This window comes from Salmo trutta, chromosome 18 (assembly GCF_901001165.1).
Source record: "Salmo trutta chromosome 18, fSalTru1.1, whole genome shotgun sequence".
Taxonomy (NCBI): Eukaryota; Metazoa; Chordata; class Actinopteri; order Salmoniformes; family Salmonidae; genus Salmo; species Salmo trutta.
The window spans coordinates 20843502-20987680 of record NC_042974.1 but is presented as its reverse complement, the minus strand read 5'-3'; the positions used below and the strand labels follow the sequence as shown (position 1 = coordinate 20987680).

At 42.7% G+C, this 144179-nt stretch overlaps 3 protein-coding genes across 17 annotated transcripts; 1 reads left to right on the top strand and 2 right to left on the bottom strand.

Annotated features, from left to right (window-relative positions):
* The first annotated feature begins 23875 nt into the window (after positions 1-23875).
* Positions 23876-30377, top strand: hps6 (HPS6 biogenesis of lysosomal organelles complex 2 subunit 3). The gene has a single exon (XM_029697961.1). It carries the CDS (start codon positions 24197-24199, stop codon positions 27053-27055), a length of 2859 nt encoding a protein of 952 aa, XP_029553821.1. The 5' UTR covers positions 23876-24196; the 3' UTR covers positions 27056-30377.
* A 1729-nt stretch (positions 30378-32106) lies between these two features.
* Positions 32107-69878, bottom strand: LOC115152984 (prominin-1-A). 6 transcript variants are annotated; one of them, XM_029697958.1, is made up of 26 exons: positions 69677-69878; positions 68661-69549; positions 68183-68242; positions 56351-56614; positions 50429-50493; positions 48703-48908; positions 46710-46830; positions 45635-45698; positions 43376-43465; positions 42949-43145; positions 42034-42108; positions 41754-41817; positions 41385-41541; positions 41148-41300; positions 40928-41051; positions 40761-40849; positions 38786-38870; positions 38404-38547; positions 38149-38217; positions 37840-37992; positions 37645-37698; positions 37433-37513; positions 37015-37083; positions 36703-36792; positions 36493-36605; positions 32107-32586 (listed from the first exon to the last, which is right to left on the bottom strand). In XM_029697958.1, the coding sequence occupies exons 4-26, from the start codon at positions 56592-56594 to the stop codon at positions 32535-32537; spliced, it is 2559 nt and encodes an 852-aa protein (XP_029553818.1). In that variant the 5' UTR covers positions 56595-56614; positions 68183-68242; positions 68661-69549; positions 69677-69878; the 3' UTR covers positions 32107-32534. The 6 variants fall into 6 exon arrangements, with proteins under 6 accessions (XP_029553818.1, XP_029553817.1, XP_029553815.1 ...); XM_029697957.1 differs by having other exon boundaries at positions 56351-56677; positions 68179-68242; positions 69677-69877; XM_029697955.1 differs by having other exon boundaries at positions 56351-56677; positions 69677-69877.
* Positions 69879-73902: 4024 nt separating this feature from the next.
* ldb1a (LIM domain binding 1a) lies at positions 73903-110546 on the bottom strand. Of its 10 annotated transcripts, XM_029697945.1 has the most exons (12): positions 110367-110546; positions 101228-101310; positions 83439-83544; positions 83279-83323; positions 83094-83169; positions 82871-82973; positions 78933-79105; positions 78516-78638; positions 78251-78334; positions 77974-78097; positions 77556-77701; positions 74295-76368 (listed from the first exon to the last, which is right to left on the bottom strand). In XM_029697945.1, the coding sequence occupies exons 2-12, from the start codon at positions 101253-101255 to the stop codon at positions 76129-76131; spliced, it is 1248 nt and encodes a 415-aa protein (XP_029553805.1). In that variant the 5' UTR covers positions 101256-101310; positions 110367-110546; the 3' UTR covers positions 74295-76128. The 10 variants fall into 10 exon arrangements, with proteins under 10 accessions (XP_029553812.1, XP_029553814.1, XP_029553805.1 ...); XM_029697952.1 differs by lacking the exons at positions 74295-76368; positions 110367-110546 and adding an exon at positions 73903-74201 and having other exon boundaries at positions 101228-101428; XM_029697954.1 differs by lacking the exons at positions 74295-76368; positions 110367-110546 and adding an exon at positions 73903-74201 and having other exon boundaries at positions 77562-77701; positions 101228-101427.
* Between the last annotated feature and the right edge of the window lie 33633 nt (positions 110547-144179).

The window sequence follows — 144179 nt, the reverse complement described above, 5'->3', positions numbered from 1 at the left end:
AGATCTAACAGAAGATTTCTTTGTTTCTTGGGACCCAGAACATCTCTGTTTTGTGTGAGTTTAAAAGTAAAAAAAGATTGCTGCCATCCACTTTCTTATGTCTGAAACACAGGCTTCCAGGGAGGGCAATTTTGTGGCTTCACCGTGTTTCATTGAAATGTACAGCTGTGTATTGTCCGCATAGCAGTGAAAGTTAACATTATGTTTCAGAATGACATCACCAAGAGGTCAAATATATAGTGAAAACAACAGTGGTCCTAAAACGGAACCTTGAGGAACACCAAAACTTACAGTTGATTTGTCAGAGCACAAACCATCCACAGAGACAAACTGATATCTTTCCGAAAGATAAGATCTAAACCAGGCCAGAACTTGTCCATATAGACCAATTTGGGTTTCCAATCTCTCCAAAAGAATGTGGTGATCGATGGTGTCAAAACCAGAACTAAGGTCTAGGAGCATGCGGACAGATGCAGGGCCTTGGTCTGACGCCATTAAAAGGTCATTTACCACCTTCACGAGTGCAGTCTCAGTGCTATGATGTGGTCTAAAACCAGACTGAAGCATTTCGTATACATTGTTTGTCTTCCGAAAGGCAGTGAGTTGCTGCGCAACAGATTTTTGAACATTTTTTGAGAAGAATGGGAGATTCGATATAGGTTGATCTTTTTTTTTAATTCTGGGTCAAGGTTTGGCTTTTTCAAGAGAGGCTTTATTACTGCCACTTTTAGTGAATTTGGTACACATCCAGTGGATAGGGAGCCGTTTATTATGTTCAACATAGGAGGGCCAAGCACAGGCAGCATCTCTTTCAGTAGTTTAGTTGGAATAGGGTCCAGTATGCAGCTTGAAGGTTTAGAGGCCATGACTATTTTCATGAATGTGTCAAGCGATATAGGAGTAAAAAATGTGAGTGTCTCCCCTGATCCTAGGTTCTGGCAGTCTTTTGCAGACTCAGGACAACTGAGCTTTAGAGAAATTCGCAGATTTAAAGAGGAGTCTGTAATTTGCTTTCTAATGATGATGAACTTTTCATCCAAGAAGTTCATGAATTTGTCACTGCTGAACTGAAAGCCATCCTCTCTTGGGGAATGCTCGTTTTTACTTAGCTTTGCGACAGTATCAAAAATAAATGTAGGATTGTTCTTATTCTCCTCAATTAAGTTGGAAAAATAGGATGATCGAGCAGCATTGAGGGCTCTTCGATATTGCACGGTATTGTCTTTCCAAGCTAGTCAGAAGACTTCCAGTTTGGTGGAGCACCATTTCCGTTCCAATTTTCTGGAAGCTTGCTTCAGGACTCAGGTATTTTCTGTATACCAGGGAGCAAGTTTCTTATGACAAATGTTTTAGGTTTTTAGGGGCGCGACTGCGTATACTGTATTACGCAAGGTTACATTTAGTATCTCAGTTAGGTGGTTAACCAATTTTTGTACTCTGACGTCCTTGGGTAGGTGGAGGGAGTCTGGAAGGGCATCTAGGAATCTTTGGGTTGTCTGAGAATTTATAGCACAGCTTCTGATGATTGTCACGTATACTCCCTCTCAAGCGCTCTAGGTCACCAGGCTGCTCATGATGGCGTACACCTGTCACCATCATTCCACGCACCAGCGCATCATCAGACTCACCTGGACTCCATCACCTCCCTGATTACCTTCCATATATATGTCCCTCCCTTCCCCAGGTGTTATTGTTTTTGTTTTAGTTTCATGTCTGTGTGTTGTTAGTGTTTCTTGTTTTGTATTACGTTCTGTTTATTTATTAAATATTCACTACCTGTACTTTCATCCCGACTCTCAGCGCACATCATTACAGAATAACGCCTCACCTAAGGGAAGCATCAGGGAATGTTTTTTTTTTTTGTGGTGGAAGGTATGTCGGGTCCGGGTGTCAGTACCGGAGCTACCGGGGAGTCCTCAGCTGGCTCGTCAGGCTCTCACTCTTCAGCCAGCTCGTCGGGCTCTCACGCCTCAGCCGGCTCGTCGAACACTCACGCCTCAGCTGGTTCGTCGGACTTTCACGCCTTAGCCGGCTCGTCGGCTCCTACGCCTCGGCCGGTTCATCAAGCTCTCATGCCTCAGCAGGTTCGTCAGGTTGCCGCGCCTCAGTGGAGGCGACCGGTCCTCCCCTATTCCCTGGGATTGTCCCCTTGGTCGGCATCCAGTGGCTGGAGCCGTGCGTCAGGGAGGGGTTACTGTCACGTATACTCCCTCTCCGGCGCTCTAGGCCGCCAGGCTCCCGCACCTCAGCAGAGGTGACCGGTCCACTCCTGATCGCCGGGATCATCCCTTTGGTCGGCGTCCTGTGGCTGGAGCCGCGCATCAGGGAGGGGTTACTGTCACGTATACTCCCTCTCCGGTGCTCTAGGTTACCAGGCTGCTCATGATGGCGCACACCTGTCACCATCATTACGCGCACCGGCGCGTCATCAGACTCACCTGGACTCCATCATCTCCCTGATTACCTTCCCTATATATGTCACTTCCTTTGGTTCCTTCCCCAGGCATTATTGTTTCTGTTTCAGTTTCATGTCTGTGTGCTGTTAGTGTTTCTTGTTTTGTATTATGTTCTGTTTATGGTGCCAGGACAACAACATCTCCCTTAACGTGATCAAGACAAAGGAGATGATTGTGGACTACAGCCCCTTTCTCATCGATGGGGCTGTAGTGGAGCAGGTTGAGAGCTTCAAGTTCCTTGGTGTCCACATCACCAACAAACTATCATGGTCCAAACACACCAAGAGATTCGTGAAGAGGGCACGACAACACTTATTCCCCCTCGGGAGACTCAAAAGATTTGGCATGGGTCCTCAGATCCTCAAAAGGTTCTACAGCTGCACTATCGAGAGCATCCTGACTGGTTGTATCACCGCCTGGTATGGCAACTGTTCAGCCTCCATTCGCAAGGCGCTACAGAGGGTAGTGCATATGGCCCAGTACATCACTGGGGCCAAACTTGCTGCCATCCAGGACCTCTATACCAGGCGGTGTCAGAGGAAGGCCCTAAGAATTGCCAGACTCGGGCCACCTTAGTCATAGACTGTTCTCTCTGCTACCGTACAGAAAGCGGTACCGGAGCACCAAGTCTAGGTCCAAAAGGCTTCTTAACAGCTTCTTCCCCCAAAGCCATAAGACTGCTAAACAGCTGATCTAATGGCTGCCCGGACTATTTGCATTGACCCCCCCCCCCCCCACCCCTTTTTTTGAACGCTGCAGCTACTCGCTGTTAATTATCTACCTGCATGTACATATTAACTCATTTACCTTAACTAACCGGTACCCCTGCGCATTGACTCGGTTCAGGTACCCCCTGTATATAGCCTCGTTATTTTTATTTTATTGTTGCTCTGTTATTTTTTACTTTAGTTTAATTAGTAAATATTTTTCTTAAAACTGCATTGTTGGTTGAGGGCTAATAAGTAAGAATTTCACAGTAAGGTCTACTACCTGTTGTATTCGGCGCATGTGACAAATAAAATTTGATTTGAGTTGATTTTGATTTGATTTGATAATCTACTGGCAAATCCTTTTCAATCCTTGTCATATGAAGAGAAATTATAGATTAAACGTATCGGTGCTCATTGGCCATTGGACATAAACATTACACAACAAGTTGGAAATTGCTAATTCAACAATGAGTGGTTTGGAAGGAATCAATGGCTAACTGCAAGCGTTGCAAAGCAATCACAATTTTGCTTCCCTGCTATTCTGTGGAGAGGGTGTGTGGTCAAGGTCTGGGTTTTAGGGTCTCTTTCCCAAACTTAAAATAATAAACATTCACGTGTAACACCATGGGCCAGAAAAGGTTGAATACATTGGCCATGCTGTCAATCCAGCGTGACTTCTGCAGCGTTCAAAACGACTGGAAACTCAGAACTGGGAAAGGTCAGACTTCAGTGAGTTCAAGACAACTGGGAACTCTGGGGGAAAAAAAGAGCTCCAACTGGGAAAATACGTTTTGAATGGTCATCCAATTCTTTCTTGAGCTCCGACCTGAAGATCACTGACGTCATGATTCAACCTTGTTTTTTAACTGAGTTCCCAGTTGCCTTGAAAGCACCATAAATCCAGAGAATGGCAGACTTTGATGACAAAGGTTCATGACAAAATTTGCCCACAAGAAGGACCGCTGCACCACCTTCCTTTTCAAGTGAGCACAGCACAATGGTGAGACTAAAAATGTCTTCTGCTGCAGAAATGATGTGACATGTCAGGGAGATATGTATACTGTAACTAAGAAAGTGTATGTTGTGTAGTAAGCTGTAGTAAGCTGCCTCACCCTAATAATTTTGTCCCTTTCCCCCTCATAACCAATGGTGGTCAGTGCTGTTTAAGATGAGGAGGACGATTTGTTTCTCATGAGCATTGCCTTATTTCTATTACAACATATTGGATGACTGTTATTTAAATTCCATTCACCCTGTTCAATGTAATAGCGATAGGTTTAGGTTACTACATGATGCTCAAATTTTCCCTATAACCATCATAAGGTTGCTACAGCCTAGCCTATGAATGAAAGTTTACAACGTAGGTGCACACAGGTCGAGAGAATAATTTGAGGTGACAGACAGTGACACATGAATAGAAAGTGACACACTCTTGCCTGCATCTAGCTGATATAGGGTGTAATCATTAGTCCAACAGTTGCAAACAAACGTTTCTATTGGACAAATTGAGGTATGTTTATACCCGGTTTGTTCCGTTTAAGAAACGTTTTTTAACAGAATCGGCAGAATGAATATACCCTGATCATGCGTAAGCACAGTTCACTTTCATAACAGCCACGTTGTATTCCTTCTAGCATCTGTGCTCTCTAATACTCTCACCTTTTCCCTTCGTCGCTTGTGGAAGTCAATGTACAACACATCAACTGTATGTGGCCAAGCAAAAAAAACTTTCCAAGCCAAACCATATCATAACTGCTACACACAGCCTACATCATCACCATATTAGCTAAAATAACGTCATAGTCAACATAGCTAATAGAACTAACACATTAGTAAACATGCTACAATCATGCAGCAACGTTACAGTGTACAGTCAGTAAGCAGTTTAGCACTTACACCGGTGGGCCCTGGTGGCAATAAATTAGTAAAACCAAAAGCTTACCTTGACTTGGAAGAATTCCAGTGTTGTGTTGGATAGTCATAGCCAGCTAGTTTGAGCAGGGCGTTTGAGTAGGCTAAACTAGCTAGCTGCATTTGCTAGCTAAGTAAGTCAAACTGAAAGTGAAAAAAAATCTATTTTGCTTCTCCTTCATTTTGGAAGAAATGTACTTGTTCAAAAATGTTCAACAATTGTCTTTCTCTCTGTTTGAGTGAACTACTCACCACATGTTATGCACTGCAGTGTTAGCTTGCTGTATCTTATGCTTTCAGTACTAGATTCATTCTCTGACCCTTTGATTGGGAGGACAATGTCAGTTCATGCTGCAAGAGCTCTGATAGGTTGGAGGACTTAATTACTGTGTAAGTTTATGGAAGGGGGTGAGAACCATAAGCCTCCTAGGTTTTGTATTGAAGTGAATGTACCCAGAGGAGGTGTCACGTCCTGACCAATATAAGTTGTAATTTTCTATGGTAGAGTGGTCAGGGTGTGACAGGGGGTGTTTTTGTGTTTGTTCTATGTTTTCTCTTTCTATGTTGTAGTTCTAGTTTGTCTATTTCTAGGTTGGGGTTTATTGGGTTGACCTTCAATTGGAGGCAGCTGGTCCTCGTTGCCTCTAATTGGAGGTCATATTTAGTAGGCGTGTTTCTGCATGTTGTTTGTGGGTGATTGTATTTTGTGAGTGTGTATGTTCCTCCTGCGTCACGGTTTGTTGTTTTTCCCTTCAGTGTTTTGTTAGTGCATTTCAGTTTCACATTTAAATAAATATGTGGAACATCGACAACGCTGCATTTTGGTCCAATCCTTATAACAGCCGTGACAGGAGGACGGAAGCTAGCTGTTTTCCGGCTATACCATGGTGCTACCCTACAGAGCGCTGTTGAGGCTACTGTAGACATTCATTTAAAAATAGTATTTTTTTATCAATTATTTGGTGACGTGATTATATTTTGTATAGTTTTATCTAAAAAAGGATAACGTTTTACATGTTTTAGAATTACAAAAATCTGAAAATCACTGAGAAGGATGGTCCTCCCCTTTCTTCTCTGAGGAGCCTCCACTGCTCATAGCCTACTGTTCTGACTTGGTGGTGCACATGTAGCCATCATCGAATAGTGTAAGAGCTTTCATTGCCTGCTTATTTCCCCCCTTTATTTATGCTATTGTTCTGATTTGGTGTGCTGGGAGAATACTGTAAGAACAGCCCATGATCTGTCGCTAAAAATTTCAGAAGTGCTGAGCAAATAGCTATATTGACTACGTCCGTCTAAGCTCTCACATTAAAGTCTTAATCGAATTTACGGATTGCCTCTTATCCTCTCATCGTTCCCTCATGCCATAGTTTGTACATCTCAATTGTCATCGGTGTCCCTCCACCGGGACGGTAGACCTAACGTGCGCTAATGTAATTAGCATGACGTTGTAAGTAACAAGAAAATTTCCCAGGACATAGACATGTCTTATATGGACAGAAAGCTTCAGTTCTTGTTAATCTAAATGCACTGTCCAATTTACAGTAGCTATTAGAGTGAACAAAAATGCCGTGCTATTTTTTGAGGAGAGTGCACAACAACAAAAAACTTTTATCACGGCAACTGGTTTGATACATTCACGTCTGAACGTAAATAATGTACTTATATTCAGTAATCTTGCTTTGATTTGTCATCCTGCGGGTCCCAGAGATAAAAATGTAGCATAGTTTTGTTTGATAAAATCAATTTTTATTTTCAAATATAGGGTTGCAAAGGATCGGAAACTTTCTGAGAAATTTTCTGAAATTTTCCATGGGAAGTTAATTAAGCCCGGGATTTGGGGGAATTTTGCTTAAATTCATTTAAAAAAAGTTTGCTTATAACAGTGAACCTTTTTTGTGGGATACACATAAGGCAATTCTAGGTATTGTGGCATATTTTGGTTAAACTATCCCCAATTCAATGAAATTACAACCCTCTGCATGCACAGTGCATTCTTCCATCACATGTGCAGTACACTCTTCCATCACATGTACAGCTGATTCTCAAGATCTTGCACACTAATGAGACACAATTGAGCCCACACTACTACACTGTCTGAGCCAAGGACTACATGCTTTCTGTTAAGTTTTGATTATAATACTGGGTGGGGTGAATATATTTTATATGACATACATGATTATTTGTTAACTAGTAAATAGTAGCCTACAGCAAAGTGTGTTTAAATCATTTCTAACTCGTTAACAATTTCTGCTTGTTAGTTTTTGCTACCATGTGGGTTTTAGCTTGCTTGAGCCTGCTAACTGAGGAGTGCTAATTCACCTGTTTCCATACATGTTTCATTTTAAAACAGGTATCTGACAAAGGAGTTGTTTAATCTAACTGCTTAACTATTGATCTGTACATGGAATTGTATTTTATTTTTTTTACCAAAAAGAATTCTCATCTTTACAGGAAAATTCCAAGGGCACTATCTGATGTGTGGAGACATTTCCCTACAGCTGATGTAGAAGGAAAAGCTGTGTACATTTGCAAATACTGTGCCAAATCATATGTGAAGAATGCAACAAAGATGCAGAATCATCTGGCCAAGTGCATAAAGTTCCCTCAGTGCTCATAATAAGCAACCTCTGACAAAAGTCCTACTTCTGTTTGAGGTGAAAATGATGAATCAGACACCTTATTGATAGCAACAGCTCATGGTCCTCCTGGAATCAGAAGTTTTTTGACTCAATGGAGGAACGTAGTCAGAGAAATGCTGATGAATGTCTTGCTAGAGCTGTGTATGCAACTGGTTCACATCTGATAATCTCAGGCAATGCGTATTGGGAGAGATTTCTGAATGCCCTTTGCCCAGCATACACCCCTCCAACCAGACATGCTTTATCTACTAATTTGCTGGATACAGAGTTCAACAGAGTTCAAGTGAAGGTCAAGCAAATCATAGAGAAAGCAGACTGTATTGCAATCTTCTCTGATGGGTGGTTGAATGTTCGTGGGCAAGGAATAATTAACTACATCATCTCCATCCCTCAACCAGTATTCTACAAGAGCACAGATACAAAGGACAACAGACACCAGTCTCTACATTGCAGATGAGCTGAAGGCAGTCATAAATTACCTTGGACCCCAGAAGGTATTTGCACTGGTGATAGACAATGCTGCGAACATGAAGGCTGCTTGGTCTAAAGTGGAGGAGTCCTACCCTATTGGCTGTGCATTCAATCTGCTCCTCAAGGACATCAGGGGACTGAAAACAATGGTTACACTCTACAAGAGAGCCAAGGAAATGGTTAGGTATGTGAAGGGTCATCAAGTTATAGCAGCAATCTATCTCACCAAGCAAAGTGAGAAGAATAAGAGCACCACATTGAAGCTGCCCAGCAACACCCGTTCGGGTGGTGTTGTCATCATGTTTGACAGTCTTCTGTAGGGAAGGAGTCTCTCCACGAAATGGCCATATAACAGTCTGCCAATATGGACAGACCTATCAAGAGGATCCACCCTGTCACGCCCGTTGTTAGAAATGGACCAAGGCGCAGCGTGCGTAGAGTTCCACATGTTTTAATAAATGAAACTCACCAAAAACAATACAGAACAAACGAAATGTGAAGTAAATGCAGAGTTCACAGGCACTACACTAAATATGATCCCCAATCAGAGACAACGATAGACAGCTGCCTCTGTTTGGGAACCATACCCGGCCAACATAGAAATGAAAAAACTAGACTACCCACCCTAGTCACACCCTGACCTAACCAAAATAGAGAATAAAAAGGATCTCCAAGGTCAGGGCGTGACACCACCTGAATGATGTATTTTGGGAGAAAGTGGTAATCAGCCGGAAACTCCTGAAACCTGGAGCAGTAGCCATTTCACAGATTGAGGGAGACAATGCCATCCTGTCTGATGTTCAGACTCTGCTTGCAGATGTAAGAGAGTAAACCCATACGGCCATGCCCACTTCCCTGTTGCTCCAAGCAGAGGAAACTGCAATTCTGAAATAGATCAAAAAGCATGAAGACTTCTGCCTGAAGCCCATACAAACCGCAGCGTACATGTTGGACCCTAAGTATGCTAGAAAGAGCATCCTGTCTGGTGCAGAGATCAACAAGGCCTATGGTGTCATCACTAACGTGTCTCGCCACCTTGGTCTGGATGAGGGCAAGGTTCTTGGCAGTCTTGCGAAGTAGACTTCCAAGCAAGGCCTTTTGAATGGAGATGCAAGCCACCTGGTGGAAGGAACTTTGTGGATCTGAGGCTCTTTCCCCTGTTGCCTCCATCATCCTCCAAATCCTACCCATATCAGCCGCCTCAGAGCACAACTGGTCCTTGTTTGGGAACACACACACCAAAGCACGCAACAGACTGACCAATACAAGGGTTGAAAAATTGGTGGCCATTCAGGCAAATTTGAGGCTTTTTGAGCCTGACAACGAGCCATCCTCAACAAGGTCGGAACGTAACAGTAAAGATGAGGCCTCAGAGACTGATGTACAAGAGGTGGACATTGAGGAGGTCCAGGGAGAAGACATGGAAGCCTGAGAGGAAGACAACCAAAGCTTTAGTTTCTAGACAATCATTTTACGTTGAAAACGTATGTTGAAAACGTTTTTGGGATATGCAATGGATCATTGGGGATCATTCAATATTCCCTTTCTTTTGTTGTTCAGTGAAATCATCCCATGTGAAGAGTCAACTGATTTAATTAAAGTTAATTTGTTAACTAAATTGTTTTTTTTATTTCTATTGGAAGGATTTAATCATTTGCAATTGTCTACTTATGATAAGGTAAAATGTTTATTTTTCTGTCTCCATATGATATTGTAAATATATCCAATGCAAAAAAACATCTACATTTAAATAGTATTAATATTAATTTGCATATATTTCCGTTAATTCCCATATATTCCCGTTAATTCCCACGGAAAGTTTCCACCTCTGAATATTCCCAAAAATGTGCAACCCTATTCAAATGTAGGAACTGGGTTCTACATTGAACCCCTGCAGTCTGGCTCCACACCCACCCCACCCGGCCATCTAGATGTGTGAAAGTTAGTGTATAAGCTTCTTGGGAGTGTGTAATCTAAAAATGTGTAATACCATATAATTTTTGTATGTTCTCCATAGTTATGTACTTGAAAATGTATCAATTGACCAATTCAGCCCATTTCGGGCTGACTTGATACAAAATATTGTCTAGTATTGCAAAGCTTCAGTGGATCAATCTGAAACGTTGCACACACTGCTGCCATCTAGTGGCCAAAATCTAAATTGCGCCTAATCTGCAATATTACATTATGGCCTTTCTCTTGCATTTCAAAGATGATGGAACAAAGAAATAAAACAAAGGCATGTTTTTTGGTTTGTTTCTCTTTTACCAGATCTAATGTGTTATATTCATATTTCCACAACCTTCAAAGTGTTTGCTTTCAAATGGTATCAAGAATATGCATATCCTTTCTTCAGGTCCTGAGCTACAGGCAGTTAGATTTGGGTATGTCATTTTAGGTGAAAATTGCAATTAAGCAAGTCAGCCGTGTCAGCTATGTTTTTAAAAAGGCAGTAAATGAGGCTGAATGAACTGTTTCGCTGCCAGACAAGGCTCCGCTGATAGCCAGGTGTAGCGGTGGTAATTTTGACCCACCAAGATTTACATGCTAAAATCGCCACTGCCTATGCCTGGTGGTACTCCTTGTTTCAGTTACCCAAATGCAAATGCAAAGCAAACAAACAATTAATATGTTGTTACTGCTGAATTATACAATGTAATGTTTTAGTAAGCTTCCTGGTCATTTCTGTAGGCATGCTATGTAATATAAACAATTTAGTTTACATCTTATTGATATAGCTGACTACAAAAATAACATCTTGAACATTTAAAAAAATAACAATAATAATGTATCTAACCATGTGTGTAACAACTTGATTGGAAAGAACTGTATCAGGCAGCAACAGTAGAATCAGCAATCCTCCCCAAAAATGTTTTACTAACCAAGCAAACTGTATTGAATGATGCTGCATTCATAACCTAGTGGGAAGGTGATATTTACCACATACGACTGGGAAAAATCCACTTAAACGCCCCTCCAACTGGTGGGTTAAATTGGTCCGGGTACCTGCCGGGTCCGTGACCTGGCACCTATGATCCAAATGAGAGCCAGGCCGAGCTGAGACCTGGTCCCTTTCGTGAGCCTATTCGAATTATCTAATGAAAAATTATTGTCCACATGTAATTTTCCACAGCCAACAACACGAGTAAGCAACAGCTACATCAGACAACCCCATAGTAGAATAGTTTACCTGTTCAATTGTTCAGCCTGTCACATTCTATGCAAGAAAATAATATTCCTCTGGAGGAGCGTTCAAATTGCTCGTGCCGCAAAGGAAGATTAATATCAAATCAAATCAAATCAAATGTATTTATATAGCCCTTCGTATATCAGCTGAAATCTCAAAGTGCTGTACAGAAACCCAGCCTAAAACCCCAAACAGCAAGCAATGCATGTGAAAGAGGCACGCTGGCTAGAAAAAACTCCCTAGGAAAAACTCCCTAGAAAGGCCAAAAACCTAGGAAGAAACCTAGAGAGGAACCAGGCTATGAGGGGTGGCCAGTCCTCTTCTGGCTGTGCCGGGTGGATATTATAACAGAACATGGTCAAGATGTTAAAAATGTTCATAAATGACCAGCATGGTCAAATAATAATAATCATTGTAGTTGTCGGGGGTGCAACAAGCACGTCCGGTGAACAGGTCAGGGTTCCGTAGCCGCAGGCAGAACAGTTGAAACTGGAGCAGCAGCATGGCCAGGTGGACTGGGGACAGCAAGGAGTCATCATGCTAGGTAGTCCCGAGGCATGGTCCTAGGGCTCAGGTCCTCCGAGAGAAAGAAAGAAAGAGAGAAAGAGAGAATTAGAGAGAGCATATTTAAATTCACACAGGACACCGGATAAGACAAGAGAATACTCCAGATGAAACAGACTGACCCTAGCCCCCCGGCACATAAACTACTGCAGCATAAATACTGGAGGCTGAGACAGGAGGGATCAGAAGACACTGTGGCCCCATCCGATGATACCCCCGGACAGGACCAAACACGCAGGATATAACCCCACCCACTTTGCCAAAGCACAGCCCCCACACCACTAGAGGGATGTCTACAACCACCAACTTACCGTCCGAAGACAAGGCCGAGTATAGCCCACAAAAATCTCCGCCATGGCACAACCCAAGGGGGGGGGGGGTGCCAGCCCAGACAGGAAGACCACGTCAGTGACTCAACCCACTCAAGTGACACACCCCTCCCATGGACGGCATGGAAGAACACCAGTAAGTCAGTGACTCAGCCCCTGTAATAGGGTTAGAGGCAGAGAATCCCAGTGGAAAGAGGGGAACCGGCAAGGCAGAGACAGCAAGGGCGGTTCGTTGCTCCAGCCTTTCCGTTCACCTTCACACTCCTGGGCCAGACTACACTTAATCATAGGACCTACTGAAGAGATAAGTCTTCAGTAAAGACTTAAAGGTTGAGACTGAGTCTGCGTCTCTCACATGGGTAGGCAGACCATTCCATAAAAATGGAGCTCTATAGGAGAAAGCCCTACCTCCAGCCGTTTGCTTAGAAATTCTAGGGACAATTAGGAGGCCTGCGTCTTGTGACCGTAGCGTACGTTTAGGTATGTACGGCAGGACCAAATCGAAAAGATAGGTAGGAGCAAGCCCATGTAATGCTTTGTAGGTTAGCAGTAAAACCTTGAAATCAGCCCTTGCCTTAACAGGAAGCCAGTGTAGGGAGGCTAGCACTGGAGAAATATGATCACATTTTTTGGTTCTAGTCAGGATTCTAGCAGCCGTATTTAGCACTAACTGAAGTTTGTTTAGTGCTTTATCCGGGTAGCTGGAAAGTAGAGCATTGCAGTAGTCCAGCCTAGAAGTAACAAAAGCATGGATTAATTTTTCTGCGTCATTTTTGGACAGAAAGTTTCTGATTTTTGCAATGTTACGTAGATGGAAAAAAGCTGTCCTTGAAACAGTCTTGATATGTTCTTCAAAAGAGAGATCAGGGTCCAGAGTAACACCGAGGTCCTTCACAGTTTTATTTGAGACGACTGTACAACCATCCAGATTAATTGTCAGATTGAACAGAAGATCTCTTTGTTTCTTGGGACCTAGAACAAGCATCTCTGTTTTGTCCGAGTTTAAAAGTAGAAAGTTTGCAGCCATCCACTTCCTTATGTCTGAAACACAGGCTTCTAGCGAGGGCAATTTGGTCTTAAGATCTAGGAGCACGAGGACAGATGCAGAGCCTCGGTCTGACGTCATTAAAAGGTCATTTACCACCTTCACAAGTGCAGTCTCAGTGCTATGATGGGGTCTAAAACCAGACTGAAGTGTTTCGTATACATTGTTTGTCTTCAGGAAGGCAGTGAGTTGCTGCGCAACAACTTTTTCAAAAATTTTTGAGAGGAATGGAAGATTCGATATAGGCCGATAGTTTTTTATAATTTCTGGGTCAAGATTCGGCTTTTTCAAGAGAGGCTTTATTACTGCCACTTTTAGTGAGCTTGGTACACATCCGGTGGATAGAGAGCCGTTTATTATGTTCAACATAGGAGGGCCAAGCACAGGAAGCAGCTCTTTCAGTAGTTTAGTTGGAATAGGGTCCAGTATGCAGCTTGAGGGTTTGGAGGCCATGATTATTTTCATCATTGTGTCAAGAGATATAGTACTAAAACACTTTAGTATCTCCCTTGAGCCAAGGTCCTGGCAGAGTTGTGCAGACTCAGGACAATGGAGCTTTGGAGGAATACCCAGATTTAAAGAGGAGTCCGTAATTTGCTTTCTAATGATCATGATCTTTTTCTCAAAGAAGTTCATAAATGTATTACTGCTGAAGTGAAAGCCATCCTCCATTTGCGAATGCTGCTTTTTAGTTAGCTTTGCGACAGTATCAAAAAGAAATTTCAGATTGTTCTTATTTTCCTCAATTAAGTTGGAAAAATAGGATGATCGAGCAGCAGTGAGGGCTCTTCGATACTGCACGGTACTGTCTTTCCAAGCTAGTCGGAAGACTTCCAGTTTGGTGTGGCGCCATTTCCGTTCCAATTTTCTGGAAGCTTGCTTCAGAGCTAGTGTATTTTCTGTATACCAGGGAGCTAGTTTCTTATGACAGATGTTTTTAATTTTTAGGGGTGCAACTGCATCTAGGTATTGCGCAAGGTTAAATTGAGTTCCTCGGTTAGGTGGTTAACTGATTTTTGTCCTCTGACGTCCTTGGGTAGGCAGAGGGAGTCTGGAAGGGCATCAATGAATCTTTGGGTTGTCTGAGAAGTTATAGCACGACTTTTAATGCTCCTTTGTTGGGGTCTGAGCAGATTATTTGTTGTAATTGTAAACGCAATAAAATGGTGGTCCGATAATCCAGGATTATGAGGAAAAACATTAAGATCCACAACATTTATTCCATGGGACAAAACTAGGTCCAGAGTATGACTGTGGCAGTGAGTAGGTCCAGAGACATGTTGGACAAAACCCACTGAGTCGATGATGGCTCCGAAAGCCTTTTGGAGTGGGTCTGTGGACTTTTCCATGTGAATGTTAAAGTCACCAAAAATTAGAATATTATCTGCTATGACTACAAGATCCGATAGGAATTCAGGGAACTCAGTGAGGAACACTGCATATGGCCCAGGAGGCCTGTAAACAGTAGCTATAAAAAGTGAGTGAGTAGGCTGCATAGATTTCATGACTAGAAGCTCAAAAGACAAAAACGTCATTGTTTTTTTTTTGTAAATTGAAATTTGCTATCGTAGATGTTAGCAACACCTCCGCCTTTGCCGGATGCACGGGGGGTATGGTCACTAGTGTAACCAGGGGGTGAGGCCTCATTTAACACAGTAAATTCATCAGGCTTAAGCCATGTTTCAGTCAGGCCAATCACATCAAGATTATGATCAGTGATTAGTTCATTGACTATAGCTGCCTTGGAAGTGAGGGATCTAACATTAAGTAACCCAATTTTGAGATGTGAAGTATAACAATCTCTTTCAATAATGGCAGGAATGGAGGAGGTCTTTATACTAGTGAGATAACTAAAGCGAACACCGCCATTTTTAATTTTGCCCAACCTAGATCAAGACACAGACACGGTCTCAATGGGGAAAGCTGAGCTGACTACGCTGACTGTGCTAATGGCAGACTCCACTAAGCTGGCAGGCTGGCTAACAGCCTGCTGCCTGGCCTGCACCCTATTTCATTCTGGAGCTAGAGGAGTTAGAGCCCTGTCTATGTTCGTAGATAAGATGAGAGCACCCCTCCAGCTAGGATGGATGCCCTGCATGCCCAGTCATTGTAGACTGCAAAATACTTATTGCAGTTGCAGGAAAACATACCTTTGAAAGTAGTTTTGATGGCCATTGTTAAAAGAGGAGGATCATTTAGCTTTCTAGTATTTCTAGGTTACACTTAGCCTATTTCTCAAACCTTAGGAATTAGTCAAATGCAACATTTTTGAACCAGTGTTTTTAGCAGCAGCATGGTTTATGCGTGTCAGGGAGAGCCAATGGCATTGAATGCATTGGGAAGACCAGGGCTAAATGTAAAAAGGGTCAGGTGTAACAGGTAGGCCTACATTATATGACTTGCCTAGTTAAATAAAGGTTAAATATAATAATATTCACAGTACATGATCCTTGGTTTGCCAGTGGAACTTTTTTGGGGGGACATGCAAGATATTCAAATCAAATTTGATTTGTCATATGCTCCGAATACAAAAGGTGTAGACCTTACAGTGAAATGCTTACTTACAAGCCCTTAACCAACAATGCAGTTTAAAGCGATAATACATAAAAATATAAGAAATAAAAGTAACAAATAATTAAAGAACAGCTGTAAAATAACAATAGCGAGGCTATATACAGGGGGTACCGGTACAGAGTCAATGTGCGGGGGCACCGGTTGGTTGAGGTAATTGAGGTAGTATATACATGTGGGTAGAGTTTTTAAAGTGACTTATGCATAGATAATAACAGAGTAGCAGTAGCGTAAAAGAGGGGTGGAGGGCGGGTGCAAGTAGTCTGGGTTGCCATTTGTTAGATGTTCAGGAGCCTTATGGCTTGGGGGTAGAAGCTGTTAAGAAGCCTCTTGGACCTAGACTTGGCACTCCGGTACCGCTTGCCATGCGGTAGCAGAGAGAACAGTCTATGACTAGGGTGGCTGGAGTCTTTGACAATTTTTAGTGTCTTACTATGACACCGCCTGGTAAAGAGGTCCTGGATGGCAGGAAGCTTGGGCCGTACGCACCACCCTCTGTGGTGCCTTGCGGTCAGAGGCAGAGCAGTTGCCATACCAGGCAGTGATGCAACTCGTCAGAATGCAGCTGTAGAACCTTTTGAAGATCTGAGGACCCGCGCCAAATCTTTTGAGTCTCCTGAGGGGGAATAGGTTTTGTTGTGCCCTCTTCACGACTGTCTTGGTGTGCTTGGACCATGTTAGTTTGTTGGACACCAAGGAACTTGAAGCTCTCAACCTGATCCACAACAGCCCCGTCGATGAGAATGGGGGCGTGCTCGGTCCTCCTTTTCCTGTAGTCCACAATCATCTCCTCAGTCTTGATCACATTGAGGGAGAGGTTGTTGTACTGGAACCGTACAACAGGCCTACCACTGGGGATCAGGCCTACCACTGTCATTGGCAAACTTAATGATGGTGTTGGAGTCGTGCCTAGCCGTGCAGTCATGAGTGAACAGGGAGTACTGGAGGGGCCCCTGTGTTGAGGATCAGCATGGCGGACGTGTTGTTACCTGCCCTTACCACCTGAGGGCGGCCCGTCAGGAAGTCCAGGATCCAGTTGCAGAGGGAGGTGTTTAGTCCCACGGTCCTTAGCTTAGTGATGAGCTTTGAGGGCACTATGGTGTTGAACACTGAGCTGTTGTCAATGAATGGCATTCTAACATAGGTGTTCCTTTTGTCCAGGTGTGAAAGGGCAGTGTGGAGTGCAATACAGATTGCATCATCTGTGGATCTGTTGGTGCGGTATGCAAATTGGGTTTCTGGGATAACGGCTTAGATGTGAGCCATGGCCAGCCTTTTCAGTGTTCTTGGGCACAGGGACTATGCTGGTCTGCTTGAAACATGTTGGTATTACAGACTCAGACAGGGAGAGGTTGAAAATGTCAGTGAAGACACTTGCCAGTTGGTCAGCGCATGCTCGGAGCACACATCCTGGTAATCCGTCTGGCCCTGCGGCCTTGGGAATGTTGACCTGTTTAAAAGTCTTACATCGGCTGCGGAGAGCGTGATCACACAATCATTTGGGATCAGCTGGTGCTCTCATGCATGTTTTAGTGTTACTTGCCTCGAAGCGAGAATATAAGTAATTTAGCTCATCCGGTAGGCTTGTGTCACTGGGCAGCTCTCGGCTGTGCTTCCCTTTGTGATCTGTAATAGTTTGCAAGCCCTGCCACATCAGATGAGCGTCGGAGCCGGTGTAGTACGATTCGATCTTAGTCCTGTATTGAAGCTTTTCCTGTTTGATGTTTCGTCGGAGGGCATAGCGGGATTTCTTATAAGCTTCCGGGTTAGAGTCCCGCTCCTTGAAAGCGTCAGCTCTACCCTTTAGCTCAGTGCGGATGTTGCCTGTAATCCATGGCTTCTGGTTGGGGTATGTACGTACAGTCCCTGTGGAGATAACGTCATTGATGCACTTATTGATGACTGATGTGGTGTACTCCTCAATGCCATCTGAAGAATCCCGGAACATATTCCAGTCTGTGCTAGCAAAACAGTCCTGTAGCTTAGCATCTGCTTCATCTGACCACTTTTTTATTGACCGAGTTACTGGTCCTTCTTGCTTTAATTTTGATTGTAAGAAGGAATCAGGAGGATAGAATTATGGTCAGATTTGCCAAATGGAGGGCAAGAGAGAGCTTTGTACGTGTCTCTGTTTGTGGAGTAAATGTGGTCTAGAGTTATTCTCCCTCTGGTTAGACATTTAACATGCTGATAGAAATTAGGTAAACCGGATTTAAGTTTCCCTGCATTAAAGTCCCCGGCCACTAGGAGCTCCGCCTCTGGATGAGTGTTTTCCTGTTTGCTTATGGCGGTATACAGCTCATTGAGTGCAGTCTTAGTGCCAGCATCGGTCTGTGGTGGGATGTAGACGTTTACGAAAAATACAGATGAAAAATCTCTTGGTAGATAGTGTGGTCTACAGCTTATCATGACATACTCTACATCAGGCGAGCAAAAACTTGAGACTTCCTTAGATATCGTGCACCAGCTGTTGTTTACAAATATACATAGACCGCCACCCTTTGTCTTACCAGAGGCTGCTGTTCTATCCTGCCGATACAGTGTATAATCCACCAGCTGTATGTTATTCATGTCGTCGTTCAGCCACGACTTGGTGAAACATAAGATATTACAGTTTTTAATGTCCCGTTGTTAAGATATACGTGCTTTTAGTTCGTCCAATTTATTATCCAGCAATTGTACGTTGGCCAGTAGTATGGCAAAGGCAGATTAGCCACTCTTCGGCGGATCCTCACAAGGCACCCCAAACTCTTTCCGTGATACCTCTTCCGTCTTTTTCTCCTGCGAATGACGGGAATGAGGGCCTGTTCGGGTGTCTGGAGTAAATCCCTCTCGTCTGACTCATTAAAGAGAAATTCTTCATCCAGTTCAAGGTGAGTAATCGCTGTTCTGATGTCCAGAAGCTCTTTCTGGTCATAAGAGACGGTAGCAGCAACATTATGTACAAAATAAGTTACAAAAAATGTGAAAAAACAAAAAAATAGCACAGTTGGTTAAGAGCCCACGAAACGGCAGCCATCCTCTCCGGACCCATTTTATTAAGCTATATGTTGCTGTAACTAGCAACAAGATAGCCTGGTGTTTAGAATTTAGAGTTTGTGATCTCGCTAATGATTAGCCCAATGGGATAATTTCAGATGGGCAACCTTCAGCCTATTTATTTATAGCCACTATGCTGCATCAGGTGGACTACATGAGGTGATAATGCTTATAGCTAAATACCACAACTGCCTGATAATATGGACAAATATGTTATGAACACAGCATGAGATTGGAATATTGTTCACTGTCATTACAAAATAACCACAATCTCACTGACCCACAGCTCTTTTTGGTTGTGTTTCCCTGCTCAGACTTTGCATGCATCAAGCAATGGTTGCATGCAACGTCATCGACTGTCTCTTCAACTGATAGATTGCTATAGCATAATATTTGGTTAGCTGATACTTAAAATACCTATCCAGGTGTTGTGAAAAGTCAAATTGCACTATAGTAAACAGCAACACAGAGACACATCTGAAGCAATTATTTCAATGAAAAGAGAGAGAAGAGTGGATGGGGGACCAACTAACTAAAGGGAGGGAAGGGAACCTGTGCTACACCCCCCCCCCTCCCCAACCCACCTATACTGGAAGTGGCTCAGGTGCGGGATGTGGACCCCGCTCCACCCTTGGCTTAGCCCACTTAGGTGGCTCCCCTGGCTGCGCCCGGCTGGCGGGCGACCCTGGCGGCTCCAGACTAGCGGGCGGCCCTGGCGGCTCCAGACTGGCGGGCGGCCCTGGACTGGTGGGCGGCTCTGGCGGCTCCGGACAGGCGGGCGGCTCTGGACTGGCGGGCGGCTTTGGTGGCTCCGGACTGGCGGGCGGCTCTGGCGGCTCCGGACTGGCGGGCGGCTCCGGACTGGCGGGCGGCTCTGGCGGCTCCGGACTGGCGGGCAGACTCACCCGGTTCCGGACTGGCGGGCAGACTCACCCGGGTCACGGGCCGTCTCCCCTGGTTCCGGACAGTGGGCCGTCTCCCCTGGTTCCGGACAGTGGGCCGTCTCCCCTGGTTCCGGACGAGGCACTGTTGCCGGACACTCTGGACGAGGCACTGTTGCCGGACACTCTGGACGATGCACTGTTGCCGGACACTCTGGACGAGGCACTTTTGCCGGACACTCTGGACGAGGCACTGTTGCCGGATACTCTGGACGAGGCACTGTTGCCGGATACTCGGGCCTGGTCTGACGCACTGGAAGCCTGATGCGTGGGGCTGGTAGTGGAGGTACCAGCCTGGGGACACGCACCTCAGGGCTAGTGCGAGGAGCGGGAACCGGCCGAGTTAGAGTGGGCTGACGCACTGGAAGCCTGATGCGTGGTGCTGGTACTGGACGTGCCAGCCTGGAGACACGCACCTCAGGGCTAGTGCGAGGAGCGGGAACAGGCTGAGTTGGACTGGGCTGACTCACTGGAAGCTTGATGCTTGGTGCTGGTACTGGACGTGCCAGCCTGGAGACACACACCTCAAGGCTAGTGCATGTAGCGGGAAACACTGGACCGTAGAGGCGCACTGGCGGTCTCGAGCGCAGGACTGGCATCACCCCTACTGGCTGGATGCCCACTTTCCCCTGGCACATGCGGGGCGCTGGTACTGCGCATACCGGCCTGAAAATACCCAGCCTCGTCACAGCACCCATCACCCCAAAGCACGGGACCTGTCCAGTCAATGGTCGTTTGGAAAAAACACAGGGATTTGGCTTGGGACTTAATCCTCGCCCGCCAAACTACCCGTGTGCCCCCCCAAAAAAAATTATTGGGGCTGCCTCTCGTGCTCTACCTGCCTCCCAGGCAGGTTATCACAGTGGTCCAATAATTGTTTCCATGTCCAGTCAATTCTTGACTCCAACACCTCCAGCGACCAGGATGCCATCTCCTCCCGAGCGCGCTGCTTCCTCCACTCCAGGTGCTGCTCCCTATAATCCACCCATAATTCCCTTTGCTCCTTTCTCCGCTGCTTGGTCCATTTTTGGTGGGTAGTTCTGTAACGGCTGTCTTCGTGAAGAAAGGACCAAGGCGCAGCGTGTTGCATGTTCATCATTATTATTTATTAAATAAATGTGAACACGGAAAAACAATAAACAAAGAGAACGACTGATGACATTTCACAGACTACGACAACTAGCAGTGCGAAATACAACTACCCACAATTAACAAACAAAACACATCCCTATATATAGGACTCTCAATCAAAGGCAACTACAAACACCTGCCTCCAATTGAGAGTCCAACACCCAATTACCTAACATAGAAAATACTAAACTAGAAAGAACATAGAAATACAAAAACATAAAACCTTAACCCAAAACCCGGAAATAATAAATCAAACACCCTTCTAAACAAACCACCACCCCGAACCACATAAAACAAATACCCTCTGCCACGTCCTGACCAAACTACAATAACAAATAACCCCTATACTGGTCAGGACGTGACAGGTAGCCTAAGAAGGAACGAAAATGAATTATTTAGGCAATATTATTAGCCTATTATTTTTATTATTTCAAAGCAACAGCCTACAAAGCAATACATTGTGAAGGATTTGCAAGTCTGTCAGGACAAGTAAGTGCTCAGCATTACATCTTAAGGATCGGACCCTTTTTTTCCATTTTTGCCTAAAATGACATACCCAAAACTAACTGCCTGTAGCTCAGGACCTGAAGCAAGGGTAAGTATATTATTGATACCATTTGAAAGGAAACACTTTGAAGTTTGTGGAAACATGAAATTAATGTAGGAGAATATAACACATTAGATCTGGTAAAAGATAATACAAAGAAAACATTTTTTTATTCCATCATCTTTGAAATGCAAGAGAAAGGCCATTATCTGACTTAGGACTCTAGGCACAATTTAGATTTTGGCCACTAGATGGCAGCAGTGTATGTGCAAAGTTTTAGACTGATCCAATGAACCATTGCATTTCTGTTAAAAATGTTGTATCAGGTCTCCCCAAATGTGCCTAATTGGTCAATGTATACATTTTCAAGTACAAGTGCACTATCCTCAAACAATAGCATTGTATGTTTTCACTAATCACTACTGTAGATTGGAGAGTGCAGTTAGATTAACAAGAATTTAAGCTTTCTGTCCATATAAGACGTCTATGTCTTGGGAAATGTTCTTGTTACTTACAACGTCATGCTAATCACATTAGCACATGTTAGCTCAACCGTGCCGAGGGTGGGACACTGATCCTGTAGAGATCCTTACAACATGTTGTTGTATTAAATCATTATAGCCTATACATTGCGCATATAGGCTGTGACTTACTTAGAATTAAATGCCTTATTAGGCTCAGTCTACAGTGTCTTTGAATTCACTTTTAGAAACACGAGTTTGGCCAGAGACTGTGGCTTCAGGCTTATGCGATGGTGCCTGGAGAGAATGCCAGCAACGGAGAATAGACCCTCTCCGTGCTTGCAGAGCAACTGAGGATGCTATACACCCTTCGGGACACTCCTGCCAGGCTGGACGGGATGCCGAGTTGTTTTAAAACATTTCTGAAGGTAGGCCTAAAGGTTTTTAGGCAAAATAACCCTATCAAACCGGAAAGCTCCTTGAAAGAGGTAATATGTCAGGCCTATTGGGCCAAAAAAAATGATAGCCTATTGCATAGATAATAGAATGAAAATTAATGAAATTTTTAAGAGAATAGATTTTTGGTTTAAAAATACTTTTCTACAATGACATACTTAGCTAGCAACCCACCTCCTTACATTCTGTTTGTGCACTTACAGTATAGTACAACATCATGATTTTGGGATATGTGTATTTTCAGATTCCACAATGATTCTTTAATTGTGGACACTATATCACCGCACTCCCTATTTTGCGCTTGGTCCTCCTCATCTTTGTAAGTCACCTTGATTTTGCACCTGTGTGTTTTATCAGATTCTTTATAAAAATAATTTGGGATCTCCATGACAGTAGCTACAGCAAGGGGCTACAGCAGCACACAAGTTGTATACAAATGCATACTGGGCAGGGCATGCCCTGAGCGAATGAAGTGAAGTGAGCGCTACTGGAGAGAAACTGGAGTGGAAACTCACTCCACACTCCAGATAAATTGGGCAGCTCCTCTTCGCTCTGCTCCAGCTCCGTTCCGCTCACATACTCTGAATGCAAGTGATCAATCGAAGCTCACCTTAACTTCCAACCCATACTGGATTGGCTGACAATGGCTGTTAATGCATAGCACTACCTAGCTTGCTTGCTACCTTGTTAGCACCCAAATGAAGGCGAGGCTAGCGCGGTTATGCGAGTGCCGCTTGTATAGTGTAAATGGACGGTGATGCCCAATTTCCACATTACACGATAATGTGGATAGCCGCAGTAGCTTCATCCTCATGTGGGTGCTAGCAAGCAGGCTAGGTATCAACAGCCATTACAGTAGGGGGTGGAAGCTATAGTGACCTTCGATTGGTCAACAGTGCCACAATGTCTTGGAGTATTACAAAAACATTCAGCTGTCCCCAACTTTGGTCCTACCCTGTTCACGCTCCCTCACACATGCTCACATCGCCCAACTGTCCCTCCGCCCACTTCACTGACTTCCCTCAATTGAAAATGAATGGCCTCCGTTGTTTAATCACCCCAACATGTTATGTGGAAATGCACTGTAACATCTGGCATGCGAACGCGCCCTTTGAAAGATAGCTTGCGGTTGTGCCTTGATTGACAGTTCAACGCTTCACAAAATACTTTTTAAGAACAAAAGATAGTCAACTTCAACGATTTCGTCATTCAGTCACTTAATAATCCCAATTTTGATGAACGTTTTTCGAATACACATTTTAGAGTCATTTTAGAAGTGTTGTATGCCACCCATTTGCGTTTATTTAGTTGTACTGCTGTTGAACAATTTCACATACGAAGTCAAGCTGAAGATGGAAAAACCTGCACAGTTCAACGTTCTGTGATGCAGTCTTTGATGTTACGTCTTTCCCCTCTCCACTCCTCCCCTTTCAGGAAAAAAAATCTTTGTATCCGGAAATTAATAAACTCGTGATGTCAGGAGGTAGCTAAGCATCCAGATGACTAGCTTGCTAGCTAGCTAACTACTTTTACGCATACGATTTAAACTGTTTTGAAATGTCGACAGTTAGCTACATAGTTAGAGAGGTTTTCATCGACGGAAGTGGGATTACCAAAGCTCACGACAACCGGTTGATTTAACCGCTAACGGGTTCCAGCTAGCAACATCGGCAGTCTGAGTTGAGATTTGTGCTAGCGTTAGCGCCGCATCGAATACCTTCTCTGCTCTGTAGACATGATGCAACGAATGTTGGAACAAGTGACAGCTTTCGTGGACTTTACTAGAGGTACAGATTTAAACGAGTATCTAAAACAGACGTATTCGAATAACAGAAGTTGCAAAAACAATCTATCAGATGTGCGTGTGAGCCCAGATGGACGCCACATTCACGTCATTCTCCGCAAACCCAAGGTTGGTCTCATGACTTTTGACAAATATCAGAGACCGCAGCAGATCCAGAGCCAAAAGCACCTAGATCTAGGGCTGACTCGGGCTGTGCCCATTGTGGATATTGTATATTTTGACGACAAAAACAGAGATGGCGGTGTTGCGCTGTTAGCTGTCATATTCGAGAATGGAAAAGCAGAGTTTTGGAAATTTCTGGAACTCAAAGGGGGATGGCATCCCCTGCACACAGCGGACCTTTGCAACAGCCTCCGGGCTAAAGTCATCTCTGTCTCGGCCAGTCAGAACTACATCTTCTGGTGTGAGGAGAGGCCACCGTCGGAGAGCTCATCACCTATCAATGAGACCCACAACTTCAGGTACTGCATCTGCAAACGAACCTATGAGGTGGAGGAAATGGCTGTCAGTTTAGGGGGCATGAAAATTGCTCTGCACAACAACCCCCGCTACAACGTCATCAGCTCAGGTGAGAATGTTTACCTACTACCTGATTTGAAAGACAAATCCACCATGTCCCTCTCCAAATTTTTTCTCATGTGGTCCCCCCAGTATGACACATTCAGAGTGAGCAGCACCTGTAAAGGTAATCTCCTCCGAAAAGACTCACCTTCTACTAAAGAATCTGACTTTAGAAGGTTGATAACAGACTGCACGGGATACCTATCAGCCCTTAGCCCCCCTGATATCTATGGCTACTCCCCTACTGGCAGTGGAGGCCTGTTACTGCTGCTCAGCACAGGTTGGGTCAGTCTACTACAGAAGGATGGGGTGTTACGACAGATCTACAAACTAGCTGACAACTGCCTGGCCAGCAGCAGTGCCCATAACAGCCTGAACGTGTACCAGGACACCCTGGCTCTGACCATCGGACGGACCCTCTACCTGATTGACACTACGTGTGGTGTGGAGCTGGAGAAAATAGCCCTGAAGAGAGAGGGGCTACTCTACGTCAACAGGACTGAGAGGCAGGCACCACACCTGCTGTTAGAGACCGGCCTATTTGTAGTGATGCTCCGGGAGGGCGACCCCCGGGGCCACGACTCCGACCCAAAGCAGAAGACCCTGTCCCTGGGTGCAGGGGAGAGCATCAGCCCTGCGACTCTAATGGTAGAGGCTGTGTTCGAGGAGGCCTGTAAGTATTACCAACAGAGAAGTCTCAGCAGCACTCGGCTCACTGTGGAGAAGTTAAAGAGAGGAGGGATGTTCCAGGCTCCTATCACTCTGGCAAACATCGTTGGAGACTACCTCCAGAGCGGGGGGGAGAGGGGAGTGGAGTTACCCCAGGGAGAAGGCAGGAGAGGACAGGAGAAGCTGCTCGGATCCCTGGAGGCTGAACTGAAGGGGCTGGTCTCCCTAGAGGAGGTGAAGGGGGGATTGGTGAAGGAGAGGGAGGTGGAGGATGTGTGTGAGAGTCTAGTGCAGCAGGAGGTGGGGAGACTCCTCTTGTCGTCAGAGCTCGACCGAGACTCTCTACTCTACCTCAATTCCATCTTCAGCCTGTTCCCCAGTCAGGCTTGGAGGGCCACACAGAGCGCTCTGCAGCTACGCTGCAACGGAGAGGGCTTTCTCTCCTCTAAAGTGCCCCCGGAGGTCTGGAAGACTGTCCTCAGCCCTGTACAGGCCCCCACTGTCACTGTAAACCTGCCCTACACCAATGGCAACAGCCAGTCTAAACACAAGTCACCTAAACCTTGCCCCAGCACTGGCTCTAGTTTTAAACTTAGCCCCAGCCTTAGCTCCAACTCCAGCCCCCTTGCCGCTAACTCGGCCCTGCCTGTCTTCGAGCTCCTGTGCCACTCCGTCTTCTGCTTCCAGCCCAGCTGGCTGCCCAGGTTCCTGGAGCTAGCCCAGCAGCAGCAGACCTCTGCAGGCTTGGGGATGGGTCTAGGCCTTGGTGGCTCCACCTGGAGCTACTCTGGAGGTAGGGGATTTGCAGAGAACGGAGAGAGCCTACCCCTGTATAAACGCGCCCTTTCAGCCCTGCCTCTACCTGGCCCCGGATCAGACCTGAAACAATACCCAGATTATGAACAAAACCAGGACTTGGAGGTGGATCTCCTTTTGGTGAGTGGTAGGCCAAACGCGGTCCTCCAGGCTCTGAGGATCTTGATGGGGAGACGGCAGTGGGAGAGGGTAACCCAAGTGGCCCAGAGGTTCTGCAGGCAGAGTCCCTTACTGAACAAAGAGATCTTTACTACCTTACTGTGTGAGGTGGCCCAGCATCGAGACCTGGATCCATACCTAGACCTCCTCTGGGCTCTGTGTCCTGAAGATCTCACGGTCACGGCCATACTTAACATTGTGCTGAAAAATATACCCTCATCATCTTCCTTATCTACATCCTTCTCCCCCTCCTCAAATATCCCTCCCTCCTCTCCCTTTGCTGACCCCCAGTCCAGCCAGTTGACCTTTGGGTTGTTGAAGCCGTTGCTCAGTAAGGTTCTACAGAGAGAGACCAGGCCCAACCAGCGATATGCTGACATCCTCCAGTCGCCCTCGTTCCCCCCTCCCACGCCCCCTCGTCGGGCTAAAGGACTGCCTAGGTCCACCACCGAGCCTAGCATAGGCTTAGATCAGCAGCATAATGATGTCATCGGGAACATGGCGGCCATCTTGGATCAACACGACCCATCTAAACACAGGACTGTCCCCGGGGGCAGGGTGACCTCCACTCCGAACCCCGACTGAGACACGCACACACACACTGGACTCACCCCATAACCCTCGTCTGACACTCCCACAACCTGTCAATCCTGCCATACTCAAAACACACAAACAGTCTATTTCTGCTCTGTAGGAAAAAGTGCTCTTTGGCTGCGGCGATATCTTCATGTTACTCTACTTGATGTGCAGTGTTGGCTACGAAAACATTTTAACAGAATAAAAATAACAAAACTATTGATACCATTATTGAGATTTCAGTTGATTGGTATAGGTAGTAGTGGGTTGTTAGATTGAGATTGGTCTAATCTGCTATTGAACAGCATATCTTAAGTGCTTCCTCTACACTGGAGCAGGACTGTGCCTGAACAACAAAATCAGTCAACAAAACAAAATGTCCTCCTTTTGGCAGGCTTCATTTGAGGCTCTTTTCTGTTGTCAGTCATAAGCAGATGAGTAATCATAGCTGACTGTTTACTTTCCGAACAAAATATTGCCTTAAAGTTATTCCAGGTTATTAAATGACTACTAAATCTTACCATTGTACATACCTCTCTTTGATTTTCATTTTGTATTTTAAAATGTGTATATATGTGGTGTTATTTAAGTGTTATTGTGTGATCAGGAATGCACACAGAGTAGAATGCTAGCTAAGAGTTGCCTTGCATTCGATAAACTCAGCCTTAATGGAAAGAACATTAATAGACTAATATACAGTATGTATTGATATTATGAACAGATTAAGTGTGCATGTCGCAGAGCTACCATTCTTGTATGTAATATGGTAGAAATCCATTAACTGTCATCTTTTTTTATCATCAACTTGCTCAATATTCATTCATTGTTGTGGGTCTTGTTCAGCAGGCACAAAACAGAAAATGTTTTCCAACAGAAAATGTTTAAAAAGCTACAATGAACATTCTCATTGGTGATGTTCAGGTAGTGCCTCTTGTGCTTCAAAATGTTATTTTCTAATTCGTGCCTACTGTACACAACCTGGATCTTTTTTGCTTTCGCCAACTGTGTGTCATAATATCCCAGGTGGTTTACTGTACTTTAAACCTAATCGAAAGCCCTTTGTCAGCCCATAGTGATACAGTTATCGGACCCTGACCCATAAACCTCTGTGTTGAATGTTTATTTGTTTAGAATATTTGGAACCCTTGGCTCTAGGGGGTAAAGGTTTCGTCTCTGGGACGTGACTTCTGGGTTTAGTGTATGTTCCTCATAAAGTCAGTCAACCATCATGCTCAAACATGAACTATTTTACTGAATGTGTCTGTTTTGAAAATAACATTGATGTAATGACACCTTTTCCAGCAGCAGTGGAAATGTTCTATAGTGAAACACGTTATTTAAAGCTGCTTTTGGAGGAAAATGTTCAATAAAAAAGTGTACATTTTCTTTTCAGGGGTAGATGAACATTTATATCTTTCTACTTCTTTAAACCCTTGTTGCATTCTCTTTTTCTCTTTTCATTCTCTCCTCAACCCTCTCTTCAGTCTCTCCCCTGTCCACTCCAGTCTCTCTTTCTCCAGTTCCACCCAGTACATTCCTACCAAACTGCCCTGTAGAGGAGAGGTGACTCACCGTCTTCCAGTTCCTGTAATTTAATTTGGGGTAACTCTATTATGTCCTTAGTAGGGGTGGGGTAGGCCCAAACCAAAGCACATCGCACGCACACACACACACACACACACACACACACTAGGCACTCTGCACCAGGTCACGTCTCCCTGCATGGGCCAAGTGACTGTAATGTCGTTATGGATGTTAGACCCTCTGTTTCTCCTAACATTTTCTCTCTCTCTGTCTATCCACTGTTGGGATTCTCGCTTTCTCCTGTTAACGTTCCCCATCTCCATTTCACCTCTGCTCTCTTTCTCCTCTCTGTTTTCTGCTCCATGATTTACACATACAGAGGAGTTCATTCTCTACATTCTGTATGTGTAGCTTCCTCATTGTCAGTATTACAGAACCTCCTATTGTTTACTTGTCATGTCTGAGTAAAATTTTAATGTCTGGAGATCAAACCTTGTAACTTAAGCGCTTATGGATCAAGATTATTGTTTTAAAGTGCCTACATTTGAATTTTATAGAAAGTGTTCTTTAGCATTTAGATTTTGAATCAAACTGATTCTTTAAATGTTTTGTGCAGTAGCCTGAGTCCCAGATATGTTTGGGCTGTCTTGCCAGTGACATACGAGTTGGAATGACAGTACAGACAAATCTTGGACTCAGGCTAACATAGCTGTGGAACCACCTCTAAAGAATATGAAATTATTCATTTCTGTAGTCCTATCCAGATATATTCTGTGAAGTTGGTGCAGCCTAACCTGGTTAAAACCGACTGAACACTGCGCTCACAAAATATGGCCTGCTAAGGCACACAGTCAGTGACACTCCAGAATGCTACTGGAATGACTGAGCTCCTTCAGGGAGCTGCTGCTCCTCATTCACAACCTAGTGTCACATATCTGCTCTAATGCAGCCACCACCACCTTTATAGATACAGCCGTCAGAAGCATGGGATATTGTGTGTGTGTGTGTGTGTGTGTGTGTGAGAGAGAGTGAGTGACATGGGGTAATTTGTTTTGCCTGATCATGTGACTCGGCCAGTTAAAACTGGTCGCCTGCTCTCAGAGAGCCAAAGATGACTTACTCTGCCGAAATTCTCCACCCATTTCCTTGAAGGGAATCAAGGAAATCCCCCACATATATTAAACAGAGCATGGGATCGGTGTAATAACCCATAGTAACACCAGCCCTATGCTTTTAAATCTGCGGAGGAGGGCACTCCAGTGAAAAGGGTTGCTAATTGGGATGCCGGATATGGCTCATGAGATGCTGTGACTTGTGATGACATTCTGTTAGTTTGTTTCACTGTATACTTATACTATCCTAGTATGTCAGGTGCAGTTTAATTACTTTTAATCACAGACTGTATACTCTTCTCTGTCCAATCAGTGATCAATACGTGCAACTAAAACCAGTAGGATTGCAGCCATCGACTTGAGTTTGATACCCCTGCAGTATGTGGGAATGGATGGATGTATAAAGCCTTAGCAGAACAAGAAAATCACATTAAACACCATTGCCTAGCATACTGCTATTCAATCCAGACAGGTGAATGTGCTCAGAAAAGGAAGTCTTTGTTTATTTGCCTTTGCTCCACTTTGACAGGTGGAGCTCCCTTTTTTATTGCCTGTTATCAAATTGTGTCTTTTCCGGTCAGCTGTGATGACTATTCCACGTGCCGTACTTTAGCCTTCTGCAGTTTCACTTTCAGCCACACAGATAAATGTTTGGATGCAAAATGCGTGTTATTAAACCCAAGTTAAAACTTCCACATGGTCTCTGGTGGTGTTTGTTTGCTATTTTGGAATATTGTGTTGTATTTTCCCAGTCTATTTCTAATTTAGCTAACAGGTCGTTGTCCTGCCAAGGCAACAGTGTAGTATTGCTAACATCAGAAACAGTCAGGTACCCAGACTAACTTGAGTGTAAATGGGTGTGTTCCAGATAGCCATATTATGTGCAAGACTGTACAGTTTACAAGATCATTACATCATAGTGATGTGGTAAAGAGATGATATTCTATGCGGGCCTGAGCAGAATGTGCCCAATATGTATGTCACTGAGAAATGCCCTTGTTTTTTTACCTTTGTTTCTGTTCTGTGAATAGTTTCTCATCCTCACCATAAGGCATGGCTCCCACACATTGTTCTGGTTTGTTAGGCCCTTGACATTGCCAACTTACTCTTAGATACAGAAACATTGGGATTGTTACCTTTTGTTTAAACTAGCCTGGTCCCATATGTAGGTCATAGGAGTTAGCCAGGTCTGTTTGTGCCATCTTGCTATGTTTAAACCCATTATAGTCAAAGAAACAGAGGAAACACTACATTTACTAGTTGCATTCAGGACACATGATAACCCACTGCTCAATATGGCCATAGCCCAGCCATGACCAAGGGCTCAATTCAATCAGATCTGCTTTAGCCAACTTAGTGGATAGTGTCTGAGGTGGAGCTGTCAAATCCACAAGTGCTTCCCAGCATTATACCTAAAAAACGGACATTGCCACAGCATTAAGATAAATCCCATGCAGCCTTGTTTAAAATTTTGAACACTGGAATGGGTTCACACAGGCAAAACATCCGCTATGCGCATGTCTGCATTCGCCGGGTTAACGCTTGATCTGATTGGATCTAGGCCTAAATCTCTATTAGAGCTGTACACAGCTTAGTGTGTGGACCAGTCGAAGGATGAATGTGCGTGTATGGGAATACTGTGTGTTTGTGAAAATGTCCTTCCTTACCCTGTCTACTAAACAATGCCACTCCTTATTGTCATGGCTATGGAACTCTGTGTGTGTGTGTGTGTGTGTGTGTGTGTGTGTGTGTGTGTGTGTGTGTGTGTGTGTGTGTGTGTGTGTGTGTGTGTGTGTGTGTGTGTGTTGTGTGTGTGTGTGTGTGTGTGTGTGTGTGTGTGTGTGTGTGTGTGTGTGTGTGTGTGCGTCTCTTTTGTTTCACAGCAGACAGGCAGGTTCCTCGGGTGTGCGAGAAGGATATCATCATGGAGTGGGGGGGAAGAAGAGGTGGAAAAGGGTGGTGGAGGGCCCCGCTTATTGTCTTACGCTAGATTTTCATCTGCACTGTTGATCGAGTGACACCACCTGGCTGAAGACAATGGGGACTCACTATCTCTGTCTCAGATAATCCTGCTGCAGAGGGAGAGAGTGGGAATGAGGCTGATCCCAGAGGCTAGAAAACTTCATATCGGTCATTGAGGTCAAATTCAACCTGATACCCACACTTCCTTTTGCTCCCCTACTTCCCCCATCGTGATGCTGAGAGGTTGTGTTCACTGAATCAGGTGGATCTGTGCTGTAAACCTAAACGCATCAATTGATTTGTACCATTTTTAGACTGCATCCTGTAAACAGCAATCAATCACATGCAGAACACGTTTCTATTGGCCACTGCTGCTAGTGCTATCCTATCAGAAACATATTATACTACAAGGTACTGTATCAGTAATATATTTGAGAAAGAATTAGCTAACACAAACAGTAGTCCATCTGTAGAAAATCTTTAATCACAGTAGTTTGCACAATGCATGTCAGAAATGTTTTTCCTATATAAACAGACCTACTAAAGTGCTTCCTAACATATCCTACTCATTGTCTGGTACAAAATTGTATCATTGCAGAATCAAATATTTCAAATCAATATCATTCATTAGAAGAAAAAGTATATATCAAAAATTTCAAAAACAATGACATTGTAGACAAACAACACAATGACATGATTATAGACGTTATGTTGAAGCCGGCAACTTGTACCTACCCTATTTGATATATCAAATATATCATATCATTATTCAGGTGGTACATGTAGGGTTAGACCCATTCATGTCATGCATGTCAGGGTGGAGTGGCAGAGCCCTGGTTCTATTCCCTGAGAGCAGTAACATCCCTTGCCAGTCCTCTCTTTCCCCCAGCTCAGTAGGGTTTGACTTGGGCTTGGGGGAGGATGTTCATGGCTATGTGGTTTCTATGGGGAGAGAGATGAGACAAGACAAAAAGAGAGATTGTATATTGTTCCCATACCAGCTTTATTACAACAACGTTTCAGTCAGAGTCATAGTGTCCTGGGCCCGTGTTCACAAAAAGTCAGAGTAGGAGTGCTGACATGTGATCTAAAAGGCAAAACGGATCCTAACGAATAATAAGATAATAAGATGATTATGGGCGGGCGGGCGGGGGACCTGATGCTAGATCAGCACTCGAACTCAGATGCTTTTGTGTATATACAGTACCAGTCAAAAGTTTGGACACACCTACTCATTCAAGGGTTTTACTTTATTTTTCATATTTTTTTACATTGTAGAATAATAGTGAAGACATCAAAACTATGAAATAACACATATGGAATCATGCAGTAAGCAAAAAAGTGTTAAACAAATCAAAATATATTTTACATTTGAGATTCTTCAAAGTAGCCACCTTTTGCCTTTACGGCAGCTTTGCACACTCTTGGCATTCTCTCAACCAGCTTCATGAAGGTAGTCACCTGGAATGCATTTCAATTAACAGGAGTGCCTTGTTAAAAGTTATTTTGTGGAATTTCTTTCCTTAATGCGTTTGAGCCAATCAGTTGTGTTGTGACACGGTAGGGGTGGTATACAGAAGATAGCCCTATTTGGTAAAAGACCAAGTCCATATTATGGCAAGAACAGCTAAAATAAGCAAAAGACAAATGACAGTCCATCATACTTTAAGACATGAAAGTCAGTCAGTCCGGAATATTTCAAGAACTTTTAAAGTTTCTTCAGTGTAGTCGCAAAAACCATCATGTACTATGATGAAACTGGCTCACATGAGGACCGCCACAGGTCATGAGGACCGCCTCTGCTGCAGAGGATAAGTTCATTAGAGTTACCAGCCTGAGAAATTGCAGTTGAAATAAATGCTTCAGAGTTCAAGTAACAGACACATCTCAACATCAACTGTTCAGAGAAGACTGCGTGAATCAGGCCATCATGGACAAATTACTGCAAAGAAACCACTACTAAAGGTCACCAATAAGAAGAAGAGCCTTGTTTGGGCCAGGAAACACGAGCAAAGGACATTAGACCAGTGGAAATCTGTCCTTTGGTGTGATGAGTCCAAATTTTAGATTTTTAGTTCCAACTGCCGTGTCTTTGTGAGAGACAGAGTAGCTAAACGGATGATCTCCACATGTGTAGTTCCCACCATGAAGCATGGAGGAGGTGGTGCTTTGCTGGTGAAACTGTTAGTGATTTATTTAGAATTCAAAGCACACTTAACCAGCAGGGCTACCACAGCATTCTGCAGCGATACGCCATCCCATCTGGTTTGCGCTTAGTGGAACTATCATTTGTTTTTCAACAGGACAATGACTCAACACAACTCTAGGCTGTGTAAGGGCTATTTGACCAAGAAAGAGAGTGAATGAGTGCTGCATCAGATGACCTGGCCTCCACAATCACCCGACCTCAACCCAGTTGAGATGGTTTGGGAAAAGTTTGACTACAGAATGAAGGAAAAGCAGCCAACAAGTGCACAACATATGTGGGAAGCATTCCAGGTGAAGCTGGTTGAGAGAATGCCAAGAGTGTGCAAAGTTGTTATCAAGGCAAAGGTAGGCTACTTTGAAGAATCTCAAATATAAAATATATTTTGATTTGTTTAACACTTTTTTAGTTACTACATGATTCCATGTGTGTTATTTCATAGTTTTGATGTCTTCACTATTATTCTACAATGTAGAAAATAGTCAATATAAAGAAAAATCCTAGAGTAGGTGTGTCCAATCCTTGAGTAGGTGTGTCCAAACTTTTGACTGGTACTGTACAGTGGGGGAAAAAAGTATTTGATCCCCTGCTGATTTTGTACGTTTTCCCACTTACAAAGAAATTATCAGTCTATAATTTTAATAGGTTTATTTGAACAGTGAGAGACAGAATAACAACAAAAATATCCAGAAAAACGCATGTCAAAAATGTTATAAATTGATTTGCATTTTAATGAGGGAAATAAGTATTTGACCCCCCTCAATCAGAAAGATTTCTGGCTCCCAGGTGTCTTTTATACAGGTAACGAGCTGAGATTAGGAGCACACTTAAAGGGAGTGCTCCTAACCGCAGCTTGTTACCTGTAAAAAAGACCCCTGTCCACAGAAGCAATCAATCAATCAGATTCCAAACTCTCCACCATGGCCAAGACCAAAGAGCTCTCCAAGGATGTCAGGGACAAGATTGTAGACCTACACAAGGCTGGAATGGGCTACAAGACCATCGCCAAGCAGCTTGATGAGAAGGTGACAACATTTGGTGCTATTATTCGCAAATGGAAGAAACACAAAAGAACTGTCAATATCCCTCGGCCTGGGGCTCCATGCAAGATCTCACCTCGTGGAGTTGCAATGATCATGAGAACAGTGAGGAATCAGCCCAGAACTACATGGGAGGATCTTGTCAATGATCTCAAGGCAGCTGGGAACATAGTCACCAAGAAAACAATTGGTAACACACTACGCCGTGAAGGACTGAAATCCTGCAGCGCCCGCAAGGTCCCCCTGCTCAAGAATACATATACATGCCCGTCTGAAGTTTGCCAATGAACATCTGAATGACTCAGAGGACAACTGGTGAAAGTGTTGTGGTCAGATGAGACCAAAATGGAGCTCTTTGACATTAACTCAACGTGTTTGGAGGAGGAGGAATGAAAATGGGTCGTGGATGGGTATTCCAGCATGACAATGACCCAAAACACACAGCCAAGGCAACAAAGGAGTGGCTCAAGAAGAAGCACATTAAGGTCCTGGAGTGGCCTAGCCAGTCTCCAGACCTTAATCCATTTACATTTACATCATTTAGCAGACGCTCTTATCCAGAGCGACTTACAAATTGGTGCATTCACCTTATGATATCCAGTGGAACAACCACTTTACAATAGTACATCTATATCTTTTTTGGGGGGGGGGGGGGGGGGGGGTTAGAAGGATTACTATATCCTATCCCATGTATTCCTTAAAGAGGTGGGGTTTCAGGTGTCTACGGAAGGTGGTGATTGACTCCGCTGTCCTGGCGTCGTGAGGGAGCTTGTTCCACCATTGGGGTGCCAGGGCAGCGAACAATTTTGACTGGGCTGAGCGGGAACTGTGCTTCCGCAGAGGTAGGGGGGCCAGCAGGCCAGAGGTGGATGAACGCAGTGCCCTTGTTTGGGTGTAGGGCCTGATCAGAGCCTGAAGGTATGGAGGTGCCGTTCCCCTCACAGCTCCGTAGGCAAGCACCATGGTCTTGTCACAGATGCGAGCTTCAACTGGAAGCCAGTGGAGTGTGCGGAGGAGCGGGGTGACATGAGAGAACTTGAGAAGGTTGAACACCAGACAGGCTGCGGCGTTCTGGATGAGTTGTAGGGGTTTATCCCATAGAAAATCTGTGGAGGGAGCTGAAGGTTCGAGTTGCCAAACGTCAGCCTCGAAACTTTAATGACTTTGAGAAGATCTGCAAAGAGGAGTGGGACAAAACCCTCCTGAGATGTGTGCAAACCTGGTGGCCAACTACAAGAAACATCTGACCTCTGTGATTGCCAACAAGGGTTTTGCCACCAAGTACTAAGTCATGTTTTGCAGAGGGGTCAAATACTTATTTCCCTCATTAGAATGCAAATCATTTTATAACATTTTTGACATGCGTTTTTCTGGATTTTTTTGCTGTTATTCTGTCTCTCACTGTTCAAATAAACCTACTATTAAAATTATAGACTGATAATTTCTTTGTAAGTGGGCAAACGTACAAAATAAGCAGGGGATCAAATACTTTTTTCCCCCACTGTATATACGGGCCCTGGTCTTATTTCTGAATGAGTATTTTCCGCCCAGTACATAAGTACAATCATCTGATGTATGTGTGTAAATATGTTTGCTACTCACTCGTAGACATCGCTGTGCTTCATCCTCCTGTAGAACTTGGCCAGTTTGATGGAGAAGATGATGCTGGGGACCAGGAAGATCATACACCAGCCCAGACTGAACCAGAACGCATTCTGGACACAAACACAGATGTAGGTTAATAAACAATATTAGATTAACGCAGTGTATCATTTTCTGTGCGTGGGTGCGTGCATGAAATCATTTTCTCACCAGAGACTCCACCATATTTGAGCAGACTACAACCTCAGCTGAGTCCACAGCTTCTGCCACTGGGCCACAGCGACCAATCTGTTGAGTGATCTACATACCCACACACAATCAAATTTCATCAAATATATTTTATAAATCCCTTTTTACATCAACCACAACCACACATTCTTACACATAAGGCTGAGGCTAAACTACACACACACACACACACACACACACACACACACACACACAAACCTAAAATTAAACCACAGACACACAAGATACAGCAATGCAGTGATACAGTAGTAGTAGAATGCTAAGTGAACCCACCGTGAGGTTAGCCCAGTTAGCATAGGTCGTGAAGTACCCCATCTGACAGTCTAGGAACCCCCTACTTGCCTGAGAAAAAGAAAGAAAAACAAGTGTAAATTTCATACATTCTCTATTGACTCAGAAGTCATGAGAATCAGTGGAGATTTGCAGCAGAAAATCAGGTGGAACTCCCTATAACTATGTGAAGTGGTTGTGTGACTGTGGGCTAAGATGTGAGTAATGGCTGTGGTGCTACCATCTCTTCTTTACTGTACAGAACACCTGAGGTCATGAACCAGACGAAATGGTTTATCATTCTAGGAAACAAACCCAAATGGCATATGATGTCATTTTCTGGTTGTAAATGATTTTTTTTGTGAGTAGATATGCCTGTGTTTGAGCATGCGTTTTAACGTGCATGTGTGTGGTTACTCACGGCCTTGACTATCTGTGTAGTGTTGGTGTTGAGGAAGTCTTGAGCTGTTCCCACTTTATTTAACACATCTCCTACTGTGCCCTAAAGAAGAAAGAGGTAGGGAGGGAGAAAGAGAGAGGGATGAGCATGCATTGCAAAGCTACATATTTTCATTGTTTAATGAAAGAACCCTTGCAGCTCATGCTTTCTGAACATTCTGCAGTATGACTTACATTGATCTCTGATGCTACAACACTGAGGGCATATATGTTGGAGTTCAACTGAGTCTGAAACACAAAAGTCAAACAGGTAATATATCTATTTACAATATATAGGACTCTGCTCTGGATAATGACCTCTTAAGGATTTATAAAATAGTCATAGATAATCCAGACATTCAGATAGCTGTATATTTAGTACAAACACACGTGACATTTGCTGAAGTTGTCCAGAGCAGAAACAGACAGCACCAGGCCAGTCAGACGTACCAGCTGTGGGATGATGGTAGTGACAATACCTGACTGGATCCCTCTCAGGCCTTCAGCCTCCTGTGTCAGCCGTTTCTGAATACCTGTATTATTCTGTTGAGAGACATGCATCACATTACTGTCTTTATACAAACATCTATATGACTAGTGCACACATTAATGTTCACATCGTATCATTGATGGAAGAGCCTGAGAGTGCTCAGAGGGAGGGAATATGTTTGTAACAATGTTCCATGTTTTATTACTCACTTGAACAGTAGCAAGTTGGTCTAACATGCCTGCTATTTCTGTCAGATTAATGCTGGAAATAGTGTTGATCTGAAACAGGTATAGAAAGTGTTAAAATACTTTGTAACCATACTTGACGTGACGCTGCATGTTGTCCTAATATACACTCCAATTGAACACGTTACAAACTATTAGAGACCAAAGGTCACACATAAATGCACAAGCACATCTACGTGTACACACACACACACACACACACACACACACACTTTGTACCTGCTGTGTGACAGAGCTTATGTCAGCATCATGGACCATGTCAGAGAAGCTGTGTAGCTGTTTGCGTATCTCAGGTGTGAGCAGGGTGATGGTAGGCAGTTTGATCTCATTACTGTCAAACTGTTGCTGGATCTCTTCTTTGTACTGGGAGGCGAGAGGTGGACACGTAATTAAAAGGAGTAGCGGAAACATTATGCTAGTATAGCAGATGGTTTGAAATGTGGACTTTACACCACTTTGGAAGTGGAAACATAAGACAAGATTTTGGAATTAACCACCCATATAAAGTGATTCCCAGTAATCATCAGTAGGCAGTGTATGGTGATTGAAAAAGTAAAAACCACATGTGATAAGAGTAGAAACCGTAGCTTGACAGTCTTACTTTGGACACGTTGAGTAGATCATTGAGGTCTATGAGCTCATACAGGTGGAAGGTTGTCCATAGAGGCCTGTTCTGTTCACATTCACTACAAACACATGTACAACAATACATCCTTAGTAGTGATGTGGAGGTTGACTAATAACCCGCAGTCCCAGCAGTTATATCCGTAGTGTGGCGGGTTTAGGGTCATGAAATATTGTGTGGATGAAGGGCTGGTGGGTGGCGGGTAGGTTAAATGAAGAGAAAATAATACCTTAAATATCCATAAATGTATCATTCATCTTGTGCAATTTATATCTATAGGCTACATTGACGTTTTTCTTTCAATATTTTAGGCTATCTGGCATTAGTGCATAATGCCTAAGCTTTAGGACCTAACTGTACGTGCGCCAAATAGCCAACACGCCAACCGCCAAATGCTTTTGGAAACGGGCAGAAAAAGTTAATGTTCAAGTCGATCACGGAGGCAAAAAAGGAAAATGCTGGAGTTTAATTCAATAAGAGAAAAGCTGCGAATCGCAAAATGGAGAGTTGAAAATAAAGAGAAGGGAGTGCCAGATAACTAATGTTTGGGAAGTGGTAAAAGAGAATGATAGCAGATAGATAGATGTGTGATGATTGTGAGGCGCTATACAAATTCGACAGTCACAAGACGGGGACTTTAAATAGGCCGATGGCACATCAAGGGAAGTGTAGACTACTGTTCAGATGGGTTAAATGGAAACTGAATTCTGGACACCAACTGTAGGTCTATAACGTCTCATATAGCCTTAATATGAACTCCTGCAGAATGAAGCATTTCTTGCAGTAAAATTATACACCAAATGTAGGCAGAATTTTGACTCAGGAACAGGAGTGGGTAAATATGATTTATTTCTTTCAGCATCCTGAGAGAATGCGAATGTGCAGTTAGATACCTACCATCTGTAGAGGTGCTATCTTTATTAACCACATAAAATATGCATCCAAGCCCGAAATGAAATCTTATCAGAAACGTATTGGGTCATTTTCACAGCCGGTCAAACTTATGTCTTTTGGAAATTTTGCACAGAAAAACGTCTTTGCTCTGCGAAAGAAGCAGAGATGTCAACTATATTCAAGCATTCATTCTATCGATTTCTTACATTATTCTGGTGAGCAAGTGTTTATTTAGTCTTCTTGGGCAACATATAATGACAGAAGTAAAGCTGCATTTATCTAATTATACACAACAGTAGAAGCTGCTGAGGGGAGGACAGCTAATAATAATGGCCGGAATGGAGTGAATGTGTTTGATACCATTCCAATGATTCCATTCCAGCCATTATTATGAACCGTCCTCCCCTCAGCAGCCTCCACTGATGGACAAGTTGACTAACAAATAGCCTACCAAAATGTCGGAAATTATAAGCAGAAACATATTTAAATCTGGCAAAAACAAGCCTGAACCCTGCAAAAAAACAAATGTCTGCCGTCTCTAACTAGCCTACAGCGCATTTTCTATATTATTCGATTAGGGTGCGGGCCTCAGATTTTCACTTCATCACATATTGTCAGGCGGTTGCGAATGGGTTATTAGCCCGAGTGGCGCAGCGGTCTAAAACACTGCACCTCAGTGCTTGAGGCGTCACTACAGACACCCTGGTTCGAATCCAGGCTGTATCACAACCGGACGTGATTGGGAGTCCCATAGGGCGACGCACAATTGGCCCAGCGTCGTCTAGGTTTGGCCGGTGTAGGCTGTCATTGTAAATAAGAATTTGTTCTTAACTTGCCTAGTTAAATAAAGGTGAAAAAAATAAAGAATAATTGCGGGCGGGTGCCAGTGAACAAACAGCTGACCCGCGCACCATTAATCTTTACATTGCATAATAGCAGAAGAAGAACAAAGTTACATTTAGCAGGCACTCTTATCCAGAGTGACTTATAACAATCCTTTAGAAAACCAGAAAGAAGATCTTTAATTTACATAACCCTTTATAATGTTGCTACATACTTGTATACTTCAATGAGAGGCAGGTTGCTCTTCAGGCCCAGTATCTCTCTTAAATTGAATCCAGGTATCAGGCCCGGAGTGTCAACAAACTGTGGAGGGGAGGAGACACAATCAATAAATCAGTGAGTCAATGAATTAATTCTGCATGTATGAGAGTGTGTTCTTACCTGTAGTAGCTGTCCACTGCGCCAGGGCTGGCAGACCAGTGTGTAGACATTCCCTCCCAGTAAAAACAGTATTAACACCACCAGCATGAAGAGCCAGGAGAACAGGAAACTTAGCCCTGCACCCCTACACACACAGACAAATAAGTTGAGATAATTATTTTACCAAATGTCCCTTATGCCCATTCTCATACCCACAGACAGACACAGTGACAGTACTTACGCCATTAGGAAGGCTCCTGCGCAGTTGGCGGTGCCAGATCGTTCTGTCGGGTCGTCTTGAGGGCTCAGTCCCACCAGACCCAAAAACAGACCCAGAAGGTTACACACTACGACCAGGAGAACTACACAGCTCAGGATAATACCCACACCCCACCTAGAGAGACAAAAACACAGAGGGATAATTACCTTATCTGTTCAGCCCTGTCAGTGTGTGCGCGTGCCTGTGTGTACTCATTACCTGATCATCTCTACCCACTCTGCCTGTGGTGAGTACATGTCGATGTATCTCTGAGCCTCTCCCAGTGTGTCTGAGATTTTGCTGAGGGCAGAGACAGGGATGTATCCCTTCACCAAAGAGATCTGTCTCTTGATGACTTCAAGCTGCTGCTTCACATCTGAAGGAGAAGGAGAGGGATGAATGTATCTCTAGACACTGATCCAAGGTCAGTTTTAAAGGTATTTAGGTTAAAGCATAAGATACGGCTAGTAGACATCAGACTCTTGTTAGTGTCACTGTGAATAATAATGACCTATAACAGCTAGTAGTATAACTGAACTAGTCCTAATCCTATAACAGTTAGTAGTGACCTTGAAGGTAAATACTCACTCTGTACCATGTCCCTGGTGTCGTTGGTCACTCTCTGGGGAATACTGGCAAATAAGTATTCTCCCTGAAATACACATGGTCAGAAACGTCCTCTGTAACTACCGCAGAAATGAAGCATAGAAGTCAATGGATGAAAAAAGTGGATCTCAATTCCTTTCTCACAAACAGGACCATGCTGTGGAATGTCAGTTACACTTCACTAATCCATTTCAACTTCTCTCTCTCTCTCAATGGGGGGGGGGGGGTATTTAGTGTGCCTATTTAGTCCAGACAGAATTACCTCTTTCACTTTTGAGTTGATATTAGCCTTGGTGACGTCATCAACAGCCGACTGCAGCTCATTCAGACTGGGGAACTATGGAACATACACAAACACACATACACTTTAGGTTTACAAACAGTTCATGTCTTCTCTGCAGTAAGTGTTGTTCTTATTATTTGGCAGCAGGGGGCAGCAAAACCAGAACTATCCACTCAGATGACAAATTCACATTTTTACTTTGGCATGTATTGCCTTCCTTATGCTTGTTATAAAAGTAGAACAGTGATAGGGGCGAATGAAATACTGCTTTGTTTTCCACAATCGTATCAGAGTAACATACACCATGGTATCTTATCCATGGTCCTTTAACTGTTTGTTCTCCGTCCTACTGGTTTGTTCTCGATAAGGAACTTATCTTGGTGTTCCTCATACTGTGTGCGTATATATATATATATATATAATGAACTGTAATTTTCCTGAAACCCAAGCCTCTATTTGTGGTAGCTTGTTTGAGAAAGGGGGGAGAGGAGGGAAGAGGGTTAACCCACAAACAGACTCAGCATGCGTCAGCAACAGTAGAGTGGGAGGAGGAGAACCACCCTGAAACCTGATGTCACATAACTAATTTGCCTGTGTCATATTAACTTCTGCTGCGAGACCAGCACAAATCGTCCACAACCACACGACCACACACACACACACACTGTACCATGAACACACGAGAAAGACAGGTGTTTCAGCTCGATTGTGTTTAGCAAAAGGCTTGAATCGTTCCTCATCAAAAACAAACCAGTAAGATGAAAATACACACCAGTGTGTACAGGGGATAACTGGGTTAATCAGAGCTACCATGGAATTTGCATTCAATGGTGGAAAGATGAGAATGAGGGAAGAAAAAAGAGAGGAGAGGCGACGCAACACGATTGCACTCACAGTGATAGTGGTGTCAAATGTTAGTCTCTCTAGCTCTGACTGATAGGCAGAACACCCATTACAGTCAGGGTTTCTCAGTGTGCTGTTGATGCTGTCTCTGACAGAGGAAACATTAGCCTGGACTACAATCACATCAGACTGGAGCTGGGTTAGAGTAGAGTTCAACCCCACCAGCAGGACACTGGTACGGTTCACCACTAGGATACAGATGCAACATACACACAGATTAAAATGTCAGAAGATTTTTGTTACTTTTGAACGCTCTTTATTGAACCATTCATGAAACTATTCCTGAAGAGGAATACACACACACACACACAAACAAACATCACACGTGCACACAAAGACACACACACACAATTTAGCATATCAGAAGAGGAATACACACAACCACACAAACAAAAACACACACAGGATGGAGTTGTACCTTTGGCTATATCGCTGACAGACTTCAGGGCAGGGTTCAGGGGGCCCTCTAGACTTCTCTGGATCTCTCTGCCCAGCAGAGGACCTATGTCTAGAGGAGAGACAAGAGAGAGAAGGTAGAGATGTATGTAATTGTTGACCAGTGTTTCTCAAATGGTGGATGAAAGTCTCTTCTGGGTAAAAACAATGATCAACATAATTGTTTCAGTGCGTTTCTACTTTGCAGAACTTTTGCACGCATTATGTGAATATCTAGAACTGGGATCATCAACTAGATTGTGGGACCATTTTTTCTTGAGCGGACAGTCGGGGGGCCAGAACATAACTACAAATCATTTGTAGACTGCAAATTGACCGCAAGAAACCCAAACATATAATATTTGAGTAAACATAATAATTTCAAATCTTGCTTGCATGTGTACAGTCGTGGCCAAAAGTTTTGAGAATGACACAAATATACATTTTCACAAAGTCTGCTGCCTCAGTGTGTATGATGGCAATTTGCACATACTCCAGAATGTTATGAAGAGTGATCAGATGAATTGCAATTAATTGCAAAGTCCCTCTTTGCCATGCAAATGAACTGAATCCCCAAAAAACATTTCCACTGCATTTCTGCCCTGCCACAAAAGGACCAGCTGACATCATGTCAGTGATTCTCTCATTAACACAGGTGTGAGTGTTGACGAGGACAAGGCTGGAGATCACTCTGTCATGCTGATTGAGTTCGAATAACAGACTGGTAGCTTCAAAGCTTTTTACTGGAACAAATTGCAAAAATCTCTGAAGTTGGAGACTTTTATTTCCCTCACCAACTTTAAACATCACCTATCTGAGCAGTTAACCGATCACTGCAGCTGTACATTGCCCACCCTATCTACCTACCTCATCCCCTTACTGTTTTTATTTTATTTACTTTTCTGCTCTTTTTGCACACCAGTATCTCTACATGCACATCTTCATATGCTCATTTATCACTCCAGTGTTAATCTGCTAAATTGTAATTATTTGCTCCTATGGCCTATTTATTGCCTACCTCCTCATGCCTTTTGCACACACTGTATATAAACTTTCTTTTTTCTACTGTATCATTGACTTGTTTATTGTGTTATTGGCTTGTTTGTTTACTCCATGTGTAACTCTGTGTTGTTGTCTGTGTCACACTGCTTTGCTTTATCTTGGCCAGGTCGCAGTTGTAAATGAGAACTTGTTCTCAACTTGCCTACCTGGTTAAATAAAGGTGAAATAAAAACAATTTTTTAAAAAAGGAGGGTGGTGCTTGGAATCATTGTTCTTCCTCTGTAAACCATGGTTACCTGCAAGGAAACATGTGTCGTCATCACTGCTTTGCACAAAAAGGGCTTCACAGGCAAGGATATTGCTGCCAGTAAGATTGCACGTAAATCTATCGGATCTTCAAGGAGAGCGGTTCAATTGTTGTAAAGAAGGCTTCAGGGCGCCCAAGAAAGTCCAGCAAGCGCCAGGACCGTCTCCTAAAGTTGATTCAGCTGCAGGATCGGGGCACCACCAGTACAGAGCTTGCTCAGGAATGGCAGCAGGCAGGTGTGAGTGCATCTGCACGCACAGTGAGGCGAAGACTTTTGGAGGATGGTCTAGTGTCAAGAAGGGCAGCAAAGAAGCCACTTCTCTCCAGGAAAACATCAGGGACAGACTGATATTCTGCAAAAGCTACAGGGATTGGACTGCTGAGGAGTGGGGTAAAGTCATTTTCTCTGATGAATCACCTTCCAGATTGTTTGGGGCATCTGGACTTGTGGTCAATCCTCAAGAGGCGGGTGGACAAACAAAAACCCACAAATTCTGACAAACTCCAAGCACTGATTATGCAAGAATGGGCTGCCATCAGTCAGGATGTGGCCCAGAAGTTAATTGACAGCATGCCAGGGCGGATTGCAGAGGTCTTGAAAATGAAGGGTCAACACTGCAAATATTGACTCTTTGCATCAACTTCATGTAATTGTCAATAAAAGCATTTGAAACTTATGAAATGCTTGTAATTATACTTCAGTATTCCATAGTAACATCTGACAAAAATATCGAAAGACACTGAAGCAGCAAACTTTGTGGAAATTAATATTTGTGTCATTCTCAAAGCTTTTGGCCACGACTGTATACAATCATGTCTCTCTATGATGCTTGGGAATACTTCAGAACAGATTTCCAAATTTAAAATCACTTGGAGCTGGGTTTTTTTGCCTGTTCGAGAACCCTGATCTCAAAGCTCAGGTACAGTACTTACCATTGAGGCTTCTGGTAACCTCATCCACTGTCTTATTGCTCTCTATCAGCACACTGTCAATTTGCTGATGAGACACAGGAGACAAACACACTTAGACACAGGAGAGACGACATAAAATTGCAAGACTCCCTCAAACACATTTAAATAGAAAGACAAACTATGCACCGAAACATCAAAGCCACTACCGATTTACCACACAACCCTGCCCGACCATTACCTTATCCCTCTCTCCCCTCCCCCTTTATTTTTCCCTCCCCCTTTTTCCTCTCTCCATCCTCTCTTCCCCTTTCTCTGAGTCTCTCCGAGTCAGAGGGGTTGGGTTAAATGCGGAAGACACATTTCAGTTGAATGTATTCAGTTGTACAACTGACTAGGTATCCCCCTTTCCCTCTCTATCCTCCCTGCCTTTCTCACCCATCTCCTCCCACCCTCATTCCCCATGTCCCCTCTCCCTCTGTTGTATCAGATACAAGTGTTCACAGTGCAGGCTGGACAGGGGAGACAAATGTTTTTTTTTACCTTTATTTAACTAGACAAGTCAGTTAAGAACAAATTCTTATTTACAATGACGGCCTAGGAACAGTGGGTTAACTATCTTGTTCAGGGGAAGAATGACAGATTTTTACCTTGTCAGCTCGGGGATTCGATCTAGCAACCTTTCGGTTACTGGCTACCTGCCGTGCAGTGTGGTGTGCGTGCGTGCGTGCGTGCGTGCGTGCGTATGGCTGTTTTCTAGGGTGAGATTTATGGTAGATGGGGTGGTTTATGTACTAACTCTGAATATAATCTTTAGGTCAGAAACTGATCTATATGTGGTTGTGTGTCAACAGAAGATAAGTGACATGCCATCCAAGTCATTTATTACAGGATACTTAACAGAAGAGAATACGGAATGTTTTTAATAAATGTGTGTACCCATTCAGAAATATCCAGTTGCTACTTTTAGCTATATCTATTGTTTTATAAACCAAAAAACTATATTGGTCTTACTTCTACTTCATTTATTATTTTGGTTTTCCCTTCTGAAAATAATAGGAACGTTTTCTCTCTCACACACACACACACACACACTTACATGTGGGACAGCGGCGAGGTAGGTTTGGAGGTTGCCCAGTCTATTGTTGAGTTCTACAGAGCTGTCCTCGACACTCACTTTCAGTAACTGGTTAGTGAAGAACATGCAGATGTTCCCTGCACTACACACACACACACACACACACACACACACACACACACACATACATGAATGCACGCACACAAACACGCAAACACAGAGAAGTTAGTTTGTTTCACTTCATATCCAAATACACTCCCCTCTATATATATTTGGACAGTGAAGCTAAAAATTATTATTTGGCTCTATACTCCAGCATTTTGGATTTCAGATAAAATGTTTAATATTAAGCAACAATACAGAATGTACCTTTTACTTGTGAGTATTTTCATACATATCTGTTTTGCCGTTTAGAAATGAAAGCACTTCATGTATTTAGTCCTCCCATGTGAAGAAGTTTGGACAAATTCACTTCTAGGGTATTATAGTAGTCAAAAGTTTAGTATTTGGTCCCATATTCCTTGCATGCAACAACTACATCAAACTTCTGTATCTACAAACTCATTGAATGCATTTGCAGTTTGTTTTGGGTTATGTTTTGCCCAATAGTATCTGAATGGTGAATGATGACTGGAGTCATTTTCTTTCTAAGTGAGTGGATAAGATGTTTGTAAATGAATCATGATAATGCCATAATTAAGAAAAACCATGAATGAGTGAGAAAGCTACAAAGGCTACAACAAAACATGCTAACCTCTCACCATTACCAATAACATGGGAGGTTTGGATTTTTGGAGGGTATGAGCTTTGTTCCTCTGTAACCTTATCACTCATCAATGTCCATGACTATCCATAATCAGGGTAGCATCCACAAGAATTTAGAACACATGAACCTTCTATTCTTACTTACAATAAAAGTGACTCCAAAATGGCACTCAAGACATCGAAAACTCAACCAAAACAAACCACAAATGCATCCAATAAGTTTGTAGAGTCATAAGCTTGGTTTAGTCATTGTGTGCAAAGAATATGGGACAAAATACTAAACTTTTCCCTACGTTAATACACAATAATTGAATTTGTCAAAATACTTAGGATTTCTTCAAATGGGGGGTCTAAATACATAGTGCTTTCATTTTTAAATGGTAAAACAGATACATATGAAAATATCCTAAAAATACACTGCCTTATACAGTACCAGTCAAAAAATAGTTTTTCTTTATTTTGACTATTTTCTACATTGTAGAATAATAGTGAAGACATCAAAACTATCAAATAACACATATGGAATCATGCAGTAACCAAAAAAGTGTTAAATCAAAAAATATTTTTGATTCTTCAAAGTAGCCACCCTTTGCCTTGATGACAGCTTTGCATTCTCTCAACCAGCTTCACCTGGAATGCTTTTCCAACAGTCTTGAAGGACTTCCCACATATGCGGTGCACTTGTTGGCTGCTTTTCCTTCACTCTGCGGTCCAACTCATCCCAAACCATCTCAATTGGGTTGAGGTCGGGTGATTGTGGAGGGCAGGTCATCTAATGCAGCACTCATCTTAAAAAAGCTAGGTGGAACAACCACATATTACAGTCATAGTAAGTAAAATGTTCCTCAATAATGTAGATATGATGGTGATATTAGTTTATGATGGTGATGCTGGTATACTGGTGACCAAGCTGGTGTATGGTGGTCCAGCATGGTCTAGCTCAGGGATGGGCAACTTTGATGTGGGTGGGGGCCACAGAAAATCTGAACTCATCATGAGGGGCGGCAGTGGCTTGCGGGTCTGCTTACCCACATGTATGCAGTCAGAGCCGGCCCTAGCATTTTGGGGGCCCTATGTGATATTTTGGTCACCAGCAAAACACTGCGAAGGCTGGTCAACACGAAAACACAGCGAATGAACCATGAAAGCACAACGAAGGCACTTCGAAAGCACAGCGAAGGCTGGTCACCAGCAAAACCACCACCTACGCTGGTCTATGCTGGTTTTTTTCAGGGTGGCACACACTTACAGTATGACTAGTGTTGTGAGTAGTGTAGCCCAGTATAATCCTCTCCTGTGACAGTGGACAGCTTTCGTCTGTTCCTGGTACATGTGTCCTCCACAGTGTCCACAGCAGCGACAGCAGGCCAGGCAGAACCCCACCAGGGGCATAAGGATAATGTACACGATCCCTATAGCAGCACACACTAGGAAACCAACTTCATAGAGAAGGACCTGAAGAGATTCACACACACACACACACACAATTAGTAGGGTGCCTTACATAAAGCTCTCCCAGGTTACTGCCTAAAGGGTAACTTAGGAGGGAGTGTCTGTGGCTAGTACACAGAGCTTAACTTGACACACACACACACACACACACACACACACACACACACACACACACACACAAAAAAAAAGTTGTCCTGCTCCTCTCCACCTAACTTCCCCTCAAGGTCCCATCAGTTTCTCTTAAGTCCCGTTAGTTTGGCTGCTCAGGCTACCTAAGATATCCCTCACCCATTATAGCCCTGCCATTCCCAACCAATCAGAGCGCTTGGAAATGCGCATCTGGACACTGCAACCGCCCTGGTCAGAGTGTTATCATTGTCCGAAGGGAGAAGACGCATGTTTCTGAGGACTTTTTATTGTCGACAGTAACACGAATCTCTGAATGTTGTGGGTGCATCGAAATGTAAGTTTAAGGGGTGTTCTATTGTGGTTTTAACATGCTGTATAGTAATAGGTCATTACCACTAATTACTTCATGTTACTTTGATAAGTTTCAGCCATATGATCTACTGTATGGCTGTTAGTATTATTTAATGTTAGAGTTGCCAATGCTGCTTTGCGTATTGTTTATTGTATGTAGTATTATTCTGTATTGCCATAAGCGTTATTGCATTGGTTGCACAAGTACTTTTGCAGAAGTGGTTTAATTGTTGTATTGGTAAATATAGTCTTTTGCATGCACACGCTACCACAGCATTTTCCATAGTGGCCTTTATTAAGATGTTTTATTGAGCTGCCATGGGCAAGCTTCTCGAGTCATGCCAGACAGTTCTTGGAGCTTCCTAATGCACAGAGTAATTTACAACCCTGTGGTACCAGGCCAGATCAGGTGTCAGCCTGGCAGATTCTCATACAAGGCTGAAGAGAGAAGGTGCCATAAATCTGGACTCTGTAAATCCAAGAAATTAGTTTCTCTCTCTCTCTCTAAGAGGTGAATGTTTAAGTTTATATTGATGCTGTGTTTATAGCCCTTTATAGACATGTAAGGGTGATGCAATTTGCCATTTATTCATGTACATGTGTATATTGCATAGTTATAAACATGAACTAATACTGTTCACATGTGTGCATATCTTTGTCTTATAGAAGCACAACAATAAGATTCCAATTCATTCAGATTCCCAGACCATATAAACATCCTCAAATGGAAACAACTGTGTCTGTGTGTGTGTGTGTGGTGGTGACTATCAAGAGTACAGTGATGGGCCTCAACATAATGTTCTAACCGGACAGCACTACAAAGGGCAGAACCAAACTAATCAGTTATAAGTATATTGCGGGTGAGGGCATTCACAGCCGACCGCTCAGACGGGTGAGGGATGCCAGCCAACCGTTTTTACGTGGTCCTTCTAGACGGATTTAGAGACTAACAGTTTTTTTACATGGTCCGTAGTTTCTCTGGATTTAGCGACCATGTTTTTACACACACACACACACACACACACGCATCCATCTTTTCTTACCTCTTTGATGGTCTTCTTGTCATCGTATATATTGCCCCTTTTCTCCACGAATTTAACCAGCAGATCTAGGAGAGAAGAATGGAGAGGGAGAGAAAGAAAGGAGGAGGATCTGGATCTGTTTGTTTTTTATGACCATGTTTTTCTTACTGCTTGCATTCTGTATTTATATTTTGATGTGTGTTTTTTCTTTAATTTATGTAATTCAGGGCTCATCTGTAAAATCGACCTTGGTCTCAGTATGACTCCCTGACAAAATAAAGGTTAAATTAATATTTATATTTAAACATCAGCCAACATTCAACCAATAATGATTGGATATCACCACAAAAATATATTCAACATAAACATCATCTGGCTTGTTCATGTGAGAGGATCTGACATCACACTGGCTGTATGGCTGTATGGCTGTATGGAGATCAGGTGTCACATTTTACATCAACCCTCTGATCTCCCTCTCTCGCAGGTAGCCTAGTGGTTAGAGCATTGGGCCAGTAACCAAAAGGTTGCTGGATCGAATCCCAGAGCTGACAAGGTCATCTGTCATTCTGCCCCTGAGCAAGGCAGTTAACACACGCCAAAGACGTGGATGTCGATTAAGGCAGCCCCCGGCACCTGATTCAGAGGGGTTGGGTTAAATGCGGAGACACATTTCAGTTGAACGCATTCAGTTGTACACCCTCAGTTTCTTCATCACCCTCTCTCTCTCTTTCCCTCATTCTCTCTGACAACAGTGAGACCTCACACCTTCACAATACAACAATTACTCTATCATTATTTCATTTACTTGCAGAAATCAAACCTACTGTATGTTCTTTAGGTTCAGGATCAGGAAACCATGTGAGAACTGAGACTACCACTCTGTTCCGACTCCACTGTCTTGAAAACTGAGAACTGAGACTACCACTCTGTTCCTACTCCACTGTCTTGAGAACTGAGACTACCACTCTGTTTCTACTCCACTGTCTTGAGAACTGAGACTACCACTCTGTCCCTACTCCACTGTCTTGAGAACTGAGACTACCACTCTGTCCCTACTCCACTGTCTTGAGAACTGAGACTACCACTCTGTTCCTACTCCACTGTCTTGAGAACTGAGACTACCACTGTGTTCCTACTCCACTGTATTGAGAACTGAGACTACCACTCTGTCCCTACTCCACTGTCTTGAGAACTGAGACTACCACTCTGTTCCTACTCCACTGTCTGCACTTATGGTCAGGGTTCGATGGTTATTATGGTTATCATTCACACAACACCAGCTGGCATTGTGAAGGGAAACTTCAGAGGAGCTCTATCGTCTAGGTGGGAAACAGGAAATTCTGCTTTCTCATATTATCTCTCCATTTCTTTATTAATCTCCTGAAAGCAGATATCCAGCTGGCGTGCCATAAGATGTGTTAAAGCCCCAACTGGTACACTGTCATGTACATTACTTAGTGAACAGAATAGTTAATCCACTTCTGAATCCTGATATCCAGGCATTCAGCCATAGAGAGAAAGGGAGGGTGACAGAGAGAGAATGACAGAGGGAGGTGGGTGTACCCAGCTCCACTAGGGAGCTTAGCCCACTCAGTTTTTGTTTTATGTCCCTATATAAAAATAGCAAAAAAGTTCCAAATGATTGACTGACAGGTTGGTGAAAAATCTATCTCCCAGCACTGTGTCAGCACAATGGACAGAGTGCGCTGCGGTGAATAGGGGGACTATGGAAAGCCACTGGGGCGGTTATGTATGATCCCTTTGGGTTTCAATAAAAAAGCGGGGGAAAAAACCTTAATCTGTGGTAGGCTAAGTGAATAAAGTGATACGGCTCCGCCTGTAATATCTGATTTATAACGGCGGGTCAAATTTACCATTGAAGCAGCTTCACTCAACTCTGTCTCACACCACTACATAATTTATTTAGCTTCTTATCCAGCTGTAAAAAGCGTTAGTGTTATTATCCTTCGCCTATTTAGCTAGCTCGAACCAGCTAATCTGCCACTGCCACGATGGATATCAGAAATTGGCTGCTCCAAAGTATCCAAACAAAGCCAACGGAGAGCGATGAGCAGCAGAGCGATGATGTTGCCGAGCTCCAGCTAGCTCCGAGTGCAGAGCCTTCCCTCTCTTCCAGGATAATGGCTCCACAGCTCCCTCCACCTCCGACTGTTCCGGACTATCTTGGAACAGAGGAGCCAGCCCAGGTTAGCCTAGAATCCTACCATAGCCTAAGGTTTTCTATCCAAAAACGTTCATTTAATAGCAACTGGTTCATAGGAAGAGAGTGGCTGGAATACTCGGTTATTGCAGATGCAACATTTGGTTTCCCACGTCGAAAGTTCTATGTTGGGTCCCATGCTAACGCAAACAAGGCCTTCGCCCAAGTCGGGTATTCTAACTGGACGCATGCCATTTGTGGTACCAAAGGATTCTCTGGGCACGCATCAAACAAAGAGCTTTTGAAATGCACTGCATTGTGAGTACTGAGATGTCAACACTTGTTAAGAAATCGCATGTATGCGTTTCGGCGACTGTGGACATTATTGAGTGTCTTGTTTTAAACCAGAAACCACTGGGGGGGGGGCATTGGACGCGATAGAGTCAAGAGGAGAGGGGGGCAGTATACCTTTTCTGTCTGTGATGGAATATACTCTCTGAATAGACAAGGAACTTGTCAAGGTGTTTAGCACCATACCCCACAATGTCACATAAACATCACGCGAATTTTCTAAATGAAATCATAGGGCTCATGAGTGAGATTGTCACTGAGGACGCTACATGCGAGAACTCATTTTTCAATTTTCTACAAATGTGTTCCGTCAGCAGAGAAGAAGCATGACACACCCGAGAAAAGCTCAACTAAGCCAACTGGTATTTGAGGGGGATCTATGAAGATGATTTCGGGGAGAACGGAATGATCGATTACTCAGGAAGATCCACAGAGCATCAAGGAGGCAGCAACTGTTCTGAGAGGGTAAGACAAAATCTAGCTGGTTAGTTGTAATACAAATCGTTCTTTAGTGTGTAGGGTGCTGTCCATGGAGCCCATAGAGCGCAGCGGAGATTTTGCGCCAACCTGTTACTTATTGGTCAAAAGCATTTGAACTTTTATGTTTATTGTGGTATAGCGTGATATACGCAGAATTCAATATAATTCCAACGCAATAACCCAAATGATGCCCCAGGGTATAGCTACAGATCGTATGTTCTGTTAGGGTTTTCTTGGTAGCCTATTGGTTTTCGTGGTTGTAAATGGAACTGTACATATTGGAAACTTGTTTATGGTAGTCTGGCCATTGCTTAATTGATTACGATGTGTCGAATTTGATTTACAGTAGTGTATTTTGCCGTATCACAACGTGTTACTGAACTCATGAGGGAGCGGCATTATATTCCATGTTTGAAGCGGGCCATTCTAGCCCTATTTATTTGGGAAGACAACTGTGCATGGCTGCATTCCACTGTAGTAGGCTGTAGGCGGTTTTGGTTATTTGGATCTCCATTCGCATTTTGTTTACTGCATTTGTTTACTGTTAATGTAACTAGCCTAAATATAGATTGTGTCATGCCGTTATCGATCTGACATTTTGTTTTACTAGGCCTACTACTACTTGGTACCGCTGTTTTGTTCAGTTCGCATTCATTCGTTCACATTCGCAGTTGTGTAGGTATTCTAAGTCAAACTGCTATTCAGTATTTTTGTTTGCATACACGAATAACTAGGCTACTACTTTCAGCGTTTCGTTTGCATTATTTTGGTAAGACAGCTATTACAAACAGCATATCTATCTTGTAGCCTTACTCTTTACCATAACAGCCTTACTTTAGTGTGTACGGCACAAGGTACTGTCCATTGTTCTGATATAGCGCAACCTGACTGTCACTTCAAAAGCACTCAATGATCTTGGAGTCTGGACATTTGAACTTTAGGTTTATTGTAGTATAACGTGATATACGCAGAATTCAATATAATTCCAATGCAAGAACCCCCAAAATGTTTCCCCCTCGCCGATTTCAATTGCCCCATTAGTCACTTTATCCTGGCCCCAGATATACAGTACCAGTCAAAAGTTTGGACACACCTACTCATTCAAGGGTTTTTCTTTAGTTTTACTATTTTTCTACATTGTAGAATAATAGTGAAGACATCACAAAACTATGAAATAACACATATGGAATCATGTAGTAACCAAAAAGTGTTAAACAAACCAAAATATATTTTAGATTTTAGATTCTTAAAAGTAGCCACCCTTTGCCTTGATGACAGCTTTGCACACTCTTGGCGTTCTCTCAGCTTCACCTGGAATGCTTTTCCAACAGTCTTGAAGGAGTTCCCACCTATGCTGAGCACTTGTTGGCTGCTTTTCCTTCACTCTGCGGTCCAACTCATCCCAAACCATCTCAATTGGGTTGAGGGGTGATTGTGGAGGCCAGGTCATCTGAAGAAGCACTCCATCACTCTCTTTCTTGGTCAAATAGCCCTTACACAGCCTGGAGGTGTGTTGAGTCATTGTCCTGTTGAAAAACAAATGATAGTCCCACTAAGCGCAAACCAGATGGGATGGCGTATCGCTGCAGAATCCTGTGATTGCCATGCTGGTTAAGTGTGCTTTGAATTCTAAATAAATCACAGACAGTGTCACCAGCAAAGCACCATCACACCTCCTCCTCCATGCTTCACGGTGGGAACTACACATGCGGAGATCATCCTTTCACCTACTCTGCATCTCACAAAGACACGGCGGTTGGAATCAAAAATCTCAAATTTGGACTCATCAGGCCAAAGGACAGATTTCTACTGGTCTAATGTCCATTGCTCGTGTTTCTTGGCCCACACAAGTCTCTCCTTCTTATTGGCATCCTTTAGTAGTGGTTTCTTTGCAGTAATTCAACCATGAAGCATGATTCATGCAGTGTCCTCTGAACAGTTGATGTTGAGATGTGTCTGTTACTTGAACTCTATGAAGCATTTATTTGGGCTGAAATTCTGAGGCTGGTAACTTTAATGAACTTATCCTTTGCAGCAGAGGTAACTCTGGGTCTTCCTTTCCTGTGGCGTTCCTCATGAGAGCCAGTTTCATCATAGCGCTTGGTGGTTTTTGCGACTGCACTTGAAAAAACTTTAAAAGTTCTTGAAATGTTCCGGATTAACTGACCTTCATGTCTTAAAATAATGATGTACTGTCATTTCTCTTTGCTTATTTGAGCTGTTCTTGCCATAATATGGACTTGGTCTTTTACCAAATAGGGCTATCTTTTGTAAACCACCCCTTTCTTGTCACAACACAAATATTAGTGTCATTAGCCAAACATTCAACCAAAACATGAGCAAACAAGGGTTGCTTCAACAACATCCTCCAATCCTGATTGGATAGAAGCCATGATCAAAGAGACTATCACTATCCAATCTGTGCATTGCAACTCAGCAACTGAGCAAAGGTCAATGGCTAATTAACACACACTGTGTGTGTGTGTGTGTGTGTGTGTGTGTGTGTGTGTGTGTGTGTGTGTGTGTGTGTGTGTGTGTGTGTGTTTCTGTGTACCTAAGGGGCCTTCACTGTTGTTTGTCCATCAGAATCAGTACTAGCCCTAACAAGGAAGCAGTCACAAATAAACTGAGCCAGCTCTGAAATAATAGTCATTTAGGATCGATAACAAAGGTGACAAAGATTCTGGACTACAGTGGAATATTGTCCACTCACAACTTAAAGATGCACTATGCAGAAATCCCTCTGCAAATGGGTGAAAGCCCAGGTATTTATATGGGATTTACAGAGTGGCTACACACACCTGGCTAGGTCAGAATGAGCTCAATATGATCAAAACACTGCTGTAGAAAAGCAGCGTTGTCCGATTATGCTACAGTATTTTTTTACTATGGCACCCTATTCCCTTTATATAGTACACTACTTTTGACCAGATGGATGCACCGAGACTGACCTTTGGGGAAGGGGTTGGGCTGGACGGTGTGGAGGAAGGACTGGACGACCCCGGACATGAAGCCTGCGTCTGCTCTTGGGATTGACTGGTACTGTGTTTGGATCAGGTTCAAGGGAGAGACTCCCTTAGGACAGGTGGCAGGGGGAGGCAGGGCCAAGCTGGACCCCAGCAACAGAGCCCCGATCCAGGCCGACACCACCCCGGCGCAGCCTCCTAACCTCCAAACACTCCTACATGCTCCCATCACTGCAACTAGAGATAGGGCTGGAAGGTGGGCTAGGGTAAGGCTGGAGAATGTAGAGTGGCACTATCTCTGTATTGATGGGCCTGCAAATACAAAGCAGAGACACTGGGGTGGGAGTGGAAACACAGATACGGAGATAAACACAGAAGTAAAGAGATTGTTGTGAAAGGGTGCAGGCACTGGAAAGTAAATGCATACATATTGTAATTGTAAGAAAACTAGCATTGAGAGAAACCATAAATGTGACCACAAGTGAAGCAGGTTTCCGGTTCCGGTGACATGCCTTACCGTGTCTTTCTGTTACAAAATTATTGTTTTCTGAAAATGTAAATTGTGAACCCCATATTAAGGTGTATGACGTTTATGGATAACAATAAAAAATGTGCAGGTCTATTTCGCTCCAGCAATTAGCATAATCTGTCCATCCACAATTCACCTGTGGGAACATGGCGGCTTTCACCAGACAACAGAAAGAGCTGGCCGCTACTATCCGATAGATTGTTCGTAAGGAGATTATCTCTGCCCTCGATTTGCAATTAAAACCGGTAAATGAATCACTCGCATTGCTCTCTTCTAAAGTGCCTATTACACTAAAGTGTAAAGTCTGGAGAAGGCGGCCCGTGAGACTCCGTGACCTGGAAACAGCGCGAGCTAAACTAGAAGGGGCAATCAATCTACAAAAAGAGAAAACGGAATCACTTGAAAATCATTCCCGTAAATTCAATGTGCGGGTTAAAGGACTTGAAACTTGCGTGGAAGCAGGCAACCCAACTTCATTCATGGGAAATATTTTCTATTAACTGTTCGGGCAGAAGAAGCTGGGTTCCATGCCGCTAATTAACATTGCACACCACGCGGTCCTCTCCGGAATGGTTCTCGCTGTATGATTGTACGAATGAATCCACAGTTTTGAAGTCAAACGGCAAATTGTTCGCCTTGCAGCAGAATCGGGGCCTCTGACCTATGCGGAGAAGAGGATCAGCATCTACCTAGACTTGAGTGCCGAACTGCTAAAACGGAGGGTGACCTACAATGAGCTGAGATCCCAGCTACGCAAGCTAAATGTGAGATGCGGCTTCATCCAACCGGCAAAACTCATCTTGACCTTCCAGAACACAACACACGTTTTCCACTGCCAAAGAAAGCTAAACACTTCTAGAATCACCTCAAAACTACATCAAACCTAACACACAAGCGGACGAGTCAGATGGAACCCCGTTATGATTGGCTTAATATTCAGATATGCTATCCATACACTCACACAGCCTAGCCCTCAGCACAAGACAATGAGGACCCCTTAAGTGGATATAAGGAACATTATTACAATTATTGCTGAGTATTGAACTTTGTTATTATTATATTGCCTATGGAACAGGAGGACATTAACACAGTGATGACACCACGCCGATGAAAGAACAATGGACAATATATTGAGTGAGGTTTCACGCCTGTACTTCCTGTTCATCCACAACTGCATGGCCAGTCACGACTCCAACACCATCATTAAGTTTTCAGACGACAACAGTGGTAGGCCTGATCACTGACAACGACGAGACAGCCTATAGGGAGGAGGTCAGAGACCTGGCCGGGTGGTGCCAGAATAACAACCTATCCCTCAACATAATCAAGACAAAGGAGATGATTGTGGACTACAGGAAAAGGACCGAACACGCCCCCATTCTCATCGACGGGGCTGTAGTGGAGCAGGTTGAGAGCTTCAAGTTCCTTGGTGTCCACATCAACAACAAACTGGAATGGTCCAAACACACCAAGACAGTCGTGAAGAGGGCACGACGAAGCCTATTCCCCCTCAGGAAACTAAAAAGATTTAATATGGGTCCTCAGATCCTCAAAAGGTTCTACAGCTGCAACATCAAGAGCATCCTGACTGGTTGCATCAATGCCTGGTACGGCAATTGCTCAGCCTCCGACTGCAAGTCACTACAGAGTGTAGTGTGTACGGCCCAGTACATCACTGGGGCTAAGCTGCCTGCCATTAGCTCAGTGCAAATGTTGCCTGTAATCCATGTCTTCTGGTTGGGGTATGTACGTAGTCACTGTAGGGACGATGTCATCGATGCACTTATTGATGAAGCCAGTGACTGATGTGATGTGCTCCTCAGTGCCATCGGAAGAATCCCAGAACATATTCCAGTTTGTGCTAGCAAATCAGTCCTGTAGCTTAGCATCTGCTTCATGTGACCACTTTTTTATTGACTGAGTCACTGGTGCTTCCTGATTTAATTTTTGCTTGTAAGCAGGAATCAGGAGGATATAATTATGGTCAGATTGGCCAAATGGAGGGCGAGGGAGAGCTTTGTAAGCGTCTCTGTGTGTGGAGTAAAGGTGGTCTAGAGTTATTTTCTCTCCATTTGCACATTTAACATAATGGTATATATTATATACACCAAGTCACTTGGCTCTGTCATATCCTCACATGGTCTCTCCTATCATTGCTACACAGACGACACACAATTAATCTTCTCCTTTCCCCCCTTCTGATAACCAGGTGGCGAATCGCATCTCTGCATGTCTGGCAGACATATCAGTGTGGATGACGGATCACCACCTCAAGCTGAACCTCGGCAAGACGGAGATGCTCTTCCTCCCGGGGAAGGACTGCCCTTTCCATGATCTCGCCTTCACGGTGGACAACTCCATTGTGTCCTCCTCCCAGAGTGCTAAGAGCCTTGGCGTGACCCTGGACAACACCCTGTCGTTCTCCGCTAACATCAAGGCGGTGACCCGATCCTGTAGGTTCATGCTCTACAACATTCGCAGAGTACGACCCTGCCTTACACAGGAAGCGGCGCAGGTCCTAATCCAGGCACTTGTCATCTCCCGTCTGGATTACAGCAACTCGCTGTTGGCGGGGCTCCCTGCCTGTGCCATTAAACCCCTACAACTCATCCAGAGCGCCGCAGCCCGTCTGGTGTTCAACCTTCCCAAGTTCTCTCACGTCACCCCGCTCCTCCGCACACTCCACTGGCTTCCAGTTGAAGCTCGCATCTGCTACAAGACCATGGTGCTTGCCTACGGAGCTGTGAGGGGAACGGCACCTCCGTACCTTCAGGCTCTGATCAGGCCCTACACCCAAACAAGGGCACTGCGTTCATCCACCTCTGGCCTGCTGGCCCCCCTACCTCTGCGGAAGCACAGTTCCCGCTCAGCCCAGTCAAAACTGTTCACTGCTCTGGCACCCCAATGGTGGAGCAAGCTCCCTCACGACGCCAGGACAGCGGAGTCAATCACCACCTTCCAGAGACACCTGAAACCCCACCTCTTTAAGGAATACCTGGGATAGGATAAAGTAATCCTTCTAACCCACCCCCAAAAAAATAAGAAAAAAAGATATAGATGTACTATTGTAAAGTGGTTGTTCCACTGGATATCATAAGGTGAATGCACCAATTTGTAAGTCGCTCTGGATAAGAGCGTCTGCTAAATTACGTAAATGTAAATGTAAAATAGTAGAAATTAGGTAAAAGGGATTAAAGTTTCCCTGCATTAAAGTCCCCGGCCACTAGGAGCGCAGCCTCTAGATGAGCGTTTTGCTGTTTGCTTATGGCCGTATACAGCTCATTGAGTATACAGCTTAGTGCCAGCATCAGTTTGTGGTGGTAAATAGACAGCTACGAACAATTTAGATGAAAACTCACTCGGAAGATAGTGTCATCTACAGCTTATCATGAGATACTCTACCTCAGGCGAGCAAAACCTTGAGACTTCCATAGATTTCATGCACCAGCTGTTGTTTACAAATATACATAAACCGCCACCCCTTGTCTTACCAGAAGCTGCTGTTCTATCCTGCCGATACAGTGTATAACCCGCTAGCTGTATGTTACTCATGTCGTCGTTCAGCCACGACTCGGTGAAACATTAGATATTACAGTTTTTAATGTCCCGTTGTTAGGATATATATACAGGCTTGTAGTTCATCCACTTTATTATCCAGCGATTGTGCGTTGGCCAATAGTACCGATGGCAAAGGCAGATTAGCCTCTCGGCGCCGGATCCTCACAAGGCACCCCGATCTCCTTCCGCGTTACCCCCATCTCTTTTTCCTGCTAATGACGGAGATGAGGGCCTTTTCGGGTGTCTGGAGTAAATCCCTCTCATCCGACTCATTAAAGAAAAATTCTTCATCCAGTTCAAGGTGAGTAATCGCTGTTCTGATGTCCAGAAGCTCTTTTTGATCATAAGAGACGGTAGCAGCAACATTATGTACAAAATAAGTTACAAACAATGTGAAAAAAACATAAAACGGCAGCCATCCCCTCCTGCGCCATTTTCCACAGAGATAAATATGGTGTTTCCTATAGCCCTGGAAGTGGTGGTCTTCACTGATATGTCCCTTAAAAATGTCAATTAAGCTTTGATCCTATTACTGCTCACACAATCTCTGGGAATCTAAATAGCATACCCATACTCCAATATTTCACAATAATGTCTTGCAATCTGGAGGGTGTCTTTTTGCATTCCCCCAATGGTCCAAATGTAGAATCCGTACCGTTGCCAATATCATGGAAGTAATGGTTTGAGAACATTCCAAGATTTGAAAGACATACAGTGGGGGAAAAAAGTATTTGATCCCCTGCTGATTTTGTATGTTTGCCCACTGATAAAGAAAGGATCAGTCTATAATTTTAATGGTAGGTTTATTTGAACAGTGAGAGACAGAATAACAACAAAAATATCCAGAAAAACACGTCAAAAATGTTATAAATTGATTTGCATTTTAATGAGGGAAATAAGTATTTGACCCCCTCTCAATCAGAAAGATTTCTGGCTCCCAGGTGTCTTTTATACAGGTAACGAGCTGAGATTAGGAGCACACTCTTAAAGGGAGTGCTCCTAACCACAGCTTGTAACCTGTATAAAAGACATGTCCACAGAAGCAATCAATCAATCAGATTCCAAACTCTCCACCATGGCCAAGACCAAAGAGCTCTCCAAGGATGTCAGGGACAAAATTGTAGACCTACACAAGGCTGGAATGGGCTACAAGACCATCGCCAAGCAGCTTGGTGAGAAGGTGACAACATTTGGTGCGATTATTCGCAAATGGAAGAAACACAAAAGAACTGTCAATATCCCTCGGCCTGGGGCTCCATGCAAGATCTCACCTCGTGGGGTTGCAATGATCATGAGAACGGTGAGGAATCAGCCCAGAACTACACGGGAGGATCTTGTCAATGATCTCAAGGCAGCTGGGACCATTGTCACCAAGAAAACAATTGGTAACACACTACGCCGTGAAGGACTGAAATCCTGCAGCGCCCACAAGGTCCCCCTGCTCAAGAATACATATACATGCCCGTCTGAAGTTTACCAATGAACATCTGAATGACTCAGAGGACAACTGGTGAAAGTGTTGTGGTCAGATGAGACCAAAATGGAGCTCTTTGGCATCAACTCAACCCGCCGTGTTTGGAGGAGGAGGAATGCTGCCTATGACCCCAAGAACACCATCTCCACTGTCAAACATGGAGGTGGAAACATTATGCTTTGGGGGTGTTTTTCTGCTAAGGGGACAGGACAACTTCACCGCATCATTTGACGGGGCCATGTACTGTCAAATCTTGGGTGAGAACCTCCTTCCCTCAGCCAGGGCATTGAAAATGGGTCGTGGATAGGTATCCCAGCATGACAATGACCCAAAACGCACGGCCAAGGCAACAAAGGAGTAGCTCAAAAAGAAGCACATTAAGGTCCTGGAGTGGCCTAGCCAGTCTCCAGACCGTAATCCCATAGAAAATCTGTGGAGGGAGCTGAAGGTTCGAGTTGCCAAACGTCAGCCTCGAAACCTTAATGACTTGGAGAAGATCTGCAAAGAGGAGTGGGACAAAATCCCTCCTGAGATGTGTGCAAACCTGGTGGCCAAGTAACTACAAGAAACGTCTGACCTCTGTGATTGCCAACAAAGGTTTTGCCACCAAGTACTAAGTCATGTTGTGCAGAGGGGTCAAATACTTATTTCCCTCAATAAAATGGAAATCATTTTATAACATTTTTGACATGCGTTTTTCTGGATTTTTTTGTTTTGTTTTTCTGTCTCTCACTGTTCATATAAACCTACCATTAAAATTATAGACTGATCATTTCTTTGTAAGTGGGCAAACGTACAAAATCAGCAGGGGATCAAATACTTTTTTCCCCACACTGTAACTGGTAATGAGTAACTCCTTTTTTCTATATTTACAACTTAGGTTAGCAATGTTGGCCTATGGAGTCCCTTGGGAAACCCAACTACCAAACCATCCAATGACGGGATTCATAAATAAATTACCTGGGCTCCCAAAAGGACTGATCTCTGTAATATTTAAACAAGTTATGGAAAGCTTATATTCTGAGCTAGCCATTAAAAAAGTATGGTCCACAGTTCTAAGTGAATCTGAATAACCCTTTAATTGGAACAAAATATGGAAAAATATGACCTTGTTATCCCGTAATCCAAGCAGGGAGTGTCCTGCAGTTAAATGCTTCTGGGACAAAGTTACAAAATTAATTCCAATCATAGATGTAGGATCAGAGAATGAACGTAGTGTGTTATATTGGGATTGTGCCACAGAGCATTATGGGGGTTCTATTGTTGAAGAACCCCTTTCATTCTCTGGGGTACACGGAAAAGGTGCAAATTAAAAGCGAGAGTCGACCTCTACCTGAGATCAGTTTCATGAAGAAGGATGAAAATGGTGAGGGCAATCAATACCAACTGGTATCAAATGTATAGCTGGTTAACAGGGAGCCTTTCATCAAGCCACCTGTAATTGCACATTATGATGCTTTACATCTTTTCTGGGATGTCAAACAATTCCAAATGATTTGAAAGCTTCCATCGCATCATCCATTAAAAGTTAGATTAGAGAGGTTGACGCAGCACATTTTTTTGCATGCTCTCAAGTAGGCTTTGCACTTTCCTCCGGTATTTATTTAGCAAAGATGATAACACATAATCACTCCGGACAGACACAAGCAAAAACTCATGACATAAATGTTGCAGCAGCCTAGGCTACACCTAAACATTACAAATCTGACATGCTGTATGGGATGAAAACAATACTATTTTTCCATCTACTAGGCTACTAATAAGAGCAGCTGCATACAGCCTATGAGCCCTGTCCATCTGGTCAGGGTAAACTAATTGGTAACGTTATGTATTTATCGTCCATGTGTGTCAGGAGAAAATGTGAATATGATCAAATTTAGATTATATTCGAAATTGGGCTAGCTAGGCTGCCTATACGTTTTTAATCCAATATTATTACCTGGAATTAACCAATCAACATAATAGTGATGGCAGGTGTGAGTCATTTCTTTTTACAAGGCCTACAGTTACATAGGCCTGCATGATGCAAACATGCATAAAGCAAGCTCAGCCCTGTGAGTTCTATTGTCTATCAGTTGTTGTCTATGTATCTGGGTAGAGGAAATCCCCCACCTAATCTAGTCTAAATATAATTCATATGAACAAATATAAGGTAGTTGTAGTTTGAGAGGGTTTTCATCTCCCCCAGGGCCAGGAGTTTTTTAAAACCACGTGACTTGATTATGTAAAACTGGTCCCATCATAGCCCATAGAAAACATTTTTTCCAACTGATTAATCACTGTCATACCTTATAGGGTCCATAGTTTTCCTAGTTTGGTTAACATATAAGGAGAAACTCCAGGCCCCAGTGGGTAAAAATTGCCCCACCGATCTGGGACCTATGGTGCCACCAGTCTGCTTGCAGTTGTCAGGTATGTGGATGATCAGGGCTTTATTCAGGAACGTTTCTTGGGCTACTTTGTGTCAAGTGGGCAAGATGCGCAGTCTGTTTGACTTTATGAATTTTGAGATGTCTGAGTTTAACTTCATAGAGAAACCTGTTGTCCAAACCTACAATGGCGCAGCTGTAAAGGAATGTATCTGCTATTTGTATTTACAGCTAAGTCCCCTCATGTTCCCTGATTAAGGGGTGATGACTACTCCACTCCACTACCATTGTCAACTTTCTCCTGACATGAACTGAAGCACGACGTCTGATGTGCCCGCTCATCCACTGGCACATTGAATGTTTCCCTTCAAAGCACTGCGAGTACCCCATCAGTTTTCTCTCATTACTATATGTAGAGTCAATCACATTATTACACATCAACGATTTTACTCCTTGCTTTGACTAACTCATTCTTAGCTCTTTTGTCTAACTGTGTAGTGTCTTGTGTTATTGGTTGTCCTCCCAGTAAAATCCTGTCCTGCACTGGTCAAGCCTCTGAACACCTCAACTCATGCCTCATATCCTCACTGCTTTGATCCCTTTCCAACACTGTAAGTAGCCCTCTCATTCCCCATAATATTGTACTATAAATGTCTTTATTAAATGCTTTAGGTTAAAATAATTAGTCTTTGATGATTTTTTTTTAAGCATACTTTGTGGTCTCTCTCTCTCTCTCTCTCTCTCTCTCTCTCTCTCTCTCTCTCTCTCTCTCTCTCTCTCTCTCTCTCTCTCTCTCTCTCTCTCTCTCTCTCTCCTCTCTCTCTCTCTCTCTCTCTCTCTCTCTCTCTCTCTCTCTCTCTCTCTCTCTCTCTCTCTCTCTCTCTCTCTCTCTCTCTCTCTCTCTCTCTCTCTCTCTCTCTCTCTCTCTCTCTCTCTCTCTCTCTCTCTCTCTCTCTCAACAAGTATTTGATAACCTGCAAAATCGGCAGGGTTTCCTACTTACAAAGCATGTCTGTAATTTTTATCATAGGTACACTTCAACTGTGAGAGACGGAATCTAAAACAAAAATCCAGAAAATCACATTGTATGATTTTTAAGTAATTAATTTGCATTTTATTGCATGACATAAGAATTTGACCACCTACCAACCAGTAAGAATTCCGGCTCTCACGGACCTGTTAGTTTTTCTTTAAAAGCCCTCCTGTTCTCCACTCATTACCTGTATTAACTGCACCTGTTTGAACTCATTACCTGTATAAAAGACACCCGTCCACACACTCAATCAAACAGACTCCAACCTCTCCACAATGGCCAAGACCAGAGAGCTGTGTAAGGACATCAGGGATAAAATTGTAGACCTGCTGGGATGGGCTACAGGACAATAGGCAAGCAGCTTGGTGAGAAGGCAACAACTGTTGGCGCAATTATTAGAAAATGGAAGAAGTTCAAGATGACGGTCAATCACCCTCGGTCTGGGGCTCCATGCAAGATCTCACCTCGTGGGGCATCAATGATCATGAGGAAGGTGGGGGATCAGCCCAGAACTACACGGCAGGACCTGGTCAATGACCTGAAGAGAGCTGGGACCACAGTCTCAAAGAAAACCATTAGTAACACACTACTTGAGCAGGCAAGGTCCCCCTGCTCAAGCCAGCGCATGTCCAGGTCCGTCTGAAGTTTGCTAATGACCATCTGGATGATCCAGAAGAGGAATGGGAGAAGGTCATGTGGTCTGATGAGACAAAAATAGAGCTTTTTGGTCTAAACTCCACTCGCCGTGTTTGGAGGAAGAAGAAGGATGAGTACAACCCCAAGAACACCATCCCAACCGTGAAGCATGGAGGTGGAAACATCATTCTTTGGGGAAGCTTTTCTGCAAAGGGGACAGGACGACTGCACCGTATTGAGGGGAGGATGGATGGGGCCATGTATCGCGAGATTTTGGCCAACAACCTCCTTCCCTCAGTAAGAGCATTGAAGATGGGTCATGGCTGGGTCTTCCAGCATGACAACGACCCGAAACACACAGCCAGGGCAACTTAGAATGCTCCGTAAGAAGCATCTCAAGGTCCTGGAGTGGCCTAGCCAGTCTCCAGACCTGAACCCAATAGAAAATCTTTGGAGGGAGCTGAAAGTCCATATTGCCCAGCGACAGCCCCGAAACCTGAAGGATCTGGAGAAGGACTGTATGGAGGAGTGGGCAAAAATCCTTGCTGCAGTGTGTGCAAACCTGGTCAAGAACTACAGGAAACGTATGATCTCTGTAATTGCAAACAAAGATTTCTGTACCAAATATTAAGTTCTGCTTTTCTGATGTATCAAATACTTATGTCATGCAATAAAATGCATATTAATTACTTACAAATCATACAATGTGATTTTCTGGATTTTTGTTTTAGATTCCGTCTCTCACAGTTGAAGTGTACCTATGATAAAAAAATTACAGACCTCTACATGCTTTGTAAGTAGGAAAACCTGCAAAATCAGCAGTGTATCAAATACTTGTTCTCCCCACTGTATATGTATATGTATATATATATATATATATATATATATATATATATATATATATATATATATATATATATATATATATATATATATATATACTGAATGTATAAAATATTATGAACACCTGCTCTTTCCATGACAGACTGACCAGGTGAAAGCTATGATCCCTTATTGATCCACTTCAGTCAGTGTAGATGAAGGGGAGGAGACGGGTTAAAGAAGGATTTTTAAGCCTCGAGACAATTGAGACATGGATTGTGTATGTGTGCCATTCAGCGGGTGAATGGGCAAGACAAAAGATTGAAGTGCCTTTGAACGGGGTAGGGTATTAGGTGCCAGGTGCACCAGTTGTCAAGAACTTCAAAGCAGTTTTTAAAAAAATTCTCAACAGTTTCCTGTGTGATTCAACAATGGTCCACCACCCAAAGGACATCCAGCCAACTTAGCCGAACTGTGGGAAGCATTGGAGTCAACATGGGTCCCTGTGGAATGCTTTCGTCACCTTGTAGAGTCCATGCCAAGACGAATTGAGGCTGTTCTGAGGGCAAAAGGGAAGATCTTCTTAATGTTTTGTACACTCAGTGCTATTTTTTTTTTTTTTTTACTTTCTTTGCTTTTGTGCCCACGGGTAAGGGGTGCTGGTGATCATCTTCTGATAAACGTGTCCTACCTTTGTTCATGTGTAAAGTATTTCCATGTTGCGCGACAAACATTGGCATCATACTTCCCTGTTTATCTATAAACATTGGCACAGCATCCTTCAAGAGAGCATAGTTGTCTTAGGCTATACCGCTGAAGGTTTTCAACATCTATACACACTTGAGCTTTGATCAATCAACCACCAACACAGCTATCATAATCAATAACTTGAATCTAGTCATTTCACATTTGCTGTTCCTATATCAATAAAAAAAAGACACGAGACAGATCACCAAAAACAAGAAAAACTTTACATAACGCAACTACACAGTGAGTGTTGATAGTGTGTTTATAGAAAAACAATCAACACTCACTACTGCGTAACAGTTCATAAACAGCTACCTGCATCACTACTGTTTGTTTAGTTTTAACCAGACAGGCAGAGGTGAAATATGGGAGGGTGAAACCAGGCACAGATCTGCTTACTAAGACTGTGTGACAGAATAGTTAAAGGTTAAATAAAAATACCGGTATTCTCTATATAAAGTAAAGAAAAGCTTTTACTAGGATTGCATAAACTCAAACAAAGTATTGCAATGTCACATGCAATTTGATTGTCCAATAAGTTTCAGTATGTTATATTTATTTACTCATGTGCCTCTGAAAGGCAAATACTAGGGCAACGGAGAAAGAAAGATAAAATATTTTAAGTACAGACTAAAAAGCACTCACTCACTTCCCAAAGTGTTCTGTTGCGAGTAGAGCAGAGAGTGAGCAGGCTTCTTCGTACACAGTCCTATTGGAACAGACAGAACACAGTCAACCAGTCCTGGAGTACAACTCCAACACTCTCTCACTACTGCTGCTTCAACTGTATACAACCACCCTAAAGCTCCTCTACAGGAAATAGGCTCTATAGTGGCTTAATCAATTACAACAGCGGACTTGTATATCTTGTACACTTTTAACTACTACTATTGCCTCTGGGTGCTAACTGCAGAGCTGTTAGCCTACTTCTCCTGTACCTGTTTGAGGCTCTGGAAGTGTGTGGAGGAGTAGAGGAGACATAACAGGAGAGAGAGAGATGGGGGGAGAGAGTCAGGAGAAGAGAGTGTGAGAGAAGAGGAAAGAAGGTAGAGTGTGTTGGAGACCATAGAGGAGAAAGATATCGGAGAGGTGAGAGGAAAAGGGGAGGACAGAAAACAATACTTTACCTGTTGTTCCTTAAGTCGAGACAGGAAAGAGGTGAAGCAGGAGAGTGAAGTATATACTCCAGGTGAGTTTGAGTGTGTCCTCTTCCTGGACAGGTTTGTCACCAATCTGCAAAGCACAGGTGTGTGTCCGGTCTCTACCCTGGTTCCACTAGTGTATGTGTTTGCAGGTGTGTCCCCGCTCTACACAGCACAGATGTGTGAGGGAGTGTGTTAGTCCCTTCCTTGAGAAACCTGATAGGTTGTACTATTGCTGCTATTAATTTGACTGCCTCTCTGCGAAATACTGACAAGAGGGAGGGAAGAAGGGATTGGGGAGGGAGAACGGGAGGGTCTTAACTGGATGAGAGAGACAGTCGGGAGGGAGAGAGCAACACACATACTTTGAGGAGCGGGTGTTTGCTTTTTAGCAGTGAAAGGCTACTACAGTATACATTGACCACAAACCCAAGTGGACAAAATTAAAATGTAAATGACAATGGAACATCGCCAGGAAATGTCAACTATAGCCCAACAAAGTTCAAATAGACTAAGTTTGAAAATGTGAACGTTACTTAGCCATCACTGTCATTTACCGGACATAGAAATAGATTAAGTATTTTTTTATATTTTAAGAAGGCTGGCCACATGAATTAGAACAAACAGGTAACTAACTGCTAAAACAAAGGAAACACCAACAAAGTGTGTTATTAGGGCGTTGGGCCACCACAAGCCCTCAGAGCAGCTTCTATGCGCCTTGGCATAAATTCTAAAAGTGTCTAGAAATCTTTGAGGGATGCGACACCATTCTTCCACAAGAAATTCCATCATTTGGGGTTTTGTTGATGGTGGTGGAAATGCTGCCTCAGGCGCCATTCCAGAAACTCCCATAAATGTTCAATTGGGTTGAGAGCTGGTGAATGAAAAAAAGCACTATTAATGCCATTATAAATGTTATACATGCTTATGACTTATGCTTGAATGCCTACTTTAAATAGTTATCTAATGAATTAATGCTTTTTCATGAAAGTTATTTTTACCCATTCATTCAATGGTGGTTCATCATGAAGAGCCTTTGGTTCCCTTTGGTGGTAATGTTGATGTGCGTGTCCCATTTTAGGTTGGCTTGGAATGTAAAAAAATAAATAAAATAATGTCTTGATCACATAAAAGCCATCAGCATCAATATAACAGTCCCCTACTGGAATTTAAGAGTTTATAACCACCATATAACCAGTAGATCAGGGCAATAAAATAATGTTTTAAAACAGAACATGATCGTTTTGTTTGAACAGGAGTTATGCGTGTTTAGTGTCATTTATAGAGCATCCTTACCTGAGGATATGTGACCCAGATGACAGGACACGCTTACCATCAAGATGGAGGCTGCATCAAATACAGACATTCGGTTGGACACTTCCATCATACCAAGTAGAAATGCTAGATAATAGAAATGCCATAACATTACATTTCCCTTCATTCAAAAGGCAGACAAAACTAATTAAATTCAGTCCAGTCTACATTACGTGTGACATATTATATCACACAGGCCTATTTTGCATGTTGTAAGATTGACTGTAATCCAAAGTGAACATGCAACTGCCTGTTATCTTTTATCATCGGGCCAGAGAGAGTGGTGGTACTGCACATTTGCATAGCACAAGAGAAAAACAGACATTCCATTATTCAAACTCAGGCATATGAAAGGCATTTTACTGTAGAAAACAGAATGGGGTTTACCAGAGCGCTGAAATGTTTATGTCAGACTGTTTCTCCTACACATCCCTGGGATCTCCCTCAGATAGATGGTTAGCTGGCACTGATCTATTTTTGGTTCTCAAAGTCTAGTTTTAAATTTAAGCTGTATTTTAAATAAGTCTTAATAGCAGAGTAGCTTACCACTTCCTGGCAAAGATAAACACTGACCTATCCTCTTAATGTGAGCCACGACCTCCGACTCTCCTCCATCTCTAAATTAAATCTTATTGGTCACATGCGTGTTTAGCAATGTTATTGCGGGTGTAGCAAAATGCTTGTGTTTCTAGCTCCAACAGTATCCTGCGTCTTGAAGTTCACCACCCATGGCGTCTGTTAATCAGTCTATCGCTCTACCTGAGCTGATCCGGATAGCCCATTTACACAATCTCCCAGCAGCCGCTGCTGCTGAACTTTGACCCTTCCGCCTCAAAAACACACAGGCCCTGTCCAGAAACAATCCCCCTTGCCCAATGGCAACTTTCACCTGTGCTAAATTCCCCCACCCTCCTCCTTAAGCACTCCTGTGGATCTTAAAAGTTTGGGATTCAGAACAAGTGAAAGTTGCCCATACGAACAGATCCAGGATCTGTGCATCTTCCCCCAATCCCAACATTAACCATTAGGGGTTTAAACCCAAAACTGACAGATCAATTTCTAGGAGTTTCATTGCATGCAATGTGGTATGACGTGGCTGATCTCTGGGTTGGCTTGTTCCTAAGAAAGATGGCAGCACTGTCACTGTCTGGTCTGCATCATACCAGAGGAAAAGCATAAACACAGGTGATGTACACTGTGTTCAAAACATTAGGAACACCTGCTCTTCCATGACAGACTGACCAGGTGAAAGCTATGATCCTTTATTAATGTCACCTGTTAAAACCAATCAGTGTAGATGAAGGGGAGGAGACAGGTTAAATAAGGATTTTTAAGCCTTGAGACATAGATTGTATATGTGCCATTCAGAGGGTGAATGGGCAAGAAAAAGTGTTAAGTGCCTTTGAACGGGGTATGGTAGTAGGTGCCAGGTTCACCGGTTTTGTCAAGAATTGCAATGCTGTTGGGTTTGAGTGTTTCAAGAACAGCAACGCTGCTGAGTTTTTCATGCTCAAGTTTCCTGTGTGTATCAAGAATGGTCCACCACCCAAAGGACTTCCAGCCAACTTGGCACAACTGTGGGAAGCATTGGAGTCAACATCTCTGTGGAAAACATTCGACACCTTGTCGAGTCCATGCCCTGACGAACTGAGGCTGTTCTGGGGGCAAAATGGGGTGCAACTCAATATTAGGAAGGTGTTTAATGTTTTGTACATTCAGTATAAAGATAAGAGTACAAGAGTATGAATGAGACGTTTTGACATTTCAGCTAGAGCCTCCCAAGACTGCCTTTAGCTGAAATGTAAATGATAAAAGGCTGCTTTATATTCCTAACCTTTTTTCATCTGCACTAAATGTACAGCCCAAAGGCTTGCTAATGCTATGCAGTCTGTTTCAGCATAATGGGAATCATACACTTGGCATAGGAGAGCTCGAGCCAGTACTTACACCGATCTATCATCCATGGAAATGTCAGTCATTATCAAGCCTAGTCATCATCTCCCACATCACATCTACTACAACCCCAAAATTAATCCACTGTCTTTCGGTACAGACGTGACATTTTAGAATGGAAATTGCATTCTAGTCTTGGAGATTTCCGTGCTAACATAAAGGGCAATTTACCCAAAGTCTGTCCGTCTGGCTTCAGCCTACTATCAAAAACACCTATTCTGCCACACAAAGCCAGCAGGTAAGTCTGGGGCAAATCCTAACTTCCCATTGACATCAATGTGTGGCTTAAGCGGAAGTTAGTATTTGCTCCTAATAACAGACAGAACAAGTGAAGAGCCTCAGTCAACTGCGCTTAAGTGAAAATGTATCTTTATTGATACCCTAACACAAATCAATGGCAGAAACTAGGCAAAATATAATATACTGTATATCAACACACCCCTATGATATGAGCCGAACGGGAACAGGTATGGGTACTTCACCACTCGGACTCAAATCACACCCTACTCCTTATATAAACCCAGCAAAAAAAGAAACGTCCCCTTTTCAGGACCCTGTCTTTCAAAGATAATTCGTAAAAAACAAAATAACTTCACAGATCTTCATTGTAAAGGGTTTAAACACTGTTTCCTATGCTTACTCAATGAACCACACACAATTAATGAACATGCACCTGTGGAACGGTCGTTAAGATGCCCAGGGTCCCTGCTCAATTAAGGTCACAGTTATGAAAACTTAGGACACTAAAGAGGCCTTTCTACTGACTCTGAAAAACACCAAAAGAAAGATGCCCAGGGTCCCTGCTCATCTGTGTGAACATGCCTTAGGCATGCTGCAAGGAGGCATGCAGATGTGGCCAGGGCAATAAATTGCAATGTCCGTACTGTGAGACGCCGCTATAGGGAGACAGGACGGACAGCTGATCGTCCTCGCAGTGGCAGACCACGTGTAACAACACCTGCACAGGATCGGTACATCCAAACATCACACCTGTGGGACAGGTACAGGATGGCAACAACTGCCCAAGTTACACCAGGAACGCACAATCCCTCCATCAGTGCTCAGACTGTCCGCAATAGGCTGAGAGAGGCTGGACTGAGGGCTTGTAGGCCTGTTGTAAGGCAGGTCCTCACCAGACATCACCGGCAACAACGTCGCCTATGGGCACAAACTCACCGTCGCTGGACCAGACAGGACTGGCAAAAAGTGCTCTTCACTGACGAGTCGCGGTTTTGTCTCACCAGGGGTGATGGTCGGATTTGCGTTTATTGACGAAGGAAGGAGCGTTACACCGAGGCCTGTACTCTGGAGCGGGATCGATTTGGAGGTGGAGGGTCTGTCATGGTCTGGGGCGGTGTGTCACAGCATCATCGGACTGAGCTTGTTGTCATTGCAGGCAATCTCAACGCTGTGCGTTACAGGGAAGACATCCTCCTCCCTCATGTGGTACCCTTCCTGCAGGCTCATCCTGACATGACCCTCCAGCATAATGCCACCAGCCATGTTGCTTGTTCTGTGCGTGATTTCCTGCAAGACAGGAATGTCAGTGTTCTGCCATGGCCAGCGAAGAGCCCAGATCAATCCCATTGAGCACGTCTGGGACCGATTGGATTGGAGGGTGAGGGCTAGGGCCATTCTCCCCAGAAATGTCCAGGAACTTGCAGGTGCCTTGGTGGAAGAGTGGGGTAATATCTCACAGCAAGAACTGGCAAATCTGGTGCAGTCCATGAGGAGGAGTTGCACTGCAGTACTTAATGCAGCTGCTGTCCACACCAGATACTGACTGTTACTTTTGATTTTGACTCCCCCTTTGTTCAGGGACACATTATTCCATTTCTGTTAGTCACATGTCTGTGGAATTTGTTCAGTTTGTCTCAGTTGTTGAATCTTGTTAAGTTCATACAAATATTTACATGTTAAATTTGCTGAAAATAAACGCAGTTGACACAGAGGATGTGTCTTTTTTTGCTGAGTTTAGTACACCACTTCTGACCAGCGCCATAGGTGGTGATGCTCTATTTAGGGAAAAGGGTGTGATTTGAGGCGTGCCCTCAATTTTCTATTCAATCACTCTGCAGAAGTGCTGGACTAGAAGATAGGGATGTTAGAGAACATGATTGGATAGTCAAACATTATACAGTTAAGTCTGGGTGGATTTAGAGAGCTTGAGAGGGTTGATCCTGTGGACTTGGGGGGCTGCTCAACTTGTCATGCAGCTCGGGAGAGACTCCTGGTGGTGAAACGTAGTATCTTCACCAACTATGCACAAAGAAACCAGAGGATTCATTCATCACTGTATTGACTTGACTAAAAATCATGTGACGATAACTATGAGAAACATATGCTACACCATTTGAAATTATTGCCCTTTTTTACTCTTCTCATACATCTGAATGTTGATAAAGTGACATTGGTGTGAGTTATTGACAAGGTAAAGTATAGTTTAGATGACATAGCCAGAGCAGCCCACCAACATCTGACATGGATATTGTACTTGAGCTTGTGAATTTAAGCCAGACAGACTCCACTGACATAGAAAAATCAATAAATTGTACGTTGAACCCAAATTCATAGGCAAGCTCATTGAATGTATTTTCCCAAACGGTTCAAAAAGGATTGTTTTTTTGTATCTTTACTTTAGAGAGATGCCTTAGATCAACACCCTAAGGCAGAATACATAGAATTACAATTATACAGAAACTACCTTTAAATATACAAGCACAAAGACACAAAACATGAGGGGGGGAAAAGCCCACAAAATAATTCTTAATACAAACCAATAGTATGTTGGGGATCGATATTTAAAAGGATCTTGCAAAGTAACTTCTTGGTCTGTAGCTTTCAAAAATGGTGATAAAATGTTTGGGAAAACAACAAAATGTTTATCTTAAATCTTACAATGCCTTGTCAAAATTGTCTTCAAATGTTTCAAGTAGCAAATTGGAGAGAAACAAACATTGTCTGAGGTGTGGACGCAAGGTACTGAGCAGATAAGTAGACAGACAGAGGATAGGGTGCCACTTGGGATGCAAGCCCATCCTCTAAGTGCACTACTTTTGCCCATAGCCCAATAGGTCATTGTCAAAAATAGTTCACTACATGGGGAATAGGTGCCATTAAAAGCACAGCCTTGAACACTAGAGGTGGCCTTTCCCTTCAGATCAGAAACACTGGGCTTCGTTATAACCATATCTGACACTGACAGGCTATATACTGATTCAGACATAGACAACACAATATTACATAGAAGTAGTAATCAATCACAATAATACAAATGATCTAACAGTAATAATTATACAGTTATATACCGTTGATTCTCCTCTCCAGTCACAGGTTTCTGAATCTTTACAATGTCTTCATATAAGCCATAATAAAAAAGAACAGAACACCATCAATTCATAAGAAAAATAGATTGAAGTTAGTGGAAAAAAGTGCAAAGAATATTCTGGGGTGTTTTTTACTTTGTTTTTGCTTGTCCGTTTCATTTTTAGAAATTGATATAAAAATAAAAAATTGAAATCAAATTAAAAACATAGAACATTAAAACCCACTTCTGTATGGCCAGGCGCTCTGGTCCAGGTGGGGAAGTAGGACCGCTCTCCAGTACCTCTCTGTGTGTGTGTGTGAGATTTGCATGTGTGTATGTGTTGCTTGTGTGTGTGTTGTGTGTTTAAGGTTTAGCGTAGTGGTTCTCAACTCCGGTCCTCAAGCTCCGGCAGTGTACAGGTTTTTGTTCCAACCAGGTCCTACAAAACAAATAATTTCGTTTTTAAAAACTGAACGTTGGATTTATGCTGTAGTGCACACAATACTTTTTATTCTGCTAAATCTAAGAGATAATAAATAAAGCTAGGTATTCCTTCCCTGTGAGGTGAGCACAACAGAAACAGAGGTACGTTGTCAAGGCAACACACCCAGAGACCCGAGGTTGGAACAAGAACCCGCCAATATGGCCGCGACGGCTAGCACTGTGATCATAAAAGGCAGAATCCAGCTCTGAATCAAACACTCTGACCGGTAAGCACACACACTAAAAGAGCAGAGTCAGGCTTAGCGCTGATAAGCGAGGGGAGCCAGGAGGAGAAGAGGGCCGGGGTTGAACACCACTGAGCATGTGCGAGAGAGAGCGTAAGTAGCGATTCATTCTGCAGGTATGGGTGCTGAGTTAGGGTTTATGGTTGTGGCTCTACTGTGAGGACTGGGAGTCGTTGTTCTTGCTGTCCTGGCTGTTGGGGGTCTTGTTGTTGTTCCAGGGCGAGTTTGCGCCCCCCAGGGCGGGGGAGCTGCCGAAACTGTCCTCGTCCTCCAGGCCCCCCCCTCCATTGGCCGTGTCGAACTGGCCATTCTCCAGCCGCGTGATCAGACGCTCATCCTCGTCTCCAAACTCCCCTCCCATCAGAGTGGGCTCGCCCACCATCATCACGTCCTAGAGAGGGACAGCAAGGGCCGGAACATTATCCCCACAACCATGGGGGAGAACCGAGCATGGTCGATCCCAAAGGACTTTGAAAATGGGATGGATGGGTCTGGGACTACCGTTGTTATTCGTAATGGTGAGTTTTGGGCTAGATGAGACTCATGGTGTATAAAGTGTTTAATATTTTACATGTCCTTGAAGGCCTAAAATTATATGGACAATTTAAAGTAAAGCTTTTTGGGACCTAATAAGGATAATTCATGTTTCAGTGTCTAATATTCAGTGACTGTCCATCCATGCTCACCCCACTTACAATCAGACATAACGCTGGGTTTCAGGCACCCAGCCCAAATATTCAACAACATCTACAACAGGCCCAATGCCAGCCTCTGTTCCAGGGATTTGGGTAATATCGCCCTTCCCTGTTGGTCAGCGGTGGGCAGCCCTAATCCTTGAGTGCTGTATCATGGGGGTTTTCATTCCACCTCGGGTCTCATTGGCTCACTCAACCAATAGCTGCACAGCTGCCTGTGAATTCTATGTTTTGATAGGCTCAGGTAGAAGCGGCTTTAAAGGGTGTAGGACGATAAAGCAGATTGAGCGGCATGTCTCACCCGCTCCAGGTAGACACTATCCCGATCCACAATACAGGATCAGATTGGCATATCTCCACTCCTTTAATAGTTAGAGGGATGATATTGTATCTGATCCTGGGCCAGCGGTAAGGGGTAATGTCTACCTACTGAATGAGAGTGCAGCCCCAGAGGACCAGGTACTGCCCAGCACTGGCTCACGTCAGACAGGGAGTCTTTGGTATCATAAGCATAATATACACTTGCACTATCCCCCAATACCCGTAGCCTACTTTCCCCACTCTGATTTTAAGACCAAATGCCCCACCTCCACCCTTCCTCCTCTCAACCCCTATCCTGCGTTCCCCTATCCCAAACAACCCTGCCTTGAACTCATATCCGTATCATACCAGCCCCATCCCCATCTTTCCTGGCCCCACTCCATGTTACCTGTCCCAACCCCCCACCCCTACTCCTTGTCACTCTCTCCCCACCCCACCTCCAAACCCCCATCGTTCCCCACTCCAAACCCCCATCGTTCCCCACTCCAAACCCCCATCGTTCCCCACTCCAAACTCCCATCGTTCCCCGCTCCCCACAAGGTCATGTAGATGGGATGCTTACAGGTACCTGTGTGGAGAGGGGGAAGTTGTTAGCAGGACTCTTCTTCTTGCTGTTGTTGTTGTTGTTTCCTCCTCCAGCGCTCATGTTGCTGCCGCCAGACATCTTCCTTTTCCTCCGCTTGTTGGGCGCTTGTCTGGCCGGCTCAGCTGGATATAAAGAGAGAGGGAGAGGTGTTACTGAGATCTGCAGTGTGTGTGTGTGTGTGTGTGTGTGTGTGTGTGTGTGTGTGTGTGTGTGTGTGTGTGTGTGTCTCTGACAGGGTTCAAATCATTTTCATCGACACGCCACATTACAGTGTAAGGCTGCTGAGTTACAGCCTAGGCTTCAGGTCTTGATCAGGTTACTCATCACCCAAGTTTGGTTCACCATATAAGTGTGTTGTCTGTATACAGAGAGTGTGGTGACTGTGTGTGTTTACCTGGTGGGGCCACCATACGTTGCCACTTCTGGAAGAGACAGGTCTTGAGACAGTCTCTGGGACTCAGACTGTAGGTCTTGTGTCTGGACATCAACTCCTGCATCGGCTCCAAGATCACACACAGCTAGAGGAGAAAGACATTGACAGTCAGACTACCAATACTGCTTCAGCACCTCTAATAGAATGCCAGCTCGGTAGGAACCCCGGTATGGTCAAATTAAAGTGAGTACAACTGCCTTTTTCATTCTACTTCAAGCACTAACTGGGCGTGACTTACCCTAAGGTAGTTGAGTGTGGAGTTGGACAGACCACATCTTGTGATGTTTTTGGCCAGCTGGTCCAGCATCTGAGGGTCCTGCACCTTGGAAGAGGGGGAGGAGAGCAGGGAAGCAATGACTGAATGGTGGTCAGTAACACCGGCAATCAATCAATAACTGTGTCTGTGACCTTTTAATTGTGAATGATCATTGAAATGTAAATTAATCCTTTTGGACTGTAATGTGATTTGTGGATTCAAATAAAGTATTTAAAGGGTAACTCACGTGCATTGCTAGTATGCTACGAGGCAGGACCTCTCTGTGTTGTCTGATGCTAAAGTGCCAAGTCTTGATCCTCATCATGTCGTCAAACATGAACTCCAGGTATAAACGACCCTCCACACACACCTAGAGGGGAGAGAAGTTAGAGGTCAAACACAAAGGACGAGAGAGGAAAAAATAAAGCATTGTTTGTGTGTGTGTGTGTGGGGGGGACTGAAATTAGTGTTTGGATTTGTTGAGTTGTGAAACTGTAAATGGGATATTTGAGGATTTGGAAATGCAGAACGCAATGTGTATTTGCAATTGAGAGTTCAATGTGTGCTTGCAAATAGAGAATGAAATGTGTATTTGCAAATGGAGAATGAAATGTGAACAACGGTATCTGTATGTTCAAATGGACGAGAAAGTGTATTTACGTACCTGTGTGAACATGGGCTTGCCGTTCTGTGTAACCATGGTGCATTGGTCACAGTCTAGAGACACAAAGTTACTGTGGAATGACTCTTTAGGGTGTTTCAATGTGTAGAACAGCTCAGTGGCGCCCCCTTCGAAGATACTCCGGAAGTACCGTGGGATCAATGTCCGGCCGATAGCTAGGGAGAGGAATAATTTAATGCCATTCCTTTGTATAAAATACTACGGACGAGTATTAGGGCTAAGCGAAGAGTGAAAAAAAAAAAATGTTTTGTACTAACAAGTATTTTTGCATAGATAAAATATCAATGTTGATAATAAAGTCTAAATATTTAGAACTCGAAATTTCAGTTCGAGAATAAAGTAGACATTGAGAATAACCTCAATTGTGAGAATAAAGTGGCAGTTATATTTCAATATTAAAATGGGGTATTTGGTTAATTGCATGCCTCCCTGTTGCTGTGCACTACCGTTGAAATGCCCGAGTTAGATGACCTGGTGAAACCAATGATTTATATATACACACACACACAACATGACTGACAGGGGGTTCTGTGTTGAAGCCACCGTGCCCCCATCTTGGAACTCACCCACCATTGGGGACAAAAATTATAATTTGGAACCGATAGAAATATATTTAATACATTTTAGTTAGATTATGTAAGCTAAACATAAAAGCATTACAATTTTCCTTAAGGTGTCTTTTTTTTTTTTTTTATAACTAATGTTACTGTCCCCACTACAAAAAAAATACTTAAATACATGTCATTTTGTCCTTGAAACATTTCATTGAAACACTGTAGAATCCCATTAATTCCTATGGAAGACTGATCCTACTGGGGAGTGCCAGTATGGCCGACAGGTGGCTTCAAAGCCTCTCAATAGCCAATACATAGCATCAGCAATCCAGGGTTTATATATACACCATTCTGTGAAACTATAATTTGGAATTGGCTTTAGAAACAAGGAAATCCTTACTCTTTTAGCACATAATATTATTATAAGTATTAGGACCTTGTGCCGCAGATTGGGTCTTTTCAGAAGGAGGAACCACACCGACTTGGATGAGAGAGCCTATTGCAAAGTGAAATCAACAATATTATACAGAATACATGACCAAAAGTATGTGGACACCTGCTCGTCAAACATCTTATTCCAAAAATCATGGGCATTAATATGGAGTTAGTCCCCACTTTCCTGGGAAGGCTTTCCACTAGATGTAGGAGCATTTCTGCGGGGACTTGCTTCCATTTAGCCACAAACAGTGAGGTTTGGGCACTGATGTTGGGTGATTAGGCCTGGCTCGCAGTTGGTGTTCCAATTCATCCCAAAGGTGTTCAATGGGATTGAGGTCAGGGCTCTGTGCAGGCCAGTCAAGTTCTTCCACACCAAATTCTTTACGGACCTCGCTTTGTGCACGGGGGCATTGTCATGCTGAAACAGGAAAGGGCCTTCCCCAAACTGTTACAACAAAGTTGCACAGAATCTTCTAGAATATCATTGCTTGCTGTAGCGTTAAGATTTCCCTTCACTGGAACTAAGGGGCCTAGCTCATACCATGAAAAACAGCCCCAGACCATTATTCCTCTTCCACCAAACTTGACAGTTGGCACTATGCACTCCTGCAGGTAGCGTTCTCCTGGCATCCACCAAACCCAGATTCGTCCGTCGGACTGCCAGATGGTGAAGCGTGATTCATCACTCCAGAGAACGCGTTTCCACTGCTCCAGAGTCCAATGGCGGCGAGCTTTACACCACTCCAGCCAACACTTGGCCTTGTGCATGGTGATCTTAGGCTTGTATGTCACTGCTCGGTCATGGAAACCCATTTCATTAAGCTCCCAACGAACAGTTCTTGTGCAGACGTTGCTTCCAGAGGCAGTTTGTAGTGAGTGTTGCAATCGAGGACATACGATTTTAACGCGCTACGTGCTTCAGCACTCAGCAATCCAGTTCTGTGAGCTTGTGTGGCTTACCACTTCGCAGCTGAACTGTTGTTGCGCCTACATGTTTCCACTTCACAATAACAGCACTTACAGTTGACCGGGGAAGCTCTAGTAGGGCAGAAATTTGACGAACTGACTTGTTGGAAAGGTGGCATCCTATGACGGTGCCACGTTGAAAGTCACTGAGCTCTTCAGTAAGGCCATTCTACTGCCAATTTTTGTCTATGGAAATTGCATGGCTGTGTGGTCAATTTTATACACCTGTCAGCAACAGGTGTGGCTGAAATAGACGAATCCACTAATTTGAAGGGGTGTCTACATACATAGTGTATTAGGAATTTCATCATTCCTCCTCCTCAGACCTCACCCCTCCCCTAGTCCAGTATCAGCCCTGCACTAGTTAAGCATCACCCCACCTTCTCAACCATCACCTCTGCAATGGTCAGGTATAATCCTGCCTCATCGATCTCATCTGTGCATCAGTCAGTTCTCACCCTTGCATTACACCACATTCTTTCTTTTTAAATTACAATGACCATGACTATTGGCCGAAATACATGTACATTTAAAGAGCCAGCTAGGAATGATCATTTATTATATTAATTTCAAAAGGTACTAGCAAGAATAGCTTAGGGAAATTATATATGTTTACATACACAAACTAGAGAACTTTACTTGCTAGCTAGCTATGCTCTTATTTACAGGATAGCTAGCCCCCAAACTAGATTTGGTAGGTCTAGTTACATGGCAGGATCAATTAGTAATACCCAATTAATTTGCTTACATTTAGAAAATGTGTTTGAAATGGGCATGAAATTCTTTAATTGATTAAAACAACCCATGTTATTTAGCTATATTAAGCTATGGTGGTGTACCAGAATTCTAAGATTGTAATAGGTTGTGTTTACATAGTCCCTGACGGAATTACGTTTCAGTGGCCACGCCCCTCTACTGGGGTAGGGGTGTAAAGATCCCTCAATCTGCCGTTGGCGCCCATACAAATTAGCCTCAAGGTTGTCTTGTTAAATTTTCTTCATTCTCTTCAATTAAATGCCATGACTGTTTTCTCATTAGCTGGGAATGTTTGAAATGTCCAATACAACATACATTGGTGATATTGTTATACTTTAAGACAGACTGGTAGAATAGCTTGCATAGCTAAACATCGCTAGCATTCACTGGTTGAAGTAACTTAAGAGTAATGGGAGTTGACTGGTGACTATGACATGAATATATATATAATTCACAACATTTGTACGGGAGTTGTAATACAAGGTAATGTAAACTGTGTCTTATTGCTTGAATTCAGGCTTGACTGAATGGTGAAAGATTGCTTCCGTACCACACTTCAATTTTCCCATGTGGACCTATGCAGCCAGTGGAGTGCCTACGACATCCATATTAGCTAGCAACTTTGTAATGGAAATCAATTTAAATCATAGCAAATGATGGTATTTCTTAATTGCCAGCTACATTTTCCAAATATTATACCTCCATGTGTTGTCAGCTCTGAGCATGTTTTTTTGGCCAATGGAAAAGCTCATTGTGAATAAATGAGTGCAAGGGTGAGAAGGAGAAGTGAGGCTTGACTAATGCAGGGGTGAGGAAGATTGAGGAGAAGGAGTGACACTTGACTAGGGGAGGGGTGAAGAACGAGAGTTCCTAACACGTATTCTATACACGTGTACCATGCTAATCCCAGCAGTCGCATGGCAGTGCAATTATGGCTGAGAAGAATATCCTGCTGTAGCCTATTAAAGATAGACTTTATTCTGGAGATAGTGACTTTATTCTCCAAATATTGCGACTTTATTCCAAATATGATTTTTTTATGTTCTCCACACAAAATACCCTCACCAATCACCATTCATAGACTTTTTTTCTCTTCACTTGGCCCTAATACTCGTGTAAAATAAAGATTGTAACCATATTGTGTAACAGGGTGAAATATATACGATCCCATTTTAAAGCCTCCCTGCAAGTCTAAGTGTGTCTTACTGTATCGTTTGGGCCCGTCCTCCAGACAAAAGGTGATGGTCAGCATGGCATCATCTTCAAAGAACTCTGTGGTGAAGGCATCCCACCAGAGATTGTCACAGTCCTACAACACACAATAAATAAATACATCTGCCATCACAAGTTGTCAGAGTCTTACAAGAGCACAGTAAGACTGACAACCGGAATAATTGAGTTTGTGTGTGTGTGTGTGTTGGGCTTTCACCTCTGTCCAGTTCTGTAGCCGCTTGTTGAGCTCAAATATCCTGTAGTCTGTCTGGTTGCCATATGGTGTAGGTCTCCTGCAACAGGACAGAGCAGGGTCAGTACACAACTTTATTTTCCGGTTGAAAGTTTTGATCCAACACTTTTTGGAGGCCTGAGAGTTGAATGCTCAGTCGGTGTACTCACCCCATGCCAGGCTCTAGGTATGACGGGGGGTACATTGGTGTTGGCCTGCAGAGACAGACAGGCGAGAGTCAAAAATGTATTATAATAATTATATAGGTACTAATAGTACCAACCTACAGTACTAACAGTATGAGCTAAGTGGCAGGTATGTGTGTCCTACCCCACGTCTCTGTCCAGCATGGTGCCGGGGTGGAAGGGGGGAAAGGCACTGCCGTTAGGGCCGGGCTCCTTGGGGGAGTACAGCTTGAACGACTTAGATGAACAGCCTGGAGAGAGAGACAGAGGAAAAAGGAGATTGAGCGACTTGGTGCTCTGTACACAGCCCGCAGCAACAACAATAAAATCGACCAATGAATTGTAGCCTCGCACCAACACGCCCCACGATTGAGCCTTAAGATAAGACTGCTAAATAGTTACATTGCATTTAATCTCTTGCACTGAATATGCACAGTCACTATATATATATATATATATATATATATATATATATACACACACACACACAGCCATTTCTTTGGGATTTAGTTCATTTGCATGGCAAAGAGGGACTTTGCAATTCATTGCAATTTATCTGATCACTCTTCATAACATTCTGGGTTATATGCAAATTGCCATCATACAAACTGAAGCAGCAGACTTTGTGAAAATTAATATTTGTGTCATTCAAAACTTTTGGCCACGACTGTACACAAACTTTCACTCATCATATGCTGCTGCTACTCCGTTCCTTATTCTTACTCTTATCATCATCTATTCTGATTAGGGTTGAATGACAGGAACCTGATATTTACCATACCAAAACCACTCCCTATTCCCAGGATAAATAAATAATAAATTATTTATATGAACAGCATGATGTGAAATGGAACTGTTAAATTATATGTGATGTCTCAATCTGGCTACTCTACTGCCTTCTCTCTGCATGATCAATCAACGCTCAGGGTGGGGACATACATCTCAGTACGGAGTGCAGTTCAAAATGCATGTAGACCTATAATGGTAACTTTTTTTTTCTTCTGACAGGATGGCCCTATATATTAATGTAGAATAGGCTATGCTGCAGTAAATGAAGACCGAACACGTGTGTAATTTACACATCTCCATCTGGCTTTCAGGGGTCACCTTAAGTGTAAATATTTTAATTTTATTGCAGCTGCCATTTTAAAAACAGCCTATCACTCAAATAATTGTTGCATTAAATCAGTGCACGCACAATCATTCTCTCTATTCTATTCAAATTGCATCCGAAATAGACAATCCTGTTCAAGATTGATAAAGGCATATAAATAGGATGTCCTAGTCTACCACTTTCAGGTAATACATTCAATGCAGTATTAGCCTTATATTTTGCTAATGGAAGATGGGTTATGCACAATAAGCTTCAACTTAGCCTCCGTCTCTTGCGCAATATGCATGCACCTGTCCTCCGCTTGCCTCTCTCCAACCCTTGTGTAGTCTCCACATTCTGTATACTCCCCTTGTCCTAAGGGTAAAAAATGACCCGCCTTCACTAAACCCCTAAAAATTGAATTTTAAAATCTCAAATCTATTTTGCATGAAGAAATAACCTGTCATTCATCAAACTGTGCAAATATCTGGGTTTTCCCTCTTCACAATGCAGAAAGACTGCGTTTAAATCAGTGTACAACACAAAGTTTTATTACAACACACCCGTCATGATTCTTTTCTTCACTAAAGTAGAGGTTTATTATTATTATTTCTAAAAAAGGTACTGCATAGGTGTAAACATACATTTTTTAGCAAGAGATAGCACTTGTATAGCCTAAGAAAGTAGCAGAAATGTGCAGAAAGTTTTGAATGCATTTTATTGAAGGAAAACAATTCTTGCTTTTTTGGCAACAGTGATATATTCTTAAATACTGTACAATGAGGAATTCAACTACAAAATACTAGTCTTCTCCCATTTTTTTTAACCATTGCCCCCACCCACAAGGTGTATAAACAACATAACAATAAAATAAGATACAACACAAAAACATGAAGAACATAAATCAATCAACTTTAATTAGCACATGTAGGACATATGCAAGTGTGTGTGCATGGACTTTGCAGATGAATCTCATGTGCAGAACATAGTATTTGTTTAACCTCTATGGGCTAGGTGGGACGCTTGCGTCCCACCTACTCAACAGCCAGTGTAATCCTGTGGCGCGATATTCAAATACCTTAGAAATGCTATTACTTCAATTTCTCAAACATATGACTATTTTACACCATTTTAAAGACAAGACTCTCGTTAATCTAACCACATTGTCCGATTTCAAAAAGGCTTTACAACGAAAGCAAAACATTAGATTATGTCAGCAGAGTACCCAGCCAGAAATAATCAGACACCCATTTTTCAAGCTACCATATAATGTCACATAAACCCAAACCACAGCTAAATGCAGCACTAACCTTTGATGATCTTCATCAGATGACACACCTAGGACATTATGTTATACAATACATGCATGTTTTGTTCAATCAAGTTCATATTTATATCAAAAAACAGATTTTTACATTAGCATGTGACTAGCATGTGACTAGCATTCCCACCGAACACTTCCGGTGAATTTACTAAATTACTCACGATAAACGTTCACAAAAAACATATATTATTTTAAGAATTATAGATACAGAACTCCTATATGCACTCGCTATGTCCGATTTTAAAATAGCTTTTCAATGAAAAGCACATTTTGCAATATTCTAAGTAGATAGCCCGGCATCACAGGGCTAGCTATTTACACACCCACCAAGTTTAGCCCTCACCAAAGTCAGATTTACTATAAGAAAAATGTTATTACCTTTGCTGTTCTTCGTCAGAATGCACTCCCAGGACTTCTACTTCAATAACAAATGTTGGTTTGGTCCCAAATAATCCATTGTTATATCCAAATAGCGGCATTTTGTTCGTGCGTTCAAGACACTATCCGAAAGGGTAAATAAGGGTTACGCGCCCGACGCGTTTCATGACAAAAAAAATTGAAATATTCCATTACCGTACTTCGAAGCATGTTAACCGCTGTTTAAAATCAATTTTTATGCCATTTTTCTCGTAAAAAAGCGATAATATTCCGACCGGGAAAGCGCGTTTACGTTCAAAGAGAGAGAAAGTAAAAGCATGGGATCCCCTCGTGCACGAGCCTCAGTCTGATGGCCCTCTGATCGACCACCATCCAAACGCGCTAAATTTTTTCAGCCAGCGGCTGGAATTACATCATTCAGCTTTTTCCCGGGTTCTGAGAGCCTATGGGAGCCGTAGGAAGTGTCACGTTACAGCAAAGATCCTAAATGTTCAATAAACAGAGCTGTACATATTTACTTCAATTAGAACAGACTATGATACATTGTAATTTATTTAATGTTGTTTACACGGTTCCAAAGGACACAAAAATATTTGGCACAACTCGCTTGCTCCTTCCTATACCTTGCTTTTTCTTGATCGCTATACACAACCCTCCTTTTTCTTGATCTCTTTACACAACTAACTCAAATGTCTTGCACACATCTGACTTCCCCTTTTCCCACCTAAGCAACCAGTAAACATTCCCATTCCGAATTTCTTTTTCACGGCCTCCACATCAATTTTCCAGTCAGAGTTTGTTATAACCGATTTACTGATGTGATTATGATAGATCAGGCCCTATAGCCTATTTATCACATGCATGCATGCATACATACATACATATTTCACATAAAGAATAGGAAATGTTTTTTTTCTAAACAAATGAGCTATTTTGTTACCAGAACTTTTAAGTCAGAAAAATAAGTATGAAAGTTAATGGCTGTAATGATGTTGCAGCTTCAGCAGAAATCTGTGCTTTGGTGACTGTTTGCTGCAGCAGAGAGAACATTCAGCAGTCACACACTAATTTTTCTAACACATCAGGCTCCCAAGTGTCATTTGTGTGTCTTAAATATTTAATCAAACAGTGTGCTTAAAGCATCAGCATATATACACACACACACACACACACACACACACACACACACACACACACACACACATTGAGAACGCACAACAACTATACTATTTAACTAAGCATGACTGGAATAGTCAAGACAATAAACGTTGGGTAGTTAGTTAGATAGCCGAGAGTTAATATACTGGCAAGTTTGATGTATAAGTAGCCAACTAACGTTAGGTAGCAGGCTAGCAACATACCGGTACATACTGCTGTAATGATATGGTATGTGGTTCGTACGGACAGCGTAGCTAACAAATTGTGAGCCAACATAACATGTAAGATAAAGTATTGACTTTTCAAATAAGTTATTACATTGCTCAACAGTTTCTTAACATTTCTCATAATTAGTTAAAGCATTGCATTTGTATCCGCTCTCATTGTACTTTGGCTATATATTTTCCACCCTTCTCTTCAAAACGATGTGATGCCACACCCATTTCCTGAGGAATTGCATTATGAGCCCTAAAGTACGGAAATAGTGTCCTCTGTGTATACTTCATATTTTGGCGAATTTAGTACGACATACGGGAACTTTTGGCATACTAACTATATCCATATTATGACCAATAAGCATACTATATACTCAAATCACATCACAAATAGTAAAGTTAGTGAGGTTGGTATGAGTATTCTAACACAGCTCAGGTTTCACATGATTGGGCAGGGGTGAACCCACTGACCTAGCCATTCAGAAGAGTTTTTACCCACAAACGGGCTTTATTACAGACAGAAATACTCCTCAGCGCACCCCCCCCCCCCCACAAACGGGCTTTATTACAGACAGAAATACTCCTCAGCGCACCCCCCCCCCCCCGGAAGTCCAGAGCTGGCGTGGTTACATGTGGTCAGTGGTTGCGACATTTGTTGGACGTACTGCCAAATTCTTCAAAACGATGTTGGAGGCAGCTTATGGTAGAGAAATGAACATTCAATTATCTGGCAACAGCTCTGGTGGTCATTCCTGCAGTCCAACTGCACGCACACTAAAAACATCTGTGGAAGTGTTGTGTGACAAAACTGCACATTTAATGAGGACTTTTATTGTCCCCAGCACAAGGTGCACCTGTGTAATGATCATGCTGTTTAATCAGCTTCTTGATATTCTACACCCGTCAGATGGATGGATTATCTTGGCAAAGGAAAAATGCTCACTAACAGGGATATAAACAAATTTGTGCAAAGAATGAGAGGAAGTAGATGTGCTAATAAAAACTGCCATTTTCTACTTCAGCTCATAAAACATGGGACCAACACTTAACCTGTTGCGTTTATATTCTTGTTCAGTATAGTTGATTTTATTCAAAACAAGGTGTATATAAATGGAAAAATACAGTTAAAAATGTACCCATCGACTGGTCGAAAGAACAGACAACTCTTGGTACGACCAAGATTATAATTTTTTTCCCGGGGGCAGCCCTAAGCAGCATAGCTTCAAATCAAATAAAGTGTTATTGGTCACGTACACATATTTTGCAGATGTTATTGCGGGTGTAGCTAAATGTTTATGTTCCTAGCTCTAATAGTGCAGTAATACCTAACAATTAGGGATGCACAATATATCGGTGAACATATCGGAATCGGCCGATATTAGCTAAAACCAATGTCAAACCTACCGTGCATACCTATATAACATAGGTACAGGACGTAATGAAGCCATGTAAAATATTGCACAGCATTCTTAGCCTAGCCCACAATGTCTGCTGTGTGGATCGAGCAGTCAACCAGTCATTTGAAAGAGTAAGAACATTTCAGCGAGACAACTCAAAGGTGAAATCCATTAAAGCCAAGATAATGGAATTCATTGCCCTTGACAATCAACCGTTCTCTGGCGTGGGTGATGTTGGCTTTCACCGACCGGTCGAGCATCGGTACACACTACCAAGTGATCTATTTTTCAGATGTTGCCCTACCGGAGTTACACAGTAATAGCGTCAATGCTATTAGCTTCACAACATACATACTATGGAACACCATTTGGGTATTTTGCTTGTCAAAAAAGATACAGTAGCAAACTCAAAGCTACTAAAAAAAAGTCAGCAAACAAGCAAACACCGGTGATGAACGATGCGTTTACAATACCGCGTTGAAAATAAAGCATCATTTGTTCGACTGCAACTTCTGGGGTAGGTAGCTTTAGCTTGGTAACAAGTTAGCAACAACACAACCAGCCTGAAAACAATGACTAGTAGAAACTGATGCAACCAGTCAAGATGCTCTCGATGTTGCAGCTGTAGAACCTTTTGAGGATATCTGGACCCATGCCAAATCTTTTTAGTTTCCTGAGGGGGAATAGGCTTTGTCATGCCCTCTTCACGACTGTCTTGGTGTGTTTGGACCATTCTAGTTTGTTGTTGATGTGGACACCAAGGAACTTGAAGCTCTCAACCTGCCCCACTACAGCCCCGTCGATGAAAATGGGGGTGTGCTTGGTCCTCCTTTTCCTGTAGTCCACAATCATCTCCTTAGTCTTGGTTACGTTGAGGGATAGGTTGTTATTCTGGCACCACCCGGCCAGGTCTCTGACCTCCCTATAGGAGGTCAGAGACCTCGTCGTTGTCGGTGATCAGGCCTACCACTGTTGTGTCGTCTGCAAACTTAATGGTGGTGTTGGAGTTGTGTCTGGCCATGAAGTCGTGGGTGAACAGGGAGTACAGGAGGGGACTGAGCATGCACCCCTGGGGAGCTCCAGTGTTGAGGATCAGCGTGGCAGATGTATTAGCTAGGTTGCCACTTGTTGTCCACCTATTGAAATTGAACTTCAGGTCATGAAAATAAATAGCTAGCCAGCTACTCAACCCCATTGCCCAAAGCTAATGTTATAAGCAGCCAGCTAGCTTCATCTGGCTAGTGAGGCTCGACCGGACCAGGTTATGTGTTGGAAAGCTAGCCACAATAAGGATTAGGTACAATAGTGGAATTTGCGGTTTGCCTTCAACTTAAAATTATGTCATTGACAGCAATGCAAATTAATTCAATAGTAGAATTATGCCATACTTTTATTTTGAAGGCTAACCACAAAGTCCACTATTGTGGCCAATCTTATAAATTAGGGTTATTTTAGATGACACCAAGCTACATACAGTTGAATTCAGAAGTTTAAATACACCTTAGCCGAATACATTTCAACTCAGTTTTTCACAATTCCTGACATTTAATCCTAGTAAAAAATCCCTGTTTTAGGTCAGTTAGGAACAACACTTTATTTTAAGAATGTGAAATGTTAGAATAATATTAGAGAATGATTTATTTCAGCTTTTATGTCTTTCATCTCATTCACAGTGGGTGAGAAGTTTACATACACTCAATTAGTATTTGGTAGCATTGCCATTAAATTGTTTAACTTGAGTCAAACATTTTGGGTAGCCTTCCACAAGCTTCCCACAATAAGTTGGGTAAATTTTGGCCCATTCCTCCAGACAGAGCTGGTGTAACTGAGTCAGGTTTGTAGGCCTCCTTGCTCGCACACACTTTTTCAGTTTTGCCTACAAAATATTCTATGGGATTGAGGTCAGGGCTTTGTGATGGCCACTCCAATACCTTGACTTTGTTGTCCTTAAGCCATTTTCCCACAACTTTGGAAGTATGCTTGGGGTCATTGTCCATTTGGAAGACCCATTTGCGACCAAGCTTTAACTTCCTGACTGATGTCTTGAGATGTTGCTTCAATATATCCACATAATTTCCCTTCCTCATGAAGCCATCTATTTTGTGAAGTGCAGCAGCCCTCCTGCAGCAAAGCACAGCCACAAAATGATGCTGCCACCCCTGTACTTCACGGTTGGGATGGTGTTCTTTGGCTTGCAAGCCTCCCCTTTTTCCTCCAAACATAACGATGGTCGTTATGGCAAACAGTTCTATTTTTGTTTCTTTAGACCAGAGGACATTTCTCCAAAAAGTACGATCTTTGTCCCCGTGTACAGTTGCAAACCGTAGTCTGGCTTTTTTATTGCGGTTTTGGAGCAGTGGCTTCTTCCTTGCTGAGCGGCCTTTCAGGTTATGTCAATATAGGACTCGTTTTACTGTGGATATAGATACTTTTGTACCTGTTTCCTCCAGCATCTTCACATGGTCCTTTGCTGTTGTTCTGGGATTGATTTGCACTTTTCGCACCAAAGTACGTTCATCTCTAGGAAACAGAACACGTCTCCTTCCTGAGTGGTATGGTGGCTGCGTGGTCCCATGGTGTTTATACTCGCGTACTATTGTTTGTAAAGATGAACGTGGTGCCTTCAGGCATTTGGAAATTGCTCCAAAGGATGAACCAGACTTGTGGAGGTCTACAATTTTTTTTCCTGAGGTCTTGGCTGAGATCTTTTGATTTTCCCATGATGTCAAGCAAAGACGCACTGAGTTTGAAGGTAGGCCTTGAAATACATCCACAGGTACAGCTCCAATTGACTCAAATTATGTCAATTAGCCTATCAGAAGCTTCTAAAGCCATGACATCATTTTCTGGAACTATCCAAGCTGTTTAAAGACACAGTCAACCTAGTGTATGTAAACTCCTGACCCACTGGAATTGTGATACAGTGTATTATAAGTGAAATAATCAGTCCAGTATCTGGATAATGTGTGTGAAATGCTTGATAATATAAACTCAGCAAAAAAAGAAACATCCCTTTTTCAGGACCCTGTCTTTCAAAGATAATTTGTAAAAATCAAAATGACTTCACAGATCTTCATTGTAAAGTGTTTAAACACTGTTTCAACCACAGTGTTTGAAAAACGAGTTAATGACTCCAACATAAGTGTATGTAAACTTCCCACTTCAATTGTAGTTAGCTAGCTAACTATAGCTACTGAAACAGATGTCGGTTTGCTATGTTTTTGGGGAAGAACATTGTTTGCATCCATGTAGGTGTAGGTGCGCGAGACAACTTCACCAGCATCATAGCATACGCATCGATGAATCGTTGTGAGTGTAATCAATGTGTAATAACTATGTAAAAAAATGTATGAACGCGTTAAATTATTATGTGACGTGCAGTTATATTCAGGTCCTGATTGGTCAATAAGCTTATTTGACACGTCAAAGACCCAAACGGCGTTCCACAGAAATCCTAGTTGAGAATGAAACGACTGAACAAACGTACAATGTAAGCAAAAAATAAATCGGTTTTGATTATGTTTTGGGGACATACGGTAATGGGGACATACGTAAACAAAATAACTTTTTGGTCAGTGTGGTGTGTGTGTAACCTTTATTTAACTAGGCAAGTCAGTTAAGAACAAATTCTTATTTACAATGACGGCCCAGACGACACAGGGCCAATTGTGTGCCACCCTATGGGACTCCCAATCACAGCTGGATGTGATACAGCCTGGATTCGAACCAGGGACTGTAGTTGCGCCTCTTGCGCTGAGATGCAGTGCCTTAGACCGCTGCATCCATGTGTGTGTAAACTATTTAACCGTACTAGAATTCTTAAAAGACTATCAGTATTGTTTTTTTTGGCAAGGAAAATATCAGATATCAGCCAAAAATGTCATATCTGTGCATCACTCCTAACAATACATGCAAATCCCCCAAAAAGTAAGAAAGGAACTATGAAATATTAGAAAGAGCAATGTCAGAGTCCGGAATATACATGTATATGATGGTTTGTATATACATTATGGACAGTACATGAATAGAAAAGGTGTACAGCAGTGGTTATATGGGATGAGCCTCGACTAGAATACATTAAGCAATTCACTGTGAGGTAGTATTCGTCGCATGTGACAAATAAAATTTGAGTATATACGTATGAAGTGTGTAAAACTCAAAACACTCTCCATCTGATGGCCCATATATAGAAGGGGTGACAGACCTCTCCCTCTTCTCCAGATGATAGCCTGTATATATGTGTGCGTTTGCCATCTTGGAGTGGGGTGAAGTTGTCCCTACTACAAAAACTGATCTAAGGTCTGCTTTGAATGTTCCCCTCAATGGGATTTGGGGAGGATGAGCTGATCCTATATCTGTTATGTTGGGCCTACATGACAATTTCCCTAGCCCTACAGATATGATTGGAGATGGTTGATTAACACTCCCCTTGTGCTTTTCACTGAGATTTAACCCCACACTAGTGGGTCACCAGTGTTTTTTAAATGAAAGCTCAAGTGTAATTATGTTTCCATCAGGAGTGTGACACTACATACTTTTTGTTTTGCAAAGTGTTAAAGTTAACATGTAGCGATTGTTATGCAAATGCACGTCTGAGCTTTTTGGGTAAAACCTAATTGGAAATACACCATCCATGTTTTGCTATGGAAGACGGTGCCACACTACAGAATATAAAACCACCATGGTTTGAACGATAATTTAATCCCCTAAAATCGTCCATTGATTTGAGGGTTAAAAAAGAAAGGCAGCATAATTATATCGTTAGCATAAAAGACAATGGAAGTCACAGAGCTGAGAACTTGTAGCAGCCAACTACATGGTGAATTCCTCATTCATTGTCTTGATCAATACTAAAGAATGAGATCAACTGAACAAAAGGTTTGACTGATGCTGATGACAAGCTAGCTACAACAAGAGCAAGATTGTCTTGACCAGTGTGGCAGTGAATAGCTAAATGGCGTTAGCCAATGCTAAACTAGCTAGTGTGGCAGTGAATAGCTAACTGGGGTTCGCCAATGCTAAACAAGCTAGCTATAACGTTAGTTAGCTGCACGGACCACACTTGAACTGTGCCTTATAATAATATAATTGCTACTTAGATTGAAACAAGGCAAGTTAGTAACTAGTATAGTTAATTGCTAACTTTAATCCACCATACCTGCACAGAATGATTCACCGAAACGCGGTGTTTTTTCCAACAGTAACAGCACTGCTCGGTGTTAGCAGGCTAGCTCGGATGCTAGCCGTACCAATTTGGAGCACCTTCAGCGTAGTCGTTATTTCCGTTTTCCTCTCCGAAACAAAACGAAAAGCAAAACAAAAGTTAAAGCGAATGAGTACTTCCTCGGTCTCGTTATTTTTGCACTTACAAAGTCGCGTTTTTTTAAGCAACCCAGATGTTGAAAAGTGGGGATCTAGCCAGCTAGGGACGGAGCCAAACCCTTTGTTCCTAACCAGACGCGAACAATGGCCCCGTCTCTGCTCTTACGTCTCTCTCCTCCCTGCTTGCGTAAACATTCCGTCTGCAGAATGGGCTCATCAATCGTGTTTAATCGAAACGTAATCCGCCTTTACAACACCCCCCCCATTCACAAACTAATAGCTATGTAGTAAAGCTTTAAACATTTGCTATGAATTGTAGGTGTATTAAAATAAATAATACAGTCAGTATCTAGCTAGCTTTTTAAAAACAATCACATTCACTGCCTCTCATTCAGTCAATCTATGATGCATATAATTAATGCAGAGAAAAAGTTTGAGTGTAGCACCTTATCACACATTAACTGATCAAAGAAGGTCAGCTTAAAAATATGCATCTAATAAATTGGGTAATTGGTCAACATTGGTGACACCTTTAGGACAAAACCTGGCAACAGCTCAAGGCACACAAAGTAGTACTCTTACACTAGAGGCCTGACACTACAGCTCTGAGTGATGAGCTGATAACACCTCAGATAGTGCTGGAGTTCAAACCAAATGTTCGAGCACTGGTTGGTCGGCCCAATTTTAGGTAGTATGTACATGAGTGTATAGTTAAAGTGACTGTGCATATATGATAAACAGAGAGTAGCAGCAGCGTAAAAAGAGGGTTTGGGGGGGACAATGTAAATAGTCTTGGTAGCCATTTGATTTGCTGTTCAGGAGTCTTATGGCTTGGGGGTAGAAGCTGTTTAGAAGCCTCTTGGACCTAGACTTGGTGCTCCGGTACCGCTTGCCGTGCGGTAGCAGAGAGAACAGTCTATGACTAGGGTGGCTGGAGTCTTTGACAATTTTTAGGGCTTTTCTCTGACACCGCCTGGTATAGAGGTCCAGGATGGCAGGAAGCTTGGCCCTGGTGATGTACTGGGCCGTGCGCACTACCCTCTGTAAGTGCCTTGCGGTCGGAGGCCTAACAGTTACCATACCAGGCAGTGATGCAACCTGTCAGGATGGTCTCGATGGTGCAGCTGTAAAATCATTTGAGGATCTGAGGAACCATGCCAAATCATTTGAGTCTCCTGAGGGGGAATAGGTTTTGTCATACCCTCTTCACAACTGTCTTGGTGTGCTTGGACCAGGTTAGTTTGAACTTGAAGCTTGAAGCTCTCAACCTGCTCCACTACAGCCCCGTCGATGAGAATTGGGGCGTGCTCGGACCTCCTTTTCCTATAGTCCACAATCATCTCCTTTGTCTTGATCACGTTGAGGGAGAGGTTGTTGTCCTTGCACCACAAGGTCAGGTCTCTGACCTCCTCCCTATAGGCTGTCTCATCGTCGTCGGTGATCAGGCCTACCACCGTTGTGTCATCAGAAACTTCATGATTGTGTTGGAGTCGTGCCTGGCCGTGCAGTCATGAGTGAACAGGGAGTACAGGAAGGGACTGAGAATGCACCCCTGAGGGGCCCCCGTGTTGAGGATCAGTGTGGTGGATATGTTGTTACCTACCCTTACCACCTGGGGGCGGCCCGTCAGGAAGTCCCAGGTACCTTAGCTTAGTGATGAGCTTTGAGGGCACTATGGTGTTGAACTCTGAGCTGTAGTCAAATGAATAGCATTCTCACGTAGGTGCTCCTTTTGTCCAGGTGTGAAAGGACAGTGTGGAGTGCAATAGAGATTACATCATCTGTGGATCTGATGGGGCGGTATGCAAATTGAGGTGGATCTAGGGTTTGTGAGATAATGGAGTTGATGTGAGCCCTGACCAGCCTTTCAAAGCATTTCCTGGCTACAGACGTGAGTGCTATGGGTCGGTAGTCATTTAGGCAGGTTACCTTAGTGTTCTTGGGCACAGGGACTATGGTGGTCTGCTTGAAACATGTTGGTATTACATACTCAGACATGGAAAGGTTGAAAATGTCAGTTTAGACACTTGCCAGTTGGTCAGCGCTGGCTCAGTGTACACATCCTGGCAATCCATCTGGCGCTGCGCCCTTGTGAATGTTGACCTGTTTAAGGTCTTACTCACATCGGCTGCGTAATGCGTGATCACACAGTTGTCTGGAACAGCTGGTGCATGCTCTCATGCATGTTTTCATGCATGTTTCAGTGTTACTTGCCTCGAAGCGAGCATAGAAGTAATTTAGCTCATCTGGTATGCTCGTGTCACTGGGCAGCTCTCAGCTGTGCTTCCCTTTGTAGTCCTTAATAGTTTGCCAGCCCTGCCACAGACGAGTGTAATACGATTCGATCTTAGTCCTGTATTGACGCTTTGCCTGTTTGATGGTTCGTCACAGGGCATTGCTGGATTTCTTATGAGCTTCCGGATTAGAGTACCGCTCCTTGAAAGCGGCAGCTCTACCCTTTAGCTCAGTGTGAATGTTGCCTGTAATCCATGGCTTCTGGTTGGGGAATGTACGTACAGTCACTGTGGGGACGACGTCCTCGATGCACTTATTGATAAAGCCAGTGACTGATGTAGTTTACTCCTCAATGCCATCGGAAGAATCCTGGAACATATTCCAGTCTGTGCTAGCAAAACAGTCCTGTAGTTTAGCATCTGCTTCATCTGACCACTTTTTTTTGATTGAATCACTGGTGCTTCCTTCTTTCATTTTTGCTTGTAAGCAGGAATCATGAGGATAGAATTATGGTCAGATTTGCCAACTGGAGGGCGAGGGAGAGCTTTGTACACGTCTCTGTGTGTGGAGTAAAGGTGGTCCAGAATTTAACATGCTGATAGAAATTAGGTAAAACGGATTTAAGTTACCCTGCATTAAAGTCCCCGGCCACTAGGAGCGCCGCCTCTGGATGAGAGTTTTCCTGTTTGCTTATGGTGGCATGCAGCTCATTGAGTGCGGTTTTAGTGCCATCATCGATCTGTGGTGGTATTTAGACAGCTACGGAAAATACAGATAAAAACTCTCTAGGTAGATAGTGTGGTCTACAGCTTATCATGACATACTCTACCTCAGGCAAGCATCACCTTGAGACTTCCTTAGATATCGTGCACCAGCTGTTGTTTACATATATACTTAGGCCCCCGCCCCATGTCTTACCATAGGCTGCTGTTCTATCCTGCCGCTAGAGTGTATAACCCACCAGCTGTATGTTCTTAATGTCGACATTCAGCCACGACTCGGTGAAACATAAGATATTACAGTTTTTAATGTCCAATTGGTAGGATATACGTGCTTTCAGTTCGTCCCATTTATTTTCCAGCGATTGAACGTTAGCTAGCAGGATGGAAGGCAAGGGCAGATTAGCCACTTGTCACCTGTTCTTTACAAGGCACCCTGATCACTGCAAAAACTCTGTTTCCTTCTCCAGCGAATGACAGAGATCTGGGACTGGTCGGGTGTCTGTAGTATATCCCTCCCTTCCGACTCATTGAAGAAAAACTCTATCTAATCTGAGGTGAGTAATCCCAGTTCTGATGTCCAGAAGCTCTTTTCGGTCATAAGAGACGGTAGCAGCAACATTATGTACAAAACAAGTTACAAACAACGGGAAAAAACAAACAAAATAGCATGGTTGGTTAAGAGCCGATAAGACGGCAGCCATCCCCTCCAGCGCCATCTTTGAGTTACTTATGAACAGAGTTGGAAAAAGTACTCAAATGTCATACTTGAGTAAAAGTAAAGATACCTTAATATAAAATGACACAATTAAAAGTAACCCAGTAAAATACTACTTGAGTAAAAGTCTGAAAGTATCTGATTTTAAATGTACTTTAATAAGTACAGTGGTGGAAAAAGTACTACATTTTCATACTTGAGTAAAAGTACAAAGTAAAAGTAAATGCTATACATCAAATTCCTTATATTTAATAAACCAGATGGCACAATTTCCTTTTTTATAACTTTTTTTGACAGCCAGGGGCACACTCCCAACACTCAGACATAATTTACAAAGGAAGAATGTATGTATCGTGAGTCCACCAGATGTGAGGCAGTAGGGATGACCAGGGGCATTCTCTTGATAAGTGTGTGAATTGGAAATTATTCCTGTACTGCAAAGCATTCAAATTGTAACTAGTACTTTTGGGTGTCGGGCAAAATGTATGGAGTAAAAAGTACATCATTTTCTTTAGGAATGTAGTGAAGTAAAAGTAAAAGTTGTCAAAAATATAAATACTAAAGTAAAGTACAGATACCACAAAAAACTACTTAAGTAATAATATTTTAAAGTACTATACCACTGCTTATGAATGAGCGTGGCTCACTACACTATGAGCTCCTGACCTGGACTGCACCCCATCACCATTATGTTGTCAGAGGCAGAGGTGATATACGGATCTACTGGCAGTGGCCTCACACACAGAACAAAGCCATGGGAGACACTATATGGCAAACATTAGACACTATATGGCAACAAAGTTAGGAGGGATGGAAGGTGGGAATAAAGGAAGGGGGATGTAAAGGGCAGAGGAAAGTAGCATTTTGTATAATGGAAATAGGATTGAGAATTCAACTACTAGCCTAATTCCAGGCCTGATTTTTGTCCCGTGAGAGGCATGTGATCAGTCACGCCTAACTAACTGTTGCCTTCTGTAGAGGGAGAGATTGAGAGCGAGAGAAAGAAAGAAAGAAAGAAAGAAAGAAAGAAAGAAAGAAAGAAAGAAAGAAAGAAAGGAGAGAGATGGAGAAGGAGAGTGTGAGGGAACAAAAGAGGGCAAGAGAGGAGATTTGTGAAACAGCATCCCCCTCTACTAAACCAGCTGAAAAACAGCTTGTCCTTTCTTTTGACCGTGGAGCCAAATAAGATTTTATTTTTTAATTGAACCTTTATTTAACTAGGCAAGTCAGTTAAGAACAAATTCTTATTTACAATGACGGCCTACCCCGGCGACGCTGTGCCAATTGTGCACCCAATCACGGCCGGATATGACACAGCCTGGATTTGAACCAGGGACTGTAGTGATGCCTCTTGCACTGAGATGCAGTGCCTTAGACCGCTGCACCACTCAGGAGCCCAAAATAACTGACAGTGCGATATGTTACTGGTGGATAAAGCCCACAGGACGACAGATCTAGCACTATGCTGGAAAGCAGAATACTGTAGACATATGCACGTACACGCATACACAGCTGCACTACGGTAGGGCTGCTGCTATCAGGCTCAATAGAGACAACAATGTGTGTGTGGGTGTGTGTGTGTTCCTGTGTGGGTGTGTGTGTGCCTGCGTGTGTGCTGTGTGTCCGTGAGAGTTCTTGGAAACAGCGGTACAATGTGCTTGTATGCCAGAACAGCCTGTTAAAGCCAGTAATCCCTATGCCCTCCACTGTGCCATTGTGTTTCCTGTACAATAGACACATTATCTATAGGGGGCACTATACACAAACATTTTAGAAATCATGACAAGTAGGAAACAGGATTTGGTGCCCTCTAGTGATCCTCCTGAATACCTCCTAACTTCACTCTGCTCCATCAACCATCTGTGTCAAATCAGAACGCTTTACATAATTTAGTTTTATTCGACTGGAATACTGATGGAATTTACATCCTTGAATGTTGCAGGTAGCCTAGCGGTTAAGAGTGTTGGACCAGTAATTGAAAGGCTGCTGGTTCAAATCCCCGAGACGAAAAAGGGAAAATCTGTCAATGTGCCCTTGAGCACGGCACTTAACCCTAACTGATGCTGGAAGTCGCTCTGAATAAGAGCATCTGAATGACTGTAATGTAAAATGTAATGCCCCATGGGGAATTCATATTGAAACTCAGACGGTCCAGGTTGAAACACAGACAGACCTTGTTCAAAAGAGGGCTCACTATAGTCTTATTAACAAGCCATACCACTCAAACCCTGCACTCTCAGTGTTTCCTGTAAAAGGTTAGGCAGAGCTGATGATGGCCTCTGCTGTGTGCTTCACTGGCCAACAGGCTTTCATCTACACAGATCTGGGTCATGCTCATTTATAGGGCACACAATGGAAAATGTTTTGTAATGGCAATCGGAAATTAGCATTTGTTTTTGGGATGAGCATTTGTTAATGTTATGTTCAGGTAGTCTCTGTTTCAGTCGACTTTCTTCCATTTGGTGACTATTGATCATGACCCTGCTGTAAGATAGAAAATTGTCCCTGCCAATGGCTGTGTTGACTTGACAGGCAGGAGTGTTAGGGCAAATTCCATTAGGCAATTAATGAACATTGAATTAAGAAGATTTATTTTATTTTAATTCACTTCCTGAAGGGACTGACGTTGACTCTCCAACCCTGGTAGGCATCATGCTTGTTCTGAATATAGGGATTCAGACTTGGACAGACTTGAATTTGCACAGGAAACTGACCATGATAAGATACTGATACAGATAAGAGATTGAGGTGAACTGTACAAAATGTCAGACTGACCGTTTCACGGTAATAATGCCCATATGTACACACTTTTCTCTCTCTCTCTCACACACACACACACGGTGTGTCTTCTTGTGACGATCAGAGAAAGGTAAAGAATAGAGACAAAGGGTATTGATGAAGATATCGATCAAGCTCAGACTAAGTTACAGTTAGTAACCACTTAGTAAGCAACAAATAGACGAAGCTGCCAGAGAGAGAGTGACAATCAAATGTGTGCGCATGCGCACGCGCACACACTCACACAAACTAGACACACCTCCATAAGGAACAATGTTGTTCTGAGGGCACAGGAGCATTCCACTGACTCAAACTTGTCCGAGCAAGAACACGTTGTGTCATTCAACATGGGGGAAAGACGTATGCGTGTATGTAGGAAATGTGCGCTCGTAATAGCTAGTGAGCGCTAGTAGCCGTTGTGCAGTCTTGCTGAGAAATAAAGTACACTGAATATTGAGTGAGGAACACACTGTAAACTAGTTGCTGGACTTTACCTTTACAGCAGAAAAGACACACGAGAGAGAGAGACAGAAGACAGAGAGAGCAATAGAGAGTGAGAGAGCAGAGAGACAGAGAGCGAGACATTGTGAGACTTACCAGGGCAAGCGCAGCCTCCAACAGACATCTTCTCACATGTTGTAGGTCTCTGCTCTGCTGGAAACAGCCGCCTCCAGTCCTCCCTCCATATGCAAGGATACACAGAGAGAGCAAGAAACAGAGGAAAGTGAGATAAAAGGGTTAGAAGAACAGGACATATAATGACACGTAAAACAGGATCGGAGCTCTCCCTTTCTAGCTCGATTTAACAATCAGGAAGTAGGAAATATAGTGCTCTGGTTGGTTTATTAATATGCAAATTGCAATCCTCGTGGGCAGAGATAAATATGGGGGGGACACGAACCATAGCTCTCTTGAAATCGCTTATTGTGGCAAAGATATCAGTAATTATGTGTATACAGGGCAACATATATGCTTGCACAGGGCAACAAGAGAGGGCAATCTTCTGTTTTTCAAAACGTATGATGTGCAGAGGCTATGCTTTGCAAACATTGAACAGCCATTGCCTGCTCTGGTATGTAATTGGTGATCTAAATGTCAGTGCCGGTTGGTGCCGTTTAAGAGGAGGGTGGATGATCATTTTTGGAGCATGGCCTTATTTCTAATAAAGTATATTGGATGACTGTCATTCATATTCCATTCACTCAGCTCAACGTAACATCGATAGGTTTAGGCTACTACATGATACTCAAATTTTCCCTGTACCCATCATGAGGTTGTACAACCTAGCCTATGAATGAAAGTTTACAACATAGGTGCCAGGTCAAGATAATTTTTTGCAATCAAGGTGACAGACAGTGACACATTCAATACCGCCTTGCACACGCTTGCCTGCATCTAGCTCATCTAGCTGTAATCATTAGTCCAACAGCTGCAAATGAGAGGTTCTATTGGACAAATTCAGGAAAGTTTATCCCCGTTTCGTTCCGTTTGCTTCCGTTTAAGAAACGTTTTTTCAACAGAATTGACAGAATAAATACACCCCAGATCACATGCAAACAAAATTCACTTTTATAGTTGCCACATAAAACATCATGATCACTTCACTCGTTGTATATATAATTCCTTCTCGCAACTATCTACTCACTCTCCTCCTCTCACCTTTTCCCTTCGCATGTGGACTTCAGTGCACAACACATTAGCTGTCTATGACCAGGTAAAAAACCTTTCCAAGACAAACCTTCAAATTATGACCGCTAACCGCAACACACAGCCTACATCATTGTCACCATATTATCCAATGTCACAGTCAACATAGCTACTAGAACTAACGCTTTAGTAAACCCGCTACAATCATGCAGTACAGTGTACAGTCAGAAAGCATTTTAGCAGTTTAGACTGTTAAACAGCCATCACTAACACAGAGAGGCTGCTACCTACCTACAAACTTGAAATCATTGGCCACTTTAATAAATGGATCACACTTTAATAATGCAACTTTACTAATGTTTACGTATCTTGCACTACTCATATCATATATATACAGTTGAAGTCGGAAGTTTACATATTGTCACGCCCTGACCATAGAGAGCCCTTGTTTCTCTATGGTGTAGTAGGTCAGGGCGTGACTGGGGGGTATTCTAGTTTATTATTTCTATGTGGGGTTCTAGTTTATTATTTCTATGTTGGTGATTTGTATGATTCCCAATTAGAGGCAGCTGGGAATTGTTGTCTCTAATTGGGGATCATATTTAGGTAGCATTTTTCCCACCTGTGTTTGTGGGATATTGTTTTGAGTTAGTGCATGTAGCACCTCTGAAGTCACGGTTCGTTGTTTCTTTATTTGTGTTGTTCAAAGTTTCACTTCATAACCTCTAGGGGCTAGGGGGCAGTATTTTCACGGCCGAATGAAAAACGTACCCAATTTAAACAGGTTACTACTCTGGCCCAGAAAATAGAATATGCATATTATTAGATTTGGATGGAAAACACTCTGAAGTTTCTAAAACTGTTTGAATGGTGTCTCTAAGTATAACAGAACTCATATGGCAGGCAAAAACCTGAGAAAAAATACAAGCAGGAAATGAAAATGTTGTGGCTGTACTATTTTCAAGTCATTGCCAATAAAACACACAGTGACAAAGGATTCATTTTGCACTTCCTATGGCTTCCACTAGATGTCAACAGTCTTTATAAAGTTGTTTGAAGCGTCTATGATGAACAGAGACCGGATGAGAAGGAAGGGAAGTTGATGTCCCTGGGATGTCGTCACTTCATTATTGCGCGTTCATGCGCGTTCATGTGGGATGAGACCTTTTTCAAAACGTTTTTTAAGACACAGGAAAGGTCCGGTTGAAATATTACTGATGTTTTACGTTAAAAATGGCCCTAAAGATTGATGCTAAACAACGTTTGACATGTTTGAACGAATGTAAATAGATTTTTTTTTTTTACTTTTCGTCGTGACTTTTCCCTCCCACGCCCTACATTTTGAGTAGCCTACTGAACGTGCTAACAACACGGAACAACATGGAGTTATTTTGACATAAATTATGAACTTCATCGAAAAAAACAACATTTGTTGTGGACCTGGGATTCCTGGAAGTGCCTTCTGATGAAGATTATTAAAGGTAAGGGAATATTTCTAATGTTATTTATGATTTTAGATGATTCCAACATGGCGGCTATCTGTATTGCGTAGTGTATTTTTCTGAGCAGAGTACTCAGATTATTGCAAAGTGTGCTTTCCCAGTAAAGTTATTTTGAAATCTGTCAATGCGGTTGCATTCAAGAGATGTTAATCTATCATTTTTTGAATAACAGTTTAATACTTTAACCACGTTTTATAATGAGTATTTTTTGTACTGCACTGGCAGTTCTGGTGGAGACACATTTTCTCAACGACACGCGCCGATGTAAAATGCTGTTTTTGGATATAAATATGAACTTGATAGAACAAAAAATGCATGTATTGTCTAACATAATGTCCTAGGAGTGTCATCTGATGAAGATTGTCAAAGGTTAGTGCATAATTTTAGCTGGTTTTCTGCTTTTGGTGATGCCTGTCCTTGAATTGAAAATGGATGTGTGTACTTTTTTGGCTATGTACTCTCCTAACATAATCTAACTTTATGCTTTCGCCGTAAAGCCTCTTTGAAATCGGACAATGTGGTTCGATTAAGGAGATGGTTATCTTTTAAATGGTGTAAAATAGTTGATTGTTTGAGAAATTGAAATTATTAGATTTTTGCTGTTTTGAATTTCCCGCCGTGCTAGCTATCCCATCAATGGGATTCTATCCCCAAGAGGTCCCCAAGATTAATAAAATATGTGGAACTCTGCGCCTTGGTTCGTCTCTCCACACAGCCGTGACACATATACTTAGGTTGGAGTCATTAAAACTCGTTTTCAACCAGTCCACAAATTTCTTGTTATTAACAAACTATAGTTTTGGCAAGTCGGTTAGGACATCTACTTTGTGCATGACACAAGTAATTTTTCCAACAATTGTTTACAGACAGATTATTTCACTTATAATTCACTGTAAAATTGTAGACCACAAGTCTGGTTCATCCTTGGGAGCAATTTCCAAATGCCTGAAGGTACGATGTTCATCTGTACAAACAATAGTACGCAAGTATAAACACCATGGGACCACGCAGACATCATACCGCTCAGGAAGGAGACGCGTTCTGTCTCCTAAAGATGAACATACTTTGCAAAAAGTTGCAATCCAAGAAAAACAGCAAAGGACCTTATGACGATGCTGGAGGAAACAGGTACAAAAATATCTATATCCACAGTAAAACGAGTACTATATCGACATAACCTGAAAGGCCGCTCAGCAAGGAAGAAGCCACTGCTCCAAAACCATCATAAAAAATCCAGACTACGGTTTGCAACTGCACATGGGGACAAAAATCTTACTTTTTGAAGAAATGTTCTCTGGTCTGATGAAACAAAAATAGAAATGTTAGCAATGACCATTGTTATGTTTGGAGGAAAAAGGGGGAGGCTTGCAAGCTGAAGAACACCATCCCAACCGTGAAGCACGGGGGTGGCAGCATCATGTTGTGGGGGTGCTTTGCTGTAGGAGGGACTGGTGCACTTCACAAAATAGATCAATCATGAGGATGGAAAATTATGTGGATATATTGAAGCAACATCTCAAGACATCAGTCAGGAAGTTAAAGCTTGGTTGCAAATGACTCTTCCAAATGGACAATGACCCCAAGCATACTTCCAAAGTTGTGGTAAAATGGCTTAAGGGCAACAAAGTCAAGGTATTGGAGTGGCCACAAAGCCCTGACCTCAAGCCTATAGAACATGTGTGGGCAGAACTGAAAAAGTGTGTGCGAGCAAGGAGGCCTACAATCCTGACTCAGTTACAGCAGCTTTGTCAGGAGGAATGAGCCCAAATTTACACAACTTATTGTGGGAAGCTTGTGGAAGGCTACCCGAAACGTTTGACCCAAGTTAAACAATTTAATGGCAATGCTACCAAATACTAATTGAGTGTATGTAAACTTCTGACCCACTGGGAATGTGATGAAATAAATAAAAGCTGAAATAAATCACTCTCTCTACTATTATTCTGACATTTCACATTCTTAAAATAAAGTGGTGATCCTAACTGACCTAAGACAGGGCATTTTTGCTAGGATTAAATGTCAGGAATTGTGAAAAACGGAGTTTAAATGTAGTTGGCTAAGGTGTATGTAAACTTCCGACTTCAACTGTATACTGTATATTTTACCATCTATTGCATCTTGCCTATGCCGCTCTGTCATTGCTCATCCAAATATGTATATATTATTCCATTCCTTTATTTAAATTTGTCTGTATTTTTATTTTTATTTTTTCACCTTTATTTAACCAGGTAAGCTAGTTGAGAACAAGTTCTCATTTACAACTGCGACCTGGCCAAGATAAAGCAAAGCAGTGCGGCAGAAACAACAACACAGTTACACATGGAATAAACAAGCGTACAGTCAATAACACAATAGAAAAAAAAGAAAGTCTAAATACAGTGTTTGCAAATGGCATGAGGAGGTAAGGCAATAAATAGGCCATAGTAGCAAATTAATTACAATTTAGCAGATTAACATACAGGTGTGCAAAAGAGCATCAAAGTAAATTAAAACAATATGGGGATGAGGTAGGTAGATTGGGTGGGCTGTTTACAGATGGACTATGTACAGCTGCAGCGATCGGTTAGCTGCTCAGATAGCTGATGTTTAAAGTTAGTGAGGGAAATGTAAGTCTCCGGCTTCAGCGATTTTTGCAATTCGTTCCAGTCACTGGCAACAGAGAACTGGAAGGAAAGGCGGCCAAAGGAGGTGTTGGCTTTGGGGATGACCAGTGAGATATACCTGCTGGAGCGCGTGCTACGGGTGGGTGTTGTTATCGTGACCAGTGAGCTGAGATAAGGCGGAGCTTTACCTAGCATAGACTTATAGATGACCTGGAGCCAGTGGGTCTGGCGACAAATATGTAGCAAGGGCCAGCCGACTAGAGCATACAGGTCGCAGTGGTAGGTGGTATAAGGCGCTTTGGTAACAAAACAGATGGCACTGTGTATTAGGTAGTTGTTGTGGAATTGTTAGATTACTTGCTAGATATTGCTGCACTGTCGGAACTAGAAGCACAAGCATTTCGCTACACTCGCAATAACATCTGCTAAAGCCTGTTGGGGCTAGGGGGCAGTATTGACAATTTCGGGAAAAACATGTGCCCATATTAAACTGCCTCCTACTCAAACTCAGAAGCTAGGATATGCATATTATTAGTAGATTTGGATACAAAACACTCTGAAGTTTCTAAAACCGTTTGAATGGTGTCTGTGAGTATAACAGAACTCATATGGCAAGCAAAAACCTGAGAGAAATCCTACCAGGAAGTGGAAATCTGGATGCATGGGCTCTCTTCAAGTCGTTTCCTATTGAATACACAGTGACGTAGTAATAATTGTGCACTTCCTACAGCTTCCACTAGATGTCGACAGTCTTTACAAAGTTGTTTGAAGCTTCTACAATGAACAGAGCCCGAATGACAAGGAGGGGAAGTTGTTGAGTCAGGGGGTGACATCACTTCTTAGAGCGCGTTCATGAGGATGGATCCCTTCCGTTCCAAAACCTTTTTCAAGACACAGGAACCGTCCTGTTGAAATATTATTGAATCTTCACGTTCCGAAGGCCCTAAAGATCGATGTTTTACAACGTTTGACATGTTTGAACGAACGTAAATAAACGTTTTTTTACTTTTCGTCGCGACATCGTCCGCACGCTTTGTACACTTGGAGTAGCTTACTGGACACACGAACAACAAGGAGTTATTTGGACAAAAATTATGGACTTTATTGAACAAAACAAACATTTTTGTGGACCTGGGATTCCTGGAAGTGCATTCTGATGAAGATGATCAAAGGTAAGGGAATATTTCTAATGCAATGTATGATTTTAGATGACTCCAAGATGGCGGCTATCTGTATAGCCTAGTGTATTTTTCTGAGCTCAGTACTCAGATTTTTGCAAAGAGTGCTTTCCTCATGAAGCTTTTTTGAAATCTTTCATAGTGTTTGCATAAAGGAGATGTTCATCTATAATTCTTTGAATGACAGTTTAATTTTGTATCAATGTTTATGACAAGTATTTTTGTAAATTGTGGCGCTGATTCACCGGCAGTATTTGAGGGAAAATATTTTCTGAACGTCATGCGCCGATGTAAAATGCTGTTTTTATATATAAATATGAACTTTATCGAACAAAAAATGCATGTATTGTGTAACATGATGTCCTAGGAGTGTCATCTGATGAAGATCGTCAAAGGTTAGTGCTGCATTTAGCTGTGTTTTGGGTATTTGTGATGCATGCTAGTTGCTAGGAAAATGGCTGTGTGGTTGTTTTTGTCGATGTACTCTCCTAACATAATCTAATGTTTTGCTTTCGCTGTAAAGCCTTTTTGAAATCGGACAACGTGGTTAGATTCAGGAGAAGTGTATCTATAAAATGGTGTAAAATAGTCATATGTTTGAGAAATTGAAGTTATAGCATTTATGAGGTATTTGTATTTCGCGCCACGCGATTCCACTGGCTGTTGACTAGGTGGGACGCACCTTGCCCAGGGAGGCGAACCATGTGAATGGGACCAATAAAATTTGATTTGATAGCAGTTACACTGGCGGGCCCTGGTGGCAATAAATTCATAAAACCAAAAGCTTACCTTAGCTGTCCTCCGGCTCCACCATGGTGCTACCCTACATAGTGCTGCTGAGGCTACTGTAGACCTTCATTGCAAAACAGTGTTTTAATAAATTATTTGGTGATGTGAATATATTTGGTATAGTTTTATCTAAAAAGGAAAACATTTCAATGTTTCAGTATTTTTATATTTATGAATTTCACTGAGGAGGATGGTCCTCCCCTTCCTCCTCTGGGCAGCATCCACTGCTAAATGTGCAGCTCATTGATTTGAGCATCCTTTTGTAAAGCTCATTTGTTCAACTTTGTAAATGGTGAAAATAGGAATAACCTCAAAACGCTCCCCCTCTCTCTCTCCCTTGTCCTCCCTCTGTTTTGCATCTGTGTGTAGAACAGCAGTGTTAATCACTACAGACAGCATCGATTAAAAATGCAAAGCCCACCTGGGGCGCTGGGACACTGGAGACCCATGAAACACACACACACACACATCACCCTCCAGTATGAGCCTTCTTAGCTGTCCCTCACCCTAGCTCTCTTCTCTCTTTCCCCTCCCCTCTTTTCCCCACTCCACCTCTCTCCATCAAGGGTCTTCTCTCTAACTCAATAATCTTACAGTCCACCACATCACTATGTTTGTATACTATGTTTGCATAGGGAACTTACACACAGCACTGACACACACTTACCCCACCAGACATGCCACCAGATCAAATTCAAGGAAACGTACAGTATTATACAGAGCCATGAGTGCATGGAACTCCCTTCCATCTTATATACTGTAGCGCAAGTGAACAGCAAACCTGGTTTCAAAAAACAAATAAAGCAACACCTCACGGCACAACGCCTCTCCCCCATGTGACCTACTTGTTGTGTGTCTGTACTGACATGTATGTGTAACTGATGGATGCACACACACTACATGTTAATGTTTTTACATGTATGTAAACTGTAAAATCTTTTGTCTGTCATTTATTTTTCATTATGTGTCAGACCCCAGTAAGACTAGTTGTCACCATTGGCGTCACCATTGGCGTAATAAATCAAAACCAAAACAGACAGACAGACAGACAGACAGACAGACAGACAGACAGACAGACAGACAGACAGACAGACAGACAGACAGACAGACAGACCACACACACACAGTAGGAGCGGGGCTTCTCTTAACAAGCTCCAGCTCTTTGTTATCAGTCTGTCAGGATCAATACGTTGAGGAAGCAATACAACCAATTTACAAAAATAACAAGTGGGACACGACATTCCCTAAATGCTATGACGCGCCGTGTCAGTGACAGAGCCATCAGAGCTGAATGTCATACATACTGTTAGACACATTTCTGAGGAACTACTAACACTCTCCCTAAGGCCTTTACTATTTGTAGTCTCTCTCCCTCTCTCTCTCCAGTCAGGACAAAACAGAATTATCTCAGCTGACAGTAGAACTCTGCTTTTAAAAGGGTGAACTGAGAACAAAGGCAGATATGAGTCATTTCACAGAGAGAGAGAGAGCGATGTGTGTGTTTGTTTCTGTTTGTGTATGTCTGTTTCCACTCCAGCTTTGGGGAAATGGCTTTTGTTTCTGCGCCAGAAAGGCGTTGAGGCTAGAGATATACACTTCGCTGACTGCACAAACAGGCAGTGTCTCTCGCACTGGCGCTCACTCTCTAAAGCAGTTTTTCCGAAAACAAAGATGGTGTAGCTCTATCTTTCCCTGTCAGAAGGCACGCAGCAACAGCAATGTCACAGGAGGAGTCAGGTACTTGCACAAACACACACACACACCTGAATGAGAACGGTCACACTTCACCTCTTGTGAAGAACATGTTGTTCACTGGAGGTAAACAAACACTCTTATGAACATGACATTTTACACACACACAAACACACAATAATGACATTGGCATAGCTAGCCTAATCCTCCAGTCCCAGTCCATCTTAGGTGAGGTCACAAAATAATGCTTACCTCTCCTCTTTGTCTGTCTGTCTACTCGGCACCTCACGACACACACACACACACACACGCCATCCATGCTTACCTTTTCCCCCCTTTTATCTCCTCCCGTCCTCTGTCCGTGGCTGTGGAAACACCAGAGCCTGTTCACTAAAACATCCACCAGGTCAACTGCAGAGAAAAATAGACTGTCAGAAAAAGAGACAAAAAGAGAGAGGAGATGTAGTGGAGCACAGAGATGATGAGGAAGGGAGCCGGCTAGCTCTCTGCTGGTATAAATATGACGCAGAGGCAGCAGCCAGAGTCACTTCTTTCCTCTCCTCCACCCCATCCCTCCATACCCACAGAGAGAGAGAGGGCACTGTATCCATGGCAACAACGAGCAGCAGTAGGTGGTGGTTACTGAGATGTTGGGGCACAGCAGGGTGATTCTCGTGAAACCAACTGAAACCATGTCTGTGATGAATTCAGCTATATAGCCTCTAAAATGTTTTAATAATCTACTATCACATTAAAGCTCACTATGCTTGGTTTCTAGTTCTTTAACTTGTTTTGGCCTTAATTCTTATTTATAAAATGGACTTTAGATGCATTTAATTTATAGAAATAACTAACACATTTAATTAAAACCAATGAAATATTGTATAAAGTGGTATTCAAAGAGTTAACATTTCTGGGTATTCACATAAACTAGTCATATTTAGATGTTCATTACCCTAACTGTGTAATACTTGAGGTTTGAGCAAAATTATTAATTCAACTTTTACAGTATAATAGATTAGAAAGAGCATGAATTGATCATGTCAATTGTTTTGTTGAGTCATATTGGATTCTGCCATTGTTAGCCAAATTTGCTAAGGGCTTCTCATTAACGTAATGCCCATTTCTCATTGCCATGACATTGTTGTCAGTTACAGTAATAATGAATAATGTAACTCCATCACACTATGTACACAACAGATACACCGCTAACCAAACAACAGTGCTAGGTGCATGCACACTTGAATTAAAGGTTAACTACACTACAAAAATAATTCATTTCAAATTTTTCACACACCTCAAAAATTGTCTCCTGATGTGGTTTTAAGCATTGCTGTGGACTTATAACACCCCCCCACACCTCCACAACCCTTTTGCGTCCCACCACTGCAACAAAAAAAGACTAAAAACACAAAACAATGACACTTAAAAAACTAAAGCTTGTCTGATGTTTTCAGAATGCAAAAGTGAGCACCAAATCAGTTCCAGATTGAGGCATATAGCATGATGTTCTGATTGTTGGCACGTGAAGTGGCCTCTTCTTGATATTACACTACTTTTGAGGTCTGAAAACATCTGACCAAGGTTGATATAAACTCTGTTAAAGGACGTTACACCAAAAAAATCTAAGATAAATTGTCAAGATGAATACAAGATGATGCCAAAACATTGGTGGTTTACCCAATAAATTACTGGGAGATTATATATAAAGTTTGCGACTCTATTTTTATAGCCTGCAGTTTTCTCACCATTAGTAAGCACCTCTACTAACTTTTTGGGGTGTGCGCCAGCTCATGCTTTTCAGAAGATGAATACACATTCTATGCTATTGATTGTGTAGAGCCAGCTCTATGTCTCAACACCAACAGGAAAAGATGAACACCATATAAATTACAGATCTTATTTGGTGCTTATCTTTTTCATTGATTTGGGGGTTTTGCATATCAGTGTATTTCCACAATGAATGGCCTGGAATGTGGACTTAAAGGGATAGTTCACATAAATTACATATTGGTTTCCATACCCTGTAAGCAGTCTATGAACAAGATAAGACAGCAATCCATGCTTGGGTTTTGTTTACCTGGTTGCTGTTTCCAGCTTTTTAGCATTTACAGTATAGCAAACAAAAACTATGTAAGTGAAACTTTATTGAGCTATACGATACCTTTTTGACACTTTCGGATGATTTGGACATGGAAGGTGATAATATATCAGGGAACTCCACTTGCATTGGTTTTGTGTTACTTAACCCTAATTGCTCCTGGATAAGAGCATCTGCTAAATGACTAAAATGTAAATGCTACACAAAACTAAAGCATGGATTGCTGTCTTAACCTTGTCCATCGACTGCTTGCAGGGTAAGGAAACCAATGTACAAATGTAATTTTGTATTAAAAAAATCCAATTGGTAGTTACAGTCTTGTTCCATCGCTGCAACTCCCGTACGGACTCAGAAGAGGCGATGGTCGAGAGTCGTGCATCCTCCGAAACACAACCCAGCCGAGCCGCACTGCTTCTTGGCACAATGTCCGCTTAACCCGGAAGCCAGCCGCACCAATGTGTTGGAGGAAACACCGTACACCTGGTGACCGTGTCAGCATGCATTGCACCCAGCCGCCACAGGAGTCGTTAGAGCACGATGGGACAAGAACATCCCTGCCGGCCAAACCCTCCCCTAACCCAGACAATGGTGGACCAATTGGGTCTCCCGGGCGCAGCCGGCAGCGACAGAGCCTGGACTCTAACCAGGATCTCTAGTGGCACAGCTAGCACTGCGATGCAGTGCCTTAGACCACTGCTCCACTCGGGAGACCTTGCAATTTGACCCCTACAAAAATGTCCCACAGGAATTCTGCAGGAATTTGAGCCTCTGTGAAGGAATTGGACAGGTGAGATGCAGGTCAAAAGTTGATAACGGTCAAGTTTCCTATGCTTCTGCCGGACTTTGTATTGTCCTGCAGGTTTTTGTTTTTTATATTCCTGCAGGACAAGGTACATTTCTGCAGGTCAAGACAAATTCCTGCAGTAAACACTGCAGAGGCAGATCCTGCAGGATTCATTTATTCCTGCAGGACAAAGCAAATTCGTGCAGGAAAAGGTCAAATTAAGTTAATAGGCAGAGGCAGATCCTGTAGGATTTATTTCTGTACAATCCTGCAGGACAAGGATTATTTCTAAAGGACTAGATGAATTCATGCAGGGCACTGCAAATTCATGCAGTATTTTTGATAATCCTGTATAATGTCAATGCATGCTGACACGGTCGCCGGGTGTATCCTTTTTTATTTTCAAAAGCATGTTTGACTCATGTATTGTGTCCACACACACAAACTGGACATTTTTGCGGGACTGTACACTTTGGGTTGATGATAGAGAAAAAGAAAAAAATGAAAACATTCATAAATGTTTCCTTTATTTAACTAGGCAAGTAAGTTTAGAACACATCCTTATTTTACAATGACGGCCTACCCCGGCAAAACCCTCCCCTAACCCGGACAACGCTGTGCGCCACCCTATGGGACTCCCGTTCACATCCGGTTGTGATACAGCCTGGGATTGAACCTGGGTCTGTAGTGACGCCTCTAGCACTGAGATGTAGCGCCTTCAAACGCTGTGCCACTCGGGAGATGAATAGCAATTTCAGTTCATTAATTTTCATTTTAACAACATAAAAATTTATAGAACAACATTATTATATACAGTATATATTTTCCAAATACTCAAAATGAATTACATATACAAAGCATACAACACAAAACATGTGTCTCCGACAGTGGAGGGTCTGGGTCGCTGCGTAGTTCAACTCCCTGTCCCAAACCCACCACTGTGAAGTGAGTGACCGTATTTATGTGTAGGCAATTAAGTGTTTGTGAACAAATAAATTAACCAACAACAAATAAACTATAAATAAAGCTATAAGCAGTGATGACCCAGGGTCATTTTACCCTTTTTGCTTTCTTATAACACCCTTATTTTAAGCCATTTATTATTTTGGCATCGAACTTGGTTTAGGCACAACATCAACAATCCCTCACTGTCAAGGGATCCCTTTCTGAAAGCAGCAGTGGCAGGACTCAAATCTGGCCCACCATGGGTCTGTATGTATTGCTAGATGAGCGCCTCAGGCAAGTCTGAGGCTCAAAAACCATGGAAGAGCATGCATGTATGAATTGCAGAATATACTTCCTATATTGACATCTTATTAATATTTAGCATTTGGGCTCAGTTGTGACCTCTATGTAATCGTTATTAAACGTTTTGTGAAAATCTGAAGAAAAAAATGTTGAACTCAGTATGTATTACCAGAAAAGGACACTAACCTTATGCATAACGCATGCCACATAGAACATATAGTGTTTGAAAACCATGGTGTCACGTCCTAACCAGTAAAAGGGGTTGTTTGTTATTGTTGTTGATCAGGGCGTGGCAGATGGTGTTTGTTTTATGTGTTTCGGTTTTTTGGGGGTTTATGTTCTATGTTAGTATATTTCTATGTTCGTTCTAGTTTTTCTATTTCTATGTTTAGTTTATTGGGTTGACCTTCAATTGGAGGCAGCTGTTCTCGTTGCCTCTAATTGAAGGTCCTATTTAGTAGGGCTGTTTTTCTGTGGGTTTTTGTGGGTAGTTGTTCCATGTGTAGCTGTGTGCCTTACAGGACTGGTTCTCGTCGTTGGGTTTGTGTAAATGTTTATTTTGGTTCTTCTAAATAAAGAAGATGAGCATACACATTCCCGCTGCGCCTTGGTCCCATCTTTACGACGAACGTGACACATGGACGATGACACGTATGTATGAACGGCAGAATATATGCCTCCTATATTACCATCATAGGATTTTTTGCATTTGGGCTCCTATATAATTGTTTTACCATGTTTTGTGAAAATTCTTAACCATTTTGTATTTGAAAGACTTGAGGTGTCAGGCTACGCATTCACTCAAATTCATTGGCTCACAGCGACCATGACATTTTAATATCTTCGTTTTTGGAAAGTATTAATAAGATCCTGGTCTACAGATGCTGAAGTTTCCCGGAAATTAGTTCAGCAGGCCAAAACATCATGGTGAGGTCATCGATCCTAGAGGCAAATAATATGTCATTATTATACCAAGTTTTGTGAAGAGTCTCAACCATTTTGTATTTGAAAGTCTTGAAGTGTCAGGCCATGCCCTCAGTAACAAAGCTGTTTATAGAAAGGATGAGTGGACAGCAGCGTGAGGCCCCTTGCTGTGCTTACACAACTGCCATCTAAAACTGCCATTATCCTCCTTTCCTCCCCCCGCCTACAGCACCCCCCCCCTCATTTTTCATTGCACACTTTGGTTGTTAGCATTCTTTCTACAAAGCTTTTACTTTGCTGGTTGGAACTACTGGCATAAGCAACTGTGACAAGCCTTGGTGCATGACGGTAAAGGCAGGACATCTCAACAATCTGTGCCATGGAAGAGTTTCAGAAAGTTCCCATTGTGGCTCTCAGATATGAAGGCACTGACACCATAAAGGACCCCAATTTCTCACTGATGATGTAGTGTGTGTAGATGTTGACAGAAACATGACACTTCCCATACAATGTTTCAAAACTACCAACAAATATCTTGAGGAGCATTTCAGCTTCATCAATGTCATGAGGGGAACTCTATCAGGAAACAGCAGCTTCCTTGTACAAGGAGCAGTATGTGCTCTAGATACTGCCAAGGTATAATTCCTTTTAAGCAAGGAAGACTGTAAAACAAGAGGAAGTGTCTGAAGCTTTCCAGAATTTGCGTGAACGTATTGAGCGTTGTGGTCTTGTGACATTTACTGTTGGTTTTATGACAAGCAACCTCTTGTCGATTTGTTCTATGTCTCGTCCCATGTACCAGTACTCAATGTACCAGGTAATACTTTGAGTCAAATCTGTCAGACATGCATGTATATTCCATAAATATCTATGACATGGAATGTTTGTGATGGCAGAACATTTGCCAATTTAGCAGACAGGTGACATAGTAATGAAATAGGAATTACAATCTTACCAATCAACCAATCAAGTTTGGAAGCATATATATGGAGCTTGCCCACAGCACAATCACCACCATTTTTGAACATGGAGGAACATCACAACGCTGAACGGCAGCTACATGCTGGTGGAAGAGAACTAAGAAGATGTGTAAGAATGCGTGGTGGTGGTGTTAGGGGAAGACATCATAGAGGAAGAGGTATAGGCAAAGTATAAGAGTCCCTGATGAAATCAGTCCACAATTGTGGACCATGTCATAAACCATGGTCTTACAATGGACGAGGCTGGTCGGAGAGTCCAGCCAAATGTAAACAGGTCCACAGTGTCATCAATTGTGCAAACATTCCGTAGTGAAAACAGATAAATATGTACTCGTTCTTTACTTTTGTTACAGCATTTCATTCACAACAATACAGCAACTATTGTAAAGGTACATGCAAGTCGGAAAATCACAATGTACCCGTAAGACGTATGAAGAATATACAGCACAATTTTAATACAATATACTATCTGCAACATTATCGATTTGTGAATTATACATGTCATATATAGAACTGCACAACGACCTCATGCTGGTGGCAGAGCAGCAGTATTCAGCCATCAACAAGAAATTTGCAACATGGTCATAGCCAATAATTCCATCAGGCTAAGAAAGATCCAAAGTGCAATCATAAATGACAACAATAGCTTTGCAAATATCAATTCTGTCAGCATTTCCACTAGACAGTTTTGGAAAAAAAATCTAATGACTATGAAACAACTCCACAAGATGCTACTAGAGAGGAATAGTGACAGTGTGAAGGAGCTGCGGTACCAGGGTGTCCAGGTAGGAGCTGCGGTACCAGGTTGTCCAGGTAGGAGCTGCGGTACCAGTATGTCCAGGTAGGAGCTGCGGTACCAGGGTGTCCAGTTAGGAGCTGCGGTACCAGGGTGTCCAGGTAGGAGCTGCGGTACCAGGGTGTCCAGGTAGGAGCTGCGGTACCAGGATGTCCAGGTAGGAGCTGCGGTACCAGGGTGTCCAGGTAGGAGCTGCGGTACCAGGGTGTCCAGGTAGGAGCTGCGGTACCAGGGTGTCCAGGTAGGAGCTGCGGTACCAGGGTGTCCAGGTAGGAGCTGCGGTACCAGGGTGTCCAGGTAGGAGCTGCGGTACCAGGGTGTCCAGGTAAACCATTGGTGTGAACATGGTATATTGTACAGGGAGTTTTACTGTACTTCAATGATGCCTGTATATACGTCTTGAAGTCGTAGATACCCATAAGAACAGAAAACATTTCTACTTTACTAAACTGTCTGATTGTAGAATAGGCTATGTAAAACTAACTCTATATTTTGTTTCTGTGTTACTATATGGAGAATAATGGAGCTGGAAGGACATGAAATGACCCACATCCTTGTTTTTGTGGACGAGGCTGGGTTCAATCTGGCCAAAGGCTGGAGAAGTGGCTGCAATCTCATTGGATACCGAGCCAAAATGTGCACACCAGGCCAACGTGGGGGCAATATTACAATGTGTGCTGCCATTTCTGAGAATGGTGTGAGCACACATTTTCCACACATTGGGCCCTATAAACACCCAACTTCTCCTGGCCTTCCTAAATGCACTTTACAAAGAACTAATACCAGAATACGAAAGAGGTTAAGTTAGACCAGATTTGCCAAATCATGTAATTGTGTGGGATAATGTCAGCTTCCACCGAACCAACATTGTTAGGGAATGGTTTGCTGCACATGAAAGGATAACAATGGAGTTCCTTCCACCACACTCCCCATTCCTGAATCCGAAAGAAGAGTTTTTTTCAGCATGTAGGTGGAAAGTAAATGACTATCAGGCACAAGATCAGAGGTCTCTGTTAGATGCCATGAACGCTGCTTGTGAGGACATCACAGGAAATGATTGTAGGGGATGGTTGTGCCACGCAAGGAGTTTTTTCCCCCGGTGCATCGCAAGGGAAAACATCCGATGTGATGTTGGCGAAAATCTCTGGCCAGACCAACAAGAGCGACAGGATGTCCACCAAGAAGATGGGAACTTGTAGTGTTACATACTATGAGGAGGTACAATTTATTGTTTTTACAGAACTACCGCAGGTTTTGTCATTGTTGCAGGTTATATTTAAATTTACCATGGATGTTATTTTGTGCCAAATTCAGTTCACTATATGACTTTATATGTAAAAATGGACATGCAAATGTGAATTCTGTTTACATGTAACACATTGCTACAAAAATTAATTTACTGTATACAGTTGAAGTCGGAAGTTTACATACACCTTAGCCAAATACAATTAAACTCAATTTTCACAATTCCTTAGGTCAGTTAGGATCACCACTTTAAGAACGTGAAATGTCAGAATAATAGCAGAGAATTACTTATATCAGCTTTTATTTCTTTGATCACATTCCCAGTGGGTCAGAAGTTTTACATACACTCAATTAGTATTTGGTAGCATTGCCATTAAATTGTTTAACTTGGGTCAAACGATTCGGGTAGCCTTCCACAAGCTTCCCATAATAAGTTGGGTGAATTTGGGCCCATTCTTCCTGACAGAGCTGCTGTAACTGAGTCAGGATTGTAGGCCTCCTTGCTCGCACACACTTTTTCAGTTCTGCCCACACATGTTCTATAGGATTAAGGTCAGGGCTTTGATGGCCACTCCAATACCTTGACTATGTTGTCCTTAAACCATTTTGCCGCAACTTTGGAAGTATGCTTGGGGTCATTGTCCATTTGGAAGACCCATTTGTAACCAAGCTTTAACTTCCTGACTGATGTCTTGAGATGTTGCTTCAATATATCCACATAATTTTCCTGCCTCATGATGTCATCTATTTTGTGAAGTGCACCAGTCCCTCCTGTAGCAAAGCACCCCCACAACATGATGCTGCCACCCCCGTGCTTCATGGTTGGGATGGTGTTCTTCAGCTTGCAAGCCTCCCCCTTTTTCCTCCAAACATAACGGTGGCCATTATGGCCAAACAGTTCTATTTTTGTTTCATCAGACCAGAGGACATTTCTCCAAAAAGTACCATCTTTGTCCCCATGTGTAGTTGTAAACTAGTCTGGCTTTTTTATGGCAGTTTTGGAGCAGTGGCTTCTTCCTTGCTGAGCGGCCTTTCAGGTTATGTCGATATAGGACTTGTTTTACTGTGCATATAAATACTTTTATACCGGTTTCCTCCAAAATCTTCACAAGGTCCTTTGCTGTTGTTCTAGGATTAACTGCAACTTTTCACAAAGTATGTTCATCTCTAGGAGACAGAACGCGTCTCCTTCTTGAGCGGTATGACGGCTGCGTGGTTCCATGGTGTTTATACTTGCGTGCTATTGTTTGTACAGATGAACGTGGTACTTTCAGGCGTTTGGAAATTGCTCCCAAGGATGAATCATACTTGTGAAGGTCTATAAAAAAAATTCTGAGGTCTTGGCTGAATTCATTTGATTTTCCCATGATGTCAAGCAAAGAGGCACTGAGTTTGAAGGTAGGGCTTGAAATAGGTACAGGTACAGTTGACTCAAATTATGTAAATTAGTCTATCAAAAGCTTCTAAAGCCATGACATCATTTTCTGGAATTTTCCAAGCTGTTTAAAGGCAGTCAACTTAGTGTATGTAAACTTCTGACCCACTGGAATTGTGATACAGTGAATTATAAGTGAAATAATCTGTCTGTAAACAATTGTTGGAAAAATGACTTGTGTCATGCACAAAGTAGATGACATTTTTGGAGTGGTTGAAAAACAAGTTTTAATGACTCCAACCTAAGTGTATGTAAACTTCCAACTTCAACTGTACATACAAATGTGCATATCATTTTTCTGTGTACTACAGTATTGACTTTTCCCAGTAAACTTTTACCTACTGTTGAAATCGGTATCTAAAAAGCTCAGTGTGATACACAATAGCATTCAGCTAGACAAAACGGACATTGTTGTATAGTACAGTTAGCAGTCAGTGTCAACAAAATAGAAATTTGAATAAAACAAACATTTCCAGGGTTGACTGCCATGGTGAATAAACATCAAAACATTTTGACCAGTACGGCTCACACAATGATTTTTTTCTCTTCATTTTGATGGCATTGGCCAATTTACTGACACAATAACTAGGTTTGAAGCATGAATTAAATGTTTTGGCTGAGTTACTACATTTTGCAGACATGCAACAATTGTGACAATTGCACTTACAGTTTAGAGAATGTTAAGATTGTTTAAAAAAATGTGCAAAGCGATTGAGAAACTGTAAAGGAGCCCTTTACACCATGTATGACTTTCTCTGACTCAACCACCAAGGCAACATCTCTGCGGTGTTTGGTGTCTGTGCGTAGCTCTGGTTCACTCTCAACAGTAGGATACGCTGTAGTGAACTAGGGCTGTTATGGTGGCCGTATTACCGCCACACCAGCGGTGTGTCATGATGGCAGTCAAATTCCATGCGACCATTTAGTCACGGTAATTAGGCTTCTCTAAGCTCTGATGCTGCTGATGGTCATTAGTAGCATACCAAACTTGCTAACTGCCTGGTACTCCGCACTCTATTGTCCCTCAAATCACTCTGATCTCAATGCAAATGTATTCGAAAGTCTAATCAAACACTTCAAGAGTCCATGAGCTCATGCTGCGCAACATCTCTTTAGGCTATGCAATTGCGTTTAGAAAACTGTGTGATGGCCTCTATTAAAAAGATAAAGATCCCATCAGCTTTCTATAAGCTAGGCCTACTATATTATTTCTCAACCTTCCTAATATTAAGCACATTGCTTCTCTTTAAAAACTGGACTATGGGGGATAGTAGATTGACATAGGCTAGTGCTTTTGCTGATTGTTAGGCCTTCTCAAATACAATATATTTTGATATGTTTAACACTTTTTTGATTACTACGTGATTCCATGTGTTATTTCATAGTTTTGATGTCTTCACGAGTATACAACAACGTAGAAAATACAAAAAAAAAAAAAAATGAGTAGGTGTGTCCAAACTAAAATACTAGATTAAGTGCTGGGTACAATAAAGTCAGAATATACTTTATACATAAAATACACTGCTCAAAAAAATAAAGGGAACACTAAAATAACACATCCTAGATCTGAATGAATGAAATAATCTTATTAAATACTTTTTTCTTTACATAGTTGAATGTGCTGAGCACAAAATCACACAAAAATAATCAATGGAAATCCAATTTATCAACCCATGGAGGTCTGGATTTGGAGTCACACTCAAAATTAAAGTGGAAAACCACACTACAGGCTGATCCAACTTTGATGTAATGTCCATAAAACAAGTCAAAATGAGGCTCAGTAGTGTGTGTGGCCTCCACGTGCCTGTATGACCTCCCTACAATGCCTGGGCATGCTCCTGATGAGGTGGCGGATGGTCTCCTGAGGGATCTCCTCCCAGACCTGGACTAAAGCATCCGCCAACTCCTGGACAGTCTGTGGTGCAACGTGGCGTTGGTGGATGGAGCGAGACATGATGTCCCAGATGTGCTCAATTGGATTCAGGTCTGGGGAACGGGCGGGCCAGTCCATAGCATCAATGCCTTCCTCTTGCAGGAACTGCTGACACACTCCAGCCACATGAGGTCTAGCATTGTCTTGCATCAGGAGGAACCCAGGGCCAACCGCACCAGCACATGGTCTCACAAGGGGTCTGAGGATCTCATCTCGCTACCTAATGGCAGTCAGGCTATCTCTGGCGAGCACATGGAGGGCTGTGCGGCCCCCCAAAGAAATGCCACCCTACACCATGACTGACCCACCACCAAACCGGTCATGCTGGAGGATGTTGCAGGCAGCAGAACGTTTTCCACGGCGTCTCCAGACTCTGTCACATCTGTCACATGTGCTCAGTGTGAACCTGCTTTCATCTGTGAAGAGCACAGGGCGCCAGTGGCGAATTTGCCGATATTGGTGTTCTCTGGCAAATGCCAAACGCCCTGCACGGTGTTGGGCTGTAAGCACAACCCCCACCTGTGGACGTCGGGCCCTCATACCACCCTCATGGAGTCTGTGTCTGACCGTTTGAGCAGACACATGCACATTTGTGGCCTGCTGGAGGTCATTTTGCAGGGCTCTGGCAGTGCTCCTCCTGCTCCTCCTTGCACAAAGGTGGAGGTAACGCTCCTGCTGCTGGGTTGTTGCCCTCCTACGGCCTCCTCCACGTCTCTTGATGTACTGGCCTGTCTCCTGGTAGCGCCTCCATGCTCTGGACACTATGCTGACAGACACAGCAAACCTTCTTGCCACAGCTCGCATTGATGTGCCATCCTGGATGAGCTGCACTACCTGAGCCACTTGTGTGGGTTGTAGACTCCGTCTCATGCTACCACTAGAGTGAAAGCACCGCCAGCATTCAAAAGTGACCAAAACATCAGCCAGGAAGCATAGGAACTGAGAAGTGGTCTGTGGTCACCACCTGCAGAACCACTCCTTTATTGGCGGTGTCTTGCTAATTGCCTATCATTTCCACCTGTTGTCTATTCCATTTGCACAACAGCATGTGAAATTTATTGTCAATTAGTGTTGCTTCCTAAGTGGACAGTTTGATTTCACAGAAGTGTGATTGACTTGGAGTTACATTGTGTTGTTTAAGTGTTCCCTTTATTTTTTTGAGCATTGTAGATACATTTTTTGGTACTGACCCATCTCGTCTTTAAAACAAAGTATACTAACAAAACCCTAAGAATAATACACTGCAGAGGCAATAACATACATATTCACTAGGGGTGAAACTGTTCACAAAACTCACGGTTCGGTACAATATGGTACAGTGGTGTCACGGTTCAGTATGGTGTCACGGTTCAGTACGGTTTTGATACATCGACAAAATAAATGCCTGAGAAATATGTAATTTGTAGAAAGAGGAGGAAGGGAAGCGCTACTAAGGTACACAATAGTACATTTTGGTAGACAGAAGGTGCTCTTTGGTAAAAGGGGTGAATTGGTAATCAAAAAGAAAGGAGGACCAAGGCACTCTTCATATAATTAATTAAAATGCCTTTATTTGCATGGCATGTTCAATAGAAACAAAGTTTTAAAAATCCGACGCGTTTCGGCTGCATGGCCTTCGTCAGGGAGTACAAAGAAATAATACAATATCCTCTTTTGAACAGCTTTTCCAATTAGCCCTAATTTGAAGAGGGAGTGGTTACAAAGTTGATTGGACACACCTAGTAAGCAATACTATACACATTAAAACATAAAATACTGTAGCTATGTTATCAAAAAAATACAACCCCAAGCTGGAAGTATCAGAACACTTAGAAAGGTAGTTCTAACCTTAAATATGACTGGGAGAAGTGTCAAGAATAAGAAAGCAATATATTCAATAGTACACTAGAACACAGCAAACATGAACAACAACAGTCTAAACATAGCTGAGGGCAATTGAGCAAAATGTCCACTAGATGACAGCAAATGGACCTATCACGAACCTACAGGAAGGATGAGAAATCCATATCTTCATTTAAACCAGGATACTTAGTGGCCTGTAGTTTGTAAATCCAAAAACGTTCCCTTTGGTTTAACTGTTTAAGTAGGTCCCTTTTTCTAATAGAGGCCAGAACATGATCAATACCCATAGCTTGTAGGGAGGCAGGGTTGCCATGGTGTAAGGACGTGTAGTGCCTTGCCAAGGGGTAGTCTTCATTGCCTACCCATATGGCGTACTTGTGTTCCGCTAAGCGGTCTTGAAGACGTCTCTTTGTCCGCCCAATGTAGAACACCTTGCACTGTGGACATTCCAATCTATAGATGACATGAGTGGTTTTGCAGTTAATGAAAAGCTTGACGTAATACTCCATTTTGGAAGCTGTGTCAACAAAATACTTTTTCTGTGCAATATTTCTGCAATGGTTGCATTGGTTACATTTAAAAGAGCCCTTGGGTTTGTGGTCAAGCCAAGTTTTTTTGAGAGTCACCCGGAAGACATGTAATTTGTATTTAGATTTTCCATTTGTTATAATAGTAAACATGGGTAGCTTAAATTCCCAGGAGCATATGGAAACAAAGGGACAACAAAAAAACATGAAATATAACATGAAATAAAATAGTAATTTAAAACAGAACGTCAACAAGAGTGCATAGTCTAGCACCATATATCAAAATTAAGTCACATAGCAGTGCCTTAAACAAAATAGGACCCCTTGAGACTGGTTACTTGAAACATTATTATTTTTTTAAATGTTATCTGATTTTCAAGTTTTTCTTTAAGAAGATCAGTCTATCCACATTATCTGTAGTGAGCACAGATCGGCTTACTGTAACAATGTCAGCCGCTATGGAGAATACCCTCTCGCTAGGGACAGAGGTCCCAGGCACAGCCAGGCAGCGCCTTGCTAACATGGCAACACGAGGGTATATTAACTCTTTGGTCTTCCACCATGTAAGTGAATCAGCATCCAGGGGAATACAGTCCACGTCCCTGTATGAGGTCACCTTCTCCTCTATGACCTTGACCTTCGACTTGGTTCCCTGCTCCTGGGTCGTGAACAACTCCCCAAAAAGCTCAGCCATGGCAGACTTATTTTCTGTCGTCTGCCATCTCGGGAGAGAGGTTGGCTCCTGTGGTATCTGAGGCTTAAATCACTAATTAATAAAATAATAAATGTCACATTAACAAAATAAATACAATACCTGTTGTATATTGGTCACAATCTCTGCCATGAGTTCAATGTAGACTCTCAGACGAGCAGCAGCATCCAGGTGCAGCAGCAACTTGAACCGGGGGTCCAAAGCAGTGCTCTTGTGTAAGGAGTTTTGGACACCAGGGTCAGCATATCTAGGCTCCAGGTTTACTCTGAGAGCAGTCATGACATCCCTTGACAACTGCGGGTTCATCTTCATCAGATGCCACCATTGATTTCAGGATCATTGTTTTCATATGCAGGACCATGGAAACTGATGGAATGCTCTCAGTGCATATTAGTGTTGTGACTGTTTTGAGAGGTTTGCACACTTTGATTTTGCACACAACTTCCTCTGCTAGTCTTATGTCTTTTTCAGAAAAAGTTACAATATCTTTGATATTCTTTCTCACAGCTTGATCAGTCAATGTCGTAAAGAAATCAACGCAGCGATAGCAAAATTCATAGCGGCGGATATGAGACCCTTCTTTGTGGCAGAGAATGCATGGTTCAGAAACAAGTGGTCGAGCTACACTATTCCTTCCCGTACACATTTTGCCCAGACATTAATACCTGCCTTATCAAAAGAACAACTTGAGAGCGAGTTGTCAGAAACGCGGTCTGTTGCTCTAACAACAGACAGCTGGACGTCTAGAGCTACAGAGAGCTACCTTACTGTAACGGCTCATTTCATTACGGCAAAGTGGGAGATAAAAAGCCATGTCCTTCAAACACGTCCCCTTGAGAGGAGTCACACCAGTGTAACCTTGGGGGAGAGCTAAGGGAAGTAGTTGCAGTGTGGAAGTAGGAGAGGGATAATGTAATGATTCCTGTGACCACTGACAACGCTAGAAATATTGTAAATGCAGTTGCACTAGCTGGATTGGGGCCACAGATAGGATGCTTTGCTCACGTTATTAATCTAGCATCTCAAAAAGCAATGTCAATTAATCCAATCTCTCGCCTCCTAGCAAAGATCAGGAAGGTGCTATTCTTTCATAAAAGCACAACTGCTGCACATGTTTTCAAGACAAAACAGGAGATGCTGGAGCTGCCAAACCACAAACTAATCCAAGATGTCCCTACAAGATGGAATTCAAGCCATGACATGTTTGAGAGATATCTTGAGCAGAAAGTTGCGGTGTATTCTGCTTCGAACACACCGACTGTGTCATTGCATCACTGCTGCATAACATTTTGCGCAGCTAGGCAACTATACTGATGCAGGTATCTTTTGCAGATGGTCGCATGCAGTTGGACACATGGAGAGAATCATTTTCGCACTATCCTCAAAACCGTGTCTTTTTGACAAAACTGCTGACAGCTACAGGGACATAAACACAAAAAATGCTGTTTGGAGACAAGTGTCCACGATAGTAGGATTGCCAGGTCAGTTTAGTAGTGAGCTTGTGCTAGATATGGCTAGTAAACATTAGCTAGCTAGCTAACCTAGCCAATGAGGTGTGTGTGTGTGTGTGTGTGTGTGTGTGTGTGTGTGTGTGTGTGTGTGTGTGTGTGTGTGTGTGTGTGTGTGTGTGTGAAAGAAATAGTCATATAGATTATGCTAGTTACTACCCCTGATAACTTTCCAAAATAATCATGTTTGAAAGAGTGTGAGTGTGTATGTCAGATAAATAGTAATAGAAATGGTAGATACTACTGTTCCCCCTGATAATTTGGTCAGATAACCGTGTGTGTGTGTGTCTGTGTGTACAGTAGGTGACATATTCATGATAGCTATCTAATAACTATAGTTATGCTAGGTAATGGTTTGGCTTATCATGTTCATGTCTATGTAGAATACTGTAGGAGGAAGTGGAGAGGACTCATGGACAGGTAACAGAGAGAGAGAAGGGCAGAGAAAGAGAAGAGGTCTGGGTCAGCAGCTTCAGGCCAGCAGCCTTGGCGCTTCTGCCACGTTCTTTCTTTTCTGGATCCATTTATTGTGCCTATTTTACAGCCAGACCCTTTACATCATCCACAAGTGTGGGCGCCACCGGTGCATCAAGACTCTCTACGTCATTTACAAGTGAGACCACCGCCTCCACCGGTGCAGTGAGACCCTCTACATCATCCACAAGTATGACCACCACCGGTGCAGCCATGGAAGATGATGAAATGGAGAAAGCACCTCTGGATCTAGGACCAGCTGAGATTATTATGAACCTCATGGAAATGACCACTGAGGACCTCGTTGAACAGGATGTGGCCATGGAGACAAACGAGGAGAGAAACAGAGAGAGAAACGAAGAGGAACAAAGTCACACCAGGCGTCATCAGAGGTACAGTACCAGCCCCCAGATCCACTCAACTCATTTCAGCAGAGGCTCCTCCAAGCCATCGAGAGGGATGCAGCCCAACCTGATGCTCACAGGAAGGAGGATGAATAGACCCTCTTTGCCATGAGCCTGGTGCCAACACTGAAGAGGCTGCCTCAGCAAAGAAAAGCAGCAGTCAAGGTTAAAATGTATCAGCTGCTTTTCGAAGCCGAGTTCAATGGTAAGTTATTTTTTTTTTCAACACATCACAGGTAGTGTCATAAGTGTTGCGACAGTGAAGTAAAGTAGGTCATTTTTACAGTATACTCATGTAGGCTAATTGGTATTTCAGATCAAAGTAGTAATGAGGCAAATGTATAGCTGTTGTTTCTAGGTTAGAAAATATCTCAAAACAACAGTTTGCTGTCTAAATATTTTCCTGTCATATTCATCTTTTGATCTGAAATACAAATTCCATGAGTAAACAGCAAGTAATACCAACTTTACTGCACTGTTCCAATATTTATGCCTCTAACTACACTATACAAGCAGTATTTAGTTAACATAAATCTCACCTTTTATGGTGTTCTATTATGTTAAGCTTGTATGTGTTGTTTTTCTCTTTCCTTCCAGAGATGGAGTCCATTTAGCCGACCAGCTCAAAGGAAGGACAGGAAGAGGAGAGGAGTTGTCTGGTTGTTGTTTTGACCTCCCTCATTGTACCTTTCTTTTCACACACATCAGTTCCATTTAAATTCAGTCAATTTATAAAGTCATTTGTTTATAAAGTCTTAGGATAGCATTCATTATTAGTGTTACATAGATTTCTGAATTGAAACTCATACACCGGAGAATTCACAGATGCTCTTGTTGGTCTCTTACGAGACTAAAGGTCAATACATTTATTTCATTTAAAACCACTTGAAAACCAGGGTGTTGAAACTTTTTGTGAAGTTATGTTCCATCGACTGGTCCATGACGTCCAGGGGCCATTTGTTTGTTTAGCTGTGTTATCGCTACCTATTATTTTCTTTTTTTCAGAGACACACACACATCTCTCCTCCACTCCTCTCTGTACCTCAGATCTCCAGTGCCCTGCCCTCTCGCTCTTTATGGCCATGTCTGAAGTTCCCCTACTATGTCTAAGCTTTATGAGTAGTCCCTGTATCTGTCTGCAGTTCCCCTACTACGTCTAGGCTTTATGAGTAGTCCCTGTATCTGTCTGCAGTTCCCCTACTATGTCTAGGCTTTATGAGTAGTCCCTGTATCTGTCTGCAGTTCCCCTACTACGTCTAGGCTTTATGAGTAGTCCCTGTATCTGTCTGCAGTTGTGCCAAAAATACATGCTCTTGTTGTTCTCTTACAGATTACAGGCTACACATTCATTTTATTTATTTTTTACACGCACACACACCTTTCAATTGTTTTTTTGTTTTTTTTTACATTTTTGCAGCACACATACCTGTCATGTTCTTTCCTGTACTTGAATACTTATTAAATTATAATGTTTTCATAGTTAGTTGTTTCAGTTGTTTATTAATATCTCATTTAGACTTAATCTGCCCTACACCTTTGCAGATCTAAGACAAGATGAAAGTAAAAACACATTCTCTTCCTATTTAGTTTTTTTTCCACCTGTATTTTGTCAGGCCAGTGAACATGGTGGTAAACTGTACTAACTGTACGTTCATCCACCTCTGGCCTGCTCGCCTCCCTACCTCTGAGGAAGCACAGCTCCCGCTCAGCCCAGTCAAAACTGTTCGCTGCTCTGGCACCCCAATGGTGGAACAAGCTCCCTCACGACGCCAGGACAGCGGAGTCAATCACCACCTTCCGGAGACACCCAAAACCCCACCTCTTTAAGGAATACCTGGGAGAGGATAAAGTAATCCTTCTACCCCCCCCCCCCCAAAAGATTTAGATGCACTATTGTAAAGTGGTTGTTCCACTGGATATCTTAAGGTGAATGCACCAATTTGTAAGTCGCTCTGGATAAGAGCGTCTGCTAAATGACTTAAATGTAAAAATGTAAATTTGTATGGACCCTAGGTTACCCTTTCCCTTTGTTATCATACTAACTGTATGTTGTATAACCTTAACCAGGTAGGCAAGTTGAGAACAAGTTCTCATTTACAATTGCGACCTGGCCAAGATAAAGCAAAGCAGTTCGACACATACAACAACACAGAGTTACACATGGAGAAAAACAAACATACAGTCAACAATACAGTAGAAAAAGAAGTCTATATACAATGTGAGCAAATGAGGTGAGATAAGGGAGGTAAAGGCAAAAAAAGGCCATGGTGGCGAAGTAAATTCAATATAGCAAGTAAAACACTGGAATGGTAGATTTGCAGTGGAAGAAAGTGCAAAGTAGAAATAGAAATAATGGAGTGCAAAGGAGCAAAATAAATAAATACAGTGGGGGAAGAGGTAGTTGTTTGGGCTAAATTATAGATGGACTATGTACAGGTGCAGTAATCTGAGCTGCTCTGACAGCTGGTGCTTCAAGCTAGTGAGGGAGATAAGTGTTTCCAGTTTCAGAGATTTTTGTAGTTCGTTCCAGCCATTGGCAGCAGAGAACTGGAAGGAGAGGCGGCCGAAGGAGGAATTGGCATTGGGGGTGACCAGTGAAATATACCTGCTGGAGCGGGTGCTACAGGTGGGTGCTGCTATGGTGACCAGCGAGCTGAGATAAGGGGTGACTTTACCTAGCAGGGACTTGTAGATGACTTGGAGCCAGTGGGTTTGGCGACGAGTATGAAGCGAGGGCCAACCAACGAGAGTGTACAGGTCGCAGTGGTGGGTAGTATATGGGGCTTTGGTGACAAAACGGATGGCACTGTGATAGACTGCATCCAATTTATTGAGTAGGGTATTGGAGGCTATTTTGTAAATGACATCGCCGAAGTCGAGGATCGGTAGGATGGTCAGTTTTACTAGGGTATGTTTGGCAGCATGAGTGAAGGATGCTATGTTGTGAAATAGGAAGGCAGCGATCGGTTGAAGAGCATGCATTTAGTTTTACTTGTATTTAAGATCAGTTGGAGGCCACGGAAGGAGAGTTGTATTGCATTGAAGCTCGTCTGGAGGGTTGTTAACACAGTGTCCAAAGAAGGGCCAGAAGTATACAGAATGGTGTCGTCTGCGTAGAGGTGGATCAGAGACTCACCAGCAGCAAGAGCGACATCATTGATGTATACAGAGAAAAGAGTTGGCCCAATAATTGAACCCTGTGGCACCCCCATAGAGACTGCCAGAGGCCCGGACAACAGGCCCTCCGATTTGACACATTGAACTCTATCAGAGAAGTAGTTGGTGAACCAGGCGAGGCAATCATTTGAGAAAAAAATGCTTTGAGTCTGGTTGAGTCTGCCGATGAGGATGTGGTGATTGACAGAGTCGAAAGCCTTGGCCAGGTCAATGAATGCGACAGCACAGTATTGTTTCTTATTGATGGCAGTTACGATATCGTTTAGGACCTTGAGCGTGGCTGAGGTGCACCCATGACCAGCTCTGAAACCAGATTGCATAGCGGAGAAGGTGCGGTGGGATTCGAAATGGTCGGTAATCTGTTTGTTGACTTGGCTTTCAAAGACCTTAGAAAGGCAGGGTAGGATAGATATAGGTCTGTAGCAGTTTGGGTCAAGAGTGTCCCCTACTTTGAAGAGGGGGATGACAGCAGCTGCTTTCCAATCTTTTGGAATCTCAGACAACACGAAAGAGAGGTAGAAGAGGCTAGTAATAGGGGTTGCAACAATTTCGGCAGATCATTTTAGAAAGAAAAGGTCCAGATTGTCTAGCCCGGCTGATTTGTAGGGGTCCAGAATTTGCAGCTCTTTCAGAACATCAGCTGACTGGATTTGGGAGAAGGAGAAATGGGGAAGGATTGGGTGAGTAGCTGTGGGGGGTGCAGTGCTGTTGACCACGGTAGGGGTAGCCAGGTGGAAAGCATGGCCAGCCGTAGAAAAATGCTTATTGAAATTCTCAATTATAGTGGATTTATCAGAGGTGACAGAGTTTCCTATCCTCAGTGCAGTGGGCAGCTGGGAGGAGGTGTTCTTATTCTCCATGGACTTTACAGTGTCCCAGAACTTTTTTGAGTTTGTGTTGCAGGAAGCACATTTCTGCTTGAAAAAGCTATCCTTGGCTTTTCTAACTGCTTGTGTATATTGGTTTCTAACTTCACTGAAAAGTTGCATATCACGGGGGCTGTTCAGTGCTAATGCAGAACGCCACAGGATGTTTTTGTGTTAGTTAAGGGCACTCAGGTCTGGAGAGAACCAAGGGCTATATCTGTTCCTGGTTCTAAATTTCTTGAATTGGGCATGCTTATTTAAGATGGTGAGGAAGGGATTTCAAAAAAATAATCAGACATCCTCTACTGACAGGATGAGGTCAATATCCTTCCAGGATACCCGGGCCAGGTCGATTAGAAAGGCTTGCTAGCTGAAATGTTTCAGGGAGTGTTTGACAGTGATGAGTGGAGGTTGTTTGACCCATTACGGATGCAGGCAATGAGGCAGTGATCGCTGAGATATTGGTTGAAAACAGCAGAGGTGTATTTAGAGGGCAAGTTGGTTAGGATGATATCTATGAGGGTGCCCATGTTTACGGCTTTGGTAGGTTCATTGATAATTTGTGTGAGATTGAGGGCATCAAGCTTAGATTGTAGGATGGCTGGGGTGTTAAGCATGTCCCAGTTTAGGTCACCTAGCAGCACGAGCTCTGAAGATAGATGGGGGGAAATCAATTCACATATAGTGTCCAGAGCACAGCTGGGGGCAGACGGTGGTCTATAGCAGGCGGCAACGATGAGAGACTTGTTTTTAGAGAGATGGATTTTTAAAAGTAGAAGTTCAAATTGTTTGGATACAGACCTGGATAGTAGGACAGAACTCTGCAGGCTATCTCTGCAGTAGATTGCAACACCGCCCCCTTTGGTAGTTGTATCTCTTGTATCTTTCAGACACGGCTAGGACATCCGGGTTGGCAGAGTGTGCTAAAGCAGTGAATAAAGCAAACTTAGGGAGAAGGCTTCTATTGTTAACATGCATGAAACCAAGGCTATTACGGTTACAGAAGTCATCAATAGAGAGCGCCTGGGGAATAGGAGTGGAGCTAGGCACTGCAGGGCCTGGATTCACCTCTACAACGGCAGAGGAACAGAGGAGGAGTAGGATAAGGGGATGGATAAAAGCTATGAGAATTGGTCGTCTATGACGTCCAGAATAGAGAGTAAAAGGAGCAGGTTTCTGGGGGCGATAAAATAGCTTCAAGGTATAATGTACAGACAAAGGTATGGTAGGATGTGAATACAGTGGAGGTAAACCTAGGCATTGAGTGATGATGAGAGAGATATTGTCTCTAGAAACATCATTGAAACCAGAAGATGTCATAGCATGTGTGGGTGGTGGAACTGAAAGGTTGGATAAGGTATAATGAGCAGGGCTAGAGGCTCTACAGTGAAATAAGCCAATAAACACTAACCAGAACAGCAATGGACAAGGCATATTGACATTAAGGAGAGGAATGCTTAGCCAAGTGATTATAAGGGTCCCGTGAGATTCAGACAGCTAGCCGGGCCATAGGTAGCAAGCTGGCAGAAGCTGGAGGGAGGTCTGTTTTTAGCCACCTCGTGCGTTTCCGTCTGTAGATTAGTGAGGTTCCGTGTGGTAGGGGGGACCAGTCTAATTGGCAAAATAGTTCTAGTTATAGTGGCCCAAGAAAATTGTCCGATAGACCTATTCAGATAGCAGCCGATAAGACAGCTAATGATTAGCGGGCCGCAGATGGGCGTTCAGCTTTCGTCGCGACAGAGGGGCCAGTTGGATAGAAATTATGTATGCGCTGCAAAGAAATAAAATAGGCACAACTCGGGACATAGGCTGAAACACCTGAATCTTTTAGCATACAGCGTTCAGATTCCCTTTCCGGTAGCCTACTTAAGCATTGTGTTGCCAGTTTGCGGTCTGTGTCGATGCGATCTTTGTTCTTGTTTTTGTTATCAAAATTATTTAGCTTTTAGTGTTGATTAGGGACCTTGTGTCACAGTTGTCGTCGGTGAAGGAGGACCAAAACGCAGCAGGTATGTGCAGGCTCATTTTGATGTTTATTAACTTTCAAAATGAACGTACAAAAATAACAAAAACACGAACGATCAACAAAAAACAGTCTGACTAGGCACAAGGCTAAGCACAGAACAATCTCCCACACCTCACAAACACACCCCAATATATGGGACTCTCAATCAAAGGCAAAGAGAAAACACCTGCCTTCAATTGAGAGTCCCAACCCCAATTAATCACCCATAGACATACACTCACTAGACTCCACATAGACATACATAAACCTAGACCATAAACCCAAACCCCGGAAATACTAAATCAAACACCCTTTAAACAAACACACCACCCTGAACCACATAAAACAAATACCCTCTGCCACGTCCTGACCAAACTACAATACTAATTAACCCTTATACTGGCCAGGACGTGACAGTACCCCCCCCCTTAAAGGTGCTAACCCCGGAAGCACCTTTAAAACAAAAAACAAAACCAAAACAACAACCCCAAACAACAAAACAAAAATTCCCCTCTACTAAAGGGAGGGAAGGGAGGGTGGCTGCCGTCAACGACGGCACTGTGCTACACCCCCCCTCCCCAACCCACCTATATCAGGAGGTGGCTCCGGTTCTGGCCGTTCCCGGCAGTCGGGCCACTCTGGCAGTTCGGGGCAGTCTGGCCAGTCTGGCAGCTCGGGGCAGTCTGGCCAGTCTGGCAGCTTGGTGCAGTCTGGCAGCTCGGGGCAGTCTGGCAACTCGGGACAGTCTGGCAACTCGGGACAGTCTGGGCAGTCTGGCAACTCGGGACAGTCTGGGCAGTCTGGCAACTCGGGACAGTCTGGGCAGTCTGGCAACTCGGGACAGTCTGGGCAGTCTGGCAACTCGGGACAGTCTGGGCAGTCCGGCAACTCGGGACAGTCTGGGCAGTCCGGCAACTCAAGGACAGTCTGGGCAGTCCGGCAACTCGGGACAGTCTGGGCAGTCCGGCAACTCGGGACAGTCTGGGCAGTCCGGCAACTCGGGACAGTCTGGGCAGTCCGGCAACTCGGGACAGTCTGGACAGTCCGGCAACTCGGGACAGTCTGGACAGTCCGGTAGTTCAGGGCAGTCTGGCCACTCCGGCAGTTCAGGGCAGTCTGGCCACTCCGGCAGTTCAGGGCAGTCTGGCCACTCCGGCAGTTCAGGGCAGTCTGGCCACTCCGGCAGTTCAATACAATACTAATTAACCCTTATACTGGCCAGGACGTGACACCTTGTCTAAAAAGCCAATTCTTGTGAGCTGGCCCTAGTGATTGGCCCTGTTTGAGAGGTGGCAAGCTTTCCTCTACTATAGAGACTAAACCTGGGGGCCAAGAAAAGCTGGATCTGAAGACCTTCAATGCAGATGTCAGAAACTTATTTTCTTCTGCTGTAGACTACATGCTGCTGTAGACTCCATTTGGAGATGTGCTCTTCCGGCAAGCAGTGGTCGCTGACAAGTTCTCATCCCTCAACTTTTTCATGACACACTTTCCCTGCATTATTCCTGAGGGAGCCTCTGTTGATCTGGTGGAGATGAGTTTAGACTCTATCAGGCAACAACCTTTGAGCAGAGTCTGGTCAATATGCGCACGGATCAGGCCTAGAGAGAAATCGGCACATTGAAAAGGGGGGGCAGCCTTGTCTACTCCCACCTTTTGGCTGTGATGCTAGGGATATTGGTCATATTCCACAGCAATGCAGACTGTGAATGAATATTCAGTCTCGTTTCCAAGAACAAAACCCAGTACAGAGACTCCCTCAGTACAGACATGCTGAGTGCCCTCGTTACCAAGAAGGTTTAAAAAAAAATAATTGTGGAGTAAATGTGATGTAATGAAGGAATTTCATTATGTCGCAAGGGAAAATATAATCTGTTTTTATTGACCTTGCCAAATCTGTTTCCAAGTCAATAAATGTCGATTCATCTCGTTGACTGCTGAATCCGCTTTGCGCATGTGAAATCTTTGCAAAGAAACACTTGGATGAACTTTAAGGATAGTTTATGGTAATTGTGTCATTATTATGTGCCAGATGTTAAGACTACAAACCATTATAATTGGGTTATTTGCAGGATTTACTGGTCATATCAATAGTATTGGGTCTATGTTACTGACTGAATTGAAGTTTTGGGCAGAAAGATGCTCAAGTAGTGTGAACTATTTCAACTTTCATCGAAATGTATCTTTTCCCTTAGGAATTGGCTGATGGATTTTGTGGATTTTGCGCATTACATGTTCATCTTATAATAATAGATGTTTAATAAGTGTGAACCAGAAAGGGAATATCCTATAGAGGTTGGTATTAAAAATATAGAGTAATATTGTTTTGGTAGACTGAAATGAAAACAATGCCTTCAAATAATGTGAATGGAAATGTGTTATTAGTTATTAGTGGTTTTTGGATAAACTCTAATAATGCCATGTTTTAGGCCGTGGGTGAAAGTGAGATGTGCTCGCTGGGCTAGATCAGACTAAGGGATGCAATGGAACATTTAAAGCAGAGGTCTGAATAGTTGAATCGGAAACTTTGTTTGACAGTTCCTGATTATTGTTGCTCGATTTTGTAGTTTAGGTAACACCAGTAAATTTGAGCAGGAAGGTAATGTCAGTTAAAACGATAATCTGTTTCCATTACGTGGAACAGTGGCAAGTATCTAAAGTGAATGTTTTAGTATTGAATATTGAGCTGTTGAATATTGAGCTGACAGCGCCAACTTCTTGAAGGTCCTAGATTTGTTAGAACAGGTTTTATATTTTGACTAAATTAATGCAACAAGTTAAAATAATAGGATTACCGGAAAGGGGCTCTGGGATTGTTTACTTTACAAGGTGTCTATTCCACTTAATGGAACACTGTATTATCTGATGTGTCTTGTGTAGGATTCTTTCTTTGAGTGCTGATGATGGAAGTCCACTACAGTATACATGTTAAGGGAGCTCCCAAATTAAATAAGGCCTGGCAAATATGGTTTGTTTTTACCGTACATTATGAATATTTGTTAGTGTTTTTAATACCATGTCTGATTTATTGTGAATGGTCTGCTTCATTTGGTTTTAGTGAGTTTTTCACCGGTTAGAGAAGATGTATCACAAAAATAATTTTGGGATGTTTTTATTTTCTGAGTGCAAAAAAAAATAAAAATTTATAATTTATGAAATGTATGCATTCACTACTGTAAGTCGCTCTGGATAAGAGCATCTGCTAAATGACTAAAATGTAAATGTAAATGTTAATTGAACACAAATTATTTTGATAAGAAATGTACTGAAGAAACGTAATGTTTCTTGTGCTTGGATATGAAATGTTTGACTGTTTTTAAATAATTATTCTAATTGAGATAGAAAAACTTGTTTGAATGACCTCTGTCCTTACTTTCTAGTGTGGTTTGATCATCCTCACTGGAAAGCTGAGAGACATTGGATGATGATTTGAAGGTCATTTATAATACTGATAATTACAGAGAAATGTATAATTAATAGTTATATGTGTGATTCGGAACACGAGAAGGATGACCTGTCTCTAGTCTATTTTTCTATTCCTTGAATTAAGTTATGAGTACATTTTTTTTTCTTTATGGAGTTAAGGGTAGTCATTCTAATTTGATTTGCAGTGTCAAAATGGGGGAATTACCAGTCCTTTGAGGTTTTTGGATTGAAGTTTACACACCTCGAATGATATATAGAAGTGTATCGAGTGATATATGAAGGAGTGTATTGTTGCGTTGTTTGTTTTGTTTCGGTACAAATCTCACCAGATTGGGTCTGCTGGATGATCGAGATTACTCCCTAAGGATTAGTCCTCTGACTTCCTGAACCTGTGACTTTCGTTGAGGTCGACAGTGTGATAAGCCAATTTGGGGAAAAAATCTACAGAATGTGTTATTCTTTTTGACATTTGTCTTAGAGTTTTGTATTAAGAATAATTGGTAAAAGTAATACTTTTTCATACAGTGAATGCTTGTCTGGATTTCCTGAATCAGAAATGAACTGAACTAAACTGTTGTTCTGATCTGTCCTCTTTCGAGATTTTGGAGATATTCTGATGCATGGAAGGTATAATTTGACCAAACAGTATGGACCTTAACCCCTCCTAACCGGCTGAAGAAATGGTGTTCACTATGACCTTGTCCTTCACCACTCCTACCGTGAGACCTGAGTCCGAGCCAGCAACCTGTACACAGCATCCAGTCAAAGCTATCAACTGCCTTTTCTCTCGGGAGTGCGACATGAGTCCACGTGGAGTGAGCATGGAAAGAGATCCTGTCAACTTCTTTCATGCTGCTGGTGTACTGGTAGGAAAAATGGACGAGACATAATGGACTGTAAAGGTGAGAGGCATTATCAAGGGCCATCCACTTTGAACATGTGCCATTGGAAGGACAAACTGAAAATCTGAAGAAGAACATGAAGGAGTGTCGGGGGGCGGGTGGGGTCAACCGTGCCCATAATTGTTTATTTGGGGTATCAGGTTGATTGTGGAGGTCTACACACTGTGGAATTTATAGTAATTTAGACTAAGAATGCATTGAGATACCGATCTGTCATTAACATGCTACTCATAACAGTGTAAGACAGGGATAAAACTGGGGCTGTAATGATAAGTTAATAATGGCAATAGGTAGTACAAACTGTCTATATATGATCCCGTTTGTAAATGTATATTCTAACTGTGTGTGTGCTAAATTGAGGGTCTTGAATTTGAGTGATAGACTCAACATGAAGCACTGAAGACTGTCATTCTAAATTTGGGTTGTATAGCATTGATAGTAGGGGTTTTATTTTACCATGTTCTCATGTTAAAGCGCATCAATACATATGGCATTCTGGATGATACAGTATAATTGACTTGAGCATGTTTTAGTATGTTTATAACTATGTACGTGGACTAGCAGTAGTGACTAATGTGTTATGGGTTAGATAGAATGATTAATTGTGCAAAAAGTATTTGTAGCCAGAGGCTAAGTCCATACAGGGACAGAATGTTTGCATAAGAGTGTGCCAAATGATAGGTGACCATTGCTGTACATTCATACCCCAGGGTGAGGATAACTTTACTATTGTTGTGAAACATCTGAAATAACTCAGTGGTGATTGGTGTCACGTCTGTGTGTAGGAACGGACCAAGGCGCAGCATGCATATCGTTCCACATCTTTATTATATTGTGAATCTTAGCCAAACGAACAATAAACTATAAACAAAACACAAACCGTGACGATAGAGGTGCAACATGCACGAACTCAAAATAATCTCCCACAAACACAGGTGGGAAAAACAACTACTTAAATATGATCCCCAATTAGAGACAACGATGACTTGGGATTGGGAATCATACAAAACCCCCAACATAGAAAAAGGAAACTAGAACACAACATAGAAAAAATAAACTAGATCCCCCCCCCCCCGTCACGCCCTGACCTACTCTACCATAGAAGATAAGAGCACTCTATGGTCAGGACTTGACAGATTGGAATCCGTTTGGATGGGTTCAGTCATTATTTGGTGTTAGGGGAGCTACAATATTTAATTGGTTGGTTTATGGCTTAGTTAAAAAAAATGTTTTACAATAATGCTGATTATAACTTGTGTTAAGAAATTGTGCAGGAAAGCTGTTGAGACTATTCTTGCCATGCCATTACTGACCCCTGAAGGAGACGCCTCAGAACCCTATTTACCTGATTTATTTCCTATGCCTGATCACATGTCTGATGAAGACTGGTGATCCATAACACCGAGGTAAAAACATTGAGTTAATGGTGCAGCATGTCCATAGGCCATGCTCACAGCAGGAGTTATGTGAATGGTGCTCCCAAGGTACGATTAAAAACTTCAGGCTAGGGTCCTTTTTCCTCAATGTCCACCTGACTGATGTGCCCAAAGTAAACTGCCTGTTACTCAGGCCCAGAAGCCAGGATATGCATATAATTGGTACCATTGGATAGAAAACACTTTGAAGTTTTGTAGAAATGCTAAAATAATGTATGAGACTGTAACACAATTGAAATGGTAGGAGAAAATCCAAAGAAAAATCAACCACAATTATTATTTTTTGGAGAGCCCATGCTCTTACAATGGAAAGCATAGGGGCATATGCAATTCCAGCTCCAAGATTGCAATTCCTATGGCTTCCACTAGATGTCAACAGTCTTTGTTCAAGGTTTCAGGCTTGTAACTTGAATAATGAAGAAGAAATATGAGTTTTAGTACGATGACACCAGTTTGGACATCCGTGTTTGAGCGCACGACGAAGGACGCGCACCTGCTAATTTTGCTTTCCTATTGAACATACTTCTTTCCATATGAAATATTATAGTTTAATTACATTTTAGGGTACCTGAGGATTAAATAGAAACATATTTTGACTTGTTCAAACAAAGTTTAGGTGTAGTTTTTCGGATTCCTTTATCTGCATGTTGAACAAGTGGATTACTCAAATCAATGGTGCCAACTAAATTGACTTTTTGGGATATAAAGAAGGATTTTATCTAACAAAAGGACACTACATATTATAGCTGGGACCCTTTGGATAAAAAATCTGAGGAAGATTTTCAACAAGTAAGTGAATATTTCATTGCTATTTGTGATTTTATGAACCCTGTGCCGGTGGAAAAATATGTTGTAAAGCCTATTGTAAATCGAACAGTGCAGTTAGATTAACAAGAATTTAAGCTTTTAACCGATAAGGCACTTGTATGTACCTAAATGTTTAATATCCATAATTTTTATGAATATTTATTTGAATTACGCGCCCTCCAATTTCACCGGAGGTTGTAGACAGTAGCCCTAAGAAGTCATGGTGACCCTGTGGCAATATGGACAGTCTCAATGAAGCTATTGCCTTGTGTGTGGTGATAAAGTATGTACTGATGTTTAAATTCATATGTTGCTTTCCCCCTTCTGAGAATGAATTGCACTATGTGAAGGGTTGAAACTCAATGACAACGGAGGTCATTTACAATGTACTAAGTGTAAGAAAGTCTTTCTGTAAGGGGTGCGAACTGGCGGCAGAGAAGTTAGACGCAGGAGAGAAATAACTGTGTTTCCAACGGCGCAGTTTATTAACAAAACCCACCGGAAAACAGAATAATAAAATAAATGGGTACATAACCCAACGCACACCAGGACAGACGTGCACAAGCACTTACAATAAACAATCACCGACAAGGACATGAGGGGGAACAGAGGGTTAAATACACAACATGTAATTGAATGGGATTGGAACCAGGTGTGATGGAAGACAAGACAAAACCAAAGGAAAATGAAAAGAGGATCAGCGATGGCTAGAAGGTCGGTGACTTCGAACGCCGCCCGAACAAGGAGAGGGACCAACTTCGGCGGAAGTCGTGATACTTTCCTTTTCCCTCTTTTTCCTCATGTTAATGCTTGTTTAATGGAAATGCTTGTAAGTAATTTTCTATAAGGTTGAGACTTAGTCTCAAAAGGGAGGAACTATCATGGAAAATGACATAATTAGTCATGCTATCCCGTGTTTTACTGTTTAAAGAATTGTCTCTTGTTACATGCTAATGTTTTTCTAACCTGATACAAACTTGTCTTTGTGGGACTTAGTCATAAGACTGGGCGTATAGCTAAGGTCTGCTTGGGTGGGGCCGCAGCATGTGACATCCCGGGGGTTTACCATCTACAGAAAGTCCCATTTATGGAAACTTGCAGAAAGGAGCACATTATAGTGTTTTGCTATTGTGAATGCAGTTAGACGGTTGAGCCCTCTGGCTATCAACCTTGTGCGATCTTAAGTCTGCACAGTGTGTAGAAGGTAATTAGTTGTCTATCTGCTGACTGCCACGTATACAAAAAGGATGTGCTTCTCTATAAAGGCTTTACTGTTCGTTGAGCTTTTCAACTATGCACTGTTGAGTGGATAGTTGATTCTCCATTTTTGCAAATCTTATAATAAAGTGTTGTTTGAAAGAATCTGCAGTCTCTCTTCCCTTTGATTAGATATTCCACGACATCTCTTCAGCAAAAACGTTCAAATTAATGACAGATTTCTTGAGTTATCTTAGATTAATTCAGACTATTTTGCGGGCAAGGAGGCGTGGCGGAGTCAAATAGGAATCCTGTGTCGTGTCTTTACTATGGATTGAATGATATATGACATGGTATTTTATCAAATAAATTCTCTGTAATTAATATTACCTGATTTAAACTGATCATGTATATGTAATTAACTAGGAAGCCAGGGCACCACGGAAGCATGTTTATAGAGCTCTTGTCTTCTGAATAAACTCTTGAAGGTCTGGTAATCTTTTATATCAATATCAGTCAATTATTAATCGTCACCTTATTCAGTCTCATCTGAACGTCGTAAAATTCTTGGTTATCTTCACGAACCCTGGCTAACAAGTTGAATCAGCAATACAAAATTTGGTTTAATTATTTATTTGCTAAATACCTAAATAATCACACAGAATTACATATACACAGGATGGATCCTACATTGATTACTAATTATGTCATAAAAGAAAACGTCCCTAGTGGACGAAACCGATATGACGGCTGATTACACAAAGAAAGCGGTTGGGTTTGAACGAAAGAGCAGGAAGACTGAGGAACAAAAGGATTGGGTCTCTATCGGACCTTATGAAGCTAAGCTATCGTAAATACAGAATATTATGCATTCTAAATAACCGCCCATTCGGAAAAGGAAAATGCAAGAAATATATTTACTCTGAGCTGCGCTTCGATAGATTGGTCGAAGATGGAAGGCTGGGTTGCCCAGCAGCGATCTCCCTTGTCCTTTGAATAATATTTCTGGGCGGATACGTTGTAGTCTGTCGTCGTGTGGTTGAATGGATACTTTGTAGTACCCTGTCGTTCTGAAGAGATTGTCCGTCCTTTCCTAGGCCACGCACGTTTACAGCTGCTGCTGATAACTCGATGTCTAGCATGTATCACTTCTTTAGTGAATAAGAGTTCAAAGTTCATACCAAGTTGCCATACTCAGCTCGTGCTATATTCTGCCTGGTGTAGTCGAAATTCATCCTTCCAGCGTGGTGATAGTCACTTCCACGTTGAAATTAGCCCTTTTAAACGTGTGGACACCAGTCCTCACGTCGTCGGGAACATAAGTTAATTTCGTTAAGTTCTAGTTGATATTAGCCCTTTTAAATGTATGGACATCAGTCCTCACGTCATCGTGAACACAAGGTTGACTTTCGTCAACGGGCTTTTGTAGTAAATATAGAAAAGGGGTTGGTTCATCATTTCCAACCAATGCCTATTCACTTGGGTGTGGCCACTGAGTGGGCATATTTTACTTATGAACAATTCTTTCATTTTTTAAACTAAAATTACATTTCATCTTTTCACAAATAGTTTAATATTTAAACATTTAAATTGCACAACAATTCCATGTGAATCTAATAACTAGAATGTGTGGACTTTCCAAGATACAATTTATGTCGTCCTATCATCAGTAATAATGTCTCAGATGACAAGTGATCTGACATCCTTCACTCATGCTGCCAAACATACCCTCGTAAAACTGACCATCCTACCAATCCTCGACTTTTGCGATGTCATTTACAAAATAGCCTCCAATACCCTACTCAACAAGCTGGATGCAGTCTATCACAGTGCCATCCGTTTTGTCACCAAAGCCCCATATACAACCCACCACTGCGACCTGTATGCTCTCGTTGGCTGGCCTTCACTTCATAATCGTCGCCAAACACATTGGCTCCAGGTCATCTACAAGACCCTGCTAGGTAAAGTCCCCCCTTATCTCCGCTCACTGGTCACCATAGCAGCACCCACCTGTAGCACGCGCTCCAGCAGGTATATCTCTCTGGTCACCCCTAAAGCCAACTCCTCCTTTGGTCGTCTCTCCTTCCAGTTCTCTGCTGCCAATGACTGGAACGAACTACAAAAATCTCTGAAACTGGAAACACTTATCTCCCTCACTAGCTTTAAGCACCAGCTGTCAGAGCAGCTCACAGATCTCTGCACCTGTACATAGCCCATCTATAATTTAGCCCAAACTACTACCTCTTCCCTTACTGTATTTATTTATTTTATTTCTTTTGCTCCTTTGCACCATATTATTTAGATTTGAACTTTAATCTTTCTTCAAACTACAAATCTACCATTCCAGTGTTTTTCTTGCTATACTTTATTTACTTTGCCACCATGGCATTTTTTTGCCTTTACCTCCCTTATCTCACATCATTTGCTCACATTGTATATAGTCTTATTTTTTTCTACTGTATTATTGACTGTATGTTGTTTACTCCATGTGTAACTCTGTGTTGTTGTATGTTGTCGAACTGCTTTGCTTTATCTTGGCCAGGTCGCAGTTGTAAATGAGAACTTGTTCTCAACTTGCCTACCTGGTTAAATAAAGGTGAAATAAAAATAAAATAAATAAAATAAAATAAATAAAAAGTACCAACGGATACTTTCAACTGGTTGGATTACCAAAATATTGTTCCGTTCCCAACCTTTTGATGATACCATACTCTCTCTATGTTAACAAAGGGCTTTCCAAGAGTCCATTCTGTAGAGTAGAGAGCGAAAAGGGGGAAAGGTATTTATGGGGGTCATAAACCTCACCAACAGGGCAACTTCATGACACCTGACTTAATGAAGTGGTGATTAAAGAGCTCAGCCATGTGCTCAAAGTACTCAGCTTCTTGTCAGTAACAACTACAACATCAACATTAAGGGACATGGGCAGCTGTGAGAAGGAGGGTTTGTTCTCCAGGTCTTTAATCGTTTTCCAGAACATCTTGGGGTTAGACCCATAGAGAGAGAACTGTTCCTTAATGTAACTAACTTTGGCCTTCCAGATAGTCTGAGTGCACTTATTTGTCATTTACCTGAATGAGAGCCAGTCAGCCTGAGTATGCGTGTGCCGAGCCTTTCGCCAAGTGAAATTCTTGAGGTGGAGTAACTCTGCAAGATCCCGGTCGAACCAGGGGCTAAACCTGTTTCTAATTCTCATTTCCTTTATGGGGGCGTGTTTGTTAAGAATACCACTGAAAATATCAAAAAAGAAGGTCCAAGTGCCTTCGACTGATGGGATCAAGCAGATTCTATATCATTTTACAGAGGCCAGTTCATGAAGGAAGGCTTGCTCATTAAAGTTTTTTAGCAAGCTTCTATGACAAATCAGGACAGGTCGTTTCACTGAGCAGCCATTACGAACACAGGCTGT

Bases quoted from the DNA above. Each gene is read 5' to 3' on its own strand.
- hps6 (XM_029697961.1), top strand. From the start codon at position 24,197: ATGATGCAACGAATGTTGGAACAAGTGACAGCTTTCGTGGACTTTACT.
- LOC115152984 (XM_029697958.1), bottom strand. From the start codon at position 56,594: ATGGGAGCATGTAGGAGTGTTTGGAGGTTAGGAGGCTGCGCCGGGGTG. The intron at 48,909-50,428 runs GTAAGAAAAGAT...GAATCTCTTCAG, and splicing joins ACAAGAAGACCATCAAAGAG to GTCCTTCTCTATGAAGTTGG. The intron at 38,548-38,785 runs GTAAGACTGTCA...CTCGCCTCCCAG, and splicing joins ATCTACTCAACGTGTCCAAA to TACAAAGAAGAGATCCAGCA.
- ldb1a (XM_029697945.1), bottom strand. From the start codon at position 101,255: ATGTCTGTTGGAGGCTGCGCTTGCCCTG. The intron at 83,545-101,227 runs GTAAGTCTCACA...CTCTCTCTCCAG, and splicing joins TGGAGGCTGCGCTTGCCCTG to GCTGTTCATCTAAGTCGTTC. The intron at 78,639-78,932 runs GTACGTAAATAC...TCTCCCCTCTAG, and splicing joins GCAAGCCCATGTTCACACAG to GTGTGTGTGGAGGGTCGTTT.